Source organism: Rosa chinensis, chromosome 1, assembly GCF_002994745.2.
Source record: "Rosa chinensis cultivar Old Blush chromosome 1, RchiOBHm-V2, whole genome shotgun sequence".
Taxonomy (NCBI): Eukaryota; Viridiplantae; Streptophyta; class Magnoliopsida; order Rosales; family Rosaceae; genus Rosa; species Rosa chinensis.
The window spans coordinates 55,982,440-56,091,773 of record NC_037088.1 but is presented as its reverse complement, the minus strand read 5'-3'; the positions used below and the strand labels follow the sequence as shown (position 1 = coordinate 56,091,773).

At 38.3% G+C, this 109,334-nt stretch overlaps 15 protein-coding genes and 2 long non-coding RNA genes across 28 annotated transcripts; 7 read left to right on the top strand and 10 right to left on the bottom strand.

Moving 5' to 3' along the window:
• Positions 1-6,670: 6,670 nt before the first annotated feature.
• On the bottom strand, positions 6,671-8,374 carry LOC112170237 (F-box/FBD/LRR-repeat protein At1g13570). 2 transcript variants are annotated; one of them, XM_040508609.1, is made up of 4 exons: positions 8,246-8,374; positions 7,603-7,900; positions 7,109-7,410; positions 6,671-6,976 (listed from the first exon to the last, which is right to left on the bottom strand). In XM_040508609.1, the coding sequence occupies exons 2-4, from the start codon at positions 7,898-7,900 to the stop codon at positions 6,677-6,679; spliced, it is 900 nt and encodes a 299-aa protein (XP_040364543.1). In that variant the 5' UTR covers positions 8,246-8,374; the 3' UTR covers positions 6,671-6,676. The 2 variants fall into 2 exon arrangements, with proteins under 2 accessions (XP_040364543.1, XP_024163218.1); XM_024307450.2 differs by having other exon boundaries at positions 7,109-7,900.
• Positions 8,375-9,234: 860 nt separating this feature from the next.
• On the top strand, positions 9,235-12,622 carry LOC112182549 (probable receptor-like protein kinase At2g39360). 2 transcript variants are annotated; one of them, XM_040508599.1, is made up of 2 exons: positions 9,236-9,638; positions 10,447-12,622. In XM_040508599.1, exons 1-2 carry the CDS (start codon positions 9,631-9,633, stop codon positions 12,377-12,379), a joined length of 1,941 nt encoding a protein of 646 aa, XP_040364533.1. In that variant the 5' UTR covers positions 9,236-9,630; the 3' UTR covers positions 12,380-12,622. The 2 variants fall into 2 exon arrangements, with proteins under 2 accessions (XP_024176825.1, XP_040364533.1); XM_024321057.2 differs by having other exon boundaries at positions 9,235-12,622.
• Positions 12,623-13,284: 662 nt separating this feature from the next.
• Positions 13,285-16,614, bottom strand: LOC112182550 (heat shock 70 kDa protein 4). Its single transcript, XM_040508604.1, has 3 exons — positions 16,333-16,614; positions 13,652-15,014; positions 13,285-13,558 (listed from the first exon to the last, which is right to left on the bottom strand). The coding sequence occupies exons 2-3, from the start codon at positions 14,911-14,913 to the stop codon at positions 13,555-13,557; spliced, it is 1,266 nt and encodes a 421-aa protein (XP_040364538.1). The 5' UTR covers positions 14,914-15,014; positions 16,333-16,614; the 3' UTR covers positions 13,285-13,554.
• Positions 16,615-18,427: 1,813 nt separating this feature from the next.
• LOC112182548 (protein RDM16) lies at positions 18,428-23,065 on the top strand. Of its 2 annotated transcripts, XM_024321054.2 has the most exons (7): positions 19,071-19,131; positions 19,830-19,910; positions 19,993-20,108; positions 20,207-20,593; positions 20,682-20,876; positions 20,970-21,130; positions 21,984-23,065. In XM_024321054.2, the coding sequence occupies exons 4-7, from the start codon at positions 20,267-20,269 to the stop codon at positions 22,858-22,860; spliced, it is 1,560 nt and encodes a 519-aa protein (XP_024176822.1). In that variant the 5' UTR covers positions 19,071-19,131; positions 19,830-19,910; positions 19,993-20,108; positions 20,207-20,266; the 3' UTR covers positions 22,861-23,065. The 2 variants fall into 2 exon arrangements, with proteins under 2 accessions (XP_024176819.1, XP_024176822.1); XM_024321051.2 differs by having other exon boundaries at positions 18,428-19,131; positions 19,830-20,108.
• Positions 23,066-25,405: 2,340 nt separating this feature from the next.
• LOC112182547 (ABC transporter G family member 6) lies at positions 25,406-28,098 on the top strand. The gene has a single exon (XM_024321050.2). It carries the CDS (start codon positions 25,592-25,594, stop codon positions 27,836-27,838), a length of 2,247 nt encoding a protein of 748 aa, XP_024176818.1. The 5' UTR covers positions 25,406-25,591; the 3' UTR covers positions 27,839-28,098.
• A 4,000-nt stretch (positions 28,099-32,098) lies between these two features.
• On the top strand, positions 32,099-32,923 carry LOC112173291. Its single transcript, XM_024310902.2, has one exon. The coding sequence runs from the start codon at positions 32,158-32,160 to the stop codon at positions 32,725-32,727; it is 570 nt and encodes a 189-aa protein (XP_024166670.1). The 5' UTR covers positions 32,099-32,157; the 3' UTR covers positions 32,728-32,923.
• Positions 32,924-37,446: 4,523 nt separating this feature from the next.
• On the bottom strand, positions 37,447-46,533 carry LOC112182543 (SAC3 family protein A). The gene is made up of 14 exons (XM_024321048.2): positions 46,194-46,533; positions 46,028-46,102; positions 44,835-45,668; positions 43,715-44,167; positions 42,861-42,962; positions 42,081-42,178; positions 41,351-41,537; positions 40,558-41,052; positions 40,296-40,436; positions 39,791-39,850; positions 39,384-39,514; positions 38,522-38,655; positions 38,201-38,427; positions 37,447-37,993 (listed from the first exon to the last, which is right to left on the bottom strand). The coding sequence occupies exons 2-14, from the start codon at positions 46,088-46,090 to the stop codon at positions 37,895-37,897; spliced, it is 3,024 nt and encodes a 1,007-aa protein (XP_024176816.1). The 5' UTR covers positions 46,091-46,102; positions 46,194-46,533; the 3' UTR covers positions 37,447-37,894.
• Positions 46,534-50,612: 4,079 nt separating this feature from the next.
• LOC112182539 lies at positions 50,613-56,989 on the bottom strand. Of its 2 annotated transcripts, XR_002929480.2 has the most exons (5): positions 56,747-56,989; positions 55,808-56,064; positions 53,130-55,708; positions 51,630-53,032; positions 50,613-51,520 (listed from the first exon to the last, which is right to left on the bottom strand). XR_002929480.2 is itself a non-coding variant. In XM_024321044.2 (4 exons), the coding sequence occupies exons 2-4, from the start codon at positions 55,829-55,831 to the stop codon at positions 51,724-51,726; spliced, it is 3,912 nt and encodes a 1,303-aa protein (XP_024176812.1). In that variant the 5' UTR covers positions 55,832-56,064; positions 56,747-56,989; the 3' UTR covers positions 50,613-51,723. The 2 variants fall into 2 exon arrangements, 1 of the variants encoding a protein (XP_024176812.1); XM_024321044.2 differs by having other exon boundaries at positions 50,613-53,032.
• Positions 56,990-58,130: 1,141 nt separating this feature from the next.
• LOC112182540 (histone H4) lies at positions 58,131-59,222 on the bottom strand. Its single transcript, XM_024321045.2, has 2 exons — positions 59,083-59,222; positions 58,131-58,656 (listed from the first exon to the last, which is right to left on the bottom strand). The coding sequence occupies exon 2, from the start codon at positions 58,627-58,629 to the stop codon at positions 58,318-58,320; it is 312 nt and encodes a 103-aa protein (XP_024176813.1). The 5' UTR covers positions 58,630-58,656; positions 59,083-59,222; the 3' UTR covers positions 58,131-58,317.
• A 4,889-nt stretch (positions 59,223-64,111) lies between these two features.
• Positions 64,112-70,378, top strand: LOC112182535 (ribulose-1,5 bisphosphate carboxylase/oxygenase large subunit N-methyltransferase, chloroplastic). Of its 3 annotated transcripts, none has more exons than XR_005801658.1 (16): positions 64,112-64,444; positions 64,522-64,632; positions 64,740-64,799; positions 65,046-65,153; positions 65,676-65,745; positions 66,119-66,159; positions 66,229-66,309; positions 66,466-66,501; positions 67,061-67,144; positions 67,370-67,503; positions 67,969-68,057; positions 68,159-68,307; positions 68,508-68,844; positions 69,166-69,383; positions 69,807-69,918; positions 70,195-70,378. XR_005801658.1 is itself a non-coding variant. In XM_024321038.2 (13 exons), the coding sequence occupies exons 1-13, from the start codon at positions 64,190-64,192 to the stop codon at positions 68,664-68,666; spliced, it is 1,377 nt and encodes a 458-aa protein (XP_024176806.1). In that variant the 5' UTR covers positions 64,112-64,189; the 3' UTR covers positions 68,667-68,961. The 3 variants fall into 3 exon arrangements, 1 of the variants encoding a protein (XP_024176806.1); XR_005801657.1 differs by having other exon boundaries at positions 69,161-69,383; XM_024321038.2 differs by lacking the exons at positions 69,166-69,383; positions 69,807-69,918; positions 70,195-70,378 and having other exon boundaries at positions 68,508-68,961.
• LOC112182536 (serine/arginine-rich splicing factor RS2Z32) lies at positions 69,246-72,290 on the top strand. The gene is made up of 7 exons (XM_024321039.2): positions 69,246-69,383; positions 69,807-69,918; positions 70,400-70,439; positions 70,633-70,728; positions 71,011-71,213; positions 71,318-71,401; positions 71,574-72,290. The coding sequence occupies exons 2-7, from the start codon at positions 69,812-69,814 to the stop codon at positions 71,962-71,964; spliced, it is 921 nt and encodes a 306-aa protein (XP_024176807.1). The 5' UTR covers positions 69,246-69,383; positions 69,807-69,811; the 3' UTR covers positions 71,965-72,290.
• Positions 72,291-73,257: 967 nt separating this feature from the next.
• LOC112182534 (cyclic nucleotide-gated ion channel 1) lies at positions 73,258-80,404 on the bottom strand. Of its 6 annotated transcripts, XM_040508571.1 has the most exons (11): positions 80,308-80,404; positions 79,933-80,199; positions 77,463-77,818; positions 77,305-77,372; positions 77,025-77,225; positions 76,296-76,582; positions 76,098-76,209; positions 75,202-75,873; positions 74,639-75,028; positions 74,018-74,452; positions 73,258-73,865 (listed from the first exon to the last, which is right to left on the bottom strand). In XM_040508571.1, exons 2-11 carry the CDS (start codon positions 79,971-79,973, stop codon positions 73,506-73,508), a joined length of 2,922 nt encoding a protein of 973 aa, XP_040364505.1. In that variant the 5' UTR covers positions 79,974-80,199; positions 80,308-80,404; the 3' UTR covers positions 73,258-73,505. The 6 variants fall into 6 exon arrangements, with proteins under 6 accessions (XP_040364505.1, XP_024176802.1, XP_040364507.1 ...); XM_024321034.2 differs by having other exon boundaries at positions 79,933-80,375; XM_040508573.1 differs by having other exon boundaries at positions 77,305-77,366; positions 79,933-80,375.
• Positions 80,405-83,305: 2,901 nt separating this feature from the next.
• On the bottom strand, positions 83,306-84,344 carry LOC112182537 (calmodulin-1). The gene has a single exon (XM_024321041.2). It carries the CDS (start codon positions 84,065-84,067, stop codon positions 83,456-83,458), a length of 612 nt encoding a protein of 203 aa, XP_024176809.1. The 5' UTR covers positions 84,068-84,344; the 3' UTR covers positions 83,306-83,455.
• Positions 84,345-84,703: 359 nt separating this feature from the next.
• On the bottom strand, positions 84,704-85,500 carry LOC112182538 (calmodulin). Its single transcript, XM_024321043.2, has one exon. It carries the CDS (start codon positions 85,409-85,411, stop codon positions 84,827-84,829), a length of 585 nt encoding a protein of 194 aa, XP_024176811.1. The 5' UTR covers positions 85,412-85,500; the 3' UTR covers positions 84,704-84,826.
• Positions 85,501-93,162: 7,662 nt separating this feature from the next.
• Positions 93,163-94,167, top strand: LOC112182296. Its single transcript, XR_002929389.2, has 3 exons — positions 93,163-93,322; positions 93,507-93,676; positions 93,974-94,167. It is a non-coding gene; the product is annotated as an uncharacterized LOC112182296 (long non-coding RNA).
• A 2,833-nt stretch (positions 94,168-97,000) lies between these two features.
• On the bottom strand, positions 97,001-98,452 carry LOC112180806 (3-ketoacyl-CoA synthase 19). Its single transcript, XM_024319374.2, has one exon. It carries the CDS (start codon positions 98,411-98,413, stop codon positions 97,016-97,018), a length of 1,398 nt encoding a protein of 465 aa, XP_024175142.1. The 5' UTR covers positions 98,414-98,452; the 3' UTR covers positions 97,001-97,015.
• A 3,551-nt stretch (positions 98,453-102,003) lies between these two features.
• LOC121051056 lies at positions 102,004-103,326 on the bottom strand. The gene is made up of 2 exons (XR_005804966.1): positions 103,054-103,326; positions 102,004-102,899 (listed from the first exon to the last, which is right to left on the bottom strand). It is a non-coding gene; the product is annotated as an uncharacterized LOC121051056 (long non-coding RNA).
• Positions 103,327-109,334: the final 6,008 nt, after the last annotated feature.

The window sequence follows — 109,334 nt, the reverse complement described above, 5'->3', positions numbered from 1 at the left end:
TCTTGCAGTAATATCGATTTGATAGTTCTTAACAACCATCAATACAGAGACGGGGAAGGTAGAGAGAGTCTTCTCAATCAACATTGCATTTATGATCTCTTTACCACAGAATTCAATTAAGGATTTAATGCGAAGTGCTTCCTAGTTGTAGTGAAGAACTGACTTGAAATCACAGAAGCAGAGGCTATGCCATCTCACTTCTATGTCAGGAAGCCGGGAGTCACAAACGTTGCTAAATATTTCTTCAAGTGGGACCCACAGCCTTCTGGGGTCTTCTTCAATCATACACTCGTACTGGAGCGAATCATCCATATGACGAGTCATTAGGATGATGGCTTTCGCCTTATTTGCCTCTAAGGCTGCTCTATTTGTTCCAAAGCTTGAGTTTGCTCAATAGTTAGCACGTCCTGGCTAGGCTCGAGAATCGTATCTAGGATTCCATCGACCTTGAGATGCTGGCGGACATCACAAACCCACTTGTGATATCCAGAGCCAGTTGTTCCTAATGGAGCAAAATTCAATTTGTTCAGGTTACTCATCCTGAAAGAGAACAAAAAAAATGGTTAGTTTTGGAGCGGAAAAAACTACCACGAAAACATATAAAATTTCTGAGCGTAATCGCTTCCAAGAAATTAGAAATTTCTGAGCATAATCACTTCCAAGAAATTAAATTCCAAGAGGTATTGGATTAGATAGAAACAATTACGTAAGTGGTCGATCGTAAATTCTCCACAAACTCTAAGTTTGGAGATCTCAACAAGCTCCAAGCTTGGAGTGATCACGAACCCCCATAGTTCGGCTTAATTAGGTCTCCCCTATAATTAAGAAAGGGGAGTAGGAGAAGGGAGTTTGCAAGTCCCCGAAAAAGAAGAGAAATTGAATTAAAAAAACAAGAATTTTCAGTAAAAAATACCTTGACATAGGTCGCCAGAAAATTTGGCTAGAAAAAGTGGTCGGAAAATTCGCCGGAATAATGATCGGAAAGTCGTTGACCGGGGTTGACTGTTGCTGACCAGTGGTGACGTGTCACGACGACGTGGCAGGCTGACGTGTTGCGCTAATGTGGCAGATGATGTGGCACTGATGTCAGTGGGCCTCTTGCAGTGGGTAGGGCTTTGACCTTTCTCTGGGATTTGACTTCTTCCTTCTGGGCTTGGCTGCTTCTTTCTTCTTCTTTTCTTTTTCTTTTCTTTTCTACTTCTGCCGATTCAAGAGTGCTGATGCTCAAGTGGTTGGTTCACATCTTTTTAAGTCAGTTCTTGTGATATTTTTTTTCTGTTCCTGAATATACAGATCTAGGGGCTTTTGCAGACAAACTTTGGTGGAAATTGGAGGTCCATAAGATGGTGAACCAGTGGAATATTTGTTGCGGGCTGTATGGAGCTTCTGGTGGCCGGTTCAGTATGTTTTCGGCCGGTTCTAGACTCCTGGGGTTGAGGGTTTCAAGGTATGAGGTGGAGGCAGAAAAGGCTTCAAGGTTTTGTATTCAAATTTGAGGTTTTAGCTTCTTGAATCAGGGTTTGGCTATTTGTTTCAGGGTTAGAGCTTCGTGCTGATAACGTGTTTAACAAAAAACTGAATTGGGAGAGAATTGAATCGTGCTTTCATTGATAATAGGGGCTTCTTTATATAGAGGATTACAAGTATAAAGATAGAGTTGTACATGGAAACATAATCGTATATTGATTGGATATCTCCTAAGATTCTCTGAGAATATCTCTAATATAAACCATATCTCAACTATAGCAAGTAACCTCGAGTTTGGGCCAGACATATATTCTGGATTTACTTGAACATTAGGAACTTTAATTGCATCTTGTTTTCTTTTCTTAAAGTGAATTAAAGCTAGGGAGCTTCTATTCATACCTCCAAATTTGGCATTTGGACCTCCCTACTTAATAGACCTCAAACTTACTTTTACAAATAACCAATTTGCTATCTACACCTCTCTAATTTTCCTATAATGCCCATCATCCAATAAAATCAATAAAAGACCTTTTTTCTTTTTTTAGATTATATTCATACTTTCAAAAATCAATAGTTGGATCTCCTTCAGTTTTTGAAGATTTGGAATTGCAGCAATTTTTTTTTTTTTTTTGGAATTTCATTCTCCATATATGAGTAACAGAGGTGCTAGCATTTTTTTCAACGAATTGTCGACTTTTGGTTAGCGTAGGCAACAATACCATGTTTGCTCATCATCACATATTAATATGTTTTCCAAATATTATTTTCATTGCATTTAGGTGTCATTGTCCGTAAACTGATTATCTCTTATTTGTTTCCATAGCAGCTTGAAATGAACATGCATGGTCTTTTTGTTTTAGATATGTATGGGATGGTGGAGGAAATTACAATAATCAACCATGAGTCTAGTGCATTCTCCATAGATTTATATGAGATGGTCGAATTTTTCATCATATCTATAGAATAGTTCCACATAAAATTACTCTGCACTGATGATGTGCGGGAAGATCTTGTGGACAACTACCCATTGCTGCGTTTGTCATATAAACGTGTTGGAGTACTGCTTTTTGTCGTTGCTCGTTCACATGTTTGATTGCATTCAAAATGAGTAGGACATCATCAACTTAGGTGTCTTTGTACTTCCCATTTTCTCTCCTTTTATTTTTTATTTTTTTTATAGCACAATGATAAATCTTATAAATTGTCAACTATGTGAGCAAGGAAGTCTATCACTTTACGAAGACAAAGTCAAATTCAGAAAATTTTGACTTCAACGTTAAATCAATATATATTTTAGGGTTTACATTGGAGGACAAAATTTCTCCCAAGTTGAAGACTATTACTGTTCGTAAAGACAAGAAGAGATTTTTTTTTTTTTAGAAAATTACCAATAGATACAACCTCAGCCCATTTATTACCACTAACAGACCTGTTTTTTTTTAATTCCCTTGCGATACTGTAGTTGAACCCTGCGCAAGGTCCAGGCCCATGCGGCCTTTTTTTGAATTGATTCTGTTAACTAATAAATTACCAAAAGGGTTTTTATCATAGGTGGGGTCTGAACTATGTCTGACCGGACTGAATGGTACCTGGACTTTTAAAATGATCAAATAGGTACCTGAACTTCCAAAACCACATCATTAAGGTACTTCCGTCTATATTCCGTTAATCCTCCGTTAATTGCAGGGATAAATCAGACATTTCACCCAAATTGACCACTAAAATGACTGTTATAACCTCATCTGACATTTTGTCCATTTCCCTCCTTTCTATCTTAATTTCCCTCCAAAAAAATTGACTCTTCCCCCAACACTATTCATGTAAAACTTTTCATCAAATTTTACCTCCAATTATTGTCTTTCGATAAATAATAATCAACATCTCAACATCAAGTTTTCTTGAATAATTTTTATTGTTCTTCAAAAATTAGCCTAACAAATGAAATACCAAATTATTCAAGTTTTACCTCCAATTATTGTCTTTCGATAAATAAAATTAGCCTAACATAATGAAATTACAAAATAATTTTATTGTCTTTCGATAAATAATAATCAACATCTCAACATCAAGTTTTCTTGAATAATTTTTATTGTTCTTCAAAAATTAGCCTAACATAAAAATTATTTTGGTATTTCATTATGTTAGGCTAATTTTTGAAGAACAATAAAAATTATTCAAGAAAACTTGATGTTGAGATGTTGATTATTATTTATCGAAAGACAATAATTGGAGGTAAAATTTGATGAAAAGTTTTACATGAATAGTGTTGGGGGAAGAGTCAATTTTTTTGGAGGGAAATTAAGATAGAAAGGAGGGAAATGGACAAAATGTCTGATTTATCCCTGCAATTAACGGAGGATTAACAGAATATAGACGGAAGTACCTTAATGATGTGGTTTTGGAAGTTCAGGTACCTATTTGATCATTTTAAAAGTCCAGGTACCATTCAGTCCGGTCAGACATAGTTCAGACCCCACCTATGATAAAAACCCTTACCAAAATAACCTTTATAGACTTAATGTACTGAGCTTCAGTATCATTCTAACATACACGAATTACAGTTCTTTCCAGTTTCTAGAGGCAATTCTAAATGATTAACCTATCGGATTGTTTGTACACACATAAAAGAAATCTCTCCACCATGGTTCTTCTCATGTTCTTCAATCGGTACATCTTCTTTGTCTATTGCAGCAGCCTTCCTCCTTGCCATTTGAGAATTGAGATTAATCTGTATATGATAAATGCAAATATATGAGTACTAACCCTCAATAGTGTATTGACCCTCAATTTGATTAAAAAACCATTATAGCTTATAAGAATGCAAAAGACCTAATCAAAAGATACTCACAATTGCAGCAAATCAATGACAAGAATTTCAAGCAGAAAATAAAGACTAACAGCAATAATAAGATCAAATATCCACAGAGCCTAATAAAATTAGCTAAAGCTACTGACCCTTAGAAATAAACATAAAATTGAGCTTGCAATAAACATAGAGTTAGGAAATCATGAAGCTAAGGTTACTGACTCTTAGAAACTGAAGCTCGTACAATTCATTTTGTACTATTGTTGGTCACAGAACTCATCATTTTCCATCAGAACAAAGAAATCTCAGAAACTAAAGGTACTGACCCTCAGAAACTAAAGCTAATGATCTTTAGAGGGTCCATATAATCATAGATTGCACATATTGCAGAATTTTAATGTACAATTCATTTTGTACTATTGTTGGTCACAGAACTCATCATTTTCCATCAGAACAAAGAAATCTCATAAACTAAAGGTACTGACCCTCAGAAACTAAAGCTAATGATCTTTAGAGGGTCCATATAATCATAGATTGCACATATTGCAGAATTTTAATGCTACTGACGCTCAATCATCATAGATTGCACATATTGCAGCATTTTAATGCTACTGAATGTCAATAAGCTCAGACAATTCATTTTGTACTATTATCAGCCACATAACATCAATTTTCACCGCCTAGCTACACATAAAAATGAGATTGCAATACACATAGATTTACTGACCCTTAATAGCCTAAATATTAATTTCTTAATTTGTTAAAGCTACTAACCCTCAGAATTTCTCAACCATTGAGAATAATTAAAATTTCTCAACCAAAATCATTTACCTGAGGGAGAGACTATGACAACACGAGGCTGAAGGTACTAACCCTCAGAATTTCTCAACATAAATTTCTCAGGTAAAGTTGCTAAACATAATCAAATTTCGACAGTGTTGAATGCATTGCACAAAAGTCAGACCATAGCTATTGACCTTCAGTAACTACAAATTTCTCTACTGACCTTCAAGACTATAGCTATTGACCCGCCGGTATCTCGCCTTTACTTCGCCGTTGGGGTCGCGCCCTTGGTTCGCTATCGAGGTTGCGCCCTTGCTTCTCCGCCGGGTCGAGCGCTTGCTTCGCCGCCGGGGTTGCGATCTTGCTTCTCCGCCGGATCGGGTCCTTGCTTCGCAGCCGAGTCACCCCCTTGCTTCACCTCAGGGTCGCGCGCTTGGTTCGCCGCCAGGGTCGGGCGCTTGGTTCGCCGCCGGGGTCGCGCGCTTGGTTCGCCGCCGGGGTCGCGCGCTTGCTTCACCTCTGGGGTAGCGCTCGGGCCCTTGCTTCGTCGCCTAGATTCACTGAAGCCCTAGATGTCGATTTAGTTCAGACGGTTTAGATTTTGGGATTGCTTTGATTTTGGGAGAAATGGTTTATATTGGTCAGTGGCATGTTTTGTAATTTTTTGAATATTTGAGAGTTATTTCTTTACGATTATGGCCTCACGGACTCCGTATTTTGGATTCTGCTATTGGTAATTAATAATATCATTTTGTAGTTATTGGTCATTATCTCTTTTTTTTTCCCCTTATTTTTGTCTTTATTGGTAATTTGACATGAGTTAACAAAGTCAATTATTACTTGGAAAAAGTGAGAGGTGTAAATATCAATTTTAGAGATATGAATAGAAGCTCCCTTAAAGCTAAATACCGCTGGACACTTGCATGTATTAACATTTGAAGTTCTGAACGAGACTCATAAAATGAGTCAAGACTACTCGTTAACCAAATAAACAAACACGCATGTTTGGCAAACAACATAACCTGTCTTTGTCAGTCACGATATTACAATCTCTGGGTTTTTTTTTTTTTTTTACGATATTACAATCTCTGGGTTTGGAAATAACATTTAAGATCAGTATATTCTCAATTAGTTGGGCCTCTCAATCCAGTAAAACCCTTGCAGTCTAAAGTCTCAAAGTGGAGATTCTTTTTGTTTTATCATGTATTAAAATCTTGTAGGAGTCTTTACAGTCTTTCACTATTTTTGTCATAACAAAAGGTGGATAGAATTTTCATTGAGATACATAATGCAACACGGATATAAATGGAAATGGTAACAAGAAGACTACATCCGCCTACGTGTTCACATTGAGATTTCAGCATTTCTCTCTAATTTCATGCACTATTCAGCCCTTTGCTGTACACAACAGACAATTATGAATTCTTAAAGTTAACTAATTGAGCTAGGAAGAACTTGTATGTATATATGTTGAATCAACTACGAAATGTAACATTATTCATTTGATAATTCTTAAAAAAAAAAAAAAAAAAAAAAAGCAGACTACCTTCAATTAGGAACCACTCAAAATATAGTCCAAAGAAAAATTGTAGCCTTTACTTCCCTTCCCAGCAATACAATTCAATCCTCATCATAATACTCATTAGATTGCATATAGTAATCAGTTAACGGGGCCAAGAAATTTTTCTCTACATTCCCAAAATCGTTCAACATTATAGGCAGTTCCCAACAGACATTGGTACCAGAAACAGGTTGAAGAGCAATCCTCTTGAGCACAGGTGAACTTGAAAGCACAGATCTGATGAACTCTACTTCCTCTGTGTGTAGGCCAAAATAGCCAGTTACTTTCAAAACTTGAAGTTGGGTGAATCTGCAATTCCAGTAGGGCTGATTTAACCTCATCCTGTTGCTCCCTTTAAACTACAAATTTTTTAGAGTAGATTAATTAGTTTTGATTCACTGACTCATTAAATAACAAAATCATGAATATGCTTCAATTCCCAAGGGCATATAATCACACATCCATTACATTTGAAAAGAAATTAGAAGTACCTTAATTGTGAGCCTTTCAATAATAGGCAGCTGAAGAAAAAACTTGAAGAATTCACTGGAGTCCCATTTTCCATCAATTGAAACATCAACGAGTTTTGTGGTATTCTTAAGTCTGAAATCCTGAAAAACACCTCCTACTTTAAGGAATTGGAGATTCTGTGCATAAATGTTGAGCTGAGTGAGACGCGTTATGTCACATAGAGTCATTCTCTCAAGAAGAGGACCACTCTCGATCAGTTTTTCCAACGCATCTTGAGCCACTGTAACTCTTCGAATATGAAGGCCCTTCAACACCCGGAAGCCTTTGAATGTGGACGGAGGTTTTAGGGAACAATTGCATAACTCCAAGTGAGTCAAATCTTGAAAAGAAAACAAACGGGAAAAGACATCGTATTTGAAACTCCTATTCCATAATTTCAGTATAAACTCCTTGATAGAGTAACTCGATAGATGAGAAATCCATAGATCAATATCTCTAGTGTCTAGAGACAGACCTTTTGCAGTAGAAAGCTTGAAAGCGTCTACAGGGCCAGTGTGAGAAAAGAGAACATGATTGACAATTCTCTCAATGGAGCTGCCAACGGTATCATCAAAGGCAAGGGAGGGAAGCATAGCCCATTTGTGTCTCCATGCTTTCGATAACACACTTGTTTTCACTGCCTCCTTGAAGTGCAAATATGACAAAATATGCTGTATAACATCACTTGGTAAGTTGCTTATTTTGTCCAACGGGAACGTCTTCTCTTTCTTTTTCTTCCTTTTCGAAGAGGATTTCGATCGTCTTCTTCCCATCTGAGATATCAAGTAAATAAGAAGATCGAAACAACCATTTAACACCAAAAAAAAAAAGGGCATGTACGTGGTGTCAGGAGCGGAGAGTATTTTCTAATTTGATTAGAGTTAGAACTTTTCTGGCTAGCTAATTCTTGTGGGTTGGAAAATACTGCAAATTCCAATTAAAGTGCAACTATATCATTCTCAATTAAGGACTTGATTCCCTTCACTCAAACAAGCAAGGAAAGGGATGACTCGGCTTAATTTATCCTAATGAAATAAACTCGATGATTATATAAATATATGTACATCGACTTGCATGAAATTACCCAAAAGAAAGAAGAAAAAGATAAAGAACTTTACTAGATCCGTTCACTGTTGTCCAGAAAAGTGGAGATTATGGACTCGTCAATCGTCAATTTGCTCAACGCGAAAGTGGGGGTTAGGGTTTGCGCACGGAGCTTTAATAAGGTCGTCTGACTTGAGAAGCACATAAGTAACTAGGACTAGTGGACTACAATATGCTTTGGGCCTCTTTTGGGAGATGGGATTATAAAATGGGCTCTTGACTAATATGGTTAAAATATAACCAACTCATCAGCCCTAATTACCGAGACTTATCTTGAAAAAGCCCCACACCTATTGAAACACCAACTCCTTCACCAGTAAGTGGTACTATAGTCTCAGATCCAGCATATAAACTCCGACCTCAAATCACGATGACCATTTATAACATTTATTCTCGAAATAAACACACATGATTAGGATTTAGGATTGGTTGAAAGAGGGAGTATTCAGAGCACCGCCGTGCACTTGCACCAACACAAATAAATAGTTAAATTGCATTAAATACACTTTTTGTTTATTAAAAATAAAGTTTATAATAAATATCAAGGGTTGAGATTATTTTATAAGGGTTGAGTAACTTGCACCGTCGGTACATAGACTAATTTCCATAGTTGAAAACGTGACTTGTTCTATGACCTGTTGTCCATTCCACAACACATCCACAATGTCTGCAACCAATTCATTAGCCCTATTTGTTCTGCGGCCAATATTTTGGTGTCCTTGGATTTGTTCTATGACATGTTGATTGTTTGGTATGTCCAACACCGTGAAAAATTAAACACGCACTGATATGAATTTGGGCCTCCCACCAAAGCCCGAAGCCCAAGGCCCAATCTGCAAATCCCCACCGAAAGTCGTTTCTTCGATATCCTCAAACAGTCAACAGTGCTCCAAAAGTGGTTGCTGAAAGCGCGTAAATGCTCCCAACAGCTGACAACGACAAAGAAATATTCGCCTCTCATAACATCACCACACGAAACCCCGTCTCACTCTCGCATTTGAATCATTTCTACGACCAAACTTTATAAACTACACTCCAACAATTTGAGCTGTCACCCAATTCCCTCAATTATATGGTCCAGTTCAAACTTCTCCGACTACCCTATTTATCTTTATCCATGATCTCCCACTCCATTTTTTGTGATTTTGCTCACCATTCCACGAACTAGTCAACAACTAGACTTTGAGATATCAATATACAAGAACAGAGTTTGTTGCAGTCAATGTAGGTCTCGCCACGTTTGTTAGTCCAACATTGTGTTTTTTGGAGTCTACTGCTTTATATCATCAACAAGTACTAGTTCTGAGTTGGTGGTGGAGCTCACTGAAGTTAAAGCGCTTATCTTTTACTTGGGTTTGTGTTCAAAATCCAAAAGCAAGAACCTTTCAAGTGGATCTTCATGTTTTGGTTAGTTTATTGGTTCTGTTTTGTTGCGCTGTTCTTGTTTTGATTCTGTTGATGAAAGAGATATCAGACTAGTGTTGCATTAAATAATCTGAGCCTTGTCCCTTGCTAGTTCTGAAGCTATTTATTCCTGTTATAATCTGAGCAACTTCGTGTTCACCACTTTCTTTGTAGTGATGTTGTCATGAACCATATAAGACACTAGGTCTGAAATTTTCTATTGTAATCTCAGCCTTGGCCCTGTTGGGTTTTCAAGCTGTTTCTTTTGCTTTGCTTCAAAATCCCTACTCTTTCTCTCTCAAGATTTGAGTATGATGAGAGGAGGGACTATTAGATTGCTCATATGGGTTTCTTCAGCTTTTTGTTTTTTATTTGGTTCATTAGGATTTGATCCTGTAGATAATTTTCTGATTGATTGTGGTTCACCGACCAATCAAACCGTTAGTAATCGTGTGTTTCTAGCTGATGGGTCTTATTCCGCTGTTCTTTCACCCCCACAGAAAATCATTGCCAAAATCAATTCAAATTCTTCCTCCTCCATTGATTCAGATGTTTTTCAAACTGCCCTTATATTCACTGAAGCTTCCAGTTACACATTTCCGATAAGTAAGCAGGGGCGTCATTGGGTTCGCCTCTATTTCTCTCCTTTTGTTCACAACAGCTACAATATGAGCCAAGCAAAGTTTTCTGTTTCTGCTCAAACTTTTACCCTTCTGAAAGATTATCAAGTAGAGGGTGGTTTTATCATTAAGGAGTACATTCTGAATGTAACTTCTAGCAGTTTGGTTCTCACTTTTACTCCTTCCTCCAATTCGTTTGCTTTCGTGAATGCGTTGGAAGTTGTTTTGCTCCCGGATGAGCTCATTCCCGAGGGTGCTAGAGCCATTGGTTCGAAGGAGACTGAACAAAGTTTGAGTCAGCTGGCATTAGAGACAGTTTGGAGGGTGAACATGGGTAATAAAACAGTTTCTCCCCAAAATGATACCTTGTGGAGATTTTGGGATTCGGATTATTCGTATCTGAGATATGAGGGTGTTGCAACATATGTGTCAAAGCCAGAAGCTGTCAATTACTCTGCATCACCAACAAAGTACATTGCCCCTTCTTCTGTCTATGGCAGTGCAACCATGCTGGACACGAAAAAGGAATCTAGAATGATTGCCAATCTGACATGGAATTTTGATGTTGAACATGGTTTCAAGTATTTGGTGCGGTTTCACTTCTGTGACATAATGAGTAAGCCTGCTGACAGTGTCATCTTCAAAGTTTTTATCAATGATTTGTCCGTCTCTGACAGTCTTGATCTTAAAAATCTGACATCAGATGTCTTAGGCCGCCCTTATTTTATGGATGTCATCATGAGGGCAAGTGATAACCCTACGATGAACGTAAGTGTTGGCCCTTACAGCAAAGATGGAGCTTATCTATACCCAATTACCATTCTTAATGGCCTTGAGATCATGAAAATAAGCAACTCAAGGAGCAGCCTTGATGTCTCTTTGAGTAACAGCTCTAAGATGAAACTTGGTGTTATAGTGGGTTTGGCTGTTGGAGTATTTCTTGCTATTGTTTTGGCTATTGTTTTGTTCCTGTTTTATAGAAGAAGAGGACGAGCACGTGCCATACATTCAAAGACAGAGGTTGTCATGGTGAATGCAGAAGAAGGTAAAGACAACAATGGCACGGCGATGTTTTCTGCCTCGAAAATTGGGTATCGCTTCCCATTAGCAGCAATCCAAGAGGCTACTGACAATTTCAGTGAGAATCTGCTTATTGGAGTTGGTGGTTTTGGCAAGGTTTACAAAGGAGTTTTAAGGGACAGTACCAAAGTGGCAGTTAAGAGAGGAGCTCCTCAATCAAAGCAGGGTCTTGCAGAATTTCGGACTGAAATAGAAATGTTGTCTCAATTCCGCCATCGCCATTTGGTCTCCTTGATCGGCTATTGTGATGAGAAAGATGAGTTGATCATTATTTACGAGTACATGGAAAATGGGAGCTTAAAAAACCATCTTTATAGCTCAGATCTTCGATGCTTAAGCTGGAGGAAGAGGCTTGAAATCTGTGTTGGAGCTGCTAAAGGACTTCACTATCTTCATACCAGCTCTGAAAAGACGATCATTCACCGTGATGTTAAGTCTTCAAATATACTGCTAGATGAGAATTTAATGGTTAAGGTTGCTGATTTTGGGCTTTCAAAAACTGGCCCTGAGATTGATCAGACACATGTCAGCACCGCTGTTAAAGGCAGTTTCGGGTATCTTGATCCAGAGTACTTGACAAGGCAGCAGCTGACAGAGAAATCAGATGTGTACTCATTTGGGGTGGTGATGTTCGAAGTGCTTTGTGGAAGACCTGTTATTGATCCATCACTTCCAAGGGAAGAGGTAAGTCTAGTTGAATGGGCAATGAAGCGACATCAAAATGGGCAGCTGGAGGAGATTGTAGATCCTCGTCTTGCAGGTCAAGTCAAGCCAGACACATTGAGGAAGTTTGGAGATGTAGCTGCAAAGTGCTTAGCAGGACGTGGTGTTGATCGACCTACAGTGGGAGATGTGTTGTGGAACTTGGAATTTGTGCTTCAACTTGAAGGAAATGACGGAAGATCTGATCATGCTAGTCCTGTCAACAACTTGGAGACCAGCACTGTATCTACTGCAGAATTAAGCATGGGAAGTGTGGGGGACATTGCTGGTGTCTCAATGAGCAAGGTCTTTGCCCAGATGGTGAGAGAGGACATGAGGTAGATTGCATTGAAGCTTCAAGAAATTCTGTTCCTCTTTTTCGTTGTTTCCATTTCTATGTAATATTGCTCCTGGTGAAGAGAGTAATGTACAGAGTGAGGTGAGATTCAAGTCATTTCTCACAGTCTAAACATGCACAAAGCATCTACCAGAGAACCTGCAGGAATATGCATTTTAGGTTCTTTCATGTATTTATACTAGAATGAGTGTGGCTGTGTGCTTTTATACAATATTGGTTCTTTCATTGGTCCCTTGCTCTCCTGTATTATACTAATTGCTTTTGTATTTCAATTGGCAATCTACCATGGAGAGTACCTTAATGCCTTGCAGTAAACGAATCAACATGCCATTTCATTACTACAAAATTTGAACCAAAAGATTAACAAATACCATATAATCTGGTTTCTTCAAAGAAAGAAAAAAAACTTGGCTTTCTGAATTAGATTTAGAGGTGTGAACCTTGTAACTCTGGGGACAAATTTGGTGGGAACCTTTTCACTTGTGGGGAATGTTATCATTTTGATCTTCTTCTCTCTCTCAGGTCTTGAATCTTTGGGGTGGTTGTTCTTCAAATGCTTTTGTTTTCCAAACTGTTATATATAAGCTTCTTCCCCCCTTTTATTTTTATTTTTTCCTTCCCTCTAGAAACAAATTAAAACAAAGAATAACAATGAGAAATGCCGTCCCAGTTCATCATCTTTTTCCAGATTAAAAAAAAATGTGCATCATCTTAATGCTTCGAAATCCAGCAACAAAGGAAAAACAGTTCCCATGACTTGATAACATAATTAGTTCAAACATTTGGTTGAGATTTTAACTGTCATGAGCTTCGAAATCTAATGCAACCACAGCTTCTGAAGCTGGCTTAAACACCGGAAAGGAGGTACTCCAATATATGAAGGAACAGAGAATAACAACAGGGCTTAAGAGATTCAATTGCATTGAAATCCTTAGAGATCAAAACCAAGATTTGTTTTAAAATATACAGTAATCAACCATCTCCTTGGCAAAAAGAAAGGGAGCCAGGCATATCCGTTAGACTATTAGAGTGCTAAGATAGTAAACCAGGCATGTCACAACCAAGCACCATCAAGCAAGCAAAAAAATGTGCCCCCATCTGCTACTAATTCATGATCCGTCTTCAAACAACACAGTCTACACATCACAAAGGTTTCCGGTCACCTGGCAAGCAAATCACAGTAAGAATAACTAAACTAGTAGGATATCAAACTGTTCTTTCCGTTTGGTTTTCCACGAGAAATTATCATGTCCTACCTCATCTTCTCAATTCCCAAAGTTCTTCTGTCACTTTTGATTGTAATCTCTTTCTTCTGACCAGTAGATATATCCTCAGCAGACACACTCAAGATACCGTTTGCATCAATATTAAAGCACACATTGAATCGATGGACACCCTTGGGAGCTGGAGGAATATCATCGAGGCTAAAAATACCCAAATAGTTGTTTTTTAGTGTTGTAGTGCTCTCACCTTCAAAAATAGGGAAACCAATGACAGTTTGGTTGTCAAATGCAGTAGTCAAAACTTTGTGCTTTTTTACGGGAATTCTTGTGTTTCTAGGAATCACGACTGTCATGATATGCTTGGTATCACCATGAGCAGTACCCACACCAAGTGACAGAGGTGTGACATCCAGAAGAGTGAAGTCTTGAAGCTTTCCATTACCATTCCCAATCAACACTGCAGCTTGAACAGCAGCGCCATATGCCACTGCCTCATCCGGATTAATGCCCTTGCACAGCTCCTTCCCCTCGAACACATTCATCAATAGTTGTTGCATCTTTGGAATCCTGGAAGAGCCACCGACAAGAACAACATCATGGACACTTCTTATGTCCATTTTAGCATCCCTCAAACAATTCTGCACAGGCTCCATACACTTACTGAACAAATCTTTGTTGAGGCTTTCAAATTTTGCACGGGTAATATTTAGATAGAAATCGTTACTCTGATCCAGACAATCAATTTCAATGTCAGTAGTTGACAAAAAGGAAAGTCTCCTTTTTGCCTTCTCACAAGCATTTCTTAATCTCCTAAGAGCTCTGGGGTTTCCACTAATGTCTGAATTATGCATCTCCTTGAATTGCTCCACACAATAATCAACAATTCTGTTAACGAAATCTTCACCACCAAGGTGAGTGTCTCCATCGGTAGCCTTCACTTCAAAGACACCGTCCCCTATGGTAAGTAGTGACACATCTAAAGTACCTCCACCCAAATCAAATACCATCACATTTCTCTTGCTATACCATCCAGCCTTCTTGTCAAGTCCATAAGCAATAGCTGCAGCTGTCGGTTCATTGATGACACGCATCACATTCAGGCCAGCTGTGACACCAGCATTCTTTGTAGCCTGACGTTGCGAGTTATTGAAGTAAGCAGGAACAGTGATAGCTGCATTTGTGACTGGTGAGCAAAGATAGGCCTTGGCAATCTCCAGCATTTTTGCGAGAACCATAGATGAGATTTCTTCAGCAGTGAACTGTTTCTCTTCACCCCTGCGGGTAACCACAATCATGGGCTTGTCACCAGGACCTTCAATGACCTTGAATGGCCAAAGCTTCACATCACGTTGAACGGAAGCATCACTGAATCTCCTGCCAATTAGCCTTTTTGCATCTGCAAATGGATCCACAACCAATATATAATCCAGTCCAACAAAGAACAATATCAAAAGAACATATGCAACAATTTTGTTTAGGTCGCAAGGAATAGCAGAATAAGGTTCTTGTGGCATAATACACTACTTGTTCGTGTTAATGCCTACTTAATTTCTTAGGTGAGATGGCTATGCATCATTCATATTTACCATTATACATGTCACACAAACCTAAATGAAATAAGTTACGGTTGTTATAAGGAAGAATGAGAAAAGAAAAAAAGAAAAAAAAGATCCTTCATATTGCAATACAGAAAATACATTCCCATCACTATTCAATATTTCAATCAATCAAATAATATTTTTCCCTCCATTTCTTGCTTCTTTTACCATCTTTGTTTCTGCTTCACATTGATTGCTTAAGATAAACATCAAAAATGAAAATTACCTAGGCAATTAACATATCTTAGCCATCAACATGCAGCCCTGTTATAGATTCAATCTAAATTTTAAAACCTCCAAGGGAATTTTATAACATCTTATTCAAGACAAAAAAATCATAAACAACTGATCTTTGATTCTAAAATCAATGAGCGGACGATGTTATAGGTTTCTTCCACAGATAGAGCATTTGACTTTTCACAAAGATTAAGATTTGAATTACAAACCTATTAACGCCCCACCTTTAGCTTGAGAAATATCCAAACCACAAGTAAACAACAATATTTTCAATTCCAGCCTCACTAAGTGTAAAGAAAATAAGCGAAAGAAAAATCTCACAACCACTTCACATAAAGCTCACAGCTTTACCCTAAGAAACAAAATGACATGCATATGAGAAGGAAAGTATAGCAAAGGAAACCCCGGTTTGCAACAGCAAATTGATGACAAATTTAGAAACCCCGCTGCAACATAGAACTACAGCAAAGGAAAATTTGCAGTTGCACAGACCAGCACTTGTAATTAGGTTATAGGAATAACAAAAAAGGTTCTCTGTGTCATAATAAACTACTGGTCAATTCATATTTACCATTATACATGATACATAAACTAAAACGAAATAAGTTACAGACAAGAATCAGTAAAAAAAAAACACTTATTCATACTGCAATGGATGTGAACATTGCCCTCATTATTCATCAATCAATCAAGCCTTCTCCTTCATCTCTTGCTTCCCTTATTCTCTCTATTCTTGCCTAACATTGCTTAAGATTTACATCTTTACTCGAAACGGAAATCTTATAAAGAACTGATCTTCAATCATAGTTAAAGCATATACCTAGAAAAAAGAAAGAGGCAAGCATGTAATAAAGAGAAGATGAGAGGTAGCAAAACTACCAAAGATGGAGTTTCTGGGATTTCTGATAAGCTGGTTAGTGGCAGCGTCACCAATCAAGTGGTCAGTATCAGTGAAAGCAACACAAGAAGGAGTGGTTCTGTTCCCTTGTTCATTGGCTATGATTTCTACATGGTCCTGCTGCCATGCTGCAACACACGAGTAGCTTGTGCCCAGATCAATTCTTTGCTCGCCATTGGGAAAGTTCAATCAAACCACACAACCTTCTTTTCTTTTTTTTTCTTTTTCCCAGAGTAAACCAACCAAACTTAAGCACGAAGGTTTTCTTGGTAAACCCAAATACCAAAGTACCAGAGGCGAATTTTCAATGTGACACCACACTTTTTTTTTTTTTTTTTAGAAGTAGTGACACCAAACTTAAGCACGAAAGTGACGCTTCTAATTTTTTTATTTTTATATAAATTTGTAAAGGAGGGTTGTAGTTGGATCTTTAAATTTGTTATTTGGACCTCTCCTACTTATTGAATCTTTAATTCACTTTTCTAAATACTTAAATAGCTAAATGTACCTCCTTAATTTTACCAAAATATCCTTGAACAATTAAATTTATTCTTCAACAATCTTTTGTTCTATTTTTTTTTATTATCTCTATTAATTCAACTAAGAGAATAAGAAGCAGCAAAATGAATTGACCAAATTGCATATTTGGACTAGTCAAGTAAGTCAAGTTTCAGGTATTAACGCTGCTCGTGAGTCTTCCGGGTATTAACACTCGGACTCGAAGAAAAGCCTTTCTTAAAAGCGAGATTCTTTGATGTTGGTTCCCTCGGTTCTACGAATCAATCCAACATTTTAGAGTGTCGTAAACAATGGAGAATTAAAGATATAAGATTTGAAGAAAAAGTTAAGGGCAGTAGCAGAATAAATTGAGAAATTACTAGTATTTTTTGTTACTATTGCATTCATCTATCCCTTCCTAAAGTTGAAACAAATAAGGAGTAGTTTTGCTTACAAGTATAAAGGCCAGACTTATCTAATTCTATCTTCAAAATATGGGACTTTAATAGAAAACAATAACAATTAAAAAATTTCTACAAATGTATCATCTCGCATCCAAGCATGGGAGATTGAAGGGAGAACATACTTTGAAAGTTAAAAAAAAAAAAAAAAATGTCATTAGTTTGTCGTGGGAGGTAAGAAGAGTTTTTTTTTTCTTTTCACTCTCTCTTTGTATCCTTATATGTTTTTATATATGAGTTGACAAAGTCCAATAACTATTGAAAAATGATGGAGGTCCATATAACAAATTTGGAGGTCCAACTAGAACCACCAATTTGTAACTTTGAAAGTGATGCCTCCCATTTTTATATTTTATGAGAGTATTTAGTGTACCGACGTGCACTTACACCATTAAAAATGGTTGGTCAGATAACATCAAGTAAATTTTTTTGTTATTAAAAAAAAAAATTACCTATAAATATCGACGGCTGAAATCTACTGGTTCACTTACACCGTTAATACATAGAAGAATTTTCCTTGTTATTGTTAATTTTGTTCAAGTTATGCTCACGTGCCAATTCCCAGTACCATAAATGATTAAATGTAACGCTTTAATATCTCCCTCTCTCTGCGATCAATTATAGTGAAACACAACGAGAGGTAAGTCTATGGTGTATCAAACGTAGCCAATAGCAATTTGGGGAACATCAATAATGACTGAGAAGACCAATGTGTTTGACCGGGCAGTCACAACAATCTCGGAGACAATTTGGACAAATTAAAGGAAAGAAGACAATTTGGGCAGTCACAACAATCTCAAAAAGTATTTCGTCCTGAATTGACATTTTTTTACTAAGAAGTAAGAAATAATGCAAGTTTAGGATGACAGAAAACATGTCGCGACAATTACAGCCGAGAAGTCACCTAATTTTAAATCATTTTGGGCCTTGAAAAGAAACTCTGTTCGGGCTTTCCTGAGGGGCTTCGTTGCACAAATATGACAAAGTTCATTAAGAGAAAAGAGACCCAGCCCACTTCACTTTTGGGCTAAATTAGAGTATCCCCATCCGAATTTGGGGCTCTTCGTCTTTTTCGGAGAGATATAACAGTTGCGCCTCCAAGAACAGTTAGATTTTGTTGCGCTCTTCTTCTTTCTCTTCAATCCCGGTTTGGGGTTCAATCCAGCAATTACGGTTTTGCAGAAATAGAGAGAGAGAGAGAGAGAGAGAGAGAGAGCCTTCGAAGCCCTAGCTATGGAGAAAGAGAAATCGAGCAAGCGCTTCCGAGACGAACGCGACCGACGAGACCGAGACCGAGACCGGGACCGGGACCATCACAAGCATCGCAGCGGCCGCGACGCTTCCGATGACCACCACCGCCAACACCGCGCTCGATCGGACCGCGATTCGAAGCCAGAGCGCTCCCACGACCACAGATCTCGCCGTGACAGGTCGCCGGAGCCGCGGGACGACCGGGAAGCGTCGCGCGACCACCGCGAGCGGTCGTACGAGAGGGAAGGGAGTAGAGAGAGGTCCAGGCATCGCGAAGTGAAGCGGGAGAGGTCGGAGGAGGGAGAGGATATGGTGGAGAGGAGGCATAAGAGGAAAGAGAGGGAGAGGAGTGAGGGTAGAGATGGCGGTGTGGATGAGTCTGAAGATTCTAAGAGAGCTAGGGGTTTGGATGAGAGGAAGCGATTTGATGACCGCCGAGTAAAGGAAGAAGAGGATGCTGGAGAATTGGAAGGGAATGTGATTCACAGTGAGGTTAAGGTTAAGAAAGAAGAATTGGAGGATGATGAGGGCTTCACTACCACCCAAAATGGGGGTGCTCCGGTGGGTAATGTGAGTTTTCTCTTAACTTTTTCTGTGCTTTACAATTGTGCATTTGATAACTGCCATTGTTTGATAATTGATAATATTCACATTTAGGTTACATCTTTGGTGGATACATTTAGGCTAGCATTTGTAAGAGTAAGACCTTATAAAACTGTGACGATGATTCTCTGTTGAGAATGATTGAGGAATACATTAAACAGAAGCATAAAGATTGCGATTTTTGAATGGAATTTAGATCAAAGGATTTTTGACTTCTAAAAGCTGCACTATGTGATTGTTAGTTGTAGTTCTAGTATAGGTCTCTAGTATGTTAAGTTAGATTGAATTGACTCTTATGAACAGGACCTGTTGGTATTACTTGCTATATACTCTTGAAATATGAAGTGATAGATGCTAATGATTGATTTGAGTGGTATCTACAGATTTTTAGTTGAAGTGTTTCCTTCCTAAAAAATGTAAGCTGTCTTATTGCACTTTTTGTAAGCATTTTGTATTATTTGACTATGCCTTCATGCGCTAATATTAGGCTGTTAAAAATGCTCTCATTCCTCTGTACGTCATCTCTCCATAGGTGAGCAGTAAGCATGCGTCTGAAGTATCATTTATCTTTATGTCCTTCTGATTAATAATGCTTGTGATATCCCTACCATGATTGAGCTGTCATGAGTATGCATAGTAACTTTGTTTAGTTTTTAACACTTCAGGGTGCCAGTCTGGATTCTACTATGGAATCAAGGGTTGTGCCTGAGACCTCTCCCCCCCCTAGTCATCCCCATCCTACCAAGGTATATTCGATTTCTACCACAAATGAAAATAAGGGAGTTAGTATTACCAGATCTCATGAGGTTCATGGAAAATCTAGTACAGATGGGACATCTTCAACTGCTGGAAGAAGTGGAAATCTACCTCCTGGTGAGTTAGATAAAATTAAGAATCTTCTGGCGAAACGTAAGGAATTGGCTGACAAGCTGAACAAAACGAAGGTAAGATGTTCTCATAATTTGTTTTCATCCTTGTTAACGTGTCATGCTCAACGCCATTTCTTGATTTAGAATTCATTATTATTATTTTCATCTTGCAGTTAGACAAAGCAGCCAAAGCTATTTCAGATGCTAGCGCAAACTTGGGATTGAAGGATGGGATGCAACCTCCATCTGCAAGTACAGGAATGTTGCATCCCCCTGTGCCATCAACAATTAGTGGTACAAGTGGAATGACCGGTCTGACTGGTGAAAAATATGAAGCTGTAAAACTTGCACAGGAGCGGGCTGCCAGGATGGGCTTTCGCCATGACCCAGAATTTGCTCCTGTTATAAACTTGTTCCCAGGACAGGTGGCAACAGATGTTGTTCCCCCTCAGAAGCCTACCAAGGCCCCTGTTCTTCGACTTGATGCCCTCGGAAGGGAAATAGATGAACATGGAAATGTGGTCAATGTGACTAAACCAAACAACCTCAGCACTTTAAAGGTTTGTTACTATTCTACCTGTCAGACTGTTGCCTCTTATATTGTGGATATTTATTTTAATGTTCTTCTGGTTTTTTTATACGTTTCAGGTCAACATTAACAAACAGAAGAAAGACGCATTCCAAATTCTTAAACCTGAAGTCGATATGGATCCTGAATCAAATCCTTTTTTTGACCCGAAGATGGGCATTAATATGACGAAGATTATGAGGCCAAAGAGGATGAACTTCCAGTTTGTAGAGGAAGGGAAGTGGTCAAGAGATGCTGAACATATGAAGTTGAAGGTAATATCTTTCTGTCTCTTTTAACACCTTCTGAAATGTTAGTGAATTTTATACCAATCTTTTACCTAACTTTTTTCATTTCACTCCCTATAGAGTAAATTTGGGGAATTACAAGCAAAAGAGCATAGGGCGAAGCAGGCCCAGTTGGCAAAGGCAAAGGCAGCACCTGATACAAATCCAAATTTGATAGAGGTAGCAGAAAGAGTCATCACCAAAGAAAAACCGAAGGATCCAATTCCTGAAGTTGAGTGGTGGTAAGTTTACAACTACTTGTTCCATTATGCTGTGATTTGCTTAATGATTCTTCTTTTTAGGGTGCTTGGTTGAATTGCATCTTTTTAAAATTATCCAACATGGGGACTGGTTCTGTTTTGTTTATAATCTTTGCCTTGATATTCTTTCTAGTGTGGGATTCATATCTTTGGCTTGATATTCTTTCTAGTGTGGGATTCATGTTAAAGTACTGTTACATGTTATTCATTCCTATTCAATTTAAGTGTCTTGGATTTTATTTTCTTGTCCTGATCATAGATTTCTTTCAACTTTTTAAAAGCTTTTGTATCATCTTGATAATAAGAGCTTGTTTATTGTATGTGAATCGTCTCTCTGCTATGCTGATTTTGGAAAAAATTAAAACTAAATCATGATCCCCTTTTTTTTGTTTTTTGAAATAAAAATCATGATCGTATAGTATAGTACTATAGTATCATGGATTTTATTTGCTTTGCTCTGCTTATCATAGATTTCATTCAACTTTATACTAGCTCTGTATCATCGTATAATAGTGATAGTCAAAGTTTAAAATTGTAGGCCACTTTTCATGTTCTTTGGTTGTAATTATATCTCCTGCTGATTCATGATCTTTGGTTGAAAAAGATTCATAATTTTGGTTGTAAACGAATTCGTGGCTTGTCCCTATCTCCTAATCTTTGACCTTGTTGAATGGCATTTTTCAACTGTCATGCTCTAAAGAAAAGTATGGTCTTCTTTGTTTATACTATATACTTATTTGTTTATTTTTAAATTAGATTTGCATTAGTTAAACTTTAGAAATTCTGTTATATTTTTCAAAAGATGATTCCTAATTATGGTTGAAAAAAATTTCAGGGATGTGTCCTTTTTACAATCTGGTACTTATGGTGAGCTTGTTGATGGTAGAATACCTGAAGACAGATTAAAGTTGGACAAAATCACCATCTATGTTGAACATCCTCAGCCCATTGAGCCCCCTGTGGAGCCAGCTCCTCCGCCACCTCAACCATTAAAGTTGACCAAGAAAGAGCAGAAAAAACTACGCACACAGCGTCGTCTTGCTAGAGAGAAAGATAAGCAGGAGATGATTAGACAGGGTCTGATCGAACCCCCCAAGTCAAAAGTTAAAATGAGTAATTTGATGAAAGTTCTTGGCTCCGAAGCAACCCAAGATCCAACCAGACTGGAGAAGGAGATCCGGAGTGCAGCTGCTGAACGTGAACAAGCTCATATAGACAGGAATATTGCCCGCAAGCTCACACCTGCTGAGCGCCGTGAGAAGAAAGAGAGGAAGCTTTTTGATGATCCAAATAATGTGGATACCATAGTCTCAGTTTATAAAATCAATGATCTATCTCATCCAAAGGCCCGCTTTAAGATTGATGTTAATGCCAGAGAGAATCGGCTGACTGGATGTGCTGTGATCTCAGATGGTATGAATGTTGTGGCTGTTGAAGGTGGAAGCAAATCTATCAAAAGGTATGCAAAGGTCATGCTTCGGCGCATAAACTGGGCTGAGGCTGTGAAAGAGGAGGAAGACGATGAAGAAGAAAATGATGATAAGCCTCCTAACAAGTGTGTCTTGGTGTGGCAAGGAAGTGTTGCCAGGCCTAGTTTCAATAGATTTTTGGTTCATGAATGCATGACTGAAGCTGCTGGTCGAAAGTTCTTTGCTGATGCTGGCGTTGCTCATTACTGGGATCTGGCAGTCAACTTTGCAGATGATGACTAGTAATTGGATGGAGAGGCTGCACTCATGGAAGTACTTTGGTCAATAAAGTAGTTGTTTGCAACTGTACTGGGATCATTTATGATATTTGCATAATGCCTATTTTCACTGAACCATTCTATCCATGTTGTATCGTCACATATTAAATTTGCCTAAATGAGTAATCTTTGCACTGTTGGATGCTTTCATTACTCATGTAGAGTTTTTTGTTCAGGGAATTATATTATGTTTGTTACTCTGGCATGTCCTCTTTCTGCTCTTTAGGTCTTTGGTGAAGTATATGCTTACTCATCGAAGGTTGTAACTGGTTTCCTTCGTGTACGGGTAGTTAGAATAGCGCCCCTTAATCTGTTATCAAAGCCTGTCAGTCAATCCAGAATGCAAGTGTTATGGCCCTCATGCTCGACAAGGAAGAAATGCGAGTTCAGATCTGCCCTACTTCACAGGGCAAGAGATGGAGGCCATAGATGCTGCTGTTCAATCAAACTATCATCTACACCCTGGAGATGTAAATATCGTCATTAGGCTCGGACCCATTATTACATTAAAGCCTTTGCATGCCGGAAAGTTCTGCACCATAACTTATTGCTCTGAATCTATGACCAAATGCCATAAAAGCTTAATGTACTGGAAGTTCTCGAACGCCAAGATTGGAGACCACAAGAAATCCAAGACAGTGATAGCGAAGCAATAATGCCAGAGGGTTTTGAAAGACTGGTGGAAGAAGAAAAGGGAAACTTGAGTAAGGTATCTAGATGGGTGCATATGCCCGCATGCTCATGCACACGTTGATTTCATAATTTTTCTGTTTTGACTTTGAGGACTTCCATTGCTAAGACTCCCTGTTTTATAGGTTTGAGTTAGCTTATAGTTCGGTACGGGATAGGTAGCCTAGCTATTTTTAACTACCAAGCCCTCTAATGATGAAATCTATCTATGAATTTTTTTTTTTTTTAATAAATCTATCTATGAATATTGATGAACCATAAATTGGAGGTAAGATCATTTGGTCCATATCCATGAAATACTTTGGGGGCTAAGTATTTAAAAAGGGTTCACACTTCAGAAAGTTCTAATAGCTTTTAATAGAAGTAATCTTCGGAAAAGATTGAAATGGACTGATGTATTAATACATTAATTCTTTGTTAACGACAATATATCTTTTAAAACCGACTAGTTCCATGCCATGATCATAACTTGATCCAAGTACTGCTGCAAGTTAGCTATTCTACAAGTAGTAAATTGATTGGATAGATACCTGAAGGTAATGCTTTGCTTGTTTTAGCTAAATTTCATTGTTTTTTAAGGTCATGCTAGTGTAGGAAGGGATAGAACGAAAAGCAATAAGACAAAGTGCTTTACATATATTCACTTTGCTTACCCAAATTTCACACGTTTGAGGAAGGAGGAGGAGCAAAATTGCTAAAGTAATCTTGCAATTTTGGGGACTTCAAGTATCAAAACTTGTTTTGGACTTATTTCTATGTCACGCAATTTTTCATGTCAAGTGCAAACTTAATCCTTTGGACTAAAGAAACCCCACAAAATGGTACATTTTGAAACCAAATGACTTGTTAGCTAATGTCCAAACAATACATGAATGGTACATTTTGACAACAAATTAATGACTTGTTAGCTAATGTCCAAACAATACACGATTCTATGTGGAAAGAAATATTTTTAGTTGGTTTACCATATTTTCAACTATAACCCACCTTTCATTATCAAATATTCTTTTTAAAACGTGTTTTTTTTTAAAAAAAAAAAAAAATTATATAAGACTCAATGAGCAATTTACTTATTGGCGGCTGAAAGCAATAATCAACGATATACACTCATAACTCTTATTCAGTCGGAAGATATTAGGATTTGTTTTTTTTCTTACAATGAACTTTATTGTTGATATTAAAAAACTCTTCGGTAATGTACTTACCTAAATGGACATTTACTTTCAATCTTACAAGTTACATCGATTGAGAAATACATATCTAAACTGATAGTTCCAACTTTACTTTTCCCTTTCAGTTGTGCCCCACAGAATGTAGTTCAATCCCACCAACTAGGCCTCCAAAATTGAAGCCAGGTTTAATAGGGAAGACTTCAAATCTCAATGCCTTAACCTACTCGATTAAATTTGCAGTACTAAATTGCCTAGTAGCCCCAAAGGCCCCCATAATAAATCTTGAACCAAATACAATAACCCTCATAGCTATCTGCTTGCTTACGTAAATTTTGATCAACACCCAACCTAATTTGAAGGGAAAATGAAACCCTAAAGACCCATCACGGCATCACGCCATGTGTCAGTCACCGCTCGCCAATGGATATCTTCCACGTGTCATCTCTTCTTCTTGTTTAAGTAACTGGAGACGTACGAACCTGGGTATATTAGGCGTTGTAGGTCACCTCCCTTCAAAAAAAAAAAAAAACACACAGAATCCCAAAAAAACCTAACCGTAAACCCTCACACAAGACGACCTCACCATTTGGTTATATTTCTATATATTGAAAAACCCTACGCCATAACTCCATAAAGCTGAAGATCGAAACCCACACGCAGCTTCATTTTCTCTTGATAGAGAGAGGTACGGTAGACCTCCATCACTTTCCTCCACTCCCGCCTCGTTTGGCTTCACCTCCAAACAGCCCCCTGATTGATGCATTATTAAGAGGAATTGATACCCCTATCCAAAAACGGCCTTAACTGTAACAGACCACCCTATAAAACCCTGAAATGTCTCGGGTAGCAGCAGAGAATCAGATATCGCCGTTTTTCTCTATGGAGCTCGACGAATTCCCACGCGCCTCCCACGGCGCGTCACCCTCACTCGGCCAGCTTCTGAAGCACGTCGGAGATGTCCGTAAGGAGGCCACCGGCGACGGCGGCGAGACTCCCATGCATCACCACCAGGTGCTCGACATGAGCGACGAGACTCTTGAAAACCCTAGGTCGCTTCCGTTCGTGCTCTCGTTCACTAATCTGACTTACAGCGTCAAGATTCGCCGGAAGTTCAGTCTTTCCGGGATGTTAACTGGCCAGAACAACCGTCTCGGGGCTGCGACGCTGTCGGAACCCGTCGGAGGGGAGAGCCTGTTCACGAGGACCAAGACGCTGCTGAACGACATCTCCGGCGAGGCTAGGGAAGGAGAAGTGCTGGCGGTGCTCGGCGCGAGCGGTTCCGGCAAGTCGACTCTCATCGACGCCTTGGCCAATCGCATCGCCAAGGGAAGCCTGAAAGGAAAGGTCTGCCTCAACGGCGAGGTCCTGGAGTCGCGGCTGCTCAAAGTGATCTCAGCTTACGTCATGCAGGACGACCTGCTATTCCCGATGCTGACGGTGGAGGAGACGCTCATGTTCGCCGCCGAGTTCCGCCTCCCTAGGGCTCTCTCGAAATCCAAGAAGAAAATGAGGGTCCAGGCACTGATAGACCAGCTCGGCCTCCGCAACGCTGCCAGCACCATCATAGGCGACGAGGGCCACCGCGGCGTCTCCGGCGGAGAGCGCCGCCGCGTCTCGATCGGAATCGACATCGTCCACGACCCGATCATCCTCTTCCTCGACGAGCCGACCTCCGGCCTGGACTCAACCTCCGCCTTCATGGTCGTCAAGGTCCTCCAGCGGATCGCTCAGTCCGGCAGCATTGTGGTCTTGTCCGTACACCAGCCGAGCTACAGAATCTTGGGCCTGCTGGACCGCCTCCTCTTCCTCAGCCGCGGCCAAACCGTTTTCAGCGGCTCGCCAGCTCAGCTTCCCTCCTACTTCGCCGAGTTCGGGCGGCCCATACCCGACTCCGAAAACAAAACCGAGTTCGCTCTGGACCTCATCCGAGAACTGGAAGGCTCCCCCGGCGGGACCCAATCCCTCGTCGAGTTCAACAACTCCTGGCAGACCATGAAGCACAGCGATCACTACCGCTCCGCCACCGACATACGACACGTCGTTCCCCTCCAAGAAGCCATCTCCGCCAGCATTTCCCGCGGCAAGCTCGTCTCCGGCGCCACCAACAACGACGCCAGCCCCAACTCCATGGTCCCCACCTTCGCCAACCCCATCTGGATCGAAATGGCCGTCCTGGCGAGACGCTCCATGAAAAACTCGAGACGAATGCCGGAGCTGTTCGGAATCCGGCTGGGCGCAGTGGTGGTCACTGGGTTCATCCTGGCCACCATGTTCTGGAATCTGGATAATACCCCTAAGGGAGTCCAAGAACGCCTCGGGTTCATCGCCTTCGCCATGTCCACCACCTTCTACACCTGCGCCGACGCCTTACCCGTCTTCCTCCAAGAACGCTACATCTTCATGAGAGAGACCGCCTACAATGCCTACCGTAGATCTTCGTACGTTCTTTCACACTCTCTAGTGGCTCTTCCGGCGCTGGTTTTCCTCTCCGCCGCGTTCTCCGCCATCACATTCTGGGCAGTGGGCCTCGACGGCGGGCTGTCGGGGTTCCTATTCTACTTCCTCATCATCTTGGCCTCGTTCTGGGCCGGAAGCTCATTCGTCACATTCCTCTCCGGCGTCGTCCCCCACGTCATGCTCGGCTACACTATAGTCGTGGCAATCTTAGCCTACTTCCTTCTCTTCAGTGGCTTCTTCATAAACCGTAATAGAATCCCGGACTACTGGATTTGGTTCCACTACATGTCACTAGTGAAGTACCCCTACGAGGCTGTAATGCAGAACGAGTTTCAGGACCCGACTAAGTGCTTCGTGAGGGGTGTACAGATATTCGATAATACTCCGCTGGCTTCGGTCCCGGCGGCGCTGAAGGTGAAGCTTCTGGGCAGCATGAGCGAGACGCTGGGGATGACGATTACGAGGACGACTTGCTTAACAACTGGGAGTGATTTATTGAAGCAGCAGGGAGTTACTCAGCTGAGCAAGTGGAATTGCTTGTGGATCACGGTGGCGTGGGGGTTTCTGTTCAGGATTCTCTTCTATTTTTCGTTGCTGATTGGGAGCAAGAACAAGAGGAGGTAGAAGAAGATGGGTCGTCGTTGTCGTCATGCATGGAAACTGTAAGCTTAGCTCTAGCTTATTGCTCTCTAGCTCCGTGTTTTGTTTGGCGAGAGGTGGTTGATGATTTTTATGTTTTAATTGTTTTTTTTTTCCTTCACAGTTTTAGAATTTGAGTTTTCCATTATTATTTTGAACTGTTTTGGTGGTGCCTCACCGTGCATGTACAAGTACAAGTGTTACATATATACTTCGCAAGAATTAATAAGAAACTATTTCATTCATATATATATTGCTCTACTCTATCTGATCGATCTGCTTGTACGTTCTATACCGATTGTTTTTGGCTTCTGAAAGATTTGTTGGCAAACCATATGTGATTTGTTGAACAACGATATGTTTGTGATATGCATGCCATGTGATTTCATTTATTGCTGATTTTGTCAAAAAAGCGAAATGGGACATGAAAACAATTTATATGAAATTTTTGCGCATTTATTTTATTTTGCATTTTACTTGGATCGGATGATCGATCGACAAGGGAGAAAATCCAAGAGGACAGGACCTAGCCTTCAATTTTTGTGGACTTCTTTTGGATGGTTATCTTCGAAAATATCCTTAAGTAAGATCAAGGACGAACCCAATGATTACCTAAATAACCCTTACTAGAATATGGTAAGTAGTATGAAGTTATTATTTTCATACTAGATTGTCTGGTTACATAATGTAACAGTACGTCAATGCATGTGATGTGTACTTACTTAAATTGGTGACAAAATCAACTTCAAAAGTTCGTTAACGTGATTCAAATCCTAATTATCAATAATTATTAGTGCCTAACATATCAACTGCGACATTACACGAGTAACTAATTTATCTAGCATTCCTCATTGGGCAGACTCCATTGACATTGATGTGGAATTTTGGAGTTGCTAGATCGAGTTGTTGGAGAATTTAATTTGAGGCACATTACACAGTACATGATGCTGAAATGAAGTAACTGCACAGCTTAATTTTCGTGTCTGTTATAGCTCGTCTACTTCATTTAAATAAAGTTGCTGGGATCTTAATTAATTTCTCTTATACTTTCTTGCATGGGGAAACCTGGTAATCATTCATCAGTAGTCACTAATATTATTGGAATTTGTAAGGCCGCTTGAAAATATATGGGTCCATATCTATGCTTGGCCGGTTCTGCTTTTTCTCCTGTGGCCCTCTTCATGATTCTTCAATTATAGGGCTTTGCTTCTTCAATCATATACAGCAAGACCCATTTAATTATACCAAATAATTCTCAACCTCCTGAAATAGCAACATTTGCCGATGAAATATTCTCGGAAATAATTTGATTTCGATCCAAAACTTGGGTTCAGTTCGACTGTTCGATTGTTTCGATCCAAATAAGTTCTTGTTGAACGAAGTTCATGGAATGCGATTTCAACACGTTCCTTTGGGAACAGACATGGTATTATTTGTGCATTAAAACTTCCATTGATCTGTTGTTATATCTACCAACGACCAAGTAGCTGCTGCCTGCTGGTAGGTTGAGGATATTTGAGTAGCGAGTGTATGGAGACTTAAGGGGAAGTGAAAGAAAATATCTCGAGCTAAGAGCTAATTGCTCGTCAAACATTGTACATGTTAATTAAAGTTTCCAACTTGATTTCGTGTTTTTTCTTCTCCATCGTTCTCATATCCTGGCATGGTTTACTCTCGTATTTATATATTGGTTATATATATAACTTCTTTCACACAAGATGCATGTGATCGCTCATGTTACTGTTATGAGATTAAATTCGTGTTTAAACACTTGTATAGGTATGCAAAATATTCGTGTTACATAAAATCGGGAAACACAAAAATTCATTTTTGGTTAGCGGTTTGAGAATTGAGTGCTCTACTAGCAAAAGAATAGTTTATGGAATTAACCAAATAGATAGCAAAACTTGCATGTTAAGTTTACTATCCATTTCTTGTATATATATCAATTCATCCATCAGTTATGGCATTGAAAATTTGTGAACTGCATGCATAGAAAAAGGCTTAATGATAGAATAGGACTTGAAAGAAAGTGACCACATAGTTCCAAATATTTATTGAACAATTAACCAGACATATATAAATGTTGTTGAGTTGTCAAAATCACCAATCAATTCTTTCATTGGGACAATCTATTAGATTGATTTTATGAAACAAGTTCATAAACCATGTACTTGGCTCAATACCGGAAGTGAATGCTTTTCTTGGCATAAAAGTTTAATTATAAAAAAAAAACTCAGAGCAACATATGCGCGCATGTGTTAGGGTTACATCTTAATCCCTAAGAATATCCATGTGAACCTATTTATTGTTTGTCTATGTGGTTAACCTATGAATGCTTTAGTTCTTGTGGTAGGTAGGTAGCTAGATATATATCATCTTACAGCCTAGCCCAAGTATAATTATAATTATAAACACACGCACACATACAAGGATTAAAATATCGAATATCGAGGAAATATCGATGGTCTAAAAAATAGAAATTTCAAAAATTTCTCACAATATTCTCTTGGTAAGTCAAAGATATATCGAGACCCTAAAAAAACAGAAATATCACGGAAATTTCGAAGATATTATCGATTTTTCGGTCCTTCCACACACACACAGATCAATATCACTTTTCTTTTTGACAGAGAAACACACATCATATCAGTCACTTGATCCCTTGGCCTTGTCAACCTATGAATGCTTTAGTTCTTGTGGTAGCTAGCTAGCAAGATATATATCATCTTACAGCCTAGCTCAAGTATAATTATAAACACACACACACACATATCAGGGCATTTCTAGTGAGCGATTCCTTTTTTTAGTCTTTTTTTAGGGATCATATTTTGGCATCTCAACCGTTCAGTTTTTAGGTCTTAATGTGTAGATCACCTCTGCAAATTTTCAGCCAAATTGATTATCGTTAAGACCTGAACCATTCATACATATTATTGTAAATCGCAGTTTTGAATACCTTAATAATAATCAATTTAGCTAAAAATTTGCAGAGGTGAACTACACATTAGGATCTAAAAACTGAACGGTTGAGATGCGAAAATATGATCGAAAAGTTTGTCAAATACCATATCCCTAAAAAAGATTTTAAAAAAAGGATCACTTAGTAGAAGGGCCCTATATATATATATATATATATATATATATATATATATATATATACATGCGGGTTCCAAGCTACGACGACGGCGCGGGGCTGGCCGGAGGGAGGCCGGAGGCGTCCCAGACCTCTTCTGGGCGGCTTTCGAGGTCGGAGGAGGTCGGGCTTGCCGGTCAGCCACCTCACCTGCAGTTGCAGGTTCTATGCAGCACCGCAGAACCGTCGCCGGCTACTCCACCGCACCGCATACCCCTCCGCACGACCCCCGGCGTCCCTCCGGCAAGCCACGCCGCGCCGTCGCCTCTCGATCGAGGCCGGAAGAGCGACGTCCACACTTTTTCTGGGTTGCGGACGTCCTCTTCAGAACATTTTCGTATATATATATATATATATGTCACTTTTCTTTTTGACAGAGAAACACACATCATATTAATCAGTTGAGCCCTTGGCCTTGTCATTATACAATCTAATTAGACTTTCTTTGACTTAAAACAAAACGCTCATATCAGTGCTTTACTTGTTTCAACATTAGTTGGCAGTTGGCATACTTCCATAAAATCATATGGAGTTTCTGGTTGCCAAAATGGTAAACTGGGTTCGCATTTTCCACACAATCTTAATTATATGAACCAAATCATTCTCATATGCCAACCGATCATTAATTGAACAATAACAAGCCTAATTCTGGTAGTATGACATGTTTCATCAATATGATACGTATAACTGTATCACGCTGACTACTCAGATTATCCGTACTAAACTACTAAATAACATGTTAATAGACCGAATTTTGATAGGTCTCTAATTCAAATAACGTGAGTCAAATTTAATGGTTCCATGTGACTATCATTTTCATATATCCAAGTTCAATAGCCGACCGACCATAAGTTAACGAGATGGACACGAAGTTGATGTGACCAATAATAACCAGTTTCGGTTTGGTACTAAAAATTCCCAGTCGAATGATTTTTCTCTCGAAATTGGGGGTGGGATCCAATCCAAGGTTGAATCCCATCTTTCACCAAGAATTCAACAGTACAAATCAGGCCACTGGTAATGACATCAGCCCATAATTCCCCCTGAAAAGTCGATAGCCCAACCCAACAAAAAAATTAAGTTTGATTTAAATTGCAAAATTTTAAGAAAATAGAAAAAATTATCCAAACCAAACCAGAGAGTGAGAGAGGTGCAGAGAATTAAGAAAATGGCGAGCCTATCACCTTCTTCATCTCCGCGACTCCCAAACCCATTCCCACTCTCATCACCACCCAAAACCCACAACCCCAAACCCCTCCTTTCCTTCCCCACCCGAGCCACCGACCCGGAAACACCCCCATCCGACCCGGCCCCGGAGTCCGGCTCCGACTTCGACGACCGCCTCAGCCAGGTCCGGCTCCGCTACCGCAGCGGCACCGGCAAGAAAGCCGAGGCCCGGAAGACCAAGAAGTCCAAGTCGTCCGGGTCCGGGTCGTCCGGGTCCAACGTCTTCCTCCCGCCGGTGCCGCTCAAGGAACCCGTGTCGGGCGGGTTGAAGGTGGACTTCGGGTTCAGCCCGTATAGCGAGCGGGTCAACGGGCGGGTCGCGCTTCTGGGTTTGGCGGCGTTGCTGCTGGTGGAGCTGGCGACGGGGAAGAGCGTACTGAAATTTCATACGCCGCCGGTGGTGCTCATTCAGGTTTACTTTGTGGCGGCGGCGACGGCGGTTTATATTAAGTATGAGAAAGAGAAGGTCAGTGTTTGGCCTCAGTCTCAGTCTCCACCACTCAAAGAATGAATGAATATATGTGATTGATCTGTTGTGTATTGATAACTTGTTGTGTAAGTTTGCTTCATATTCATGAAAGATCGATCAAAGTGAAAATTTGACAGAAAATTAATGTTCACATAGTACAAGCATGGATTCTATTGCTACTACAAAACCTGCATTGATCATATATATGGAAACGCTTGGCGTGATTTTTGTTTTCGAATTTGATTGTTCTTTCTTTCGCACCATTTGCCAGAAATTAGAATCAGAAATCCTGTCAAACAATGCGACTTCTTCTGCAATATGATAATATTTTCGAGCATAGTTTCCATTTTTCCAATTTCACTCGAGGTTAGTAAACAGGGCGTAACTTAATTGGGATCAACACAAAATGCATTAGGTGTTTAACAAAGGGTAACTGGTGAGTAGTGATTAACAAGTTAAGAATTCCGAGACCAATTTACTTTGCCTGACAAACTGAGCAACTGAGATGGATGACATTCCATAAATGGAATACTAAGCCATCATTTGTTTTTCAGAAGTGACATTCCATAAATGGTATACTAAGATTTTAGTCTTAGAATCTTAGCTTAGGGATCTCCTAGAGATTTAGTGATGCTAAATCAAATGGTTGTTTGAATATGTGTGCACATCCGCCTATTTGCACATCCCAAAACGCCTGGCTCGATACCTCTGAACGAAAAACTTTCTTTATAAAAGATGCTCCTCTTCATCTCTTCTATCTACCCTAGCCCGATTGGAGATGTATCAAGGCTTGTACATCAAACAAAGTGAGAGCTGCTCATAAACCAGTCTGCTTCGGGTTTAAGCTTTTATTCATCCTCTTGCTCTATCCGGGTTCCCCAATTTCCTTTGAAATTGATTCTAATACTTGGTAAGACCACTGTACAATCAAGTTCCTATCTTCAATCTTTTAGGCCCAAAACATTTAAACAACTGTCTACTCATTGAGAATTTCTGCTATACTCTGCATGTTTGAATTCATGTAAACTTCTTGGCATACAACTGGACTTGACCAAATACTCTTTCATCAGCTCTCTTTCCAGTTGAATTCCTAAGGGAAAACTCACCTGGTTGGTCTTTGGTGAGTAACATGCTCTCTTAAACTCTGTTTAATTAGGTTGTTGTTGGGAATTCTTATAAAATAGGAAAGCATAGTTGTAACATGTATTGACTCTCAACTTAATCACAAACTTCTTGTTATTTTTTTAAAAAAATTATGTTTTGATATTATTATTTTATTTTTGTGTCCCAAAAACCCTAAGTTTTTGGCTCCGCCACTAACCACGACTCTCCCTTATCCTAAAAGCATCGTGATTCTTAAAATATTTTTTGGATATAGAAATCCTACACGTACATATATAAACCCTAACCTAGTCGGCTCTCTAACTTCAACCGCTCTCTCGCAAGCTACAATATCATAGGGTTTGCTCCATTTGAATTTACGTCTTCGAGAGTGAGATCAATGTCCCATGCCATGGGAGCAACAATTAGTAATTATCAAACAAAGAAGGACTGGATGAGTCTTCATCAAGATATTGTCATCTGTTTTGCAGAGCAAATAGTTTCCATGAAAGATTTTTTTGCTTTTGGAGGAGTTTGCAGATCATGGATATCAGCTGCGATCAAGGAATACTCTAATAGAGGATTAAGATTGAAGCATAAAGTTCCGGTCCTTCTCCTTCCAAAGGAGATCAGCGATCCCCTCGACAAATATTACAGCCTGACAAAAGGAAAGATTTACCAACTTGATTTACCAGAAACTCGCGGGAAGACGTGCTATTCTTTTCCCAAATTGAGTTGCCACCTCTGCCGTGTAGCTCTCCCTTTCTAAGTGATCGTATAAAGTTTGCCTTATCTTCGAGCCCTTCTTGGACATCGGATTATGCAGTCATGGTTCAAGGAGAATATGGTTTGGCAATTTACAGAACAGGATACAATAATTGCAGTCGGACAGTATTAAAGACGATGGGGAAATTCAGGGATACAGTTTATTATAAAGGACACTTTTATGTGGTGGACTATGAAGGTCGTGTTTTTGTTTGCGATGTGGAAGATTCTGAAAATGCACACTTGAGACTTGTTGCTCCAGAGATTCCAAAGGAAATCTTAGGCCCTATAACTCATATTAAAAGGCTATTTTTAGTGGAATTACCGGCTGGGATCCTTTTCATAGTTGTGTTTCTTTGTTACACATCTACACTTGGTCTAACTGATGGTTGTAAGGTGTTCCAGGTACCATTTGTTAATGGCAATAGTTCGTGGTCCAAATCAGAGGTAATGAATTTGGGAAATACAACCATATTTTTGGGCATTAACAATTCTTCATTCTCAATTGAGGTCTTAGACGATTCTAGATGTAAAGCCAAATTGCATCTATTTCATAAATGAGAGAGAGATTGGGATAATGGGATGCGACAACGCCTCGACATAGGTACTTATTATATGGAGAACGAAAAAATAGAGCGGAAGTTTGACAAATCCATTGACATTCTTCTAAGCATAAGAACATTGCATTTATGGATTCAACCAAGTTTCTAAGTGGTATGTCTTCTTCTCTCCACAATATTCAGTTGGTAGATTTTATAAATTGGATAAAATTTCTATCCATGCTATGTTCCTATGTGTGTGTATATTTTCTAACGAAAAGATTTATTATGGAATTGATCATTAAATCGATCAATTTTAAATTTTTAATGGTAATGATGGAATTTTTTTAATTTAATTTTTATTCCACATTCAGCTATGATATTAGTGAGATTCAAACTTGTGACATCGAGAATAATATTACTTATGCTGCGACTCATTGGCAACGCGAGAGTTAATATGTTGGAGACTTGGTGGCCAAATAAGATGTATTGTGGTATTCAGCGGTGATGGAGGACAAACTCTTGTAACCCCCTTTCTTGATACCTACATGCCACCTCCTAATTCCGCCTTAAATTCTCGAGTGTTGTCCGGGACTTTCCCTTATATTCCAAGAATTCTAAGAACTGCTGTCTTATGGCTGTCTATGCATCGTAGAGCTTCCGCAACTGATACTTTGGTTCAGTTTTGCATAGTATATATGTGGTTGGACAGTTTGGACCCCATAAGATTCTTGCAGTTTCTCACCACCATGTGTTCAGTCATAGTAATTGCATATCTCACTCTTCAGTGTCATTGGTTTTGGTCTTTTATTTGTAAGAATTTGAGGTTGTATGTTCTGAGGATCATGTCCCAGATTTAGTTAAATGCTAAAGATGGCAATATGGCATGCAAAGGTTTACGGTCATAAAAGAGACCATTTTTGGAATTGCTTCTAATCCTGCTTCAAAAGGTTCAGCATTTGTTCAATTTGATAGTGACGGGAAAGTAAAGTTTGGCATCTCGGGAGGGGTCCTAAACATGATTGGAGCTTCTTATCAACTTGCCCTTGGATGATTGTGGCTGTAGTTGCTTTTGGTCTTGTATATGCAATTGTTCACCTCTCTTAGGTCCCAGCAATCTTCGACAATGTTCTTATGACTTGTCATCTTTGTAATTCGCAGCATGTTAATGCACACAAGAAAAGAATTGTAACTTCCTGAACAAGGACTTGAGTTGTAAAATTTTCCAAAGCAACTGTACATGCTCTCAGGCTCTCAGCTCTCAGCTCCAAGTTGAGGGTAGTTGTAGTCATCGGACAGAAGTGTATGAACCCAGAGCTCTTCAATCATGTCATGCCAGCATCACTCCATCTAGCAGAATTTGCATGTATCCAATAAAAGTTGCTATGATCGATCGGTATTGTTTATCAAGTGATAGTTGATACCAATGCTTAACATTGACATATTGCGTATCAAGTGATACCACTAGAGAAAGCTAAGAATATATGCAACATATGATAAATGTGGACAATAGATGAATTATGCCTTATCTATATCCCCAATGCTTTCAATTAATTAACCAGCGTCGGAATAAACTTTCCAGTTGTTCTCAGTTCTAAATCCATTTTTCTAGAAAATAAAATTTATTGCCGAGGAAAGAAGAATTCTATTAATTTTATGTCCTAAATCATAAATTTTTGCCTCACATATGGGATTCATTAGTAGTCTATATAACCGAAGCATCAAGCTTGACAAAGAAATCTTGGGACAATAATCAATGAAATTTACCTATTGAATCGAATTTGTGAGACTACAACAAGTTTTGGAACATAATTGAGAGGTTCAGCTCAATTAGGTAGATGGAAGTAGTTAATAGACAAAAAGAAGGTTCCAACTCCTAACATAATGCACTGCCTCTATTACCCGCCAATGCCATGCAGTTCTTGAATTACAGTATCATTGCCTACGAAAATTACTAGTTCTTGTTGATACAGGCACACAGCTATCTCCCTTCTTGAGCATGAATTACATTATCATTGCGTAACAAAGGTTTTTCAAAGAGTGAATTACCGTCATTCTTTTGTTTTTAATTAGATGCCTAATTGTGATGTTTAGACAATCCGAAGTTGCACGAAGTTGGTATACCCGACTTACTTTCACAATTTCAAAATGATGTACCATAATTGTTATTAAACTTTGATTGAGTAGTGATTACAAGAAGAAAATCAGATAGAAATTTTATAGGGCCCAAATATGCATGTCGCTCGTTTATTTGATCTCTTCGGTTTTTTCTTTTCCCATTTGCAAATATACCTGTTTTGCAATAGCAGCTGATGGGAGTTGAATTATATGATCAAGAATGCGAGAATAATCGATGTATCGAGAATTCTTTCAAAAGCACAGAAGTCAAAATTTCAGGCGTTTTCCCGAAAGACTACTCGAGCAATCATTTATCAAAGAAGCTAACTTCTTCAGAATCATGAAGATAGCTCAAGATACAACATGAAAAAATTTAAATTTCTTCCTCTAGTATATTTACCAGGTTCTTACCTCGCCGTGAATGAAATTAGATATTAGAAACTAGCTTCTGCCAAATCCCCAATGCATTCAAGATTTCTCCACTGGACTTTGGATTCCATTTCACTGATTCACTCCATATTCCATGTACCAGTTACACATCAGTGATCTATTCTCTATTGTTACAGGGAAATCCAGAATACCCCAATCAGTATGGGAAGTGGCTTTGTTGTGCAATATTGTGAAGGTAGCCTCACGTTCTTCCACGGCTCTCAATTCTCAAATTATATTGGATACAAATAACCTGTCTATGAAGGTGTCCGTGTAAAAAAATCATTAACAGCGAGATTGGCATCTCCATGGGACACAGCATCAGTCTCTGGCATATAAAGACTAGAAGAAGTAGACTGCACATTAAAAATACGCGTCTGGTCAAAATACTATCTAAATACAAAATAGCCACTTAAAAAATGCCTCATCTTCATTTGAAAAGCCACAAGGTTGCTATAATATAATGTCTCGCATATTACATTTTCAGATTCAACTCCATAAAACACATTTGGACTATGATTATTATCAATATCCATGCGACAAAAACATACTATCAAACATACCTTTGCATCAAGCTGCATTTCCCCATTGTTATCTGCAGCAAGGCATGCACCATGTAGTTTCAACCATTCAATGCATTCCTCCAATCCCTCTGAATCCTTCTCCCCACTTTCCTCATTTGTGGGTGTAAACCCCAGAATTTGAGCAACATATGAAACAGGTATTGTGGGCCGATATGATCGGCACATGCAGCTCACTGCCTTAAACCGCATCTTTTCAACATAAAGATCTGCAGAAAGGTGAAAATCCAATGAACTCAACCCTCCTCCTTTTAATCTTTTTATATTCCTATAAATAAACATTATTCCTTTAGAGATGCTCACCCATAAGGCAGGTGCTTAAGTTGGGAGCTGTCTTGTAGAGCCTGAAGAACATGACATAATTTCCCGAAGTCACAGCAGCTCGAACTGCAAGGGCATGTTTGACAGCTTCATGCTTTTTTGTTTCATCTGACAAGCTACAACAAGTTGACATTTCACATTATATTTCAATGTAATGTTACATGGGTCAGTGAACTCAAAGGGAAAGAATCACTCCAACTCAGTGGGATAATGGTATTCTACGTGAAGCAAAGAAAGCAAAACTATACACAATTGATATTTCAATGTAATGTTACATGGGTTGGTGAACTCAAAGGGAAAGAATCATTCCAACTCGATGGAATAATGGAATTCTACATGCAGAAAAGATGGCTATCTTCTATTTACCTTTTTCTTTAATTCCTTTAAAAAGCTATGATAAGTATCATGGCTCACCCACAAAATACTTCCATAAATCATGGTTCAGAATTCAACAGGTGCGCCAGATACCCACAAAAACTCAAGAATGAAACCCCATTCAAAACAGTCACACCGCTAGTCACAGCCTGAATACAGTTTTGCCAGTCTTTAAATATGAATTTACAGCATAGTGTAACTTCACTAAAACCTCATCCAACAACATTCACTCAGTATTATTGGGATTAAAGTAGGTCCTCGTGGATTTGAAAATGAATTTCGAGTTCCAATAAATAAACATTTGGCAAACCATAGATGGAATTCATCTACTCATGAGTCATGACAATATAATATCCATACGCGTGATATAAAGTCCATGGAAGAAGCCAATGTATAATATCCATATATTTACACCAATATAAAACATAAGATATCCAAAATGAAAAGCGATCTTTCTTTTGTCACTGACCTTGCCATTGATGATAACAGATCTCTGTTATTATTTGAGTGCAGGATAACACAAAGCAAGTTGTACGCAGAAAACTCCATATGACATCCCTCAATACCATCAGCATAGAGCGACTTCAACTGTGACTGGCACTGAACCACATGAAAGATAGTTAATTGACACCACAGATCAAAGAAGATGAATAGTTTCCAGAAATAAAATTGTTCCAATATTTAGTTCTTGCTCTGTTCAAAAAAAAAAATTCAGGTCACAAAAAAATTAACTGAAGTTATACACTTTTTCAGTGAATTACTCTAACCTCCCTTAACTGTAGTTATGAAATTGTTGTAAGTTGTCATCTTCTTAAAGGTCACTTCACACCATAAATTGTTCAGAAAATGGTTTTCAACAACAGTAAGGGCACTAACCTGATTATATTCTGGCAGGTCTCCAACTTCCAATGCTAACCGAGCATGAGTTTCATACACCTGAATATGTAGAACATGTGAAATGAATGATATAAACATATGTGAACAGAACTCTAACAAGGATTGGGGGTTGGGGGTTGGAGGTTGGAGGTTGGTCAGTTGGTTTAGGCCTTTTTTGGCGAAGGATAATGCCTTACAGATAACAGAACCTAAAAAAGACTTTGGCCAATAAAAATAAAAAGTTGTGTTCAGGAAAGAAGCAAAATTTGACATGCATTATGTTTGAAAAACAATATGATTATGGATCTAAAAAGACGTTAAAAAAAGTTACAGCAACAACAAAAATTGAAGTTGATCCTGTTTACGGAGAAAAGAGCTTAGCTGACTTGATTTCAGTAATTAGTCAATGATCATTTGGGGAATAGAGTAGTCAGGCGGCACAGAAAGGCTAGATAAAATAGAGCAGCCTATGATCAAGGATAGGGAACAAAAGGTATAAATGTACCTTTACTGTTAGCTGATTTCGAATTCGTTGCACAGTCAAATCCTGGCGAATGGACTTCAGCTGATCGCATTTATATAGGTAATTCTTCTGAGAATTTTGTACCATAAGCAAAGCTTTTTCAAGAACATCCTCCGGCCTAACCTGTCAGACAGAAATGATGTTTTAGCAGAGAAGTCACATCCCATAAAAGTCCATTGAATCTGAATAGATCAACTCAGATTTTATAAAAATAAATAAAGTGAAACGAGATATAGAGTATTACAGTGGCAGGATCAGGTGCAGAAGTGAGGCGCAAATAACGTTTCTCAATTTCTTGGCAGGTCCCCTTGACAGTAAGAGAATCCCAGTCAATGTCTTCAACAGCCCTGCTAGCGCCATCTTCAAAATTTTTGCTGAGCACCAAGGCATTAGCTCTTCTATTATACAAGCTCCCAGCACCAGCATTTTTAGGTTTGAAGTGATTATTTTGTCCTCGATGTCCTTGCACTTTTTCAAAACGCTTAGAGCGATGTTCACGTCTCTTTCTTTCCTCTGGTGAATCTGCAAGGGCAATTGCTCCCGCGTAGTAGGCTGCTAAACCTTGTTCTGCATCACTATCACTAGATGCATCACCATTCTCAGTAGCACCTACCCCATCAGAAAGGCGCTGCCTCTTAAACGGCTTTTGGGTTATCTTACTTGCACTTTTCTGCTCCAGTGAAGGAAACTTTGCACTACTCATATTATCATTCTTACTCCCAGCACTCCACAACAATGGCTGCATGATTGAACATACGTTTTAACTCCAAGCTTTAAATGTTGCAAACTATCCCTATTCCGGGATAAATCAAATTTTTAAGCCAGTGTTGAGCATATATAATGTATTGTGAGATACACATCTATATATAGGATTCTCCTGGTTACCAGGTGACAATTAATTCCTTAGTTATCACTGTCTGCGTGTATATATAGGTAAATAGCAGTAAAGAAGTATTGCTTTTTAACACTGAATTCCCCTCCCAAAGAAAAACATTAAAAAATAAAAAATAAAAAGAAGAAGGAGACTTAATAAGTACCTTTCTCTCCTTATCATTGACATGTCCCCAAGCAGCATAGTTTAGACCACCGCTATTTAAAGAGGCTGGCCTTTCAACGGACTTCTCTGACTTCTCCTCTGGTAAAGGTTCCCATCTACTCTTGGATCGCCTACTTGGACTTCTTTTAAACTTTGCCAATGATGAAACACGGTTTGAAGAATTTAACCTGCTAACCATTAAGACACTTAAGGATCAACAACTGTATCTTGCAACCAGACCTAACAATGATGTGTACTATTAAATGAATCAACCCACTAAGCACAGAGTAAGGGGGAAAATGAAACGCATTAACAAACCAAATCATATTACAGTGCTGAACACATCACATTCTGTAGTTTTAATATCAACTAATAAAACTCTAACTTGGAGACAGCTGAGAGCCCAGAAATAAAAGTGATCAGGCTAAGAAACTAAGAAAAAAATCTACCAAAGAAGCTCCCTGAAATAAGTTTGTGTTTCATTTGGTTGGATAACCATGTACTTAATACAATGAAGACATTAAATAATTTTACACACACTCAAGATACTGGAGAAAAAATATGGACTTTAAGATAGAAGACCAGCAATCCCCAGAGAGATCTATTATGAACGTACATCCCCACGAGAGAGAGAGAGAGAGAGAGAGAGAGAGAGAGAGAGAGAGAGAGAGAGAGAGAGGAAACAAGATATAACAGAGATGCAAAGAGGGAGAAGGAGAGAGAGGAAGTACTCTTTATTTGTAGCATCTTCATTTGGGAGGGGGAAAAGAGGCTCAGTATCCCAGTCTCGTGTGTAAAGTGTGCTATCAGCTGTTGCCTTGGTGATGATCTGATAGAAAAATTAATGACCATCATACATCATATACATCTGTATCCAAATATATATACATAGAGAAGCATGAAATGTAAACTTCTGCATACATCCGTGAATCAAAGACGGATTTAGGAAGCAAACAACACAACAGACAGTTTCAACAGATACAAAGACCCAAACCTAAATGCTTCTCTCCAGGTTTGTGTGATGCAACCTAACCTAACCTTAGGTGTGATGCCTAAGTTCTCTGGGTGTGATGCCTAGAAACCCTACTGGTGTGATGCTGGTAGTTTTATCCCTTTTCTTCTTAAGTTTCTTATTCTAAAACTCTTTTCTTTCTAACAATCGAGACTGCTGCAAATAAACCCTAGTATTGCAGTTCTTTTGCTACTTGTCCTGCATCAACTTTATTTTATCATCTTGCGGGCTACGAAAGTAACAAAAGTTTAAGGATTTTTGGAAAATAGATAATAGTTACATCTTGCAGACAGTATCGACTGTATCATACAACACAAGAAAGTGCGCATGGATGTATATTGTGGAGTTCATCCTTCTCATCAAAACCTATTACATAATAGTTGCTAAGGGCCGACACAACAAGGCCAAGAATCAAGCCCAAAAAGAAACTGCAAGATAGCATAAACATGTACATATGATTGCATCATTGGCATTGCATAAAATCTATCCCTGGGCTTACCTCCTTCATGACAACCTGACAGGCAGCCATCTGGCTATCGTCTTTACAGCGAGCCAAAGCCCTTTCAACATAACCACGCAGTGACTTGGGGAACATACCAGTCTGCAGATGACCAAAAGAAAAGAACCATCATCAGTTGTAGTCTAAAGTGTTAAGTCAACTATTATCCAGCAGCTTCTACATAGTGATACAACATTGCAGAAAAGTACGAAGGCAGGTATACATACACAAAGCACATCCTACGAAGTTGGTAGCATGATGACACTTTAGTTCAACATCATTAAATCTACAAATTAACTTCAGATACACATGCAATGCACCTAAACAATACCTAGATTTGAAACTCCATGGACAACCAAAAATCATTATGTTTCTAAATATATATAGTACATTTATTTCATTACTTTTAAAAACATTGTGATGCAAGCCCTCAGAAACTATCTCATGTTACTTCTGAGTAGGAAAATTATTTCATGTTCACATATTGTAATTTCAAATACATCATGTTGGTGAGGACTAAGTACTTTGCCCACATGAGGGGACTAACTGCTTCTCTCAACGCTTATTATCCATGTGCTCCATCACAATACAATTCATAGTTTCTTTCTTCCAAGAAAAATCTTGTAAATGCTTGCATATGCAAAGGTTAGCAGCAGGAAAAGGCAATTATCTTATGCAGCAATAACCATGCAGCTTAGTGACACAGTTCATTTGAGAACCCAATCACAAGCATTTTTACATTTACAAGGCACACAAGCTCCACATGTATATCCCAATGTACTTTCATATAAAGTCTACAAGAAACTCACTGGATCCTGATATATAAAAAGACTATAGAAAAAGAGAAGATATACCTTAAGCAGAGAATCAGCACTAGCACTGGATGGCACCTTCTCAACCGGTTTTGGCAGTGAAACACTAATGTAAGCAGGTTTTCCTGCTGGACTGGTTGTATTTATATCCTTGTCAGTTTTTCGTAAACCCAAAGTCATATTTGAAGTGATTCTAGGGTTCGTTGGAATCTGCAGTTTGTTTACTCTTTGTGTATCTATAGATGGAACAGCTTGTGAAGGTGTTTGGTAACTATGAGACACATATGGCAGCTGCTGAGAAGCAGGATACTGAATGCTTGATGCTTGAGAAGTTGCAGTTTTTTGTTGGTCCTGAAAGCTATCATAAGAAGTTTTTTGATCCAAAGGCTTTTGAAATTGTGCTTGAATAGGAGAAATATGTTGAATTTGAGATTGCGAAGTAGGAGCCACATGATTCCAGTAAGCATCATGAGAACCACCAACTACAGCACCAGACTGAGAAACCAGAAAATCAGAACAATAATTTTACTCACCAAATTGTAGTAACAACCAGCAAAAAAGGCATGAAGCATTGTAGCAGTCATAAATAAAGAAATCTTTCTAAATTCATGATCATGAACTCTTTGACATCAAAACAAAATCAGATCAATCACATGAGATACAGCGTTAAAGGCTGTGACAGGGCTCTTCTTGTGAAAAGAAACACATCTTGCGAAGAAACTAATTGCTCTAAACAGAAAATCAAAAGTTCTATAGTGACAACAAACAACCAATATACCGTAAAAAATTGGGCAAAGAAGCCTATTGCAAAATGAATAGGATGAGACCATCTTTATTAAAATGAATCAGAAACTAAACATGCATTGGATGGGATTATTTAACACCAACTTAGTAAGCCAAAGGAGGGAAAGAGAAAGAAAAAAATTACTTGATAAAATAATTTGAAGAAATATTAATAATAACTTAAACATGCACTGATGCCAGAAGACCCCAAGAGCAATCCAAAATATATTGTATAATCAATACTGAATTCTGAGTTGATAATAAAAAAAAGTATGTACTAATCCTTACTAAACATGCTGGCCACATCACTGTTATCAAGCAAAGCAACATATGAGAACATGTATAAGTTTTCTGAAACCTCATGAAAAGAAATGCAAACCTGCACCGATGGTAATTCAGATGAACTAGATTCTGGCCTCCATGCAGGAGTGTATGAAGGTGGTGGCTGGCTGTTTGAGGTTTGATACCCAGTGGTGACACCTGGAACGGGACATCCTACATTCTGTGTACTAGTAACAGATAAGTTCTCAGTCCCAGGAGCACAACTGACTTCTGTTTGATTGTAATAATCTGCCCATTGCTTATAATGCTGCTGATAATTTTGTGGGGTTGAAGTTGCAGTAGCAGAACTATATACACCAGGAGTTTCTGGAGTGTAGGGTGCATATTGTTGAGAGGTATAGTTTGCATAATTTCCACCATTCCAAGCAGTGGTCTGATTAGTCTGATTAGTGTAACCGCTACTTGCATAGCCTCCAGCAGTCTGATAATCAGCAGGATTGTAGTAAGTGCTTGAATAACTTGCAGACCCAGCATAAGACCCTGTATTCTGAAATGAGGAAATAGGCTGATAAGGAGCACCTGTATTTTGATATGCTCCTACGGGTTGTGAGTAGGACTGATTGGGTTGCTGCTGATAGTTGTTATAGTAACCTTGGTATCCCGCACTTCCATAACCATATGGATCAGCAGGATTTGGGTATGACGCATAGGTACTGTAATCTTGTGGTGCATTCACTGTTCCCAAACTGGACGAGCTACTTGCAGGTGGCTGTGTATGCTGATTATATTGATAAGCTGAATGAGAATGAATCCCATTTTCCGTGGAGCTATTCTCCACCCGATGAGTTGGCCATGCCGACGCTTCCGACCCAGTTGTTGATGGAAAATATGACGGCGTCTGTCCTTGGTTCCCATTAACAACATGGCGATTCTAAAACACGAAAAAAATAAAAAATAAAAAAATTGTGTTACTCAACACCGACCCAGTACATCAATCAACTAAAATTGATATTACGTAAATCTAAGTAAAATGAACTCAAAATGGCATCCTGAAGTTGTAGATGTATTGGGTCAAATGACTACTCGGTAAGATAATAAATTGTCCAAGATAACAACACCTAATGAATAACCTAGCCACTAGGAATAGAACATGGAAACGCAAACTGTTTGTACCAAACTAAACCATGGGGGCTCAACAAAATCGCAAACACAGAGCTCACAAACTAAAACAAAGCAGCATTCATGGCAGAAATGCTTGATTGATAGAGAGAGAAAGAGTTGGTAAATCACCTCAAGCGAATTGGGGTCGACAGCAGCAATGGTCTGAGCATTGCCTCCTTGATTCATCATCATCTTTTCAACATCCTGCACACAACAACAAAAAACCAATCACCATCAAATTCATGAACCACACCAAAAACCCTAATTAGCTTTGGATTGAAAATTCGAGCTTTACCTTCAAATCAAAAGCGCTGTGATTGTAGTTGTTTGACTTTTGGCGAACGCGATTAATGGGATCGTAAGCAAATCGGGGATGAAATTTTTGACTGAGATCAACAACAACAACAACAACAACGAACAAGTACAGAAGAGAAGAAAAAAAAATGGAATTTTGACTAAAGAGACCTAATTATGATAGCAAAAAAAAATTATGAAAATTATTGACAAAAAATTAGAGGGCGAATTGGGGGAGGACAGCGATAGAGATATGCGGATGAAATTTCTAAGTTGGAGAAGAAGAAGGGAGGAGGAGGAGGAGGAGGGGGGTCTAGGTCGGGTCGTGTTTGCGGGTTAAAGAAGACTTGGAATGTTTGGCGGTAGACCGAGATTAATTATTTTCATCTTCTACCTATTTAACCACAACCTTTTTTAAACCGACCATTTTTTTCACCGTTGTAAGTTTATAACAAGAATCTGACCAAAATAAAAATACAGAAGGACTAAATTACCCTTTCATCTTCTTCCTCGAGGTAAGCAAACATTTTAAAATCATTCATCTATTGGTAGTTCTATAATACTCCCTCTTCATCTATAGTTCTATACCATTATTAATAGAAGAGGAGTTGTTAATCAAAATTGAAAAAATGTACCAAAATGACAAGTGCATCATCGCGTGTGTGGACTGCTAGTCTTGGATTTAATACAAGCCGCTTAAGGGCAACCGCATTAACTCTTTTGTTGATATTGAAATCAAATATTCTCCTAATTCAATTTATTAATAAACTAAGACATAATAATCTATTTCTTAAATAATGCTTGCAGAGCATGCTTGGCACCATGCCACCATAGGAGATACATATGCTACGTTATCCTCTTCAATTGGTAGAATCACAATTTATGGAGATTAGAATAAATAAAAGTGACTAATGCAATTTGGTCTAGTTATATTAAAGGCTAAATATTGTTTAGTACCCTACGGTTTGTGTCCAACATCAATTCAGTCCCTCGACTTTCAATTTCATCAAAAACACCTCCACACTAGTATTTCTCGTTTAATAGGTCCATCTGTCATCATTCCGTCAAATTTAGCCTTTAACCTGCTGACATGGCATTTCCAACTCAGCAAAGTGGGGCCCACATGGCAGCCAATTTCCCATAGTGACCCTGACTCTATTCTAACCCATACGAACAACCCCAAATCCCATTCCATTACACCTCCCTCATTACTCGACCTGAAACACTTACCACAGTCCCAAATCAAATCTGTTTGGAGAAAGGCCGACGGAGAAGACAATTGAAGAAATATAGTTACCATGAGAAGAGAAAGGGCGATAAAAGGGTCAACAGAATTGTAGACAATGATCTTAGGAAAGACATGATTTACCAACTGCTTCTGGGAACTTTTCTATTGACAAAGATGAATAAGAAATAAGCACAAGTTGCATTAGAGAAGAAGCAAGTAAGGAGATTTGTAGAAGATGGTACATGATCGGAGGTAGCAGCTAATTCGTGAATGCTCCTTGCAAGTTGAGCATACAAAACAGGCTGCAATTACACACACACACACTAATTAGAATTGTGATGCAATCCAAATCAAATAAATGTGCAAAGCAACAGATGCAAAGAAAGAGAGGACCTTTTTCTGCTTGTGCTTGTGCTTATGGGGCATGATGATGTTGGTGCGTATGGGATTCAGAGCAGCTTTGGTGGCAGAGATGGTGTCGTTTTGGATCTGCATAAGCGCAGCCCTCTTGGACCTCTTCTAGACAGCAGGCTTTCTGAGAGAGGAGCCGAGGTTGGTGCCTGTGGGCGATAGGGGTCAAGCCGTATAAGAAGGAGGAGGAGTCGACGACTGCGCGAAAGATGACGTCGTTGAGGAGGTGGAAGGGTCCGCCATTATCAGATCCATCAGGGTCGTCCCTGACGAGTCCTACACAAGAAGAATACCATACAGTTTTGAAATAACAAGAACAAAAATTGAAAAAGTAGAAATGTGGAAGCGAATCAGAGAGAGTGGAATGGATCATTACCGCCATGGCGAAGCTTGAGGAGAGAGAATCAGAATCAGAATCAGAGAGAAGAGTCAGGGTCACTTGGGGAAATTGGTTTCCAGGTGGGCCCCACTTTGCTGAGTTGGAAATGCCATGTCAGCAGGTTAACGGCTAAATTTGACAGAATAATGACGGATGGACCTATTAAACGAGAAATACTAGTGTGGAGGTGTTTTTGATGAAATTGAAAGTCGAGGGACTGAATTGATGTTGGGCACAAACCACAGGGTACTAAACAGTATTTAGCCCTTATATTAATCAGAAATGTGGAAGATTCTAACTTTACTTGCCCACGAACGATTCTTGTGCAATAAAAAAATATTAGAATAAACATAACTTACGAATTTTCTATTTATATTTCATACTTTCTTTGTGTTATCTTATATTCGTCATATTCGTCATTGCAAATGTGTTTTAACAATTTAAATATTTAGTTTAATTTACTATAAAATATTTTCAAACAATGAAAATTTTGGTACCTCAGTTCTCAACCTTTATATCAGCGAATCAGAACATTCTCCTGTTAGTACGGTTTCAATTTAGTTATACTAGCCTCTTAAAATGTTTTGCACATGTCAATTTGTTTTTTCCTCACCAAAAAAAAAAAAAAAACATAGGTAACCATGAGGATAATTTTTGCTTTTTCTTTTACTATTGCAGTTATCAGTGGTGTTCACCTGGTCAGTTGCTGACCAAAAAATTTATGCTCAACAACCCTTAGATTTACATCCAAGGGTGGAAAACAAAACATCTTAACTTAATAATAATTCTCTCTACCCTTAGATGTAAATCTAAGGGTAGTTGAACATTATTTTCTTGGTCAGCAACTGACCAGGTGAACATTTTCGTTGCAGTTATAAAGTGATTACAAGTTTGTTATCCCACTCTCACTTCCTACACTTAGTTTTTGCTTCTTCTTCTTTTTTTTTTTTTTCTTTTTTTTCCAATATTTTCAATTACCAAAATGTTATTTATGTGTTAGATTATATATTCTGGAGTAATAATTAATTAAGAACATTGTAGGTAGTTCAAAAATTAAATTATTTTGCCTCAAAGTTCTCTTAATTACATATTTGCTCACCTAAATGACTGTTTTAAGGGACTGTGAGGGACAAATGTATCTAAACCACATGTATTAAATACAAAAGCAGAAATTATAACAACTTAAAACTGTACATTTATTTTCAGCCGTCAGATTCACTTGTCCCTTAACAACTGTCCCTCAGGTGAGCAGGTATTCTCTTAATTATACAAGATTCTAAGGCTTATGCATACCAGCTTCCCTTTTTGGTCTTTTCAACCAAATTAGGAAATTGGTTATCATCTCTTCCTAAAGAAAAATTCTTAGGTACAGGCCGCCGCACCACGTGGCAGTGCGGCTGTCCAATCAAATCTCAGAAATTTTTATTCCTATTCCGAAACTGTCCCTGATATTTAAATGTGAAATATCCAAAATACCCCCCTAATTGGACTTGGCGGTGCGGCTGCCCCACGCAAGAATTACTCCTTGCTAAAAAGTACTTGCAAGTTGCCATTAGTGGCTGTACCTACATGTGCCAGAACGAGCATAATTAGCTATAATGAGCCACGCTCATGGTACCGCCAGAGGTACCGACTCCCACCAAGGGGGTAACCTGTGAAGGCACGGCCAGGCGGGCTACCGCTCGAACCATGTACCGCCCCCAGATCACCGCTGACACGCCGCGTCAAGATGGCATCAGAAGCTCCAGACGCTGGAAATCGAAGCACATCAGTCCCACATCGGAAACAAGAAGAAGATCAACCTCTTCCTCACCTATAAAATGTTTTCTCCTCTCTCCTCATTAATTACGCAATTACTACTCATTTATGGTAATGCTGCTTGTATACAGTGACTGACTTAGGCATCGGAGAAGTGAAGACCGCCCAACGCGGTCTCCCTCTGATGCCCTGTCTCTCGTGTGCAGCAAACGGAAATCATCTAATCCTCGGAGTAGCGGTCCGCCCACCGGACCCGCATTAAGCGAAGAATCGGCTACTGTCGGACCTAAGCATTAACAGTGGCATTAAGGGAATGGAACAAAAATTTCAAGATCACAACCCGCTTTTAGTGCAAATCTAGTGATTTAAAATGGCCAAATCCCAGTGAAGTTACACTCGGTAATGTGGAACCATTTCACATTAATTTTAATACCATAATTCTTTCAGTTCTTCTCTGGTTTATCCATGTGATTCCTCAGAAACAATCAGGTCGACATTACCTCTTATTCCTTTGCAGCTTAGAAAGTTAATAGTTAGGGATCAAAGAGAAGTTAATCAAATGCTCAAAATTGGAAGGTTTAACTTATATACTGCTGCTGATATAGGGATGTAGCTCATACCCAGAAAACCGAAAACCCAAAGCATCCATCACCACTCACTTGTTTTTATTGTAGTTGCTTCAGTAATGCACATGTTTCAGTTACCCCGTACAAGTTCACAATACAGCTCAAATGGTACAACTGTCTTCATCAGTGTAAACAATTATACCCATGTAACTGATTCCAGTCCCCAACAATTACAACATAAAACCAGTAAATGCAGCAGGCATTACACCAGAAGAGTTCACACGGGCTTTGAGTGACAGACAACCCCAGGAAATGAAGAAGCATCTTTTTCTGTTGTTCTATATTATATTTGCAACAAAATCACAGCATGCTTTATGCAAACAAACAACACATGAGAAAATATACTCCAACACTGTATCATTCATCCATGAACTTCTTTAGGATTCCAATAACATTTTAGGAGAGAAATGCCAAGAGTTGATCCACTAAGAAGGTTAGAAGCAATCCCAGAACTTGGTTGATTAACACATGTTATGATTGAAACAGAAGAAAAAATGGAGCCTCACTTATTTTCCTTCAGATTAACGTCATTTATTCCATAAGAAAATAGAACTCAAGCTATAGTTATAAACCATATCAGAAGCTGCAAGCTTCTTTGCCAGAGTTCAATCACTGTAGATCAGATGACAAGGTTCAACGGCAATTTTCAGCAGCAGGGAATAGACCAAGTCCACAGGCTGCTCACTCAGGTCACAAAGATAAGTACACTGGTGCTCTACGGTCTAAATAATAGTTAAGAGTGTGTAACAGTTCCCACCAAGCATGAATCTCCAAGGAAGCATTTATATAACCAACTCCACAAGAATAACCTTAGAGATTTGGTTGCAGATGTGCTTCAAGACCATAAGACAGTACAAACTTGCTCATGAAACTTGGGCACTATGGTGAACTCATGGAGAATTAATCACCGTAATACCAGGTACAACCTATTTACATGGTAGACAATCAAGTAAGTTGTATTTGCATCCAGTCCTCCATCACATAGAATCGGAAAAACCAAGTTTGGAACTGGAAAAGGCCCTCATAGGCTCATACCAGGATATGCATGACTTGTTCTGCTCTTTGAGTCACCGTCCCAGACTAGTCTCCAAATGACACTGCTGGATCCAAGGTCATAGAAGAAGCAAAATCAGAACCTTTTTCTCTTCGCCCGTGAGATATCATCAAAACCACCATCATTCCATGGCTGTCCATCACCCCTGAAATTTCCTTCCTGATCTTCAATGCTTCTCATTCTTCTAGGTGCATTTCCTGGCCTGTTCTTTATCCTTCTGTCAAAATCTCTCTCTCTCAAATTGCCTCTTTCTTGAAACTCAGTTTCACCATCTGGGCAGAACCGGAAAGGCCTAGGGCCATCCTCTGTGTTAACATGAAATGTCTCACCATCAGCACTGTTATAAGGAGGCCTAAATGTACGGACAGGTCCCCGTCTCTCACCAAACCTTCTCCTCTCATCAGCATTTCCATCCCCACCAAGCTCATGCAACCGACCAGAATGCATAGGCCCCCCACCCGCAAAAAACTCATTATTGTCCGCCCTTTCTCGAGGATCTATGACATCAAATCTCCTGTTTCTAAGTAAAACACGGGAAGAAGGACTCCTATGAATGCCAGACCTTTGATGACCATGGTCTCTTACAGTATCCATATCCCTCAAATCATTTGGCAGATTTCTTCTGACCACCATTTCTCCAGTAAAAGATGCCCCATCAGGGGATCTAAATCTCTCCATCCTGTAATTTGGTGTTCGATGGCTCAATTCTCCAGGCCCACCAAATCCATCGGGGGATCTTCTTCTAGGAGATGACCATGGCACAGGAGAACGAGTTCTGGTCCTTATTGGAGACTTTGAACGAACTCGAATACCTCTTTGCTGAACAAAAGAAAAGGTCCTATTTCCTCGCCCTCGTCCAAACTGACCATCTCCATCATATGAAGGTTGGGTACGATTGAACATGGGATCTACAGAATCATCAGGAAAGCCTCTCATAAGCTTCTCATTATGCCTCATGCCAACCAAATCTGAAGTATCTTCACCAATGCATCTACTTGGGCTAAAATTTCTGGGATTTCTGCGAGGCACATGAATTAAAGGTCCCCCAACAGGAGACCGTCTCCTTGAGGGTATACGGTGGTTAATTGGTCCATCATTTGAAAGCTTCCTCCCTCCACGGCCAACAAATGCACCATCTGAAGCCATATTATAATTATTATATTCGAGGTCAGCGTCAGAAACTACATTTACATATTTATGTCTTGGAACACGGTACTTTGTTTGATTATAATAACGCTCCGCTGCAAAGTAACGATCAGAACTCCAATCCCCACGGTTATTCATCCTCCCCCTACCACGTCTAAAATTCACTGAATTCCTCCATGACTGATCTTGGTACCGCTCCCTTGGAAATCTGTAGGTATCGTCAACATATGTTTCACCTCTGAAAAAAGTAAAGAAGGCAAATTAGATTACAACTAAAGTATTAACCCACAAAACAAAATAAGATGGGATGTACAATACGAGAGAAAAATTATCACCTCCCTCGAGGATGTAGTTTATTGTCATCTGGTGTTACAGCAGGTAAAATTTCTCTTCCAGCTCTTGATGGAAATGGCTGGTCTGGAATTGATCTTGATCTAGTAGGAGACCCATTTAAAGATCGAGGCAAAGTTATAATCCGGCTCCGCTGTCCTCCATTACTGGTATCCTTAGTCGCATTATCACCACTACCAGAAGTTTTGGACAAAGTTGAATCACTCGTCAGTACAGGTTCAGTTTTATTAACATTCAGCTCAGTATCCTGAGCACTAGCTACTGCAGTTCCTTGGCTTCCTATAGTGACTTGCTCCAAGGACAACTCTGCATCCTGACACTTCTGGGAATCTCTCTTCCCAGATTGATCATTGAGTGGTTCTATTGTCACATTGCTGATGGACCCTTTCATGCCCTCAGAGCTCGTTAGCTTTTCAATAAACGATGCTTCTTGCAAGCACACATCATTATCACAGCCCTTGTCAGATTCAATATTAAGATCTATATCAGCAGATTCTTCATGATCATTGTTACTTGTTCCAGCAAGATTGTCTGTTTTGTTGTCTTTTGCCTCAACATGGAATGAAGTACGATGAACAATATCAACAGGTCCCACACACTCTGTCCTTCCATTATCAAAACCATCATGGTTGGCATTCTCCACTTCTCTTGACTCACTTATGAGCTCATCCTGGACTGCTGTATCCAGAAGTAAATCTCTGACCTCGCCATCTTCATAGTCATCATCTTTACCACCTTCTTTAGTCTCAATAGCTGTATCTATAGCATGATTACCATCTGATTCATAATCAGTACCATCAGAATCATCCTGCATATCTGTTGATATATCTATCTTTTCCTCATCACTGGTTCCACCACTTCCACGAGAATCAAGGGGTGGATCAATCATCAATTTCAATTTACAACTCTGACTATCAACATTGTCATCTTTCGTTCGCATGTTGTTTAACTTACTATCATGGCCCAGGGATATAGCAACTTTCTCGTTGCTTTGACAAGCTTCGTGAGGCAGCCTTCCATTAGAGTCTCCTGAATGGTTTATCACATCCTGCGTCACAGTCAACTCTGTTGAACAAGAAGGCTGCCCAGTTGACTCTGTCAAACAAGACGGCTTTCCAGCAGGGCGAGATATCTCTGCAGCAACAGGCAATTTCATGTCAAAAGGACGATCATCCGGACCATTTATCACATGTTTGTCCAGTTGGACTGATTTCCCTTTGGTAGACTTGCTCGTCTCTTGATTAAGCTCAAGAGCTGGTTCAGATTTTATGGATCTAGGATCAACAAATTTATGGGTGCTAACATTTGAGGAGTGAACAGCTCCAACAGTGGAACACTCAACTACTCCATGCTTCCCTGCTCTAATATTTAATGGTCCCAGACTACTGGGTTCCTGTTTGACTCTCTCATCAAATGGCTCTGGTTTCACGATTATATGATTACCCAAGTTCAGATTGCTAGTTGGCCCTGCCACCCTAAGCAAGTTTGCAGCAGAAGTCCTCCCATCCAACTCAAATGCAATGGATGAACTAGGTGTTTGACACAGGTTTGGCAGTGAGCAAGAAGAACTAAGGCGTAAAAAAAGAGAATCATTGGGCTTATATTGCTGGCTATCTAGTTTGGACAACATGGTCAAATTAGTTCTTTTGTGACTCTCAACATTACTCTGTCTTTCTGAGCTAACACCACCTTCAACCATCCCAATTGAGCTAACAGCATGTCCCCCACCTTTTGCACTGATCTGATCAACAGATACTGGAGCATCATTAACAGAATCTCCCCATGCATCCATTGGTGTATTCAAATCCCAGTTTGCTCTACATGCTTGCAACTGAGCACCATGGACTTTCAAATCTCTGTCCTTACCTTTGGATTGACCACTGATTTTCTCTTTACTTAAAGACAAATTCAGGGAAATAGGTTCTGACTTATCCTGACTAGGGTGACTCACACCACTATCACTCTTTTGGCCTGTCAAAGATGGAAAAAGACGTTCCTTCAAAGCTAATGATAATTCAGTACCCTCAGCAATAGCAGGCATCTCTTCTTTACATTTCACTTCAGCTCTGTGTTTGCTATGCATAATATCCTTACTTAAACTAGATACAGGAGCTTGAGTTGGTCTCAAATTCAACTCATTTCTCCCTAAAGTCATCTGGGGTGCAGGATTATCAGCCATCACAAACTTCCCTTTCCTCTGCAAGTCATCTGAAGAACCCAAATGATCTCTATGGCTAGGCTGTTCAACTTTGACTCTAACGGTATTATCATTCCCTTGGACCATATTAACATTTTTAACATCAGAGCTTCCTCTTCTATCATCAGACCCAGGAGCTTTGGTTGCATCAGAAATTCCGGAACTAGTTGCAACACTAGCATATGAAATAGTCAACCCCTGAGATTGGCTAGATTGTTCCTTCTGTACTGAATCCATTTTTGAAGGGGGAAAAGATGGTTCTTCAGGTGGGGGTGAAGGAGGTCTCATCATTGGGAACCTCCTTTTCTTGATAGGAACACCTGCAATATAATCACTAGATTTCCAGGTAACGGGTTTAACCCCAGTCTGCCAATAGAAGATTTAATTAATCAATATTGAGAATAAACAATAAATTCGGACAAGACTCTAATTGCAGTTGGCAGTAATTTAGAGAGAAATTAACACCTCTTCATTTCCTGATAGCGGCATGACTCCAAGCTTTCGCAAGCTTAATATTACTGTTCTCTCTGTCTATAAATAACGGCAAATTGCAATTACCAAGATCTTGCTATGATTTTGAAGATCTTTTAACCACTTCTTGCAGTACTACAATATGTGCAGCTACACTCCTATTTTCTACTACCAAATTCAGTAACCTTCGAAGATCATACAGTTCCTCTCAGTATAGTCTAGCTATCACACCCAACCAGTACAAATATAACCTGCAAACCAAAAAGGCCATTTAAGTAATATTTACGAAACGAATTTCACCCAATAAAAAACTCAGTCAACGCCATAAACTAATCAGAGAATGATCATACAAAGACTTCAAAGGAACAAACAACGCGAAAAAGCAAGTAAATCTTAGATACTGAACCAAGTAAAGAATCCATCAAGTCCGATCGGTCAATTGAAAAAACTTTTAGGTAAAAAAAACCGATTTCACTTTGCTCCATTATTTTCACATGACAAAGTCTGAGACTAAACCAATTATACAAGATGATCCCACAAAACTAAGTAACACCAAAACTGTATTCGATCAAATTTTCCAACTTTTTCAACCAAAAAGAAAATCAATTTTCCAACTTTCAAAGTAAATTTCAAAGCATAATTAAGAAGCTAAACATTTCCAAAAGCCTCAAAATAAACCCTCTTTAAGCAGGCTTCTGTAATAAATGCTATTTCCGGCGAGTTCAAACCGCTTTTATAGCCAAAAACAACCAAAATTTCAAGATCCACAAAAACTTCCAACACAGAAAAAAAAACCAACTCCAAAACCCTCAACCGCCAAATCCAGACTCCGATCGCCGGAAAAGCGAATCAGATCTACATAATCCGACGCAATACCAAAACCTCAAGCCATAAAATAAAATAAATAAATAAAAAAGTAGAGAAGCTTTTTACCTGATAACGAAAAGCTAACAGCGACTAAAAAACCACGCGGTGTTGACGAACACGGAGATCGCAGAACCAGACGAAGAAGAAAGGAAACTAGACAGAGCAGTTTTTGGTGAAGCTTGGGAAGTTGTGGGGAAATAATGGAGGCGGTTATGAGAGAGAGAGAGAGAGAGAGAAAGGAAGGAAGGAGGAAAATGTAATCTGGTCTTGTTTTCCCACTGTTCCCTAATTTAGGGTTTCGCAAATTGAGGGACTAGTGTGCTTTTGCTTTTGCTTTTATGCTATAATTGCTGTGTTGATTTGATATTTTTTTATTATTGGTGATGGACCCAAGACTTGTTGGATTGTCCGAACCTTTCACGGTCGACTACTCCCGCGGAACACGTTATCTGTGTATGCTTCTCGTGTCCATCGAATCTTATCGTCTTTTGCTTTGGCATTTTCTCCAACGAAAGTAACGTTAAGAATCTTCTTCATTTTTTTATTGAGTTTCTTTTTATCATGAAAAAGAAAAGAATAAAGGAATAGATATATTGTAGGATTCATTTATACAAGTATAGAACGAAACTGGTTTTCATGTGCATAATTTAAAACTAAGAAAATTCAATTATACTATACAAGTTTTTCTACTATAAAAGATAAATTAGGAGAGCGGTTGGACTGTTTTATTTTTTTAATTATTTCCTTAAATTTGTTTAAGAAATTATAATAATAAAAAATTTAATACTAGAAAATGGAAAGAAATGGCACATTCATCCATGTGGAGGCAGCTCAATAAGTTTGGAGATACGGAGAAAAATGACGCTACCCAAACAAAGTCATGGTTGTAGGCCTGTAAATAATTAATTTAGTAATAAATGTTTTCTTAGTCCAACTCGAAGAATACTTATTTCCCGTCCGTAGTTACCAAAGTTGAACTACTCAAGAAAAGTACAACATAGGAAGTTTCCTGAAAATGAAAGTCTTAGCATTCACCAATGGCGTCTCCGCATCTAGATCCCATCAACGTCATCACTTTAATTATTCGTTGGACACATCACATGCCACCGCCAATTTTCAAACCCCAGTTAGTGCACAGTCGCAATCAGCTGTCACCTCACTTGCAACAAGTTGCTTGCAACCATACAACGCAAAATTAAATTCATTAATTAAAATTAAAAGTAGAAGAAAAAAGGAAAAAGTCTCAAAAACCCTTTTGGTAAAATAAATTTAAAAAGTCCCACTAAACCTGGAAGAGAATGAACCTACTTCTAGCCCAATAAATAACATCATAGCCCAAAATGCATAAAGGCCCAAAACCCACCATTAAGTTTCGAACTGATTAACAAGCTTAGGCTTAATTAGGTTTGGTAGATGATGAAGAGGACAAAATTGCAAAATCAAACAACAATATATCAGATCAAACACCACCATCCATTAAATTTCAGTTCCAAAACCCAGTCCATCAACTAATTACAATACCACATAGCAAGAACCCTAGCAATTCTTCACCACCTAAACAAACTAAAAACACCTGAACCCAACCATCAACGCCATATTTCTTGACAGCAAGACTTGTAAGGATCCCAAAACCCCCTCTAGCCACCGAACCCATAGAGAGTCCTGCCCTGCCTCTTGAGCGCATAGACCACATCCATGGCGGTCACAGTCTTGCGGCGAGCATGCTCAGTGTAAGTCACGGCGTCTCTGATCACATTCTCGAGAAATATCTTGAGCACACCTCGTGTCTCCTCATAAATCAAACCACTGATACGCTTCACACCTCCTCTGCGAGCCAAACGACGAATGGCCGGCTTGGTGATCCCCTGGATGTTGTCGCGGAGGACCTTACGGTGTCGTTTCGCTCCTCCCTTTCCCAATCCCTTGCCTCCCTTGCCACGCCCAGACATTGTCGATTCAAGCTAATAACCCTGATTCTGAAGAAAACCAAACAAATCAAATCAATCACAGATATCCAAAATCCTATAAATACAGTGATTTCATGAGGAAAATTGGAAATTCTAAGAAGAAACCAAAAGTTTGGGAGGTGGAAATTTCAATAGAAAGCTACAGATGTCGTGGAATTTGGGGATTTAGGTTTGCTTTGCTCATTTTCTTATAACCAAACAGAATTAATAGCAGGATTTCCCAAATTAAACAAGCAGAGCGAAAGACCTGACTATGAAATTCCTTAATTTTGAAAACCTAATTTACAAATGCTGAAGAGGAAATTTGATACAGAAAAACCTAGATTGAAATTCAACGACTCAATCAGAGAGGCACAGTTAAAGCAAAACATGTATCAGTGAAATTGAAAACGGAAACGGAAAACGAATCGGAGAATTTGTGAGAAGAGTACGAACCTGAATATCGGAGAAGCTTCGAAGCGAGTCGGAGAGAGATTGGTTGCGAGGAATATAGTATATGGGTCTGCAACTTTGTGCTTTTATAGGGGAACAGGGACGAAGGCCACTCGGGGTGAAGGGGGCGACGATCTGTGGTGAGGTTTTTCGGAGAGACTCGATCAATGGACGGCTGAGATTGTTTGTTTCAGCTTCACTCGGATCGGTGACGTGGCAAAGAAATTGTTTGTTTCAGTTGTTTGGCGCTAAATTGAAATTGAAAAAGTTTAGCCCCCGCCCTTTTGTTTTGTTTTTTTTTTGAGATCGCCCCGCCACTCTTCAAATTTCGCAAAATTTCTTAGAGTTATTAAATATTTCACAAAAAGACGGCTAATGATTTATAAATTTGTATTTTGACAATTAAAAAAAAAACTTAATTGCCAGAATACTCCTAAAAGTTTATTATATTTGTCTATTTACTTGCAATTGCAAACATTAACCTCCTGAATTTGGCTAAAATTGTCAATTTACATGCTCTTCATTAATTCTAACGTTTTCTATATGAGGTAATATGGTCAATTGACTCATTTCATAATAATAAATTTTTAAAAAATTTCCTAATTAAGAACAAATACATAAAAATTCACAAACAATTTTCAAAGTGGAGTTTTATGACATTCCCTACTTTTCTTTTTTCAGAGTAGAGTTTTATGATCTTTCATTTCTTAAAACTTAATGTTGATGGTGCGGTTGATATACATGCTGGTTTACGTAGTATTGGAGTAGTGTTAAGGAATGATAGAAGTGAGCTGATGCTTGTAGTTTCTAAAGGAATGCAAAGTCAGTTCAGTCCTAAGGTTACTGAATTATTTGCTACAATATTGGGGCTGCAAGCTTGTATCGAGGTAGGTTTCCAATCATCTTTTTTGATGTTGGAAATGGATGCATTGGAGGTGATCCGTGATTTATATGAAGAGGAAGACAACATGTTTATGGAGGGTGCTCTTATAGAAGAAGTGAATACTCTTTTCCGCTTCTTCTCTCTAGTTATTTGTACTTATACTCCTAGAAATGTAATCAAGTAGCACATATTTTAGCCAAGAAAACACTTTTGTTTCCTGCATTTCAAGCTTGGATAGAAGATGGACCTCATTTGCTATCCGAAGTACTTATATCCGATGTAAATATCTTAATTGCTTAGTAAATGCAATTCTCTTTTCTAAAAAAAAAAAACTAAGTTACACTATATGTCCCCCTCTTTGTATTCTATGGTTTCATTAATCAAGGCTTAAGGGCAAGCTGCATCAGCTCCCTTTTTAAAAAATATATATGATCCCAAATTCCTAATAAGAGTGAAAAATTATTGAATTAATGTTTTCATTCACCAAGAATCTATTAATTTGATTAAAAATGAAGTTTGGATAATTTCTAGTCTTTATGAGTGACAAAATTAATCCGATTAAAATAAAACGAAACCTCAAAAGGTTTCTATCTTACCTCATAAACCCTAAGGCCATGTTTGGTTGATTGGAAAGGAAATGAATCACTTTCCTTTCCTTTGGGAAAGTGTTTCCCTTTCTTGGCTGTCCCCAAACGCAGGAAAGGAAAGTATTTCATTTCCCAATGCCCACTTTCCGGGAAACAAACATGGCCTAAGGCCTCCGGGCCGATTCATAACATGATATTAATCATATTATGAATGTCACATTCCACTTTGGTCATTTTCTCCTTGTTTCGAGTACTTCTTTAAGGGGACATTCACACTCCCTATTTCATAATATACAGTTCATGTTTCATTTTTTAGTATCTTAAGTTTTATTTTTTTGTAGTGTAGATTGTAAAAATGTGATGTTGAGATACTAAAAAATAAAACATAGAGTGTTGATTATAAAATGAGGACTGTGAATTTTACTCCTCTTCTTTAATGGCAGATTTCCCATTTGTCATCTCCAAATTCAAATATGGATTACGGGATAAAAAATATAGACATAAAAAGGTTATCACACGAGATACATTTTGAACAAAAATTGCATATAGGTAATGCATATAGAAAAAGGAAAAAGAGTACAGCAACTATCACTATGGTTAGCTCAAAGTATTGCTTATGAGTTTTCATATAGTATGGTACCAAGCGTGAGTATTGTAAATAGAAATAAAATATTGTTCAATTCTATAGAGTGCATGTGAAGCTTTAATATTTCTTTGTAAAAGCAGAACAGGTACACATGACTTTGATATAGAGAGAATTAGCATTTTGATCTCCATCGATTTCAAGATAAAAAGTGATTCTTAAACCACAAATCTTCTTAATCCTCGATCACCACTCGTTTTAATCTTTATTTTGAAGGCATAAAATTACCACTTTGAAATAGAGGGAATGTCAACATTCAAGGATTATTATCACAGATGGTACCTGAACTTATCATCTATTTTATCGATGGTACCTGAACTTCAATTTTGATCACAACCAGTACCTGAACTTTTCGATTTCATTTTAAATGGTACCTAAGGCCACCTTCGGGAGTTCGGTCACTATTTCGGCCAAAAAAGCCAAATCCAAGAAAAAAAAAAAAAAAAACAAGTTCAAGGCAAGTTTATTACCAAAAAATCATCACTATATATGATCGCAACCTTCGAAATCATAAAAAATCATCACTATGATTGCCTCCCATGTCGTTTTTAGTCTGAATAGTGACCAGATGTGGCTTTAGGTACCATTTAAAATGAAATCGAAAAGTTCGGGTACTGGTTGTGATTAAAATTGAAGTTCAGGTACCATCGATAAGATTGAAGTATAGTTCAGGTACCATTTGTGATAATAACCCAACATTCAATATCTATTCCACATTTTCACAATGGGTTTTTTACTTCAACAGTGTCTGAACTCTTCGAGGACTCTTGAAATGATACCTGAACTTTCAAAGTTATCAATGTGATATCTGAACTCATTTTTTCGTATCAACGTCGTACCTGCGGTCGATTTAAGTCACAGATCCGTTAACTATGACCACGTGCCTAGCACGTGAGGCACTTAATGAGGTTAAAAGACTAATTTACCCTCAAAAATATATACTTCAACAGTGTCTGAACTCTTCGAGGACTTTTGAAATGATACCTGAACTTTCAAAGTTATCAATGTGATACCTGAACTTATTTTTTCGTATCAACGTCGTACATGTGGTCGATTTCTGTCACAGAACCATTAACTATGAACGGTCACAAAATAAGGGTAAAAATGACATTTCCCACTCCCTTTAGTTCTTCACGTGTCCCGTTGTACCTTCAGTTATTCTTCTCCATTTCCATTTCTTTTTTCATCTGCAAAATGCAATCAGATGGGATGATGACATTTCCTAGCAAAATGCAAAACCCAAAGCAAAACTTGAATCCAATTCTCTGCTGGACGGACACCGCCGGGGACTCCATCTTGTCGGAGTTCTCCAAGCACAACTTGCTCAACGGCTTTGCTTATTTGAATTTATTGTAGGCCAAAACGGTGTAGACAGTTTCACTACTCTTGGCCTCCAGATCTGAGACTTGGAATTTACCTGAGATTTCAGACAGAGGGATCAGAGAGAGAGAGAGAATATGGCCGGCGGCAATCCAGACCTTCTTGTGCAGCTTGCCGGAGATATGATAGAGGAAGGCCACGCCGTCGTGGCACTCGGCTTCCTCACCGCAACTAACATCACAGCATAAGTTCATGAATTTTAAAAATAGTCCGTGTCTTTGTAATTGAATCAAAATTTGCAAAAGTGAAGGAGACTGAGAGTCTCTCTCTTTCTCTCTCTCTCTGCAACTCTCTTTCTCTCTCACAACAGCAGCGAAAAGGCGAAGGATGGTGATGATGAGAGAAAACCCAAAACTGATTTTTCCGCAACTGCGTGTCTGTGTATAACTATATCCATCTGTATATGATTTATCGAACAATGAGGCAATGATCATTTCACTGATTCCAGTTTCTAATCAATTTGTCCAAAAAAGAACCGACCTTTGGTTATTCGCGGCTGTAATATCAGTACTTAGTGGGAGCATCGGAAGAGGTACTCCGACCAGGCAATCGGAGGCGGTCGGGGCAGGTTAGGAGCAATCTGAGGGTTTTATGACGGCGGAGGTGGATGACGGGGCTGGCGGATGGGCTGCGCATGGGGCTTCAGGCGATGACGGGCATTGAGTGGCGAGGAGCTTGAATTTTTGCAAGGTAGCCATATGGATCTAGCTGAGTTCAATGTGGTTGTGGTCAAGTAGTGCTTGGAAAAGGTTGGGTGGTTGAGAGAGAATGTGAGATCTGATTTGCGGCCATGGCTTCCAATCGGAGGGGACAAATCAGAGGGAAAAAGACGTCGAAAAAGAAAAACAATAAAGAAAGAAAGCAACAAAAAAAAAAAATCAATACTTTTGAGGGTAAATTAGTCTTTTAACCTCATTAAGTGTCTCATGCGCTGGGCACGTGGTCATAATTAACTGTTCTGTGACTAAAAGCGACCGCAGGTACTACGTTGATACGAAAAAATGAGTCCAGGTATCACATTGATAATTTTGAAAGTTCAGGTATCATTTCAAAAGTTCTCGAAGAGTTCAGACACTGTTGAAGTAAAAAACCCCATGAAGAACTAAAGGAAGTGAGAAATGTCATTTTTACCCTTATTTTGTGCCTCACGTGCTGGGCACGTGGTCATAGTTAACAGTTCTGTGACGGAAATCTACCGCAGGTACGACGTTGATACGAAAAAATGAGTTCAGGTATCACATTGATAACTTTGAAAGTTCAGGTATCATTTCAAAAGTCCTCGAAGAGTTCAGACACTGTTGAAGTAAAAAATCATTTCACAATTGAGTAGATTGTTGGTTCAAGAATTACTTTTTATATTAAGAGGATGAAGATTGAAGTACTAATACTCTATCTACATAAAAAAAAGTGGCGATCGAGGATGTGATTGGATTGGTAGTTTAAGAATAAATCCACCCATAACATAAAATTTCAAAATATTCACAATATTTCGTAAACTTGCGCAATATTTCAAAATTGTCGCATATGTTACAGTAACATGTAAGTGACAAAGTTTTGTACGCAAACGAGAGTCCGTTTGAGCCTAAACCAAAAACAAAAAAGGCGCCGTCTGAGCCGATGCTACTGGTAGCTCGACAATTCAGCCATCGATGGTGGCGCCGCCGCCGTCCACATATCCGCCTCTCCCACACTGCACTCACCAACCTCAACTTCCACTCCGAATCCGACGACTTCTTGTCGTGGCTGGAGCGCAAGTCCGGCACCGAAATCTCTTCCGCGCTTTCGATAGGGAAATCCACTCTCGGAACGGCTCTCTTTGCTTCCAAGACCATAAGAGCCGGAGACTGCATATTGAAAGTTCCGTACAGCGTGGTATGGTAGTGTTTGAATCTCAATTTCGAAATTCGATTATGGATTTCGCAACTCACAAAATTTTCGTATTGCTGCAGCAACTAGCTCCGGATAATCTTGCTCCGGAATTGAGAGCTCTGTTAGGTGATCGAGTCGGTGATGTTGCGAAGGTCGCCATTGTCATTTTGCTTGAGCAGAAAATGGGCCAGGTGAGTAAGACTATACTCGTCTCTGTTGTTTAATTGTGTAGAGGACTTAGTTTAGAGTGAAATGTGTACAGGTGTTTAGTGAAGTTTTATGGTTTTTGTGTTTGCAGGACTCTGAATGGGCTCCTTACATCAGCCGGCTTCCTCGCCCCGAGGAGATGCATAGCACAGTGAGTGTTTTTATCATTTTCGACTTCTCAATTTGATGCGATTGGCATATTTGCGCATGTGTAATGTTTTTTGACAAGCACAGTTTAGATGTTATGTTGTTGTAATGTTGATTTGTACCGCACATTGGAACGAGGATCGAATTGATGATTGTTTCCCATGCATATGTTTACTTTGAAGGGTTTGTGCGCATTTCTTGAATGGCAACAGTTTGGAGTATTTTGACATGGTTGTTGTTTGTACGTTAGATATTTTGGAGCGAAGATGAGTTGGAGATGATTTGTCGAAGCTCTCTGTATCAGGAGACAATTAATCAAAGATCCCTTGTTGAAAAGGAATTTTTGGCAGTTAGGAGAGTAAGTACTCGAATGCTTTATTCTCTGGCTAATGACGTAGATGAATGCAACTAGTTCTTTTGTATATGTATTTGATATCTTAGTCTCCTTGCCAGGTTCACACTGTTGGTTGCATTTATGATTTCTCAAGTTAAAATTCTGAACAGTAGAAGACTTAAATCAAAACTGATTTATCTTATCATTAGGGTCTTGGGGGTGTGCACTAATCCAGCTAATGATTTTAGCTTTATAATCTGAAATTGATCGTTGATCACTACCAGCATAAATAGTAGTTCATCTCTATTCACTGCATGTTAATTGAATGCCACAATATCTTGAACATACCTGCATGACCAATCAACTGAGTTTAATCAGTCAATTGTAAGTAGATTAAGTGAGCATAGAATTACACAAAGTTAGATGCTTTACAAATGTGATCAAGTAAATGCTTTCTCTAGATATAACATGATTGTTAACCTTTGACCTCTTCTTAGTTATTGTCTTTTAGATTCTGATCATTGATAAGATATATTATAATTTCAGGCTCTTGAGCACTTTCCTGAGATGTTCCAAAGTATCAGCTGTAAGGATTTCATGCATGCATATGCTTTAGGTAAGTTGTATGTTCTATACGATTTTACATGTCATCAGAATTCAGAATTATGTGATTCAGTGGTACATTCGTACTCCCCTCCAGTTTTTGAATAAAAAGAGTTATTATGACATCATGGCGGGATATCATGCATATGCTTTAGGAATTAGGACTAGGGCTATATGCTTTATGTGAACTATAAACCCATGTTATCTTCTACATCATTGTAAATATGGCCAATTTCGCGCTCTGTTTACTTGCATATCTAATCATGTTGACTTTATATGATGTGCAAGAAATGATATATATTAGTTCACATACTATTGGTTGCAGTGATTCCACTTTTTAAAGATGTATAAAAGCCATTCTCACTTGTTTGGCATGGGTTTTACAGTTACTTCTCGAGCATGGGGAAGCAGAAAGGGTTATTCCCTGGTAACACATTTATACAAATTTGATTTAAATACTCTGATGATGAGGTTTGTATAATTAAATCTTCTACAGATTCCATTTGCAGATTTTTTGAACCATGATGGGACTTCAGAATCAGTTGTGCTGAGTGATGATGACAGACATTTCTCAGAGGTACTTCAGCCTGTTCTAGTTATGCCAGCTTCCTCTTGTCTTGGTTTAGTTATTTATGTATAACAATGTTATTTCTCGTGTGCTTCTTGTTTCACATCTCATGTATTATTGTAAAAGATGCTTCCGAGTTTTTATTCCTCTAAATTATCTCGGCAGGTGATTGCTGATCGTAATTATGCTCAAGGTGAACAGGTTAGATGCATCTTCATTGGGATGGCTTTTTCCGTATTTCAGTTGATACACTTCAGAAAGTCATTAATTTTTCTTCTTTGTTTTATTAGAAAGATCTTGTTTTTGGTCAATAGTTGATTAGCTGTATTTTTTTTTTTGCTCTTGATAGGCATGCTTGTTTGCTGTATGACCCTCTGCTGGTTTCTTTTATAATCAAAATGATTACCATAATCTTATGTTGTTCCTCTGGTTCATTGTGTCTTTAAAGAATTACAGTGAATAAGGCACACAGAAATATGTTGCAAAAAAAACACAAAAATCATAGATTTAGAGATCAACTGGATTTAAGTTTTGAAAGATCTGGAAGTTTGGTTTACATTTCTGTCTGTCATAGTGTCATGTATTATCTTTTAATACGTCTCTTCTGTAGTGTCTTTCTTCCAGCATGCTTTATATGTTCTAAATAGATATGCCTATGAAAACATACGGTGGGGCAGCATGCAAGGCAGTGACTATAGTTATAGTTGGAGAATCATTTATTCAAGATCTGACTTGGGGTTGACTTGACATATTTGTGAAGGTGCTGATAAGATATGGCAAATTTTCAAATGCTACCCTGCTGTTGGACTTTGGGTTTACACTTCCATACAACATTCACGACCAGGTCAACTCTTGGCTTTCAATTTGAGTACTCTGATCAGATATGTTGCATGTTGCAATGATCTTTCATACCTTAGTACATGCTTGAAAGTTGATACATGTTATATTTGATTTTTGGCGTTTCAGTATGTTTTTGATTTGGTTACAGAAATACAAATTTATAATAGCCAGATAATTGTTGTATATGATCTTTATATGTTTCCTGGATGACTAAGGCTCTATATTGCAGGTCCAGATCCAGGTAAACATACCTCATCATGATATTCTTCGTGATTTGAAGTTGGAACTTTTGAAGAGACATCATAGACCAATCAACAATGACATCAATGGTTTCAACTCGTCAGTGGATTGTTTCACAATCAAGTTGGTAGTGATGCGTCTTTCTTCTTCTTCCTCTTCTTTTTGTTTTGTTTTTGTTCCTTTGGCAAATGACTAGGCATAACAAAGATGGCCTTACCCTCTATCCAATAGGAAGTGGTACTTTGTCAACTTCTTTTGTTACATTTCAACTTCCTTTGTCTGGTGTTACTACTTTTGTCCAGTGGTTCAGTCTCTGTATTGGATGATTACTGACGAGAGGTTCTACTTTTTTTTTTTTGTTCTTATTTTATTATTATTATTACAAGCTTCTACAGTAGAAGTTCTACTGTTCTTTGCTGGAGGAAACAACCTTCTATCTTGCCTGAGTACAATACTTTCAATCAGAAAAGTGACTGTGGTTCTATGTGTTCTATATTATAGTCTTAGTGTATTTGCTCTATCTGCATGAGGAAGTCATATCCTGTGATCAAGATCTAGATCTGATTATGATAACCCATTACCACACAGGGAAGTGAAATCTGGTAGTGGAAATGGGAAAGGAATTCCACAGTCACTTCGTGCATTTGCTCGTGTCCTATGTTGTACCTCATGTGAAGGTTTGTTTCATGTTACCTTATTCCCATCGTTTGATAAACTTCTAAACTTCAGTTACCTTTTGGTTTCGTGACACATCTGCATATGGTTTCTTAATATCCAGAACTTAGTGACCTGGCCAATGAAGCAGTGGAACATGATGGTCGATTGGCTCGGCGTCCTTTAACAAATAGAAGCAGAGAGATTGAAGCACATCAGATGCTGATGGAAAAATTAACCCAATTAGCTGAAGATTGTGATGCATCTTTTAAGGTATGTACATGCTAATTCTTCACCCCTTTTCTTCTTCTGATTCTTCTAGAGAGCCAAGAACTTTCCCAAGTTCAACATGAATTCATTATGTTCAATTATAAGGTATTGTTTCATGAGACACCAATTCAGAAAGGTCATTTCTTATGTTATTATCAAGTTGAGATGTTCTTACACATTGCTTATTGCACATATTTATGCAGTCTCTGGGACCCGTAAGTTCTCCTGTTACGTTTGAAAGGCCCTCTCTCCGGAAGCAAATGGCTCGCGATCTCCTTAATGGAGAGCTTCGCATCCTCAAATCCGCGTGCGCATGGCTTAAAGACTACTGCACAACCTTGACTGCAACAGACTACCATTAATAATGCTTTACAAAGCTTATCAAGGAGGCAAAAACCGAGAGGTGGTATTAGAGGAGACTGGGACACTCATCAAACTGTGGTTCTTACGGCCTTAACCTGAAGCCGGGACATGTGGGATCTGTCGCAAGTAGAGAGGAAAACAACAATCTTGTGCATGATGTTGTATCATTAAACATCAGTAATATCCGCTATCTTCTTCTGATAAGCTTAGTTCTGTCTGATTTCATTTTCAGCAAAAAGAGAATGATGATATGCTACTCGTTGAGACATCCAAATCCATTCCCTTTCCCCCAATTTTTTTTTCCTGACATTTACATAACAAAGCACCTACATTTAGTTATAATCGAAAAAATCCAAAATTCCCAAAAATTTCAGAAGCAAACCTATATCATGCTTTCACGGTTAATGAACTCAGAAAGTTAACGGGGTACTATGAAAAAAAAGAAGAAGTTACTTTCTTGTTATTTAAATTTCTTACCATTCCGCATTTACAGTGTAGCTCCAGCCTCGCACCAACCACCGTCCACCTAGCCAATCAAAACAGTCGGCATGGCGGGAATCGTAATTCTAACCGATCTGAAGGGCTGTTATAAAATCAGGTCCGCCTTCTAAATCTTATCCTCCCCTATAAATACCAAGAGAGAATAACGAGTCCTCGCTCTTCGCGAAACAAAGTCTAGGGTTCGATTCTTCACTTTTAGCCTTCGTCTTCTTCAGGTGCGTCTCTCAAATCTCCGCTTATTTTCCACTGCAACAGCTAATTGAACCTAGGGCTTTGCTTTCAAATCACCTTTGTTCCCAAAGAAGTTGACTTTTCTTTGAATTTCTTTAGTCATGAGAAACCAAATCTAGGAGCTCTAGTTTTGAAATTTTGGATGAATGGTTTGTGGTGTTTATGGTTGATTTGGTAATGAAAACATGTAGATATGTTTGAATTATGTGTATGAATATGTTCAATCTTTCTTTTTTATTATAGAAATTTTTGATATTTTTGTGTGGTCTTCCCAATTTGAATAACTTGTTAGACTTGTGTAATTAGTTGGCTTAGTGACCCTAGTACCATCATGGGCTTGTTCTGATTCTAAACACATTTGAATTCTAGAAACGTTATTAGACGATGAATATGGTGATTTGTTGCAGATAAAATGCCTCGTCATGATGACCGCCACGGTGGTACACGGCTCTATGTTGGTCGCTTGTCGTCCCGGACAAGATCACGGGAACTGGAAGATGTATTCAGCAGATATGGAAGGTAATCAGAATGGTTTTGTTTAATTATTGTAGTGCTTTTGGATTTTAATTTCTATGGACCTTTGTATGGCTTTCTGCTTTTGTTGTTTTATGATTCTTTGCATATGTTGTGGATTCCTGGTCATTAGTTGTTTTTAAGAATTAGGTTTGTAGGAGGTAATGAAGCCTTTGCCAAATTATTCTCTGTGCTTGTCAAAAGTGTGAATTTCTACTATCATTCTGAAAACGTTTCACCCATCCGTGTCTGTTTGGTTTAACTTCAATGATCTTGTTGAAGGTTTTTTGGCTTTTGCCAAACCTGGAGGTCTTGGTGAGGTCCAATTGGTGGATTTGGCGAGTCTTTCTATAAATATTATTGCGTTTTTTTATCGAAATGGCAACAATCTCAAACTGGTGTTTAGTTCATCTGTGAGGGGCGAAGTATCATCCCTTTGATGCTTGTGTCATGATGGCCTTACTGTTTCTGGACCCCGTTTACGCAGAGTACGTGATGTGGATATGAAGCGTGATTTCGCCTTTGTTGTATGTCCCTCTATACCTTCTTCTCTCTCTCTCTCTCTCTCTCTCTCTCACACACACACACACACACACAGAGTCATACCCACAGTTGTACACTCTGTCATTCTTTCATTTTAAGTTTTCCCTGTCATTTTTTCTTTTCATTTTTCTGCAAATTTTATCGCCATCTTGTTTTTTACTCTGCCACTAAAAACAGGAATTTAATGATCCCCGTGATGCTGATGACGCAAGATATAGCCTGAATGGTCGGGATGTTGATGGGAGCCGTTTAATTGTGGAATTTGCCAGGGGGGTATGTTCTTTTGATTAGCTATTTCATATTTCCCAAACCTTAAGTATGTAACTAATATATTGCTGGTACGAACTTGGACCTTTTCTTTGCCATTGATATCTGGACCGTGCTTTATCCCTGCATTTTCTTTGCTCAATTAGCATTTCTCTGTTTTGCTTGGTATTATGTTTCTCTCTTCCCTTCTCTTGAGCATGCACACTCAATTTTCTCGTATTGTAAAACATTCGAGCAACTATAAGTCAATGTGATTAATGGATTGATGGATGCCTGCCTTTCATTTAGGCACCACGTGGTCCAGGTGGATCCCGTGAGTATCTTGGTAGAGGACCTCCTCCTGGTTCAGGGCGCTGTTTCAATTGTGGACTTGATGGGCACTGGGCTCGAGATTGCAAAGCTGGGGACTGGAAGAATAAGTGTTATCGCTGTGGGGAACGAGGCCACATTGAAAGAAATTGTCAGAACAGCCCGAAGAAAACCTCCTCCAAGTCTGTAGTATATCTCCCCTCTGTGCATTTTATGGTTCTGGTTATTATTTTGGCCAATGTTCTGGTTATTTACCGTGAAAATTGTGTTCTTTTTCTATGTGCAGACGTGGGCGGAGTCACTCACGCTCACCAAGTCCAAGGCGGGGCAGAAGTCGAAGCCGTAGTTACAGCAGGGGTCATAGTTACAGGTGTTTATCGTTATCTCTTTCTGATGAGACTGACATTTTACATACTGCCCTTTTGCCGAATAGTGAATCTGCATATGATTCCACATTTGATTTAGAAAAGTGGTTATAAACTTATAATACTTCTCTGCATATTTTTGTTCGGTAATCACACATTGTTCTTTATAATGTGCAGTCAATCAAGATCACCTGTGAGGAGAGAAAGGAGTCTAGAGAGAAGATCAAGAAGTCCTGCAGACAGCCGGAGCCCTAAGCGTCGCAGGGCTTCTCCACCACCTTCCAAGGGGAGGAAGCGTGACCAATCTCCCGATGGGAGAAGCCCACAAGAGCGGCGTAGTCTCTCCCCTCAGGATCGCCGATCTGACTACAGTAGGAGTCCCAGGGGAAAGAGTAGAAGCCCTACAGGTGATGCCGAAGAGAAAAGCAATGGTGATAAGATGCACAGAAGCCCTGTAGAAGAAAATGGCCATAGCCGCAGCCCAAGCCCCGTACGTAGAGGTGACAGGAGCCCCGTTGAAGAGGATGATGATAACCACGGTTCTCCAAGAGGCAGTGAATCAGCTTAAATGCGGTTTGATAGACCAGTTTAAACAAGCTGGAGGGACATTTCTTGCTTAAGATGAAACTTTTGTTGTCTTCAAGTTGGTTGCATCAGTTTAGAATTTTCAAAATCTCTCTAGAGACTTAAATTATTGCCGTGACCTGTGAGCAATGGACGATTTATGACTGGTATCTGGCATGCTTCTGTATCTTGTTTCTGTTGCTATCTTGAACTTGCAGCGTGGCCATTGTGAGCTAGACATTGCTGGTGTGGCCCTTTTTTATTTGTCTCTTTTCCTTTCCATATCCAATTAAATCTAGAAAATTATAATGTGGCTCATTACTAGCACAATGCGAACCGTATTTGCTTTAGACACGATTTGTTTTTAGAGTTCTAGATAGGGATTTATGATGTCTTTTATCCACTCTTCCAATACAAGTCGATGCCTTTTATCCATTTCATTGAATCCATTCCATACAAGTAGACGAAGATTGATTAATGATTAGCATGAAGAGGATAAGTTGATCCTGCAAATTAATTACATGTACTGAGAACTGCTCATGTTCACGATGCTGCAGGAGATCTTGTGAGTGTGGTAGGTGGCCTCATTTTTTAGCGCAAATTGAAAACTGGAAGGAGGATGTTAAGTGGGAGAGAAATAAAAATGAGAAGGCAGGCAACTCCGGCAAGACATCTGTTGCAGATTGAGAATAGTAGGCAGCACGGTGATCGCCTGGCTAGCTGAAATGCGACCTGAATTTAGACACTTATGCTAATACGATCTTGCTCACAAACATATAATCACATTCTCGATATAAATTATAAACAACACATACATATAAACTAAAAAAAGATCAAGGTTTACCATTGATATCCATAGTGCTAGCCATTGAAGCGATCTGCAGGTTGCAGCTGCAAGAACAAAAGACCTTGTTGATCACCAAACTTAAGCTTCTGAATGGGCAGAACTAATGCTTGTAACTAGTGGTGATAACAGGATCAATACCTCTTATTTATGTAGGACTCTTCCTCCCATAAAGGTATTTCTTAAGGATCAAGTCTCCTAATAAGAATCCCAATGTATCACATTTTTGTAACACTTTCTTGTATTCTAAGTAGTGGATTCCTAACTCTAATGAATAGATAAATTATCACATTAGATTACTAGGTTGATGTTTATTCCATATCCATGTTGTACAGGTTCAACATTAAATCAATTACCATATTACATTAAGATAATAATTTAATAATGTGTATATTTTTCTAACAGATATGACTACATAAATTAGAAGTTTATCTATTTTTTTGGAGACTCATGAATTGTAACATTGTTTTATATCCATTCTGCTCAAATAAACATATGCCATATCCTAGTATGAAAGTTTTGATTTACTTGAATGACATCTTGATTGACCATTTCCTTACAACATACTGAAATGTTGCTGTTGGAAAGAAAATTAAAATGCAAAGGTAAGACATTAGTTGCTGTTCACAAAAAATAAAAGAAAAGAGGTAAGACCATTAGTTGCAGACTAAGAATGCTTAGGGAGGAAGGTAGTCATCTCCCTAGCTGAAATGCGACCTGAATTTAGACACTACTTTCTCCAGATCGTTGGCCATGAGAACAAGGAATTCAACAGCTTCTCCATGGTGTACTTTGACAGTGAACATTGATAAGGGCATGGTAGGAAAGGAGGTCCATGATGGCCAATCTAGCAGTTCTTCTCCATAGAATTGTCCAGGCTTTAGCATCACTGTATCTGTGCTATGTTTCTTCTCTAGGTATGCATTTCCCTTCACAATGAATAACATCATATGAAGTGGTTTTCCCTCTTCAATGATCTTCAGATAATTAAACACCTTGGTTATAAGATGCTCAGAGATTGCTTTCAAAACTTCTTCGTCCATAGTTTGAAGTTTTGGCACCTGTGTACATATATATAACTCATGCATTAATATATGAGAAGTTTGAAAAATCAAATGACACCATTCATATATATCTACACATACACAGAATTACACACATTGTCAAGCAAGTTGATTATGTAAAATGAAAGGTTGTAGCACTAGGAACTTACTTTCTTTAGCCTAGTCAAGTTGACAAAAGTTGAAAGATCAAATTGAGAATCCGTTTGAAGGGTGCTGAAGTGCGAGCTGAATTTAGAAGCTACACTCTTTAAGTCCTCGGCGGTGATAGCCAACACAGTAGCTTCATTGTGATCGCTACAAAGAGCAGAATGGGTGGAAATGGGGGTTATGGCAGGAAAGGACGTATCTAATACCCAATCTAGGAGTTCTTCTCCATAGAATTCCCCTGCAGAACGAAAAAACTCCTCATCACCGTTATCACTTTTTGTAAATTTTAGAGATCCCTCTGTGATGAAGTACATGGATTTAAGTGGTACATTCTCCTGAATACCATAGGAGGATCTAGCTGCAAATTGATCCTGCTTGTTAAGATGCGGTAAGAATTCTTTCAAAACTTCTTCATCCATATATTGAAGCTTTGGCACCTGAATTATATTGACAAAGCAAACATTAGTAGTCTAATTAGCGAAATTTTATAGTTATTCTACAATGCCTGGATGAGATAATTTGTTACACAGTCAGGCTATACGTACTAACTAAGCTGATCAGAAATATATATTTTCTGAATCCTTAGTTCAATTGGATATGAATCATAATACATAGAGGCTTACTTTCTTTAGCATAGTCAACCAGTAAGAAGTAATGAGATCCCACTGTGGTCTGAATTTAGAGCCGACACTCTTTATATCACTGGCCGTAAGGAGAAGGGCACTAAAACCTTCACCCACCATAACGGTCTTGGTTGCTCTGGGTAATACGGCAGGAAAGGAGGTTGTTAATGGCCAAACCAGAAGTTCTTCTCCGCATAATTCAGTTTCGTATTCCTGGAACATCGGCCTATTTCTCGAATGCCGTCGTACAGATCCGACTACAATGAAGAACAGATCTTCAATTGGTTGATCCTCTTGCATAATGACGAGTTTGGCTGGAAACTCTATAGGCTGAAGATTCTCACAAATCGCTTTCAACACTCTTTCATCCATTCTTTCAAGCAATGTCACCTAGGATAAGAAAGTGAGCTCATCAGAAAATATAAACAGAGAAAAAAACAACGAGCATTATACTACATGGGATAGAATATAGAATGCTTAATGAATTGGTTGTGAAGATTAAGAGTACTCCTGATTGTTTGCACCTGCAGGCTACAAAAATGACAGGTTTGGAGGGAGCTTACCCGCTTCAGCCTACTCAAAGGCATATACCATTCAAGACGTCTTTGGAGATCTGAAGGAAGAATGGAGAGGATATTCTTCACTTCCACATCCCTGTTTTCTTCAAGTTCTACTTGAACCTTCTCCATGATCTGTGACTTTGTATCCACGGGGATGCCATTTTTAGATAACCACGAGCCAACTTCTAAGTCTTTCTCTTGCAATTTCCGTTTGTAACTTTCGATATAGCTCCGACGTTCCTCTGGTAGAATAGATAGGAAATTATCCACATGAACATCCCTATTTTCGTCACGTTTTTGTTGCACCACCTTTTCCATGATCTCCGACTTTAAACGCATTGGGAGGCGATTTTCAGATAACCACAACTCTATCTTTCGACCTTCCTCTTCCAACTTCTCCTTATAAACTAAAATATCCCTTTGAAGTTGCAAGGGAAGAATCGAAAGGATATTCTCCACATCAACATCCCTGTTTTGTTCTAAATCCACTTGTACTACCTTTTCCATGATCTCGGGCATTAAACGCATAGGGAGACCATTTTTGGCTAGCCATTGTTCTACCTCCAGACCCTTGCTCCGTTCAATTCTCATCTTTCTTTCAGTTCTCATCATATTTTCAAGTTCTGTCTTCCATCGTAGTTGCTCTTTACTTGCTGATTCCACCTGCATATACATCTATCTCACAAACAAGTACAAGGTTCAGTTCTTCATTCTACAATGTATTCGTAAGGGCTCTACTAAAAATACATGATTGCTTGACTATATACGGGTACGGCAAGAGAAGGGAGAAATGTGTATATTAATTGTGGACACAACTCAGACGAGAAATAAATACTGAGAGAGGCTTAGGAGCTTTAAGAAAATTCTTCATATATAGAGAGGCCACTCATGCCACCAACCTGTAGATTTCCAATTAGGTATAAAAACAGTAGCAAGCCAGTAATAGAAGTAAATGTCGCGAAGAGGGTCTCCCATGTATTGATACTAGGTTGGAGGTTTGAACCGAGAGAACTGCAAAAATAAAGTGGAGATGCTTTTATACTTGGATACTAAACTCGGATTAGTTCAGAAACAAAAGACACTTGATATATACTAACCTCAGATTTCGTAGACCCCACCAAAAACATTTCGACAACTTTTGTGAATAATTTTTTGATCCAACTATACTTGATTGAAGAGCATCGAGAAATATGCCAAAATCAAAGAGCGTTGAATCCGATGGATTTGTAGGACATTTATCATTTAGCAATCTGATATATCTGTTGCTACGATGATCATGACAGTCAAAAGTACTAGGTTTACATCCATCTTCACTTCGACAAGCATATCGCCAGCATGTCAACATTCGTTGAATAGAGAAAAAGTACCAAAAGGCTCCAAATATCTAACCCAAAAAAAAAAAAAAAAAAAAAACAAAAGTCGATCAAGTCAATCAATAATCGGACTGTAGAGAACGATTCTTTGGTTTTTGGTCTGTAAAGCATGAATTGAATAAAAAAACCGTTAGTCCAATATGGTACGAAGGAAACAGAATCAAGGTCTCATTTCAACATTTATTGAAAAAGCTGTGTGAAATTTTTGGTGCGTTTGGGAGGAGTACGTTGCCTCAAGAATAGTGATAATTTTCTTCTTCTCAAAAAAGAAAACAATAAAGACTTAATTACTCAGTATATCGGGATCTTACCCTCGATCTCACACTTGCATATATTTCACATTTACTAGATGATTGATGACTGTTTCGTAAACTACTAATTAAGCTGGTATAATATATATAAGTGATGGATATGAAGTATGAGTTCAAAAAAATTGACAAGAATAATACTTACATGACTAGCAAGAGTGTACATAAAGAAATTGAGTCCACCTTTTATCCATAATCCAAACTTTCCTTTTGGAGAATTTTTGAACTCCTTACATGCGAGATAGATGCGCAGAACTCGTGGAACGTATTGGACGAGAACTAGAAAGTTCATAAACTTCATTGCTTCCAAAGATCTCGAGCCCCTAAAGAAATTGAGAATTACTACCTGGCAAACAAATTACAATTTCTTCAGTGAAATCTATAGATTTCAAAACAAGGTTTCACGGGTTTATGGCATCACTGACTTGTGGAATAGGGAGAACAGCTAAAACGTCAACTAGGATGGATGACTGCCATAGAGCCATAACTGTTACTGGCAAAACAAACATTGTAAATTAGCTTATTAATATGAAAGAGTTAGCAATGTCTAAAAATGAAATTCGTTGATCATCAAATATAGAACCTTTTTCTAGTTTATAAACATGAAAAATGATTTTCACTATATAAACGAAATCTGTGATCGATCGAAAAACCACAGCTGCTATCTTCAACTTTTTGTCTAGTCCAATGCACTTCATGTCTTGGTTGATTAGAGGAGTGTAGAGGAACAAAGGATCCAGTAACACAGCAAAGAGACATGATAATACAAATATCAGATTCCACTTTTCAAGGATTGGTCCCTCAGGATCAAGAATTTCCTTGAGTACCATTTTTCCTACTGCAATCTTTGAAGTCCCTAGTCCTGACCATCTTTTACTTGTCTCGTGCCCATCTTTCACGACAAATTTTCCTTTAGTTGGTTCTGAATTTGACACTGAACTATTGAACGACAAAAATAAGGTTACATACAAAGTACTGAAACATAACATAATAAATATTCCTTTAGTAAGTTTTGGCTTAGAAGACTTTTTTTTTGTTGAAGTTATCATTCTAGAGATTTTCATTAATAGAAAAGGTCAGGCCGGAATGATTATTAAATGAAAAATGCTAGAGATCCCAAATTTTTATACAAAATTTAGATCCCAAATGATGTGGCACACACCACGTTAGCATTTTGCCTTAAAAATATATTGATGAGGTGAAATTTATTTATTTTTTATTATATTATATTCAGCCTAAACAAAAAATTAATTTAATCCCTTATCATTTTCTGGGAATCGCCTCCACAACTCCACCCTCACCATACCAATTAATCTCGAGACTTGATCCCTTTTTGCTATTACTATTTCAAATATCTTGTTGGAGGTTCAGATCATTTACCCATAACATGACATAAGCAAAAGCTGCTCTCTCTCTCTCTCTGAAGTTTTCTGTTACAAATCTCCGCCATTAAAATGTATTAAACCCTGCATGTTTAAGTTCTTCCTCTTGTCCATCGTGATTTTTTTATTGAATTTGATTGGGTTTTGATTGCAGCACTAGCTGCACTTTAATATCAGATGATTCACATCCCTTTTCCTATATTTCCAATGAATGATATGAGACATGAATCATATTCATGTATCTTGCTGGTGGCTTCAAATCTTCTGTCCCCATTTTCCTATCCCCTTCCCTGTCTCCCTATCAAATATTGACACGTGGCATTTGTGTCTCCTCCCTAACCAGCCTCTAACCCAGCTCTAACTCACCCTCTCCTCTTCCCATCATAAGTGCAAAGTCCTCCCGCAGCTCCGAGGAGGAAGACGACACCCAGGCTTGTGGTCGGACGGCAGGGGATCTGAGGAGGAAGACGACGCCGTTCCGGAGCCAAAGGACGGTGGGTCGGAGCGGTCCTTCTTAGAGCGGAAGAGGCGTTTGGGGCTGAGGCTGTTGATTTTCATGAGCTTCATGGTTGAAGATGAAGATAAAGATGATGAGAAGAAGCAGAAGCAGGAGGCAGGTTGGTGATGACAGAGAGAAAGAGAGAAGAAGAAGAACAACAAGAAGGAGGGGGGGAATGGGAATGGGAACGGATCAGAGGAAGGGGAGAGGGTGAGTTAGAGCTGGGTTAGAGGCTGGTTAGGGAGGAGACACAAATGCCACGTGTCAATATTTGATAGGGAGACAGGGAAGGGGATAGGAAAATGGGGACAGAAGATTTGAAGCCCTTGCTGGTAAATAGTCTAAATAACATAATTATCAAAATATGGAAAATCCATCTCACTAGTTTTCTAAACAAAAGCTGATGACATAGCATATGCCACCTCATTTGGTATTAAAATTTTGTAATATTTTTTGGGATCTGTAGCACCACTCTTATTATATACTTTTCCGCTACCATCTATAGACTGATAAGAAGTTGTGGGGAAACCACTTATTCATTACACATGTCTTGCTCACTTATTTAAGCTATTCAACTATGAGCTAATAATGCATAATAATAGGCTAAAAACATAACAGAAATTAAATTTTTAGTTTTTACAAGATATTACTTGCGGTGGAAAAGAAAAAACTAAAAGTTGGTATATTCACAGAATATTCGTTTTCTATAAACCAAAACTGAATCGATTTTTAGAAGACTCTAAATAATTCCATAGTAGATAGAATAAGCGAATATTATTGGCCATGATTAAGTAATACAAATTCTGTTTGAAAATAATAAAAATGTAGTTTTATAATAAAATTCCCCTTAGTTTATGACCAAGTGGTCCAGTGACATAATGCAGTTTAAAATACTAGACACAGTTCTACCACCCCGGCACCCCCAAACTCAGGTCTCAGGCCGCCGTGGCTTGGGTGCTTGGGTTTCCGGTAATGCCTTTGGCGTCAAAACCAGCTGGGGGTGTTCTTAGTTCATATTTAAAAGATGATATCTTCTCTATTGAGCTCCCTAGATTAAATCTACTATATGAGATGTTTAGCACCACGCATGCATTTAGATTTAGTGAATTGCTTTCGACGGACTCTGCACTTTCATTATTAAAAGAAAGAGTTAAAAGTTAAATGAAACCAACCTCTGAACTATCTCTTGCAAAGTTATTTCTGGGTTATCCATGGTTAACTTGAAGCTTGTTGAACTGAACCACAAGTAGAACTGGTGCTAGCTTTGTTCCAGTAGATATGGCAGAAAGTAATGTACTGAATCTGGGTAGCATTCGTTTGCCGCAAATTGATCGAATTGCTGTATATAAAGGCTGGACTCCCCCGGAGCAAAACTATACGATCCTACGTGGCGCATTCTCTGCCAATGGTGCAACCGTGCAACGTAGTAGACTGTCTTACTGACAATATGTCAGTAACGGCCGTTTGTTTATAACGGTGAGTGGAAATGTGCAAAAAAAAGTGTCAATCTGTAAAAATCTGAAGGGCAATGTAAACATATCACATACCCATTCCTCGAATCCTTATCCTTGTGAATCTTATTGGATTTTGGAACGCCAAACCCTTTGTATGTAGATTTGGTGATTGCTTGATAACTCGACAGGAGTATATATGCTTCGAATTAAAATGATAATGTTCTTGCAAATTTGTTTTACTTCCGTGTCCTAATTAAGTTCAAATGCAAAAGAGTAAATTTCGCAAACAGTACACAAACTAAAGGCCACTAATAATTCTTATACACAAATTTTCAAGAACATTATATGCATATGGTGATTGCTTGATAACTCGACCCACTATCAGTACACGACGTAAATTTTGGACATCAAAATGTCCATTATGCCCTCAGTTTTTTTTTTTTAATAATTTTTTTTATGTTATTTTTTTTCCTTCGTTTTATCTCTTTCTTCTTCCTTCTTCCAGACTCACTCCCTCGCTTCCAACACCGCCTTCCTCACCTCGCATAACAGAAGAAAAAAAATGACTCGAGTCATTTATAAACGAAGGAAAAAAAACTATTAAAAAAAAAAGAACTGAGGGCATAAGGGACATTTTAGTGTCAAAAATTGACATCGTGTACTGATAGTGGGTCGAGTTTTAAATTTCATGTACCGAAATATTTGATTTGAAACTTTGTGTATAAGAATTATTAGTGACATTTACTTGGTGTACTGTTTGTGAAATTTTCCCAATACAAAATACAACTCATACGCATAGTTTTACTGAACTACTTTGTTGGGAGAGATGACAGCTTGTCAACATCACGTACATAATGAAAACCAAGATGCCCATTTTCGTTTTGAAAGAGAAAAGGCAAATCTACCTGCTGTCTCCCACTACCTTCCACTGAATTATTCTTTCGTAAGTGTACTTTAATGATTGATGCATTTCTTTATGAAAAGAAGGACCACCTTAATCAAATGTAGCATGGCTTTAACTTCTTTTTAACAGATGTAAGATCTTACTTTTATATATCGTCTCTGTTGCTACCTTGAACGAAGGTGTGGCCGTTGTGACTTGTGAGCTTAACATAGCTGCATGGCCAAGTTTCGTTGCTTTTCCTTCCCACATCCACTTTGTTCACAGTACAGTACTTTGAATCTAGAAAATGAAAATGTGGCTCATTATTGCATAATCTGAACCTTATTGGGTTACTGCTATAGACATGATTGGTTTTAAAAGGTCTAAAAAGGGATTTATTTAGAGATGAATTGGAGAAATACTCTTGAAGAAATAGGGACAGGAGTAAACGGAGAAAATGATGAAGGTTTTGATTCACATGCCTGACATCTTGAAATGTAATTGCTGAACATGTAAATCTATTCTGCAAATTAATAATACATATAATCAGACCTTGCTCATGTTCAAGTAGCTAGAGGAGATCTTGTGTGTCCTAATGTCCTTTATTCTAGCGTAAATTGGAATACCGGATGGAGGATGTTAAGTAAGAAAGGAAGAAAAATGTAAAGGTAGATATAAGTTGCAGAGAGAATGCGTAGGCAGCAAGGTAATCGCATAGCTAGCTGAAACGCGACCTGAATATAGACAATCGACTCTCCGAGTCGTTGGCCATGAGAACGAGGAGTTCAACAGGTATGCTATTGGGTGGTGTTCTGACCGTGGACTTTGATATGGGTCTGGCCTGAAAGGACGTAGCTAGGTCTCCAATCTAATAGTCCTTTACCGTAGAATCTTCCTGCTCCTCGCCCCATCTGACCACCATTATCAACCTTTTCATCAACGTATACAGATCCCCTCACAGTGAACAACATCTTTTCAAGTGGCTGATGTTTATATGGTACCTACGAAGTTTTGAGAGATAATTCTACATTCATATATGGTACCTTCACTCTATACAACTATATATTAAAGGTAAATGCAGACTGCAAAAAACTACAAATCAGATATATATATATCCGTTAATGGATACAGGGAGTTTCAGAGCAGGAGACGGTCCTACTCGCAAATAAATATTTAGCAAAGGCTCAAGGCCTTGAGCCTCATGCTTTATAATTTGCAGAACTCCTGTTTAAATTAATTGGTCAGAAAGGTAGTCCCATAGTTTTGGTTCAAATAATACCTGTAGAGGATAACCAATCAAAGAGAAAATTATCCTACTACACAGAGGAAAACAGAGAGACTATTCATTATTTAAGTTGTTCCGCTTATACTTTTATGTATCCTTGTCCATTCCATTAAAACCAAGCAATGTGAATTGATAATGCTGCCAAATGATGAAAGTCCATAAAAAGAAGAGCTTCCTGAACAAGAGAGAAATGAATCAATTAACTAGAACATGTACCCCATATGGTGAGAATTCCAATTTGAGATGAACCAAGAGGCAGGAGGGAGAGATGAGACAAAAGAATGTCAATTTTAGCTTATATACTGGATGTTCATTTGTTAATTCACAAACAACATAGAACAGTTAAATTTACTGAGGAACTCAGGTAACCCACCAACTAATAGCAAGCTATAATTTTGTTAATTACAGACTATTGGCCTAGCTATAATTTCACTCTTCTGATGCATATAACCCTCTTGGCCTAGCTGAATTTCAGTGAATAATTCCTTAATTATGTCATCAAAGATCATTCGTGATCATACTGAAACTTTTTTAATCCCCAAGAATATAATACAACAACATTTATTGTCACCCTAACAACATTATTTAAGCCAAATACATGTACCTTGAGTTTATAAGAGTTTTGGCCACTCCATCCATTGTCAATTGATTTTGGATGTGAACCCCATATTACTTTATCTATCCAACCGTAAGAGTATCATACACAAAACAGATTTAATGAACACAAATCAGAAAGAACCAGGAAATACGTTATGGAATCAAAGAAAACACACCGAATACCGAATATAATAGCACATCAACCAGCACAACACCAACACCCCCCCCCCCCCCCCGACGTGGCTGAGTTCCGACCAGGTACGTACCTTGTTGCATTGTCTGCCAGTAACTTGTGTCTGAAGAATCCAGAAGCCATCACGTAGCTCAGAATATATCATGTAGCATATATGCCATAGAGAAAGATCATGATCAACTGAGCCCATTCTTTATCAACTTGAACATAAATAATTTCAGAACACTGTTGTATAAATTAACAATGACATTTCTTGTCATCAATACAATTAGTACGTACTACGCTAGAGGTAGAAACATTGGCGTACACGCTCTCTACAACGGAGTTTCTTTGGCTTGTGACCCTTACTAGAACCACTGCTACAATGCTCGAGGCTCCGGCTATGTACTTTCTTGGCCATCATGACCTTCACAAACTCCTTATAGTTGATTTGTCCATCACCGTCCATATCAGCTTCACGAACCATCTGATTAACCTGCTCATCCGTCAGCGTCTCGCCGAGGCTCGTCATAACATGACGAAGCTCATCGGCAGAAATGAAGCCATTCTGGTCCTTATCGAAAACTCGAAACGCTTCCTTGAGCTGGTCCTCTGTGAGAGTGTCCTGCATCTTCCGGGCCATAAGGTTAACGAACTCTTGGAAATCAATCCTACCGTTTCCATCCACGTCGACCTCTTTAATCATCACCTCGAGCTCTTCTTCAGTTGGCTTTTGACCGAGTGAGCGCATCACAGTGCCGAGCTCTTTGGTAGTGATGGAACCGTCGCCGTCCTTGTCCAAAAGGCTGAAAGCATGCTTGAATTCGGCGATCTGATCGTCAGGAAGCTGATAGGCCGTGGCCGTGGCCGTGGTCGTCGTTCGACGTATGGTTCGAGAGAAGAACGTCGATCCCATTTTGTTGAATTAGATCGTGAAATTTAGGGTTCGAGAGAGAGAGAGAGCTTCGTGATCACACCCAATATGTATTGATCGATTGCATGCTGAAATTTCAAAGCTTTGATAGACGTTCAAGAGAACAAAATTATCTTAATGCCAAATGAATACACACGTAACGATCAGCATAAACGGCGCCTGAGATGTGGATCGAGCGCCTGATACCTTTGCAAGTTATCCGAAGAATTGATAGAAAAGCAATCATCACATAGCTTAGATCGAGATTATGGAACCAAAAATATATAGACCATGAAGTATGCCATACAAAAAATCAACATAAGTTGAGCCCACTTTTAATCAACTTCTAAAAATTGAGCAGCACGGGACCATATTTTCACAACATCAACAAAAAAAGGTCATTCTACCTTACAAATTGTTCAAATTACCCTTCATTTGTAAAGCAAGAATTCAAAATTTAATGGTAATGGATTTCATGCAGTGACATAGAGTTAGTAAATGTTGTGCAGCATTTCGGAAACTTTTTCAGTATTTCAAATGAATGGTAATTGGAGAATCCACGTAATTGGTCTTTTGTTGATGTTATGAAACGAGGTCTGTATATGGACCATTCCCCATTTATTAGGTAAATTCCGAAACCTTTAACTGAAAAACTTTTTTTTTTTTGGATAATTATGTATAAATTAGCAATATATATTATGTATATACATATATATATATGTATATATATATATATGGTAATTCTTGTCATCAATGTGCATATTACATTACACTACAGGCAGAAACATATTGGCGTATACGCTGTTTAGTACGGCCGTTCTTAGTCTTGTGTTCCCTTGAAGAAGAATTCATGTTACCGTGCCCGCTGCTCCGGCTTCGTCCTCTCTTGGCCACCATAACTTTGACAAACTCCTCATAGTTGATTTGTCCGTCTCTATCCAAATCAGCCTCCCTAACCATCTCACCAAGCTCCTCATCTGTCAGCTTCTCGCCGAGATTCGTCAGGACATGACGGAGCTCGGCGGCAGAAATGAAGCCATTCTGGTCCTTATCAAACACCCGAAACGCTTCCTTGAGCTGCTCATCGGAATCAGTGCCCTTAATCTTTTTGGCCATCAGGTCAAGGAACTCTTGGCATTCAATGGTACCGCTTCCATCGGCATCAACCTCGTTGATCATATCTTGAAGCTCTTCTTCGGTCGGGTTCTGCCCAAGTGAGCGCATCACAGTGCCGAGCTCTTTGGTAGTGATGGAGCCATCGCCGTCCTTGTCGAAAAGGCTGAACGCCTCCTTGAACTCTGACTTCTGGTCGGGGGACAGCTGATCGGCCATGGTACCACGTTGCATAGTGATCTAGGTTTGTAGAGAAGAAGATCGAATGAAATTGTAGGGTTCCAGAGAGAGAGAGCTTCACAACGATATATATTGATATCAATGGTTGCTGAAATTTCAGTATTTAATCAAGCATGATATTGGAATAAGGGTAAAGATGTATTTTGGTATAATGTGCGCAACGGGGCTGGTATAGCTTGGTTTTCAAGTCATTCATGACTTTTCTTTATGAAAAGGAAAGAAAAGAAATGCTCCACAATAAAGATTCTTACTTTGCTGATTCCCTGCCTTTTTGATTCTTTCTAAAGGACTTTGATTGTTTTTTAGACTTATGTTTAAGACATGAATATATATGTCGTAGAGAAACTGAAATTGAGAGAAATTTACTGTGTGTTCTCATTGATAATAGGGGCCTCTTTATATAGAGGATTACGATGCATAGAATCTCAATCATACAAGTAAAGTAATCGTACATTGAATAGGAATCTAGATCCTTCTAATTTAACCCTATTACCACTAGGTCAAGTAACCTAGAGTTTGGGCTAAATACAAATTAGGATTTACTTGAACAATATATAGATAAAATGGTACTAATAATTTCTTCCTCCTTCAAAAATAAAAATAAAAAGTGATTCTTAAACCACTGAAAATGATCAATTTAATTTGCACAGAATTTTTAAATACCTGGCTGCCTAGGGAATTATTTAAAAGCGTCAATAACTGTTTTGAAAATGACTGATTCGCACACAAATTTCATAGTACCTGACTTGCATAGGGAATTATTTGGACCAAATGACCATATGAGTAAGAAACTCATGCATAAAATTTAACTAGAAAGAAAGTGATTTTAAATCACTCAAGTGTCCATGTAACTAAGAAGAATGAAAAGTGAAGAAGTACGTTACTCAACTTTATTCCAGGCATCAAGAGTAAAAAACAACAAATTGCATATACTAGCCGCCCTAGGATTCGGTTGGCTCGTGGAGTATACTCTACCACTATATAGCTTGGGGGCTCGGCAAAACTCTTTGATCGGAGCTTGTGAGAAAGCCCTCGGGAATGGTACAACAAGAAGGAATAGAGCATCATAGTATTTGATGAGTGCGATATTTCATTGTTCATTTAATCCTCTGACTCAGAATCATTGGGGATGATGATCTTGTAGCAACTAACTCCTTTTCCAAATCTGTGGCGTTGAGAATGAGGACGTCAACAGTGGTATCGGTCGGGAGAGGAGACGCCGTTCCCGTATCCCACACATCCAACGCCCAATCCAAAAGTTCTTCTCCGTAGAGTTCTCCAACCTTGTACAATTCTCTCCTTGATTTACCGGACCTTCTTACGCCAATTGTTCCACGTGTGACCAAAATCATCTTGTCCAGTTCGTCGTTCTCTTTAATAATTTGCGACCTTTTGTCATAGCTCTGTGTCTTAAGGACCTTACTGATTGGCTCCAGAACTTTTTCATCAATATTTTCTAGTTTTGGCACCTAGGAAAAGACAATAATTAATTCTACATCAAGTATTATCTAAATCATTGCGTATCAAATAATTGACCATGTGCTGAAGCGGTGTTCTCCACCGGTGGCGGCGTTGGTAACAGAATGGGTTGGGTGCCCAAATTGGTTTGGGTGTCCAAATCAGTTTGAGGGCCCAATTTTATGGGGGTGCCATTGTTCTGAGTGTCCAAAGCAGGCTGGAATTGGATTTGTGCCCAAGTGTGGACCAAGCTAACGGGCTCAGGCTCTGTAGGGTTTCGGATTTCAGACCCAGGAGGAAGGACCAGCCAAACCCCCTAGCCCCCCTTGGAAGGAAAGGAGAAGATTTAGTTTTGTTTTCAGTGAACTATACTTACATACTATGTCCTAGAATTTTTTATAGTTATAGGCTCGATTTAAATAAGTGTGTGATAAGTTTAAATATAGTTGGTCTATCCTATGTATCAATGTGGCTCCCCACGAAGCCTTGTTCTGTTGATTGTTATGTGACAGCGAGTGACTATGTAATAGTCTTCTTGACATGCATTTCTATCAATGAAATTATCATTAATTCAAAAAAAAAAAAATTAACCATGTTTGCAAAAAAATGAGCTGAATCGAAAATCTTTCGGGTATTAATATTATCTATCTCGAATCATGTAAATTGACCAACATAATGTGTCCTAATGCAGAATTAGGATTTAAATTTATAATTTAGATATTATCATAATATATTGGATCAATCTATTGTTGGAGGCCTAAAACTTAAATAAGTTAGAGGGATGAAATAAACTACATATATAGTCTACGTCTCCCACTGCATGCGGTGAAATGAAACACATAAAAAAAAAAAAAATCTATTACTCCCCCTCCTCACCACACTCACACACACATCGCATGTGTATATGGCTTTTTTGTCAAGGGGTTCTGAAGTAGGGCTTGACAATTAAGGCCACTATTCTGTCAAGGGGTTCTGCAGTAGGGCTTGACAATTAAGGCCACTCATCTTATTGTTCTCACTTTCAATTTGATTCCTGAAAAATTTGGTCAAATTAGATGCCTTTAGTCATTTGATTACCCTTTTTATAAGTTTTTATTTACATCTTGTATTTTTTAATTATGCTACACCGTTTTGAATGACCAAATAGTTTATAATATGTGAAAATGTTCACCTAATCCGTTATTGATCAAGAAAATAATGTTCAACTACCCTTGGATGTAAATCCAATGACATAGAGAATTATTATTAAGTTGAGGTGTTTTGTTTTCCACCATTGGATGTAAATCTAAGAGTTATTGAGTATAAATTCTTTGATCAGCAACTCACCATGTGAACTAACACTACGAAATATAGAAGATCAGATTAAGATCTAGATTCCAACTAGAGTGATATATAGAAGGAGAAATCAACTTACATTCTTTAGCATGGACAAAAGGTTGATCTCATATTTTGACGAAACGGGGATCTGTTTGCAGATATGCAACTTGTACTCAGATACTACACTCTGCAAAGCTTCGGCATCAAGAATTAGGGCTTGAACATCAGTTTTGGCCTTAACGGACTCCTTTGCTTCGACTGATGGCGAACGCAGGAGCTCTTCCCCATAGAATTCTCCTGCTTTTAGCTCCCAACGAGTAAGACGTACAATATCTTTTTCCAATACTTGCAACTCCGTCAACGATGAAGATCATTTTAAGCGATACCTTCTCTTTAATAATAGTTCTTGACTGTGTATACTCTTGGGATATAAGTTTCTTAGAGATTCTTTTCAATCCTAGTTCATTCATATTTTGAAGAAGTCGTACCTGGGATTTGTAGAAAACAATGTATATATTATGAATAAGAATCCAGTTTTGACCCTCTATCAATGAAGTCTTAATTATTCATGAGGAGTAATTTTTGACCCTCTATTTTCATGCTTGCACTTCACCTTTAAGTTTTCAAATGTGGAGTATAGTGATGAAATATGTCCAAAAGTAGAGTGCAATATCAATACCCTTAATTATCATACACGGCCAAAGGCAGTGGGTTTCAATTCCACAAACCGTGTTGCTTTCGTAAAATTTTACCTAAAGGGGCAAAAAAAAAAAAAAAAAAAAAAACACATAGCCTTACGGCCCTTACCTGCTCCAGCATAGCCCGCGGCGTATTATATATACTTTCCATGATTGTATTTCGAATATTGTTGGGAAGAATTGGGAGGATATTATTCGGATCCAAGTCAAATGGCCCATTTTGTTTACGTTTTTCTTTTACTGCTTCCACGATATCGGCCTTGAAAATGTGGAGTAGACAAAAACATGTAGATTGTAGCTGTGGTTTTAAGATCGTTTACAGATCTCATTTATATAGTCAAGATTATTTTTCAAATCTATAAACTCAAAAAATGTTCGTATTTATCAATCTGACACAACCTAATTTAAGAGATTTCGGCTTGGCTGTGGTGGGAATTCGCCGGTGTTGGTTGGGCGCTGACCGGAGCTTGGCTGGTAGCGAGGCTAACCTTCTGGGCGTTGATGCTTGTGTGTGCGTAGGCTGTTGTGAGTGCGTGTGTGAGTACTGCGGGGCTGCGTGGGGTAGGGCGCGCGCAGGTGCTACTGAGGATGCTTAGCGAGGCTAACTGGGTTGGCAAGGGATCGCGAGGCTAGCGGCTAGGGCAAGCGAGGCTAACAGCAGCGCAGGGGCTCGGCGGAAAGCCGCTAGGCCCCATGCGTGGAGGCAGGCCAAGGAGGCTAGCGAAGTGTGGCTAACCAATTTGAAGTGAGGCTAATCCACCCCTTCTGTATTTCTGATGGCTAGTTCAGGGCTTTTCCTGCCGGTTTCGGGGGATTCGCCAGTTATTCTGGATTCCTAGGATCGAGGGATTCGAGGTGTGCAGCAGAGGTAGGGTTTGAAGGTTACGAGTTTTGGGTTTCAGGGTTAGGGCTTCGTGCTGATAACATGTTTTAGAAAAACGAAATTGGGAGAAAATAAGTTGTGCTTTCATTGATAATAAGGGTATCTTTATATAGAAGATTACAAGCATTGAATATGTACAATGAAACATAATCGTACAATGATTAGGCTATCTACGAAGATATCTGTAAGACTAACCCTATTACAACATGGACAAGTCACTAGAGTTTGAGCCAAAAACACAAACTAGGTGCCCTTAAACAATTACTATTTTTTTGTCTCCTCATTTTTAGTTCGTTATTCAATTCACAAACCCATTAGTATTAACTTATTCAAAATCTTTGCAATACCCTTTGTGAACAATGAAAGTAAAAAGGGTAAGACTATTTCCAACCCATCAAATGCTTTCTTTACCCTGCAATTAAATTTTTATCCTGAGACTTCTAATTTCATCCTCAAATAATTTTAAAAAGAAAAAAATTTATTACCATTGAAAATGTGAAACTGGAAAAGAAAAAAGAAAAATAAAATTAGCACACCATCAACCCCATGCTTTCTAGTTTCTTTTTACTATTTTCATTTTTTTTCCTCTTCTCTATCTTCTCCCTTCGAGAAATTTTAAATACACACCCCTAATCACTTAATACACATCCCTATTATTTTATATTTCAAATTAGATTTTGTAGGTAGGTTAAATGACAAAAACAGACATCTATGCACTCTAGAAGAAAAAAAATAGTTATATTCTCCTTATATTATTCTATTTAAATATTTATGTATAAATAGTTAGATAAACACAAAAAATTTCTATACATGGCCTCCTAATTTAATACAAGAATAAAGTTAGAAACTATCTAATTTAATTTTTCCTTAAATATTAAATGAGGTTAGAAACCATAATATTTAGAATTTCAAAATCAATGGCATTAAATATTTTAAAACATATCACTTTACTCCCATTTTTTAGTTAATTTCCTTTTTTGTTCTAAGAGTTATGATTAATCAATTTATTTTCTAATATAAAACATCACATGTAAAAAAACTTTGTAACTGTTAATTTGTTTGATCCCTCTAATGACAACTTTTTAGTTCCATTACTGTGGAGAAAGTGAGAAACTATTGATATAGTTTTGGTTGAATGTTCAACTCATAATTTTATACTTGATTAACATGGTGTTTGATGGATGTGAGCTCAAATAACACAAAACCTATTTATATGCATCTATTTAAAGGGAACAATAATAAATCTTTATGGATTTCTCAATAACAAACACAAGTAATCAATATTGTCATTTACAAAACGTCAATATAATAGAATATACTAATCATATTAAATAGTAGCCTTAATATAGTCAGATAATAGGATATTTCATGATTTTTGAGATTAAGGATATTTTAGGTACTTTGGGTTGTGTATTTAGTAAAATATTAGAATGAGAAATTAAATGGGCGGTATATTAAGTATGGAGTGTGTATTTAAAACTTCTCTCTCCCTTCATCAATGACATAGAATCAAACATGAGTCATATGAAGTTGAACAAAATAATACTAACCAACAAATCTTTTCACTTGTTGCTATAACTTGAAAATTCCATCTAATTATTTGTTTGGTCGGTTAGCGATGAAGAAGCTAAGAAGATAATTTTTTTTTAATATATAGATATATAGAAAGCTGATATGACAATTGGGATGTCTATTGGGTAAAGTTTTGATTAAAAAAAATTGATTTCTCATTTTCATTATTTTTTTGTTAATAATTGTTGTTAAGGACATGTTTGGGATTTTAAAATAAAAATTTAGTTATAGGGTGCACAAAATATTTAGTAGGTGAAAATAGACACACTCAAGTAAAAATTTAAACTTGAAAAAAAAATTAATCTTTTTTTTTTTTTAATAAAGGGCTGGTGCGGCTGCCCTCGAACCTTGATTAATGAAACTGTTGAATAAAAAAAGGGGGGGGGACATTGAGCCTACGCCCCTGATTATAATAAACATCTAGAGTAATTACCAAAATAATATCATAAATCTCTACAGAAAACATGTATTTTAACAAGCACCAACTAGCAAAGAGTGCTCCACTGGCTATTCCATTTGCTTTGACATAGCAGTGACATAACGGAAAGATAACTCGATATGTAACCTGATTACAACGTAGCATAATTACCATAAGCACAACTTTGCTACTATGTTGCCGCCAAAAAATAGATTTGACGATACTTAGTCTCACCCTGCCACTAGGCGATAGAGACCATTTGACGAAGTAAGGAACTCACCGCTTACCTAGAGCAGACAAAGCACTTAGAGTTAACTTACTAATCTTTTGACATGAATTGAAATAGGCGAACATTGAAACCAAAAGAAAATAAATAAAAAAAATAGAAGTAAATCAGATTATGTGAGGAAATTTCAATATATTTTTACTTTTTATTGGTATATATTAAATGAGAGATATTAGTTAAAAAAATCTTTTTTAATTGGAGATGTCATATAAAGATATTTCTGAAAGGGAAAATGGGTTATATTAGTAAATTTAGTAATTGAAATTAAAATATAAGGTGTAATGAGCAAGTCGGGTGAACAAAGAAAATAGTAGGATAGCAATAGTTGCACGCTAAAATTAATTCTTTTTTTTTTGGAAATAAAGGTTCATTGCATTAGATGACCAGCCAACAAGCCAGAGTCTAACATATAATTTAAAGACAGAAAAATGGCGGGATAACAACCAAGCTCATTTCTAAGCAATGTAAATTCATTACAAGTCAATTTGAGCACGCTTTGTAAAGCGAACCCTTAAACAAAAAACAACTTCGTGTCTTCTAGGGAAAAAATCATTTACTAGCATCCCCATTAGCCAGGCGTGCAATTGCGGTACCAACAGAGAACCACTTTCTAACAAACAAATAGGTGCAATTCCTTATCCATAAGCCTATTGAAAAACTGCCAATCTTATTCTACATAATTACCAATTCCCGTAGCAGTCTTGATCTGAAAATGATTGGTCCTGGACCATGTATCGGCCCAAATGCCCAAGAGTGTCCACCTCTTAAGCCAAGCCTACTCCCATCACTAAGTGATCAATGAGGGTGGCAAGACACCCTCCTTGAAAGCCCATGAAGTAGGCCCAAGTAGTCCATATGTGAGTCTAGGCCCAAAGCCACACATAAACAACCCTAGCAGAAACATAGGCCTTTTTCTGCCATGCTGCCGTCGTCGACCAAACTTCAGGCGGGCGTCCCTTCCACAGCATCATGTGCCGCCCGATTCCGGATATACCCAGGGGCGGATCCAGCTGGGTTTCGGTTGGGCTCAAGCCCCACCGAGCATTTTGGGCAGAAAAAAAAAATTATGTTTATAATATTTTTTTAATATTTTATCTTTCATCGGGGTTGAATGTTGGAGGCTTGGCTGAGTTGGATCCCTAATTCCCTAAACTAAAACACAGCAACCCAGGCACCCAGCTCGTTCTCCGCCGTTTCGAGTGACTCTCTCCATCCCCACCTCTCTCTCGTCAGTCGTCTCCGAGCTTCAGGACTCAGGAGTTCAGGACTTGAGGTATCTCTCTCTCCCAGTCTTCCTCAGTCCCTCTCAGTCTTCTTGTCCTCGTCTTCCTCTTCTTCGTCTATCGTCTCTTCTTATCTTCTTCTTCTTAATTGGATTGAATCAATCACCCATTTGAAATTGAAATTGAAATTGAATTCCTCAGAGTAATGAAATTGTGTGTATGAATGATGCCTAGATTGGAGATTTGGAGCTACTTTCATTGCTTGATGCATTGATGCCTAATGCCTTGATTTGCTATTTTGCTTCGGTCAATCCCGAGTTCTCGACCAGACGAGTGAGACGACCACGGATGAGTGGATGACGGATCACCTGATTCAGTGATTCACCTCAATGAAAATTGAAATTGTAAGTTATTTCTTTTTCAGTTTTTCTAGAATTCTAGTTGTTGAAATGTTGAATGTTGAATACTTGAGTTGAATTGAAGTCTGAAGATGTCTTGATGATATATATATATATATATATATATTAATATATATATTGTGATATTGCCGATAGAAGTGTTCTCTATGTGATATATGTGGCATAATGGCCGATATAAATGTTATTTATGTGGCAATTTGCATTGCTCTCTGTAATTTTAGGTGATAACTGTGTGAATTATATATGTGTTATCTAATATTAAGTTATCTCAATAATTTATAGGTGTTACACCAAAATGTCAAATCATGAGCCGAAACCGAAGCGTTAGAGGGGTTATCTAATATTATTTTATTATTGAGTTTGTTCTTTAATTTTGTATATGCATTAGAGGGGTAAGACTCATTATGTCCCCCCTGACTAGGTGTATCATTTTTTCAATTAATAAAATTCTCTCGCACCGTCGAGATTCTCTATTATTTTTTTTCCTTAACTTTGTTAAGAAATCCAAGCCCCACCGAAGGTGGAATCCTGGATCCGCCCCTGGATATACCCACAACCAAGATCGTCGCCCACAGCCGAGACTGAACTCTCAGCAACACTGCGCCAACCGCCAGTTGACTGCACTAGCCGTATGCTGCACCTCTCCCTGACCAATTAACTGGAAAGAAAGAGAATAAAGAAAAAGGAATATGACCCTCTTCCTCCGACTCTGACTGCCAAAAACACCCGAAATCAACCACTCCGGAATCAGCCCAAATCAACCGAGAGCCGACCCAGATTGGTCAAATCTGTCGCTGCTTAGCCAAATCGATACTGAGCAACAACACCCTCAGCGCTGTGCTCCTCGTCAACAAGGCCAAGCCGTCGTCTTTGTCGGTCGAACAAGATCCAAGGCTAACCAAGGATGCCTTCGCCGCTTGGTTGCAGATGTTTAATTAAAAGTGTTTGCTAAAATTAATTCATGTTGCACAAAAGTTATATATATATATATATACACACACACACAGGGCCATTCCACTGAGGGATCCCTTTTTTGGTTCTTTTATAGGGATAGAGTATTATACCAACTTTTCGATCATATTTTCACATCTTAACCGTTCAGTTTTTAGATCCTAATGTATAGATCGCTTATGCAAATTTTCAGCCAATTTGATGATCGTTAAGGCATCCAAAACTGCAATTTACCATTATAAACACGAACGGTTCTAGTTCGACAGATTCGGTCCGTTAGTGTAAATTGTAGTTTTGGATCCCTTAACGATCACCAATTTGGCTGAAAATTTGCAGAAGTGATCTATACATTAGGACTTAAAAACTGAACGGTTAAGATGTGAAAATATGATCTAAAAGTTGGTCTAATGCCTATCCCTATAAAAGACCAAAAAAAGGGATCCCTCAGTGGAAGCCCTCTCTCTCTCTATATATATATATATATATATATATATATACATATATACATATTTTTATCCAGAGCGGAGCTCCGCTTTGAAATTAACGTGTGAAGTTCGAGTTTTTAGTCTCTTTTCGGTGGCATATCCACACGAACTGAATCTGTCAACCTGAATCGTACTAGCTTTAAGGCTGTTATCAATGCCTTAACGATCATTATTTTGGCTGAAAATTTGTAGAGATGATCTATACACTAATACGTAAAACCTGAATGGTCGAGATGTGGATATGCAACTGAAAAGTGACCAAAAACTTGAATTTCACAAGTTAATTTCAAAGTGGAGCTCCGCTCTGGATATGATATATATATATATATATATATATATATATATATATATATATAAATAAAAAAACTTCTGATTGACAACGCCACTTTTTTTTTTTAATAGGATTTTATGTTATTAGATATCAAAGCCATGAAACATGTCAGAGTCTAATAGAACTTATATAAGAAAACCCTGGACAAACTGGATAACCTATCTAAGCCACTCTAAACTCATTAAAATCTAAAGGGACGCTTGCTGAACAGCAAGCCTAAACTAAGCAAGAGTAGTCTCATTCTTTAAGGAAGAAATTTGTCTATCAATCACGCAACTGTGTTACAAATATCAACTAGAAACGTATTCGAAAAGCCTTTAGAAATTACCCTTACTTCAAAAGGCTTGAATCCAGAATGTCAAAAAGCCAAGATAACTTAAGAGAGCGCTAGTCCCTTCCCCTTAGGGTTGGAACCAGCACCATCCTCAGCTTCCTCAGTAGTCAACAACCTCAGAAACAAGTTGCTCCTTAGGTTATTCTTGAAGGTCTGTAGCCCTTCTCCAAAGTTGAGCCAGCCACAAACAGGCCTATCCATCATTAATGGCCCAATGAAAGCAGTCCCAAGAACCTCCAGCCCAGAAGCCCAAATCAACCCGGTCAAAGTCAACCCTAGTTCAAAACTAGGGTTTGCCGCCTGTTTTTTGGGATCTTCCTCAGAGCTTGCCGCCATCACCATAGTCACCATCATTGATCAGTCCCGATCAACTTGTATTTTCATTTAATATTGCGTGTATCAAATGGTGCATAACAGTACTTATACATTGATGAACTTTCCCAATTAAGAACCATTCTTAATTAGGTTTTCATGAAATGAGAAACTTTTTAATTCACCACCTTTCTCACTTTTCTCCTTTTGGAAATGCAATCTGTATTGAGTTCTTGAAGAAGCTAAGATGCATCATAATTCTGAAAACCTCAGAAAATAGGAATTTCCATGACCTCTATATTATCATACTTTTCAATCTCTTTTTTTTTTTTTTTTATCACATAGAATTTTAATTATCATGTGCGGAGTTATTACTTCAAATTTATTTCGATTGAGAGTCCATTAGAGTAAAGTTTATGAAACAAAAATTAATCTGACAGCACTACTGTCATCAATGATTGTCCCTATATATGCGGGTTAGGACAGGACACTCTTGACCACAGATTTGATTCCAGTAGATATAGACAGTGAAATTCATTAGGTGGATTTTGTATCTGATATTGCTCCAGTAGTAGACTTAATCGGTGGACCTTGAATTACATTGCAGAACATGAAGCTGATAAGAAGCATTTAAATTCATGTATCCACCACAGAAACCTTAATTTATTATTGATTAATTTGGCAAAACAATATATATATATATATATATATATATATATATATATTTATAGAAGCACCTGCTTTAGAGGGTTTATAACTTTATACGTACGAGATGTATCTTTTGACATTCATATGACAAATTTGACGCTACCCTTTACATGAGCAACTTCAAACACACACACACACACACATATATATATATATATAACAACCGAAAAGAAAAATATTTTAGTCCAAGTACTACCGAAAACTTAAGCGAATAATTTGCTGAAATCAATCCTAACAAAGTTGAGGCATTCATCATTAAGCCAACTAAACTTCTCCATGAAAGGATTGGCTATAATATGTGGAGGGTAACTATCTATGCAGCTTTTCCAAACATTGGCATCATCCAAGTCCCTCAGTACTTCCCAAACAATATTGTTGCACTTAAAACCTGCTCCAAATCCACTCATAAGAATCCTATCACCCTTCGTGAGCCTCTTTTTGGCTTCCATGTATCCTAAAGCATACCAAAACCCAGCAGCTGATGTGTTACCAAATCGGAAAAGCGCCATTCTGGACGGCTCGAGATCATACTCGCTTAATGCTAAGCTCTTGCCAATCCCATCTATGATTGCTCTTCCACCAGGGTGGATACAAAAGTGCTCTATTCCCGCTTTCATATTCAAACCAACTCCAACTGCTTCTAGGTTTTGGCTCTTGGTAACACTTTTCTTCAGCAGCCTAGACTCCACCAGGTACCGGAGTATTTCCCTTAGTGGAAGTACTTTTGGCACTAGAACTTTTAGGTTTATTGTGAGAGCTAGAGCAGCTGCTTTTGTGAGGTATTTGGTAAGCCGAAAACCTAGGTAACCACTATCATCTTCTAGCTGTATGCAAGAATTGTAAGCATCATCATTCGAGCCGATATGTGTTCTTACCAAAGTCTTCAATTTCAAGATAGCTTGGTGCTTAAGGTATCTTCTATTGGTAAACAGCATCGAACAGCCTCCTAACCGAAACAAACAGTTGGTAAGCATCATGGATTTTTCTTTGCCGCTATACCAGAAAGGAGCCATGGACTCTGTGCTCACAACAAGGGCGTATGAGTCTTTGTATGACTTGAACAAGCCCTGGACCACATCAACTGCCACTAGGCTTGCGCTGCAGCCCATTCCGGAGAGGTTGAATGTCTTGATATCCTCCCTCATCTTGTAACGGTTCACTATTCGAGATGTTAGGGAGGGTGAAGGGGAGAACATGGAGACATTGACCACGAGAATGTCGATTTGTAATGGGGAGACTGAAGGGTACCTGGCGAAAAGCTTGTCAAGTGTATCGAAAATGGTTTCATCCATCTCAGAGAGTGAATCTGCTAGGGTTGCTTCTCGGCCTTGGAGGATGTTTCTTGGGCAGGATGTTTCCTCACCAATGCCGGAATTGACAATGGTTTTCAAGAGAAACCTGAAATCTTCCAGCCCCAGATTCTTGTTTTGCATGACGATTTTCGCACATGAGTCGGTTTGGAGCATCATGTCCTCTTTGGCTTTGTAGCACTCATAGGCCAGTAGATAGCAGCACTGGTCTCTCCTTTGGAGAAATGACTTAAAGAGGCAGCAAAAACCAAAGAAAAGAGAGACTAGACACATTGTCAAGAGCAACTCCATGGTCTAAGCTCTCTGTGTGTGTGTAACTGTGTATGAAGAGAGAGGAGGGAGTAAGAGAGAGAAGAAAGAGAGAGAGAGATTAGAATTGTTGAGTGTTAAGTTGGTTGCATGGAAAGTGCTCAACAATTCTGCTGCTGTGTACGTACCCTGCCCCATATTTTGTCCTTATAAATAGAAATGCATTCTCAACTAATCGTGAGGTTCAATTATTGATGAACGGCTGGTTCATTTTGACTAAAAAAATTTTGTTGGTATTCATTAAAATTGTTTGGCAGGAGCTATGCACGACCATTAAATAGGTAAGCTAATAAATTGAACATACATAAAAAACGGTCGGTTTTCACTCAAATTATTGATCGAGATGAAATAATTCATGTCCAAAAGAAAAATTGAGATGAAATAATTGTGATTCTACATATCTAAGTTTGCTACAGACCTCTTACAAAATCAAATTATCAAAAACCCTAATTGCTCTGTGTATATATTAGCAAATGATCGATGGATTTAGGTTATGATCAAACATGCATAATGATAAATCTACTTTTGTTGAAATGAAAATGAGATCGAAGTACAAGGGGGGACATGAAGTCAAGACCCTTTTGAATCAAAAGTTAAGATGTACAGTTAGTGTCTAATTGCGGGTTGGATATGGATCCCATAAACTAGTTTGACAATGTTTGGCCTTCGATTTTTTATTATGAGTCTTTGATAGTGCCCGAAGACCTCGATATTATCCTTAGTTACCAAAGGATAATAACCCAAAGACATTGAAATTTCCATTTTTCGAACTGTTGATATATCTTTGATATCCGATATTTTAATCCTTGGTCAAGATTAGTCTGCTTATTCACATATCACTTTTGTAGGGTCGTTTCTAAATAACTTCTAGTCTCTAGTCATGAGGAAAAAAAAAAAAAAAAATTAGAACAACACAATGGCTTAAAAAATAAGGACATGAGCGATGTTGACTTAAAGAGCGATTGCTCTCTTGTGGTTACTGCTTTACAACATAATGTGGAAGATATATATGAAATTGGACGTATTATTGATGATTGTAACCTTGTAAGTCATATTTGACATATTTTCACTCTTTTCATGTTCGCCATATCTTCCGTGAAACAAATGGTGCAGCTAGTAGGTTAGCGCACCTTGATAGTTTTAATTATATTTTTGATGTATGCATGGTTAGAGGACACTACTGTTATAATTCGGGATATTCTCTACGAGGACTCTTGTATTGATGCTCGAGGTCAAGGTTTCATGTCCCCCTCGACGCATTTAGTTCATTCTAATATAATAAGTCAGACGTGGGGCTTAGCCTCCCAGCTTGGCTGGGTTCCAAACCCCTTAAAAAAAAAAAAAAAAAAACTATTTGCCCTACCCACGTTGAACCGGGATCTAGCTTCTTAAATTGAAGTTGTGCCCATCTCTATTTGGTAGTCGACTTATTTTCAGCTCGTCCAAGCTTACATCACAAAAGAAACAAGCCGATCAAGCTCAAACTAGATATGGTTGATCAAGTTTTGCTTGAGCTTGAACGTACTAAGCTCAAGTAAACACATACGTACATGTTAGAAAAATATATATGGACTAAATTTTAGAATACTTATCCTGATATGCACCAGTAATTTGAAATTGGGTGGAGGCTAATTCAAATCGGAATACTTGAAATGTCTAATGCATAGGCTTTCAGAAGTACATAGAGACAGACAGAAACACTTAGGGTATGTTTACTTATTTGGAAGGAAAGAGAATGATTATGGGGTAAATATATTCCTGCGTTTACTAACACATAAAGGAATTGAAATGATTCCGGGTAAAAGAATTCATGCGTTTACTAACACATGAAGGAATCAGAATGGATGTAGGTCCCACCTCCTTATCAGGAATCGATTCCTAAATACTCAGGAATTCGATTACGAAGGGGGGAGATGGGTTTAGGAATCATTCATCCGGAATTAATACCGATTCCTTTCTTCTCTCATTCCACTTGTCTCTGATTCATGATTATTTTCCATTCCAAGTAAGTAAACGTGCCATTAATTGATTTAGAACATATATGAATGATTTTGACTTTTGAGCTCCCCCTTGGTCCAAATGTGTGAATGTAAATCAACAGATCGAGAACGTGCTCTAATGAATATCAATCAACGCAACATTACCAAGTAGTTGAAGTTATTTGTTGTCCATAAAGAAAAACCGACATGAGTCACATGACATGATAGAGACAGACAGAAACACTTGATTGATTTAGAACAGATATGAATGATTTTGACTTTTGAGCTCCCCCTTGGTCCAAATGTGTGAATGTAAATCTACAGATCGAGAACGTGCTCTAATGAATATCGATCAACGCAACATTACCAAGTAGTTGAAGTTATTTGTAGTCCATAAAGAAATACCGACATGAAATGAGGCTAAGAGCAAGTTCACCCGTTGACTCACTGGGTCAGAGTTATTGGGTCATTAGGTTAGACATTGCTTACTGTTTTTTTATGTTTGTTTCCACACCTACAAACTGACCCAAAAAGTGACCAAGAGTCAGTTTGGACCTAGTGACCTAACGGGTAAACTTGCTCTAAAGAGGGAAAGGGCATTACTGCATTGGCAGTAGGACAAAGCGCATACTATTCATTTCCTTTTCAATTTTCATTTTCACCATTTGTTACATGTGCCTTGATGGGATCGATGACCTAGCTAATTAATTAGATGTTTAACAAATTTTTTTTTAGTATTTGATTAATTAGAAATTATTCTCTGTACTGACGGTATAAGTGATCTAATACTTATAAGTTGATCTCAACCCTTGATCATTATAGTCAATTTTTGTTTAATAACTAAAAAAGTATTATAATCAATTTTTATTTAATAATTAAAAAAATATATTTGATGTAATTCAATTATCCATTCAGGGGGCAAGTGCACGTTGGTCCGACCAAAGCTAAGTAAATGGGGGTTAGCATGTCTCTCAGCTAGGTCTCGTAGATCAATTATATAGGTAAGCTTAAAGAAGAAGGTTTGGTCACGGCTCCGCTCTATGAATTGATAAGTTTCAATCGTCTATTAAAATTGACAATTCCAGTTATATTTGTCACACGCGGACGGTCACGGTAAAGCCACATTAGTTGAGAGAACCTAGTGATTAAAGTGCAATTAAGATAGACCAACATCTAACTGATATCACTATTTGATGAAATTAAAATCTCACACTTTGGATTGATAAATTGACCATTCCAGCTATGTTTATCACACGCGTACCGTCACGGTAACGCCACATTAGTTGAAAGAACCTAGTGATGAAAGTGTGATTAAGATGGCATGGTCTAAATATCTAACTGATATCAGCCTCTTTCAGGCATAAATCAGCCAAAAATGGCTTAAGTTGTTATGAAGTGAGCCAAATATATATGTGTGTGTTGTGTGGGTAAGAGCTTAGACCCTCACCCACACGCAACTCCAACCGGCATAGACATGGAGAGGCAGATAGTTACAGACGTAGAAGTAGGGAAGAACATTTTGAACTAGAATCTCTTGCAAATAACATTATGCATATTTCACTAAAAAAGATTATGCACACAAAAACAACATTGTAAGCGAATAATGATGCATATATTTCAATAATTGGGTGTAACAAATATATAGAAATCACAACAACCTTTAAGTAGTACTATAAGCCCACAATCGAAGTACATCAATTGATCTCCTTGCACCCAGGAACTAATTCCTCAAATAATCCAAGTCATTCAATCTTAATCATCATCATCATCGCCCACACTGATCTATTGCATTAATTCCTAATTTGATCAAATCTAATAAAGCTCAGAAATTCATAGTTAAGCCAACTATACCTTTGCATGAAAGGGTTGATCAAGCTTGGTGGAGGGTATCCGTCTTTCCTCACATTGGAATCATCCAAATTCCAAATCCCTCAACACCTTCCATACACAGTTATTGCATATATTCATAACCGGCCCCAAAGCCCACCATCAGAATCTTGTTACCTCTCTTAAGCCTCTTCTTAGCCTCCATGTAACGTACCAAAGCCCAACAGAGATGATGTGTTGCCGAACCGATGAAGCGCCATTCTCGAAGGTTCCAAATCATAGTCCAGAAAATTCTTCCATGGAGTGCTCGGCCACACCAGCACAATCCTAGCCGCAGAAATCGATGGTTCAATACTAGCCGGTGTTCCCTTAAGGTAGACAGGGTAACCTTTTGTTAAAAGTGGATAGAGAAAGAAGCCTGGGTCCCGCAGTTAGCTTCCCAGTCGATTACAACCCTACAATTAGAGTACAAACAAATTCCGAGATCTCGACCGCAATCGCCCCATGGCATCAACACCACAATTGACCACCGCGAACTACTTCTTTTCTCTTCTCTTCTCTTTCAAGCAGCAAGAACGAATGAAATTGTAAAATCTTGTAGACATCAGGGCACTTGACAGCTGAAGGGACCTTAATTCACCCATCTTGTTTAAGTATTTTATCTGCCAAACAATTGACACAAAACCACAATCATAATCCACAAGCCTCTACAAGAAAATCATGATAATATACGCAACTCTATTCAAAGACTCCAACTTTTTCAAAGAGTAAAACAAAACAAAACAGATGCTGGCATGGAAAATTAATCAAACTTACATCTTGGAGTGATATTCTCGCCGACATTGTAAACATAATGCCCTTCACCGCCGTCATTTAAACCCGTCGAGATCGATCCCCGTCTGCAACCAAAATTCTGAGAAAAAAAATTTGGGGAAATTGATTAGGATTTCTGGGCCAAACTCAGAGGACTCTGTCAACGCTCCATATGGAGTTTGCAAGTGAAGACTGAGGACCACATCTGCAGATTTGATATTGTGGTCCGTTGGCGATGGTATAAAAGGGTGGCAGCCCGAGATCAAGCCACCTCATTCCTTTTTGGTTTTGGTTCTTGTTTTATCATTTTTTTTTTCTAATTTATAATAAACTGGATTTGTTAGTTTAAAACTTCAAATTTGTTAGTTATTGTTCTCATTCCAACAATACTAGTCATTCTCCACATGCAAAGCAAGTATTTTTTATTTTATTTTTTTAGAAATAAAAAAGAAAATTGTCATTACAGAAAGAAGATAGTGGGAGTAAAAATGGGTTATGGGTTTTTTTTTGTTTTTTTTTATAATAAAAGTATATTTTGTAAATGTCATAATTGTCCTTGTAATTTAATTAATTCTTAAAGTTTTTTAATCTTCTAAGGTCATTTCTGTCAAAATTTTTGATTTTAGCTAACAAACCCTCTTCTCTTAATAATAGTATAGATTAGTGACTTACATTGTCCAAAAAAATATATATATATATATATATATATTAGTGACTTAAAAATGAATTGGGAAGAAAAAAAAAATTTTAATTAAAATTTTTTTTTAGGGAAATGATGGAAAATGTCACATTAGAGTGTGAAATGATAAAAATGTCACTTAGTTTTCTACTTGATAAAAAGGTCCATTATAAATTGTTAGTAATATTAATTTAGTACTTCTGAATAATGAGGTGATGTTAAAAAATGTCAGTTTTTAAGTTTTCTGATTCCCATTCTGCCCTTAAAGCCATCTCCCTCTATCTTCATTCTTCTTCTCCTCCACACAGACAGAGACCGAGAGAGAGAGAGAGAGTGTGTGTGAATGGCGAAGAACAACGCATCGTTGAAATCGGTGGACGAGTTCTTGAAGCGGTGCCAACAATCCGGCGATGCCGCCTACTCTGCTCTGAGATCCGTGTTGGAACGTCTCAAGGATCCGAAAACCAGAACTCAAGCTCAGATCTTCCTCTCCGACCTTCATAAGCGCTTCCCTACCCCCCACCGGAGCTACACTCTCGGAATGGTCAGTCAATTTTTTCAGTAATTAGTTAACGGATTAATTAAAAAAAAAAAAGATTCCTCTCGAAAAATGATTCAATTTTATGTTTTTGCCGTTACAGATCCGATTCTATTGCCTACAAAACCAAGGCAGTGGCGCTTCGCTCATGGCTACGTTGTCGTCAGTTGGACGGAGCTCTCTGGCGTTTTGGGGATCGATGGAGTTTGATTCGTGCCAGTTGAGTGTTAGGTAGTGGAAAGTATCGGACTGGGTTAAATAGAGCAGGGTTCTGTTCTCTGTTCGTGTTTTGACTGAAGAGGGATCTAAGTAAGAGCTCAGCGGTAGCTATTTTGATTCTGAGCATGCTCTCTGTTTTGGGTTTCTGAGAAAAGTTGAATTTGATTTGTGTATTGATCATGATAAGCTGATTTTCAATTTTGGTGAATTACACGAATGGTTGTTACTGTGCTCAAAGTATAGTCTTCCATCAAACAGAAATGACTAGTGAAGTAGATATTGTTTCTGGTAGTTTTGGGGCACTTTGTGTATTGTGGTTACTGTTTATCTTCTTGTGGAGCTTGTTGTCTGGAAATAATGACATAGTTGTCTATTGGATGTATATAAAGTCTTGACTCTCGGTTTCAGGTTGAGCTGTATAAGTTACTGTCAAGCATCTTTCAATTTGTTGGGGTCCTGATTTTGACTCTCTAGCCCTCTTATATTTTGGAAAAAAATGTGAGTAAAGACAGTGTTCAATTTTGCAAGTACTAATATCCACACTTTATATATAAGTGATTAGATTATGTTTGATTCTGGTTCTTGAACTGTAGTTTTAGCTAGCTAGATATTGCAGTTTCCTAAGAGATTTAAAATGTGTATTGTATAATCGAAAATTGTTCTAATACCTGCTCATGTTTCTATTTATTGATCTTACATGTGCTGGGGCAATTGTCTCGTTCTTGGGTCAGATGGTTATTCAAGGTTTCATTTACTGAGGCTGGAAACCAGTAAAACTGGAGTCCCTCATCACCAACTGCCTTGCAGAGGCTGAGTTGGAAGTAAATCTAACTTTCATCATTTCTTTTGCCTTACCTAACACAATTCTATCACATCTAAAGGAGTGGTTTAGTGACCAAGGAGATATGAATTCTGATCAAGCTTGATATCTTCTTGCAACTTTGTTACTGTCTCAAGAAAGCCCCCAGTCTTAAGTATTTAGTAACAAATGAGTTCTTATCTCTTAAAGGAGAAGTTGAAATGTGTTTTTGGTGCTTTCTAAGTATTTAGTAACAGTTTGTTCTTATTGTCCCAAGGAAAAGGTCAAATTTGTTTCAAGACTCCATTTACTGATTCAATCTCTGGTATCTTCTTAATAATGTTTGGCTTAATAAACAATGAGAGATATATGGTTGAACTAAAGTTTTGGATGAGTTGCCTGCATTTTTATCATGTCATTTTTAGGGTGATTTAGGCCATTTGCATACTTCCTCTGGATCAAAGTATCTACATTTTCAAATTTAGTCCACCTCGAACATGAATAAGATTATTTGCTTAGTTGAAAGCAAAATAAAATCCTAATTGCTTTTTATACCTGTCTTGTAGCTTTTGTCATCACAGCTTTCACCACCATTTCTTCTACTGTGCTTATATTGCTTATATTGGTATCACTTAAGATCTTCAATAAGCATTTTTAACTCATTTTGGATCCTCGTTGACTCATTGTGGCAGGTTTTTGGCCCAGAAAATTTGCAATCGGAAAAGCTGAAGTGTGTAACTGTATTTGAATCTATAAGGTTCCTAGTTGTTGACCATGTGCTACTTTTGTGTACCATGATCCTTGATGGGTAACGTTGGTGGTTGTACACTTTTTCGTTTGAGGTATAATTAATGTAATGCAACCATTAGATCATATTGCAATGATTTTATAAGTGACTTGGCTAATTCAATGATTTTGCCCGTGACTTGACCAGGGATTAACATGTCACTGGCCAGAGATTGACAGTGTCATGGTTAGTAACTTGGCCAGGGATTGACAGTTGATTATACACATTTATATGTGTGTAATTATATCTAAAACACTATAAATAAGCAAATCCTCATGTCAATTAATATGTAATTAATTCATTTTTATTTATTGTGCAGAAAATAAGCGGAATTGCGGAAAAGAGAAAATTGTGCGAAATTGGAGTAAATTGGACTTTCCGACAAAAGGACGAAATTGTCAATACGGGTCAACTGTGGTCAATGCCATTAAGGGAACAAAATCTAATTGCCTCCGATAGTATTTGCGGAAATGCAATGAGAAGGGAGAACAAAGAAAAAAAAAACAAGAAGAAGGAAGAATGAAGAAAAGAATAAAAGAAAAGAAAAAGAGAAAAAAAAAAAAAGTCTTGATGACATCATGATGACGTTAGCATCAGAATCCATCTTCTCCCCCCCCTCCCCACGTGCAGACATTCCTCCCTTCCTTTTTATTTCCTTTTTTTTCTTATTTTTCTCTTTTCTTTCCTCTTACCCTCTCTTGTGCTGCCATGTGGCATCTCTTTTCTCCTCACATCCACACAACCCACGGTCTCACCCTAAAAAATTTCAAAAACTCATTCCCTATCAACTCTCTCTAACAGCAGCCGCACCAAAACGCAGCCCCTTTGGGCTGCTCTCTCTCTCTCTCTCTCTCTCTCTCCTCCTTCTCCTCCATTTTCCCTATTTTCTTTCTATTTTATTTTGAGATTTGAAGGATTTTCTCACCCAAAGCTTTAAAGATTCATCAAAGACTCAAAGACTCTTAGTTGACTCTACAAGATTCAATATTTGGGTATTTTGTGGGAGTTGTAATTCAAGACTAGTCATGCTAGCTTTTTAGCTATTTGTGATTATTCTTGTTTTCTCTTACACTTCTCTACTATTTTCTATTTGAATTTTGTAATTTTGATGTCTATGATTATGAGTTGTGAGTAATTTTCTTGTTGGGTTTTAGGGTTGTGTCCCTAACCCAAATTTTGTGTAAAAGATGTTTAATTTAATGTAATGATGCAATTTTCATATGATGGATGCTTATATCTATTTTTGTTGGGTTAAAATGCATGTCTAGGAGCCTAGTCAACTCTAGGGTGTGTATTTTGAGCATGTCTAGGATGGAGTTAGGGGCTTGACTCCCTCTAATTCCTAAGCTAGAAACCTTCAATTTCGTATTCGAGGGGTTATAAGCATGGTGATTTACACCCGTTGCGTGATTGCGCGGGCGGGTCGCTTAGTAGTCTAATTCCTCGATCTCTACGCCTCTTGATGTGAATTAATGACCATTGAACCGGCTCTAAATCATGCCAAGTGAGTCCTTACGGCCCTTGAACCGGAGTAGGAATACCATGAAAGGGAATTTCGGTCCTTGAGCCTTGAACCGCCTTGGATACGACTACCGCCAAAATAGGAAATATGCATCTATATTAGATTAGCTTCTGACACATGAGATTTGGGTGAAGGAATCTCCCTAACACCCAACATTCTCATTTTTATTGTTTACATTTCATTTTTATTTTATATTGCTTTACATTTCATTATTATTTGTTAAGTTAAAATCAACCCCCAAACATTAAACTCTTCCACTCATTTGTGCATATCCATCACTAGGCTCTTAGTTTTGATTAGGCTTTGGTGAGAACCAAAACCGAGCATTGCTAGGGCTTGGTGCCTTAGATTAACATTTTTTTTTTTTTTTCTTTTCTTTGTTTTCTAAGTGTCTTTATTTCCGATTACCCAAGGATTGTGGGTTAGCCACTAATCCCCGTGGTACGATAAACTTTGGGCATAATATTTCCCTATCTTGACAATGATACGTACGCTTGCGTAAATGTGTATCCAAGTCAACAGTGACATGATCAGTGACATGTTCATGACTGTGACATGACCAGTAATTTGACCAGTGACATAGCATGTGACTTGGCCAGTGACTTGGCAACTGATGTGATTGACAGTGACTTGATCAGTGACTTTGACAGTTGCATGATCAGTGATTTGCTCATGCATGTGACATGACAAGTAACTTGGCCAGTGACATAGCTAGTGACTTAAGGTTAATAATGACCTGACCATGTCACTGACTAGTGGACATGTAATGTGACTTAGTCAGAGATTTAGCAAATGACGTGTATAATGGTGATATGCAATGTTACTTGGCCATTGACTTGGATATAATAGTGATATGTGATTGACAGTGACTTTGACAGTGACATGATTAGTGATGCGAACATAACTAAGTAACTGTGCATGTCACTAACTAAGTAACTGTCAGTAGCCAAGTCACAAATTAATAGCCAAGTCACTGTTAATCACATGTCACTAACTAAGTAACTGACCATGTCACTAACCAAGTAACTGTTAGTAGCCAAGTCACAAGTTAATAGCCAAGTCACTGTTAATCACATGTCACTAACCAAGTAACTGACCATATCACTAACTAAGTAACTGACCATGTCACTAACCAAGTAACTGACCGTGTCACTAACCAAGTAACTGTCAGTAGCCAAGTCACAAGTTAATAGCCAAGTCACTGTTAATCACATGTCACTAACCAAGTAACTGACCATATCACTAACCAAGTAACTGTCAGTAGCCAAGTCACAAGTTAATAGCCAAGTCACTGTTAATCACATGTCACTAACCAACTAATTGACCATGTCACTAACCAAGTAACTGTCAGTAGCCAAGTCACAAGTTAATAGCCAAGTCACTGTTAATCACATGTCACTAACTAAGTCACTGTCAATCCATGGATAAGTCACTGTTAACCTCAAGTCACTGGCAAAGCCATTGGCCAAGTCACTGTTAACCTTTAGTCATCGGCAAAGTCACTGGCCAAATCATTATTAACCTGGTCAGCTCAAGTCAGTGATACAGCCAAATCACTGTTAATCTCAAGTCACTGGCTATGTCACAGTCATAAACATGTCACTGACTAAGTTACTTGTCATGTCACTGATCATGTAACTGTCAATCGCATGTCACTGATCATGTAACTGTCAATCACATGTCACTGGCCATGTCATATTGCATGTCAATGACCATGTCGTTGTTATATACGTCACTGAC

Bases quoted from the DNA above. Each gene is read 5' to 3' on its own strand.
- LOC112182540 (XM_024321045.2), bottom strand. From the start codon at position 58,629: ATGTCTGGGCGTGGCAAGGGAGGCAAGGGATTGGGAAAGGGAGGAGCG.
- LOC112182549 (XM_024321057.2), top strand. From the start codon at position 9,947: ATGATGAGAGGAGGGACTATTAGATTGCTCATATGGGTTTCTTCAGCT.
- LOC112173291 (XM_024310902.2), top strand. From the start codon at position 32,158: ATGGCGAGCCTATCACCTTCTTCATCTCCGCGACTCCCAAACCCATTC.
- LOC112170237 (XM_024307450.2), bottom strand. From the start codon at position 7,900: ATGGGAAGAAGACGATCGAAATCCTCTTCGAAAAGGAAGAAAAAGAAA. The intron at 6,977-7,108 runs GTACTTCTAATT...AAAAATTTGTAG, and splicing joins TTGAAAGGCTCACAATTAAG to TTTAAAGGGAGCAACAGGAT.
- LOC112182547 (XM_024321050.2), top strand. From the start codon at position 25,592: ATGTCTCGGGTAGCAGCAGAGAATCAGATATCGCCGTTTTTCTCTATG.
- LOC112182550 (XM_040508604.1), bottom strand. From the start codon at position 14,913: ATGATTGTGGTTACCCGCAGGGGTGAAGAGAAACAGTTCACTGCTGAA.
- LOC112182548 (XM_024321051.2), top strand. From the start codon at position 18,544: ATGGAGAAAGAGAAATCGAGCAAGCGCTTCCGAGACGAACGCGACCGA. The intron at 20,594-20,681 runs GTTTGTTACTAT...TATACGTTTCAG, and splicing joins ACAACCTCAGCACTTTAAAG to GTCAACATTAACAAACAGAA. The intron at 21,131-21,983 runs GTAAGTTTACAA...AAAAAATTTCAG, and splicing joins ATTCCTGAAGTTGAGTGGTG to GGATGTGTCCTTTTTACAAT.
- LOC112182536 (XM_024321039.2), top strand. From the start codon at position 69,812: ATGCCTCGTCATGATGACCGCCACGGTGGTACACGGCTCTATGTTGGT. The intron at 69,919-70,399 runs GTAATCAGAATG...CCGTTTACGCAG, and splicing joins GTATTCAGCAGATATGGAAG to AGTACGTGATGTGGATATGA. The intron at 70,729-71,010 runs GTATGTTCTTTT...CCTTTCATTTAG, and splicing joins TTGTGGAATTTGCCAGGGGG to GCACCACGTGGTCCAGGTGG.
- LOC112182538 (XM_024321043.2), bottom strand. From the start codon at position 85,411: ATGCAACGTGGTACCATGGCCGATCAGCTGTCCCCCGACCAGAAGTCA.
- LOC112182535 (XM_024321038.2), top strand. From the start codon at position 64,190: ATGCTACTGGTAGCTCGACAATTCAGCCATCGATGGTGGCGCCGCCGC. The intron at 67,504-67,968 runs GTTGGTAGTGAT...ATTACCACACAG, and splicing joins GTGGATTGTTTCACAATCAA to GGAAGTGAAATCTGGTAGTG. The intron at 68,058-68,158 runs GTTTGTTTCATG...CTTAATATCCAG, and splicing joins ATGTTGTACCTCATGTGAAG to AACTTAGTGACCTGGCCAAT.
- LOC112182537 (XM_024321041.2), bottom strand. From the start codon at position 84,067: ATGGGATCGACGTTCTTCTCTCGAACCATACGTCGAACGACGACCACG.
- LOC112182539 (XM_024321044.2), bottom strand. From the start codon at position 55,831: ATGCCGCTATCAGGAAATGAAGAG. The intron at 55,709-55,807 runs GTGTTAATTTCT...TTCTATTGGCAG, and splicing joins CGCTATCAGGAAATGAAGAG to ACTGGGGTTAAACCCGTTAC. The intron at 53,033-53,129 runs GTGATAATTTTT...TACTTTTTTCAG, and splicing joins AAACTACATCCTCGAGGGAG to AGGTGAAACATATGTTGACG.
- LOC112182534 (XM_040508571.1), bottom strand. From the start codon at position 79,973: ATGGATAACCCAGAAATAACTTTGCAAGAGATAGTTCAGAG. The intron at 75,029-75,201 runs GTAAGCTCCCTC...TTCTTATCCTAG, and splicing joins CTTTGAGTAGGCTGAAGCGG to GTGACATTGCTTGAAAGAAT. The intron at 73,866-74,017 runs GTAAGTTCCTAG...ATATGTACACAG, and splicing joins ACTTGACTAGGCTAAAGAAA to GTGCCAAAACTTCAAACTAT.
- LOC112180806 (XM_024319374.2), bottom strand. From the start codon at position 98,413: ATGGAGTTGCTCTTGACAATGTGTCTAGTCTCTCTTTTCTTTGGTTTT.
- LOC112182543 (XM_024321048.2), bottom strand. From the start codon at position 46,090: ATGATGATGAATCAAGGAGGCAATGCTCAGACCATTGCTGCTGTCGAC. The intron at 42,179-42,860 runs GTAAGCCCAGGG...TTTTTCTATCAG, and splicing joins GTCAGGTTGTCATGAAGGAG to ATCATCACCAAGGCAACAGC. The intron at 38,428-38,521 runs GTGAGCATCTCT...ACCTTTCTGCAG, and splicing joins CTTAAGCACCTGCCTTATGG to ATCTTTATGTTGAAAAGATG.